This window comes from Dendrobates tinctorius, unplaced genomic scaffold (genome assembly GCF_039654945.1).
Source record: "Dendrobates tinctorius isolate UK_male_01 unplaced genomic scaffold, ASM3965494v1 ptg000161l, whole genome shotgun sequence".
In the NCBI taxonomy this organism is placed as follows: domain Eukaryota; kingdom Metazoa; phylum Chordata; class Amphibia; order Anura; family Dendrobatidae; genus Dendrobates; species Dendrobates tinctorius.
Window position 1 is genome coordinate 1,537,549 of NW_027361828.1, and position 144,179 is coordinate 1,681,727.

At 42.4% G+C, this 144,179-nt stretch overlaps 2 protein-coding genes across 4 annotated transcripts; both read left to right on the forward strand.

Moving 5' to 3' along the window:
* The first annotated feature begins 8,748 nt into the window (after positions 1-8,748).
* IL15 (interleukin 15) lies at positions 8,749-114,052 on the forward strand. Of its 3 annotated transcripts, XM_073549774.1 has the most exons (7): positions 8,755-8,990; positions 60,972-61,114; positions 65,948-66,023; positions 74,636-74,671; positions 81,160-81,204; positions 90,098-90,247; positions 112,603-114,052. In XM_073549774.1, the coding sequence occupies exons 2-7, from the start codon at positions 61,074-61,076 to the stop codon at positions 112,699-112,701; spliced, it is 447 nt and encodes a 148-aa protein (XP_073405875.1). In that variant the 5' UTR covers positions 8,755-8,990; positions 60,972-61,073; the 3' UTR covers positions 112,702-114,052. The 3 variants fall into 3 exon arrangements, with proteins under 3 accessions (XP_073405877.1, XP_073405876.1, XP_073405875.1); XM_073549775.1 differs by lacking the exon at positions 74,636-74,671 and having other exon boundaries at positions 8,753-8,990; XM_073549776.1 differs by lacking the exons at positions 74,636-74,671; positions 81,160-81,204 and having other exon boundaries at positions 8,749-8,990.
* On the forward strand, positions 33,603-36,078 carry LOC141052522 (uncharacterized). Its single transcript, XM_073549773.1, has 2 exons — positions 33,603-33,750; positions 33,840-36,078. The coding sequence occupies exons 1-2, from the start codon at positions 33,608-33,610 to the stop codon at positions 34,381-34,383; spliced, it is 687 nt and encodes a 228-aa protein (XP_073405874.1). The 5' UTR covers positions 33,603-33,607; the 3' UTR covers positions 34,384-36,078.
* Positions 114,053-144,179: the final 30,127 nt, after the last annotated feature.

Genomic DNA, 144,179 nt, shown 5'->3' on the forward strand with positions numbered 1-144,179 from the left:
TGCCATCGAGCCTGTGACATAGCGCTCTGATATTCAGTGCACCTCACACAATCCAAAAGTGTCCAGTGTCCACTAGTGTGTGCAGAAATTCAAAATCTCCCTTATCCTGTAGTCACTTTTTTCACACCTGTGCCATCGAGCCTGTGACATAGCGCTCTGATATTCAGTGGGCCTCACACAATCCATAAGTGTCCAGTGTCCACAAGTGTGTGCAGAAATTCAAAATCTCTGTGATCCTGTAGTCACTTTTTTCACACCTGTGCCATCAAGCCTGTGACATAGCGCTCTGATATTCAGTGGGCCTCATACAATCCAAAAGTGTCCAGTGTCCACTAGTGTGTGCAGAAATTCAAAATCTCCCTTATCCTGTAGTCACTTTTTTCACACCTGTGCCATCGAGCCTGTGACATAGCGCTCTGATATTCAGTGGGCCTCACACAATCCAAAAGTGTCCAGTGTCCACTAGTGTGTGCAGAAATTCAAAATCTCTGTGATCCTGTAGTCACTTTTTTCACACCTGTGCCATCGAGCTTGTGACATAGCGCTCTGATATTCAGTGGGCCTCACACAATCCAAAAGTGTACAGTGTCCACTAGTGTGTGCAGAAATTTAAAATCTCCCTTATCCTGTAGTCACTTTTTTCACACCTGTGCCATCAAGCCTGTGACATAGCGCTCTGATATTCAGTGGGCCTCACACAATCCAAAAGTGTCCAGTGTCCACTAGTGTGTGCAGAAATTCAAAATCTCCCTTATCCTGTAGTCACTTTTTTCACACCTGTGCCATCGAGCCTGTGACATAGCGCTGTGATATTCAGTGGGCCTCACACAATCCATAAGTGTCCAGTGTCCACAAGTGTGTGCAGAAATTCAAAATCTCCCCTGTCCTATAGACACCTTGTACCTTGTTTTACATTACTATATAGTTTGTTGGATTTTGTCTACATTTCTACAAAAAATGAGGAAGGCTGGTGGAAGAGGCCGTGGAATTGGGCGGGGGTTGGCAGCTGGTAATGATGGTGTTGGTGGTGGATCTGATGGTAGTGGCAAGAGCAAAATAGGACCGAATGCAGGAGGTGTTGAGCCTGCGTCATCGTCTGGCTCCATAAGGCTTCAAAGGCTTAGTTTTCTAGGAGTTGGCAAACCGCTTTTAAAGCCAGAGCATCAGGAAAAAGTTTTGTCTTACATTGCTGACTCAGCCTCCAGCTCTATCGCCTCCTCTTCTGAAGTTGTAAAAAGTAAAAGCACTGAGTCGTCATTGGAGGCTCATGTTCATGAACCACACCTTTCCTTGTGTCCTTCACCCCAACCAAGATTGAAGGATGACGCAGGCCATACTACTGATTACTCCATGGAGCTGTTTTCACATACCATGCCTGGATTATCAAGTGAAATGGTGAATTACCCAGGCCAAGATGAATCTGACATGGAGTGCACTGATGCACAGCCGCTGATAGATGATTCTGCTGGTACATTCACTCAGAGCACTACATTGTCCTCGCAGTGTACAGAGCCAGATTCTGACCCTGATGAGACTCAGGTGCCCCTTCCCGCACACTATACCACCATACACGGTGACACAGAGGAAGGTGCACATGACATTGAAGAGGAGGTGATGGATGACCCAGTTGTTGACCCAGATTGGCATCCATTGGGGGAAGAGGGTGCTGCTTCCAATAGCTCAGATGAGGAGCATCCACAGCAGACATCGACATCGCAACAGCTGTTATCTGGCAGGCCCGGAGCACTCCAAAGACAGGTTCCAAAAATCAAAAGAGTTGCTGGACAGCTTGTCCAGAGGGTCAAAAGATCACAGCGTGCTAGGCCGCAAAATGTCTGCCAAAGTAGGAAGAGTGCAGTGTGGCACTTTTTTGAACAAAATCCTCATGATCAGGCCAAGGTTATCTGTAAGAAGTGCGCAAAGACCTTTAGCCGAGGGAAAAATCTGAAAAATTTGAATACCAGTTGCATGCTTAGACATTTAACCACCATGCACTTGCAAGCGTGGACACAACACCAAACCTCAAGTGCCACATGTGCAACTGATCACAAAGAAGGTAGTCAGTAACGCTACATTGTTTCCCCCACTGTAAGCCCACCGGTTAGCACAGCAGCAAATGTTGAGGTGTGGTTGCAAGGCCACAGCAGTCAGGGAATCCCACTGTTATATCAACGAAATACTGAATCTAGGCCATCAGAAAGAACACCAACTCCATCACCATCATCAACCCTCTCTCAGTCCACCCTGTCCACCGCTACTTCCACCATGTGCAGCTCTCAAGTCCAGCTCACCCTCCCAGACACTATGAGTAGGTCACGAAAGTGCTCAGTCTCTCATCCGCGTACACTGGGTTTGAACGCCCACATTGCCAAACTAATCTCGTTAGAGATGATGCCCTATCGGTTGGTGGAAAGCGCAGCTTTCCGCGAACTCATGGCCTATGCAGTACCACGCTATGACCTACCCAGTCGCCACTTCTTCTCTCGCAAAGCCATCCCAGCCCTCCACCATCATGTAAAAGACCGCATTGTCAATGCACTCAAGCAGTCAGTGAGTGGAAAGGTGCACCTCACAACTGATGCATGGTCCAGTCGGCATGGCCAGGGCCGTTACGTGTCCATCACTGCGCACTGGGTTAATGTGGTGGATGCAGGGTTCACAGGGGACAGCGGTGGTGGGACAGTGCTGCCTAGCCCACGGTATAGGAAACAGTTGGCTGTAGGCGTTCGACCCTCCTCCTCCTCCTCCTCCAGAAGCGAAAGCTCGTCCACAGAGCGCAGTCGTACGAGCACTCCATCTGCAGCTGCCACTGTTGCACACGAGGTGTCCCCCTATCGAGCAGCTAGTGGAAAGCGTCAGCAGGCTGTGTTGCAGATGATGTGTTTGGGCGACAGACACACCGCCGAGGTGCTGGCCGAGTACTTGAAGCGACAAACTGAGTCATGGCTGGGCAGTGTACATCTTGAGGCAGGCAAGGTAGTTAGTGATAACGGCCGTAATTTTGTGGCAGCCATAGCCCTTTCAAAACTCAGCCACATACCTTGCTTGGCTCACACCTTGAACCTGGTGGTGCAGTGCTTCCTCAAAAATTATCCGGAGTTAACAGCCCTGCTCCAGAAGGTGCGAAGACTGTGCGCGCACATCCGCCGGTCGCCTGTACACTCCGTTCGTATGCAGAAGCTGCAGCGATTGCTCCACCTTCCCAACCACCGCCTCATTATCGACATTGCAACAAGGTGGAACTCCACCCGGCACATGGTGGAGCGGCTGTGCGAGCAGAGGCAGGCCATAATGCATTTGTGGGAGGATACACGGCCAGGCACTTTGAGAGCAGACATGGAGTTGACAGGTGTGCAGTGGTCGAAGCTGAAAGACCTCTGTAAAGTCCTTCAGTGTTTTGAGGAATGCACACGGCTGGTAAGCGCAGAAGACGCCATCCTAAGCATGAGCATCCCACTTATGCGTCTGCTCATGCAAACTTTGACGCACCTTAAGGAGCAGGCGTCTGCAGCCAATGTTGATGAGGAGGAAGAGGTGGAGGGAATCCATGATGACATTCAGCCATTGTCTGCTCAGGGACCTCTCCTGGACGAGGTGGAGGAAGAAGAGGAGGAGGAGGATGATGATGGGGATGATTACTTAGGGGAGGAGGATGCATCTCGTGGGGCAAGTGAAAATGTTGGCGTGGCAAGGTCTGGTACAGGGTTTGTGCATGACTGGAGGGATGTGGATTTGCCAGAAAGTGCTCCTCCAACCAGCACTCGCAGTGCATCATTGACACCGGGAACATTGGCCCACATGTCAGATTATGCCTTGCAGATCCTAAAAAGGGACCCCCGCATTGCCAAAATGATGAACGATGACGACTACTGGTTGGCCAGCATCCTGGATCCACGCTATAAAGGCAAATTACAAAACATCATGCCACAGGAGAACCTTGACCTAATATTGGCTAATAAACAAGCAACTCTGGTAAATCGGTTGCTTGAGGCATTCCCAGCACACAGCAGCGGTGATGGTTCTCACACGAGCCGTACGGGCCGGGGGCAGCTTGGCAGAGGTGTTCATGGTGCACACAGCAGAAGTGGCGTTGGAGACAGGGGTTTCATGACAATGTTGTGGACTGATTTTTCAAGTACCGCTCACACAACTGGTAATACTGCATCGATGGAAAGTGACAGGAGACAGCAGTTGTCAACTATGGTTACAAACTACTTTTCCTCCCATATCGATGTTCTCCCACACAGGTCATTCCCCTTTGACTATTGGGCCGCTAAACTGGACACCTGGCCTGAATTGGCACAATATGCCTTACAGGAGCTCGCTTGCCCAGCTGCAAGTGTGCTATCGGAAAGAGTCTTCAGTGCAGCTGGATCAATCCTGACAGAAAAAAGGACCCGTCTGTCAACCCAAAATGTGGATGATCTAACCTTCATTAAAATGAACCATGCATGGGTTTCCAAGGATTTTGTCCCACCTTCCCCTGATGACACATAGGGTGACAGAAAAATGGCTTGCTTTGGTCCACCTCTTCCTGGGACTTGACCTATTTCGCCTTTTGCATCAGCTGAATGTCCAACATCAACATATGCCACTTTCTAAAACTCCCTAACTGTGCTGCCTCCCCCCCATGGCCGGGGTCACCACCTAGCGCACGACACCGTGCGAGTGCCGTTGCCCTGGACAGGTGGGTAGGCTGACTCTTGGGCGCGGGCACTGGCACAGGGTCCCTCATAGTGCAATCAAGTGTCTCTGACGGTGGTGGTGCACACCCGCCGTCAGACACACCGCCGTACTATGAGGGCCCAGTGCCAGTACCGACGCCCACGAGTGGGCCCCCCTTGCTTGGGCAGGGCCCCAGCATTTGCAATCTTTACCTCTCCCTGCTCCTCCGCTGTGTAGTCTGGGCCGTCAAATCCATACTGTGCCTGACACCGTCTGAGCCTGCCTCCTGATGTATAGACATATCTTTTGAATGTGTACGCTATCCATACATGTTATCCGGGGATACGGTACCCTTTCTCACCTTTGTGCAATCACGTGCAATCCATACTGGGCCTAACACCGTCTGAGCCTGCCTCTTGATGTATAGACATATATTTTGAATGTGTACGCTATCCATACATGTTATCCGGGGATACGGTACCCTTTCTCACCTTTGTGCAATCACGTGCAATCCATACTGGGCCTAACACCGTCTGAGCCTGCCTCCTGATGTATAGACATATATTTTGAATGTGTACGCTATCCATACATGTTATCCGGGGATACGGTACCCTTTCTCACCTTTGTGCAATCACGTGCAAGCCATACTGGGCCTAACACCGTCTGAGCCTGCCTCCTGATGTATAGACATATATTTTGAATGTGTACACTATCCATACATGTTATCCGGGGATACGGTACCCTTTCTCACCTTTGTGCAATCACGTGCAAGCCATACTGGGCCTAACACCGTCTGAGCCTGCCTCCTGATGTATAGACATATATTTTGAATGTGTACGCTATCCATACATGTTATCCTGGGATACGGTACCCTTTCTTACCTTTGTGCAATCACGTGCAAGCCATACTGGGCCGAACACCATCTGAGCCTGCCTCCTGATGTATTGACATATATTTTGAATGTGTACGCTATCCATACATGTTATTCGGGGATACGGTACCCTTTCTCACCTTTGTGCAATCACGTGTAATCCATACTGGGCGTGAGAACGGCTGGCGAGCTGTTAAGCAAGCTACAGCACCTGTGGTTTGCACACGTAAGTTTTTCATTTTTTCAGGAATGACGGTTAGGCCTAATTCCGGAACTGCGGTTGACCTGCACTTACTGGGAAATCATTAAACAGCACCATTATCTTAGCCAAAGACCTAACAAAAGCATTAGTGGAAACGCGATCATTTACTGGACTGTGGCCGAATTTTGCCACCTTTGAGGAAAATGCTCAGGAATCCGAACACGAATCTAAATGTGCTATGTTTGTGTTGAATGAAAGATTCACTCATCTCTAGTGCGTACAGAGCGAACCTGTGCCCTGTTGTGCTTCATTTTCTGTCATGTATGCCTACTGGATGTAGACACTCAGACATAGAAACTCGCGCATCAATACCCAGCACTGCCGCTGGGACTCGGGACTGGAGTGTGCGACTGCATAGAAATACATGCAGCCGAACACTCCGGTCCGAGTGCCGGGTATTGATGCGAGTTTCTCGCATTGCAAGTGTGACCCCGGCCATAGTAGCATACTCGGTATCACTATTTACCTGCAGATTAATCCTATAACTCCAGGTAAATAGCATTCTACAAGATATAAGGTTTCTGTTAACTCTCATTTGCTTTTTCTGATCTCCTCTTAAGTAATTCATGACCAAAGACCACATTAAAGTTGAATCTGGTGGCATACAATACGACTATAAAAGGCAAATGGTGCAACCTTTGTAATGTAAAAAAATCTTTAGCCCCCAAACCAAAGTTACTTTTGGGGGTGGGGCTGGTCTCTGCTCGCTCATTATCTCCTTACTGACAGTGCTTTCTGTTGCTGGTTTGCTGCTGTTAACTAGAGTTGGCGCGTGAGCGCATTCACTGTGCATTGAGAGGAATATTGCATAGTAAGACGGGTGCTTGTACTGAGTATATGTTGCAATTGACAACTAACGCATGCTTTGTACAGCAGGGACTAGACCAGACCCTGAAAGGGACGTCATTGATGATGCTTCGTTTCAAGAAGGGGAGAGAGGCTGCAGCAGTGACCATAGCCTTTGCCCCCTGATGGCGCTTTGAGTATCCCAGCATGCCCTTGGGGCTCTCAAAAGAAGCGTCATCAAAACAGAAATACTGTATATACTCGAGTATAAGCCGAGATTTTCAGCCCATTTTTTATGGCTGAAAGTCCCCCTCTCGACTTATACTTGAGTCATATACCAGGGGGTTGGCGGGAAGGGGGAGTGTGTGTGTCAGATCATACTCACCCCCTCCTGGCACGGTCTCTGCAGCCCCTGCTTCTCTCATGGACTCCGGTGCCTATGTTCAGCGGTCACATGGTACCACTCATTAAAGTCATGAATATGTGCATATTCATGACTTTAATGAGAGGTACCACGTGACCGCTGAACACTGGAAGAGCTGCAGCGCTGGAGACCATGGGAGAAGCAGGGGCTGCAGACATGCGCCAGGAGGGGGTGAGTGTGACAGGGAGGACGGGGGGAGCCATGCTATATTCACCTATTCCCTTTCCACCACCGCACGCTGCTCTGTCCTCTGCATCCTCTGACTGTCACATTCATGTCAGAGGGCGCTATGACTTGGTTAGTGTCACTGACAGAGGACCTGGAAGACAGAGCGGCGTGCAGCGGTGGATCGGGGACAGGGGAATGTTGCAGGTGCTGGGGCCCTGAGCCAGCGGTGACACCGGAACCTGGCCCTCATAGCACACCGGTGTCCCCGCCTGCTCAGGACACCGGCACCTGGTCTCCAGTGACGAGAGGTGAGTATGTAATTATTTTTTTATTTGCAACAGTACCAGCATATGGAGCCTATTCTATGGAGGATCTTATGGGGCCATAACCTTTATGGAGCAGCATATGGGGCATATTCTATGGAGCATCTCATGGAGCCATAACCTTTATGGAGCAGCATATGGGGCATATTATTCTATGGAGCATCTAACGGGGCCATTATTAACCTTTGTGCAGCATTATATGGGGTGTATTTTGTATGGAGCATCTTATGGGGCCATCATGAACTGTATAGAGCATTATGTGGGGCTCCTGATTCAATATGGATATTCAAAAACATTTAACCTACTGATGTCTCAATTAATTTTACTTTTATTGGTATCTATTTTTATTTTTTAAATTTTGAAAAGCTGCTGCATTTCCCACCGTAGGCTTATACTCGAGTCAATAAGTTTTCCCAGTTTTTTGTGTCAAAATTAGGGGCCTCGGCTTATACTCGGGTCGGCTTATACTTGAGAATATACGGTAGGTTAAAACCAAAAAATGTTAGTAAAGAGCGGGAAGGGTAGGGACTATTTAATTAAACCGTATTAGAAATACAATTATGTTATTAAAATAGACATTTGGGATAAAAAGCAATATTTGTTTCTGACCACCCAGTAAAGAAAAAAAAATGTCATCAAACGAGGACAACCGTTTTAATCTATTTGAATGGCACCCTAGACCGTGGTTATCTTCTGCAGGGCTATAATGGGGGCTCGTTTTCACATTTTTCCCAATTTTGACGTGAAAAGAAAAACAGCATGTTCTTGTGCAATTTTTCCTGGCATTTTTTTTTCTTTTCTCCAGAAACACTGTTAGCTGATGTCACCTAGAATTTACAGTGACATGATCAGTGCATTCCCACACATCGGTTTCTGCTCTCTTCAGGCAATATTTGTGTTACTTGTGTCTTTCTCCGCACACAACACGCTCCGGGTATGACGTTATTTATGGAGCTTTTCCTCAGAGGCTTGACATGTCAAGAACAGACCAAAAAAAACCAAAAAACAACAACAAAATGTTAACTTTTTCCAAGTGCCAAAAATGGTGGTCTGAGGTAAAACAGAACATTCTAGAAACTTTAATGAACATTTTTTTCAGCAAAAAATAAATTTGCTTAATGAAAAACATCATATGTGCAAGCTGAGCCTAAAGAGAGGTGCATGTAAGAAAACGTGACAGAAACGCAGGAGGGCAGAGCACGGCACACTGGTGCTAGACCGCAGCATGCACCCACAGAAACTGACAGGCTGGAATTGGCCGACTGCCTCTGGGCACGGCACAGACTTGTGTGTGGAGGGGGCGGGAAGTCTCCGCAGACGCTTCATGCTGCTTCTCACAAGCAGGACGCTGAGGAGGACGGCGCTACCTGCTGACCATGAAGTAGGAAACTGACAGCTGGGATCCCACTGCCGCTGCAGACCCTCAGCTCCATGCTGTTTGCAGTCCTTGACAGAAGTTCCCTGAGCTTTCGGCGCCGGAGCAATGTAGCAGTAAGTTACTGTGCAGACTGTGCTGCTCCTTACTGACTGAGTGGTGCACAGTGTGAGCGACATTTGTAGCCTGTGTGAGGAGAGTCGGTGACTGCTGCAGGTCTGTGGTCGTGTAGTCCCCAGTATTTTGCCCTTCCTGACTCCAGTGAGGGTAGCAGTCCTCTGCTTCCCTGTGTATCTGTAGTGTTGTAGTAACAGGGACAAACACTTCATTGTTCTTTAACCATGGCCGGGCCACATTCCCCATTCATGACCAGGCACACTCTATATTATTTTTTTTTATATCATTTTTGCCTTTTCCCCCCTTGATATGTAAGGGCCTAATGTTTGTGACGTTATTAGATTCTGATCTTTTGCTGACTTGGTGGAAAGGTATAAAGGAAAGAAAGGAGGAACTACGTGCCTGTTTTTCACATATTAGTTTACAATCAAAAGGCCATTGAGTTGCAATTCACATTGATTTCCCCATCTCAATTATTTGTCGGACATCAGGTTTTTTTGAGAGCGGAGTAAGGCGAAGTGCACACCAGCCGATAATCTCTCAGCCAAGAGAATCTGGCCGTTTCTGAGTATGAGCACAGCGTGATCACATTCTCTCGGATGGGGAAAAAATGTCTCCATCTTCTCCATTCTGTCAGTCTGTGGAAATCGGACTGCATTCAAATGTCATCCGGGTGCAGTCCGTTGCTTTCCTCGTTGACTTGCGTGGTCAAGTGCCATCAGAATATCGGATTCAACTCTGGCATGTTGAAGTTATTATCCCTGGACCGGTGTGATCCGTTGAAAAAATGTGCACGGACCTAAAGCATAGCATTGGTCGGCGTGCAATCCAATATTTTATTGGATCACCCTCAGACTGAAAATACAGCAATATGAACGAGCCTTTAGAAACTGTTATTTTTCATTTGTTTCACACATTGTGACCCCCCCCCCCATAAAGTTAAAAGACATTTAAATAACCATTTCTCATTATTGCTGATTTCCCCTGTAACCTGTTCTAGCATAGTAGCCCCAGTAATAGGGAAGCCTGCCTGCCTGCGCTGAGAGATGATCTGGGTCTGCTAAGAGTCAGCAGCTGCGGCTCTCCCGGTATGTGGCGACTATATACACAGCGTGTTCAGTACTGTGTATACAGCAATCAGGAAGGCAGAGATGAGAATAATTAATGTCTGCCTTCTCTATAGCTGCCACCCCCTTCTTGTTCTAAAACGTCACAGTTATATGTGGACCAGCCTGATGTTTTCATTTGCTAGGAGGTCTGCCAGTAGTTAACCAGACTGTATATGATGATTAATTCCCAAATTATTAGTGATTTTCTCCCCGCACCCATTTGTTTTTTATTTTAGGCTAAAGCTACATTGTGACTTTGGCCGTAACACAAGTAACACTGGCAAAGTTTGCTAGGTCTCGCTGTGACATCGCAGAGCAATACAAGACAATGGGCAGTGGCAGGTGGGGAGTTTGACTGGGGCTGTACACCTGTCAAACCGTAACGCAGGTGTCCTAAGGCGAGCTCAGGGTGACCAGAAACCTCCCGTGGAGCAGAAGGGCTGATTTAACCCCTTCATCCCCAAGGGTGGTTTGCACGTTCATGACCGGGCCAATTTTTATAATTCTGACCACTGTACCTTTATGAGGTCATAACTCTGGAACGCTTCCATGGATCCAGGTGATTCTGACATTGTTTTCTTGTGACATATTGTACTTCATGTTAGTGGTAAAATTTGATTCAAATAACTTGCGTTTATTTGTGAGAAAAACGGAAATTTGGCGAAAATTTCGCAATTTTCCAACTTTGAATTTTTATGCCCTTAAATCACAGAGATACGGCACACAAAAAACTTGATAACTAACATTTCCCACATGTTTACTTTACATCAGCACAATTTTGGAACCAAAATTTTTTTTTGTTAGGTTAAAAGTTGACCAGTGATTTCCCATTTTTACAACACCATTTTATTTTTAGGACCACATCACATTTGAAGCCACTTTGAGGGGTCTATATGATAGAAAATGCCCAAAAGTGACACCATTCTAAAAACTGCACCCCTTAAGGTGCTCAAAACCACATTCAAGAAGTTTATTAACCCTTTAGGTGCGTCACAGGAATTTTTTTGAATATTTAAAAAAACATGAACATCTAACTTTTTTTCACAAAAAAAATACTTCAGGTTCAATTTTTTTTATTTTACCAAGGGTAACAGGAGAAATTGGACTGCAAAAGTTATTGTGCAATTTGTCCTGAGTACGCTGATACCTTATATGTGGGGGGGAACGACTGTTTCGGAGCATGGCAGAGCTCAGAATGGAAGGAGCGCCGTTTGACTTTTTCAATGCAAAATTGGCTGGAATTCAGATCGGACGCCATGTCACGTTTGGAGAGTCCCTGATGTACCTAAACAGTGGAAACCCCCTACAAGTGACCCCATTTTAGAAACTAGACCCCCCCCCAAGGAACTTATCTAGATATGTGGTGAGAACTTTGAACCTACAAGGGCTTCACAGAAGTTTATAACATACAGCCGTACAATTAAAAAATCATATTTTTTCCACAAAAATGATCTTTTCACCCCAATTTTTATTTTCCCAAGGGTAACAGGACCCTAAAAATTATTGTGCAATTTGTCCTGAGTACGCTGATACCCCACATGTGGGGGTAAACCACTATTTGGGCGCATGGCAGAGCTCGGAAGGGAAGCAGCACCATTTGACGTTTTTGGCTGGAATTGAGATCGGACATCATGTCGCGATTGGAAAACCCCTGATGTACCAAAACAGTGGAAACCCCCCACAAATGACACCATTTTGGAAACTAGACCCCCTAAGGAACTTATCTAGATGTGTGGTGAGAACTTTGAACCCCCCAGTGCTTCACAGAAGTTTATAACGCCCGGGCGTGAAAATAAAAAATTTGTATTTTTTCCACAAACATGATCAATTAGTCCCCAATTTTTTTATTTTCCCAAGGATAACAGGAGAAATTGAACCCCAAAAGTTGTCTAATTTGTCCTGAGTACGCTGACGCCCCATATGTGGGAGAAAACTACTGTATGGACACACGTCGGGGCTCGGAAGGGAAGTAGTGACGTTTTGGAATGCAGACTTTGAGGGAATGTTCTGCGGGTGTCATGTTGCCTTTGGAGAGCCCCTAATGTACCTAAACAGTGGAAACCCCCCACAAATGACCCCATTTTGGAAACGAGACCCCCTAAGGAACTTATCTAGATTTGTGGTGAGCACTTTGAACCCCCAAGGGCTTCACAGAAGTTTATAATGCCCGGGCATGAAAATAAAAAAATCGTATTTTTTCCACAAACATAATCAATTAGTCCCCAATTTTTTCATTTTCCCAAGGGTAACAAAAGAAATTGGACCCCAAAAGTTGTTGACCAATTTGTCCTGAGTACGCTGACACCCCATATGTGGGAGAAAACTACTGTATGGACACACGTCGGGCTCGGAAGGGAAGCAGTGACGTTTTGGAATGCAGACTTTGATGGAATGGTCTGCGGGTGTCATGTGCGTTTGGAGAGCCCCTGATGTACCTAAACTATTGAAACTCCCCACAAGTGACCCCATTTCGGACACTAGACCCCCCACGGAACTTATCTAGATGTGTGGTGAGCACTTTGAACCCCCAAGTGCTTCACAGAAGTTTATAACGCTCGGACGTGAAAATAAAAAAATCATTTTTTTCCACAAAAATGATATTTTTGCCCCCAATTTTTTATTTTCCTAAGGGTAACAGGAGAAATTGAACCCCAAAAATTGTTTTGCAATTTGACCTGAGTAGGCTGATACCCTACATGTGGGGGTAAAACACTGTTTAGGCGCATGGCAGAGCTTGGAAGGGAAGGAGCACCATTTGTCTTTTTCAACTCAGAATTGGCTGGAATTTAGATCAGACGCCATGTTGCATTTGGAGAGCCCCTGATGTGCCCAAACAGTGGAAACCCCCAATTCTAACTCCAACCCGAACCCCAACACACCCCTAGCCCTAACCCTAATGGAAAAATGGAAATAAATACATTATTTTTCCCTAACTAAGGGGGTGATAATGGGGGATTTGATTTACTATTTATGGCGGTTTTTATATTTGGCAGCTGTCGCACGCTAAAAGACGCTTTTTATTGTAAAAATAGTTTTTGCATCACCACATATTGAGAGCTATAATTTTTCCGTATTTTGACCAACCGAGTCATGTGAGGTCTTATTTTTTGCGGGACGAGTTGACGTTTTTATTGGTACCATTTTCGGGCACGTGACATTTTTTGATCGCTTTTTATTCCGATTTTTGGGACGCAGAATGAACAAAAACTAGCGTTTCATGAATTTCTTTTGGGGGGGTGCGTTTACACCGTTCCGCATGCGATAAAATTGATAAAGCGGTTTTATTCTTCTGGTCAGTACGGTTACAGCGATACCTCATTTAGGTCGTTTTTTTATGTTTTGTCGGTTTTATGCAATGAAAACTATTTTATATAAAAAATAATTATTTTTGCATTGCTTTATTCTGCGAGCTATAACTTTTTTATTTTTTCGCTAATGATGCTGTGTGGTGGCTCGTTTTTTGCGGGACAAGATGACGTTTTCAGTGGTACCATGGATATTTATATGCGTCTTTTTGATCACGCGTTATTACACTTTTTGTTTGGCGGTATGATAATAAATCATTATTTTTTGCTTCGTTTTTTATTTTTATTTTTTAAGGGGTTCGCTAAAGAGGTTAACTAATGGGACAGTTTTATAGGGCGGGTCGTTACGGACGCGGCGATACCTAATATGTGTACTTTTATTGTTTTTTTTTTTATTTCCAAAAAGTGGATTTATTTGGGGGAATATTTTTTTTTTTTCTAATTTATTTGGCGATTTTTTTAAAATTTTTTTTTTTTTTTTTTTTTTTAACTTTATTAAATAGTCCCAGGTGGGACATCACTGTCCTGTGACAGATCGCTGATCTGTCACATCACAGATCACTGTGACAGATCAGCAGTCACAGGCAGTGCAGAAGGCTTCCGCATGCCTGCGCTTTGCAGGCACTGAGGAAGCCAGCTTCCTGCAGGCCCCCGAAGGCCCCGTCGCCATCTTGGATTCGGGAAAGGAGCCCCCCGCAGCAGCGCTGCAGATTGCGCTGCCGTGGGGGGCTCAGGGAAGCACGGAGGGAGCCCCCTCCCTGCCGATGCTTCCCTTTAACCCCCGGTACACCACGATCATGTTTGATCGCGGTGTGCAAGGGGTTAACGTGTTGGGGGCGGTCCGTGACCGCCCCTGACACGTACTGCCTGGTGTCAGCTGTGATAATCAGCTGACACCCGGCCGCGATCAGCGGCGCTCACCACGTGGGCGCCGCTGATCGCGGTAGACGTACTATCCCGTCCATCGGCATAGGGGCCCGGGTCCCATGGACGGGATAGTACGTCTGATGTCAGGAAGGGGTTAATGAACCATTTGTAGTTTCACTGTACTGTCCGTGTGTCCTTACACGTGCATGGCTTAATCTTTGAGACAAGCATATCCTCCTGACAGGATCAACCAGGTTACTGCGGCAAGCAATTTGCAAAAAGTCCAACTGCACTGGATTTTTTAAAAGTTTGCTTGGCACGGTTTCAGGACCCCTGCTTGTATTGTGCTACAATGTAGCGACACCTAACAGACTTCGGAAACCTGATTTGTTTTGCGGCTAAGGTCGCTGTGTTGACCTAACCTTAGGCTGGAGTCACTCTAGCGATTTTGAATAGGGTCCGATTTTGATGCAGGAGAGTCGGACAAGTGTAATGCAAGTGTCACATGAGTATCATTTGTTTTTTTGCAAGTAAAATCTGATTTTTCACACCTAGCATCTGTGATTGCTATCCGGCTGCAATGCGATTTTAACAAAGTTTTTACATAGAGAAATTAAGTCATTTACACATCATTTTCAAAGGAAATATTCTTCAAAACGCATGCACGCAAACACCCCCCCCCCGGCAAAAATTAAGGGTGTGTGCACGCTGCGGATTCTGCTGCGGATCTGCAGCGGTTTTGGTCCTGTGCACAGTATTATGGTACTGTGTACAGTACCATAATATCCTATGGAAATCAAAAACCGCAGTGCAGACTGTGCAGATTTTTCTGTGCGGATTTGCTGCGGTTTCTAAACCGCAGAAAGAATTGACATGTCAATTCTTTCTGCGGATTCCACAGCGGTTTACCATCTCCATTGTAGAGATGATAAACCGCAGGCTAATCCGCAGATAAACCGCAGGTCTTTTGACCTGCAGACTTTACAAAATCCGCGCAGCCAAATCCGCAGAGCATTCCGCAGCGTGTGCACGTACCCTTAGAAACCACTGCAAAAATTTTCAGTTTGGCTGGTTTCACACCAGCGTTTTTAGCGCTGCGCTTTGTGGGTGTCCATGCGCATGCGTCCTGCGCCCCTATCTTTAACATGGGGGCGCATGGTCTAGCGTATGCACGCGTTTGTATGCGTTTTCGTGCACATACTTTTTTTTGTAGTGTGCGCCTAGGCGCGCCAGACGCAACCTGTTGCATTTTTGGTCCGTCCTACCTGTCTCAAAAAAACGCTTGCGCACGGAATGCGCAAAAAGAAAAATCACATTACAGTCTATGGGAACGCGCACACCTGCGCTTAAAATCGCATTCGTTTTAAGAGTTAACATGGCTAGAAACTGGTTAAAACGCATGCGCCTAAAAAAGCAAACGCATACAAAACGCATGATGCGTTTTTTGCATGCGAATCTATTACGCACGAAGCGCTAAAAAACGCTAATGTGAAACTAGCCTAAGTCTGATTTTTCTCTTTACAGGTATATTTTTGAGTAAATGTAAATTGCTATGTTATTATATAAACTACTGACATGTCTTCGAATTTCCTAGCACTAAATTTTGTATTTTCAGAAAATGAGAAATGGTCCAAAGACCAAAAAAAATGCAGTGCTTGTAGAACTCAAATAATACGAAAACAAGTTCATAATCATTTAGAAACAACAATACTAATGTTTTAACGCAGGAAGAGTTCAGAAATCAATATTTTGTGGAATAACCATGATTTTTAATCACAGCTTTCATGCGTCTTGGCATGCTTTGCACCAGTGTTTCACACTGCTTTTGGATGACCTTATGCCACTCCTGGTACAAAAATGTAAGCAGTTCTTTTTTGTTTGATGGCTAGTGACTATCCATCTTCCTCTTGATTATATTCCAGAGGTTTTCAATTAGGTTCAGGTATGGAGATTGGGTTGGCCATGACCGGGATTTGATTTGGTAGTTCTTCATCCACACATTGATCGACCTAGCTGTGTGGCGTGGCGCATTGTCCTGCTGGAAAAACCAGTCCTCAGAGTTGGGGAACATTGTCTGAGCAGAAGCAATCATCTGTTTTTTTACAGGATAACTTGTATGCGGCTTGATTCATACGTCCTTTGCAAAGGTTAACCTGCCCAATTCCAGCCTTGCTGAAGCATCCCCAGATCATCACCGATCCTCCACCAAATTTCACAGTGGGTTCAAGACACTGTGCCTAATATGCCTCTCCAGGTCTCTGTCTAACCATTAGAAGACCAGGTGGGCAAAGCTAAAAACTCCAGTCCTCTATGGTTCAATCCTTATGGTCTTTGGCAAACTTCAGCCTGGCTCTCCTTTGCTTCTCATTGATGAAAGGCTTTTTTCTAGCTTTACATGACTTGAGCCTTGCCTCTAGGAGCCTGTTACGAACTGTTCTTGCCATGCACTTGACCCTAGGTGCCCTTTGCCATTCCTTTTATAGGTCACTTGATGTCATCCTGCGGTGGCTGAGTGACTTTCGAATAAAATGATGGTCATCTCGGTCAGTGGAAAAGCATTTTCGCCCTCTGCCGGTCTGTAGCTTTGTTGTCCCCAATGTCTGCTGCTTGAACTTGATGTAATGGAAATGCCATCTTAAAAATTTTAAGGATGGAGGCAACATGACGCTCACTGTATCCCTCTGCTAGTAAAGCCAGAATTGAGCCTTTCCTTTCCTCACTCAAGACTTTTCTTTTGAACTCCTTTGGCATGGTTAAAAGTTTTTTTCTCATTCCAACTACTGTTTGGGATATTACTAGCATTTGTTTTGCCATCCAGCTTGTCCTATTGCAAGAGGATTGTGAACACCACAGCAGGGTTTTTTATACTTTCCTTCTTTAAATAAGATTTGGTTCAGGTGATCACCTAATCAGAAGCACATTAAGTAGAATGAGGTGTACTATGGTTGGAATTCAACTGACACTGGAATGGAATGGCTGTCAGACATGTAGAGAAGCTGATTTTTATAAAACTGTGCAGTGGTCTCTTAATTTTTTCCAGAGCTGTATATATATATATATATATGTGTATACCATATTTTGTAGATTATAAGATGCACCTGTCTTCATAGCCTTTGCTGATTATTAATTATAGGGGGTCCCAACGTCATTCTTTACTTGGGGTCCCCCATTTTAATAGCCAGTAAAGGCTAATTATACAGCTGTGAGCTGGTATTAATAGCCTAGTTATTACCCCCTTCCCAGGCTATAAACATCGACCCCCCCAGCCATCGGCTTTCCCTCTGCTGGTTACGAAATTTGCATAGGAGCAGCACCATTTTTTTCCAAAAAGTAATCTTTAAGCAATTAAATACAAGTACAGTAAGCTGCACACACAGTGCACTTATTGTATTTGTCACAGACATCTGTATATCTACCTATTCCATTTGTATTTACTGTATGTAATCCATCTATTCTATGCTGTCAGCTGCAGTGATTTTACAGTACACGTCTGCTGAATTGCTGGCTTTTCTTCTATCTATGTAATATACAATGGGAGAAATAAGTATTTGATCCCTTGCTGATTTTGTAAGTTTGCCCACTGACAAAGACATGAGCAGTCTATAATTTTAAGCGTAGGTTAATTTTAACATTGAGAGAATATCAAAAATAAAATCCAGAAAAATCACATTGTATAAATGTTATTTGAATTTTGCAGTGATAAATAAGTATTTGATCCCCTACCAACCATTAACAGTTTTGGCTCCTACAGACCAGTTAGACGCTCCTAATCAACTCGTTGCCTGCATTAAAGACAGCTGTCTTACATAGTCACCTTTATGAAAGACTCCTGTCCCCAGACTCAGTCAGACTCTCACCTCTACAACATGGGCAAGACCAAAGAGCTTTATAAGGATGTCAGAGACAAGATCATAGACCTGCACAAAGCTGGAATGTGCTACAAAACCATAAGTAAGATGCTGGGTGAGAAGGAGACAACTGTTGGTGCAATAGTAAGAAAATGGAAGAAATACAAAATGAATGTCAATCAACATCGTTCTGGGGCACCATGCAAAATCTCACCTCGTGGGGTATCCTTGATCATGTGGAAGGTGAGAGATCAGCCTAAAACTACACGGTGGGAACTTGTTAATGATCTCAAGGCAGCTGAAACCACAGTCACCAAGAAAACCATTGCTAACACATTACGCTGTACAGGTTTAAAATCCTGCAGTGACTACAAGGTCCCCCTGCTCAAGAAGGCACATGTGCAGGCCTGTCTGAAGTTTGCCACTGAAGACCTGGATGATTCTGTGAGTGATTGGGAGAAGGTGCTGTGGTCAGATGAGACAAAAATTGAGCTCTTTGGCATTAACTCAACTTGCCTTGTTTGGAGGAAGGGGAATGCTGCCTATGACCCAAAGAACACCGTCCCCACTGTCAAGCATGGAGGTGGAAACATGTGTTGAGGATGTTTCTCTGCTAAGGGCACAGGACTACTTCACTGGATCAATGGGAGAATGAAGCCATGTACCATAAAATCTTGAGTGACTACCTCCTTCCCTCCGCCAGGACATTGAGAATGGGTCATGGCTGGGTCTTCTAGCAAGACAATGACCCAAAACATACAGCCAAGGCAACAAAGGAGTGGCTCAAAAAGAAGCATATTAAGGTCAAGAAGTGGCCTAGCCAATCTCCAGACCTTAATCCCATAGAAAACTTATGGAGGGAGTTGAAGCCCCGAGTTGCCAAGTGACAGCCTCAAAATCATAATGATTTAGAGATGATCTGTAAAGAGGAGTGGACCAACATTCCTCCTGACGTGCGCAAACCTCATCATTAAATACAAAAACCGTCTGACTGCTGTGCTTGCCAACAAGGGTTTTGCTACCAAGTATTAAGCCTTGTCTGCCAGAAGGATGAAAAACTTATTTCTCACTGCAAAATGCAAATAAATGTATATATTTTATACAATGTAATTTTCTGGATTTTATTTTTGATATTTTATCTCTCAATGTTAAAATTATCCTACCGTTAAAATTATAAACTGTTCATGTCTTTGTCTGTGGGCAAACTTGTAAAATCAGCAAGGGATCAAATACTTATTTTTCGGACTGTAAGACGCACATTTTTCCTCTATAATTTATGGGGAAAATAGGGGTGCGTCTTATGGTCGCAATATGCTTACAAAAGCAATGGCGGCGGGGCTCTGTGGTGTGGTGGTGACGGACTGTTATCCGGTGCAAAGGCAGGGGCTCTCTGTGCTCTGTGGGGGATTCCGCCGGCATTTCGTCAAAGCCCAGAGGCCCCCACACATCCGTTGCTGCCGTGTTGCGGTGGTCTCCGGGAACATGGCCACCGGGTTGGGGCGGCGCATGCTCAGATTCAGATCTCATCCTGTGATTTGTATCTGAGCATGCGCCGCCCCCAGCGGCCATGTTCCCGGAGGCCACCGCAATATGGCAGCAACGGATGTGCGGGGGCCTCCGGGCTTTGACAAAATGCCTGCGGAGCCCCCTACAGAGCATAGAGAGCCACTGCACCGGAGCATAGCCGCTGCCCCAGCACACTCCCCCACGGAGCACAGAGAGCCGGCTCCCACTGCATCGGGGCACAGCCCCTGCCCCAGTACAGCCCCCCACGTAGTACAGAGAGCCCCTGCCCCGGACTACAGCCCCTGCCCCATCACAGCACTCCTGCCCCAGCACAGCCCCCATGGAGCACACAGAGCACCACCACCGCACCAGCTTGGGATGGGATTTCCCGGAGGCCACCACACCAGCCTGGACCGCCGAACGACCCCTGTGACCACTCCTGCACCTGTACCGATCCCTTCCCTGGTAAGCTGTTTTCGGACTTTAAGACAGACCCCCATTTGACACACTTTTTTTCCACCATATTTTCCTTCTGAAAATTTGTGGTGCATCTTATAGTCCGAAAAATACGGTATTTCCCTCACTGTGTATGTGTGTGTATATATATATATATATATATATAAGTGTGTGTTACTGACATCTTATAATACTTATGTATGGTATAAGGACTTCAATGGCGTAGGGCAATGACGGCAGAGACACGCTTAGTGAAGCAAGTGATTTATATATAATTGTGCACAATAAACGTGGAAATACGTAACGGGTTCAGAGCACAGACATACAGCAGCACATAGCAAAAGGTTCAGCAAGGATGGTAAGTTATTAAGAGTCACGGAGTACGGAATATAACTGGGTATTGCAGGCAAAGTCCAGAGTATAACAAATGTCCAGCAGGATAGTGTTCAGCGGGCACCGGGTAACAGCTACTAACCAGTATAGCAAACAGAAGTCCAGTTGTAGCGAGCCTCTGGTATGATGAGTCCGGTGGAGATCCAGTAAGGGGACCTTCAGTGGGCACAAACACTAACCGGGTACGGTAGCCAGAAGTCCAGCGGTATCCAGAGGTCCAGAGAGGTGAAGTTTCAAGCAGGAAGCAGGGTTGTTCCAGAGTCACAAGATCTGGGAGAGTGGCAGGGCAGGAGCACACCAGGAATCAATATACTCAAGCGATTTGCTTGTGCTTAGGGGCGGGTTTTTATGCAGCTGGGGAGGAAGTGATGTAAACGAAAACTCCATCTTAACTAAGGGCAGCTAAGAGGAAGTGATGCGACAGGACCGAAAACTCCATCTTAACCAAGGGCAAAAGTGCATTCAAAACAGACCGGAAAGTCCTAGGATCCTGACAGTACATCCCTCCCAAAAAAACGGCCTCAGGACGGAACAGGACCGGGCTTGTCCGGGTACCTCCGATGGAACTGAGCAATCTTCCTAGATGCGTTGATGTTGTCAACGGGTTCCCAGGAGTCGTCCTCGGGTGAATAGCCTTGCCAGCGAACCAGGTATTGCAGCCGTCGCCGATGGAGACGGGAGTCGAGAATGGCCTCAACGACAAATTCTTCTTGGCCATCTACCATCACCGGGGGAGGAGGTGGTACAACACGTCCCTGAAAGGTATTAGGAGTTACCGGTTTGAGCAGAGAAACATGAAAGACCGGGTGTACCTTCATAGTCCGTGGTAACTTCAGCCGACAGGCCACGGAGTTCACAATCCCGGAGATCCTGAATGGGCCGATGTATTTTTGCCCCAGCTTCTGTGAAGGGACACCAAGCTTCAGGTTTTTGGTGGACAACCAAACAGAGTCCCCTACCTGGTACGAGGGTGCCGGTCGCCTATGAGCGTCTGCCAAGTCCTTGTAACGTCGCTGAGCAGTTGTCAAGGTGTCTTTCAGGACCTCCTGAACTCGTTGCAACTCCGTCACCCTGTCTCCTACCGCGGGTACAGGGACTGCGACCGGTGACCTAGGCAGAATACTTGGATGGTAACCCAGGTTTGCAAAAAAGGGTGTTACCTTCGTGGAACTACTCTGGGTGTTGTTGTAGGAGAATTCTGCCAGAGGAAGGAGCTTCACCCAGTCGTGCTGTAGATGGCTCACGTAACATCTCAGGTATTGTTCCAGGGTCTGGTTGGTCCGTTCCGTCTGTCCATTCGTCTGAGGATGGTAGGCAGAAGATAGACACACATTAATTTGGAGTGCAGAACAAAACCCCTTCCAGAACATAGAGGTGAATTGAACACCTCGGTCAGAGATGATCTGATCCGGGACCCCGTGTAAACGAAATAAGTTCCGTACTACCAGGTCAACAGTCTCTGCGGCCGAGGGGAGGCCAGTACAGGGGATGAAATGGGCGGCTTTGGTCAACCGGTCTACCACTACAAGGATAGTAGTGCTGCCACTTGATGGAGGCAGATCCACAATAAAATCCATGGAGATAGACCCCCAGGGGTGAGACGGCACGGGTAAAGGCTGGAGGAGGCCTGTAGGAGCCATACGAGGGACCTTGCACCGGGCACAGATCACACATGATGTGACGTAGTCTTTCACGTCTTTCATACAGGTAGGCCACCAGAAGAACCGGGTCAAGAACTCCTGAGTTTTTTGTACCCCCCTATGTCCTGCCACCATGGAGTCATGAACCAATTTAAGGACTCGAAGTCTTACAGCCTCCGGGACATACAGGCGATGTTCTCGTAACCACACACCATTCCGAAGAACAAGTGCCACGTCGCTCGGGGGGGCAGCAAGGAATACATCACCATCATAGGCCTGCTTGATGTCCTTCCATAAGTCCTGGTCCTGGATCACTCCGATGAAGTTGGAATCAGACAACACGGTTTGAGATGATGATGAAGGCACAGGGTCCGAGGTGTGGAGACGGGATAAGGCATCAGCCTTTCCGTTACGGGAACCTGGTCGATATGTGACTAAGAAAAAGGCTCCACCTGGCTTGCCGTGGGGACAGACATCTGGCAGATTTCAGAAATTCCAGGTTGCGGTGATCTGTGAGTACCACCACTTGTTGTGCCACTCCCTGTAAGTGGTGCCGCCATTCTTTGAAAGCAGACACGATCGCCAGCAACTCCTTGTCTGCAACATCATAATTTCTCTCCGCTGGGGACAACCGTCGAGAAAAGAAAGCACATGGGTGCAGTAAAGCTTTGTCCCCAGTTCTCTGGGACAGAACTGCTCCCAGAGCATAATCAGAGGCATCGACTTCTACAAGGAACGGAAGTGAGGGGTCTGGGTGAATCAGAATTGGTGCTGATGTAAAACAAACCTTGAGATGGTCAAAAGCCTCCTGAGCCTGGACGGACCACACAAACCTCTGACCCTTCTTGGTTAATGCGGTAATAGGGCGGACAATTTCTGAGAAATTACGGATGAAACGCCTGTAGAAGTTGGCAAATCCGACGAATCGTTGCACCTCTTTGATGGTACCCGGTACCGGCCATTCCAGTATTGCTTTTATCTTGCTGGTTTCCATATTTAGACCCTGTGGAGAAATGACATACCCTAGAAATTGAATATTAGTACAATGAAATTCACATTTCTCAAGCTTGATGTACAGGCGGTTATCACGTAGGCGAGCAAGGACCGTTTTGACATGCTCTTGATGATCCTGTAAAGAATTAGAATAAATCAAAATATCGTCCAGATAGATGACCATGAACTGGTCCATAATGTCCCTGAATATATCGTTCACCAAGTGTTGGAATGTTGCGGGGGCGTTGCAAAGGCCGAAGGGCATGACTAAATACTCAAAATGTCCGTATCTACACCTGAATGCTGTCTTCCATTCGTCCCCTGGACGGATACGGAGCAGGTTATACGCCCCTCGGAGATCTAACTTGGTGAAAATTGTAGCCTGTTGGACCCTTTCTAATAATTCGGGGATCAGGGGCAATGGGTACCGGTTCCGGATGGTGATCTTGTTGAGCTCCCGGTAATCTATGCAAGGGCGCAGAGTTCCTTCCTTCTTCTTTACAAAGAAGATGGGTGCCCCTGCGGGTGAGGTAGAGCGACGAATGAAACCCTTGGCAAGATTCTCATCAATATATTCTTTTAGGGCGTGTAGTTCAGGGGCCGCCAACGGGTAAACATGTCCAAACGGTATCTCCGCTCCGGGTAATAAGTCTATAGGACAATCGTAAGGTCTATGTGGGGGGAGCTGATCAGCATTCTGTTTATTGCAGATGTCAAGAAAGTCATGATAGACCGGGGGCAGAACGGGTACCTGTACATTGTCCTCCATAGCATGCGTTGTTGGAGCCGGTTCAGTTGGTTTTACGGCAGGAGCAGTCTGGGAAGGGAAGGAAATCTCTTTTGTCTCCCAGTTGATTACTGGATTGGTAGCCCGAAGCCAGGGGATTCCTAAAATGACTGGAAAATGTGGAGATGAAATTAACATAAAGACAAGGGTCTGCTGCTGATCTGGTTTGATTATACATTCGAGGGGTACAGTCTCTTTATCCACGGGTCCGGAAGTCAATGGGGACCCGTCCACGGTTTCCATGGTAACTGGTGATGCTCTCTGTTGAGACGGGATACCGTGTTTCCTAGCAAAAGAGAGATCCATGAAATTCCCCCCAGCCCCAGAGTCAATCATTGCAGCCGTAGGAATTAGCTGTTTCTTCCATTTTATTTGTATAGGGAGTGAGCAGTGGGTGGATCTCCCTTCAGAGTCCTTAGCTGCAGTGGATAGTACTGTGGAGGGAAATACCGCATCCAGGTGGGAACTAGCTTCGGATTCTATGTCGGTATTATCATATTCGGCTACAGCCGCCAAGATCTTATTGGAATGATTAGGACGCCTTGGACAGTCAATAAGGAAATGGTCTGATTTGCCGCAATAAAAACATAGCCGTTCACGGAGCTGATGTTCGCGGCGTTCCTGGTTCTCTCGGTTTTGTACAGAGTCCACTTGCATGGGAACCTCCGCAGGCTCTCGTGGTGTCTTAGGAACAGGTTCCCTGGTAGGTGACGGAAAGTCAGGTACCCGGTTAAGTGCTGCCCATCTTTCCTGTCTGCGCTCTGTTAAACGGGTATCAATGCGCACACAGTGTTGAAGGAACAGGTCAAGATCATCGGGTGATTCGGCACGGGCTAACTCGTCCTTGATGGCACCGGACAGTCCCTTTTTAAATACCGACAACAACGCATTGTTACCCCAGTCAGTGTCCACCACCAGTCTTTTGAAGTCGGTGACATATTCAATCACAGGCCGCTTGCCTTGCCGTAAAGAAAGGAGAGCCGTTTCAGCAGTATTACGGCGGTTCGGATCGTTGAACATCAGTGCCATAGCTGTTAGAAAATCCTCTAAGCAGTTCAACCGCACGTCCCTAGTCTCAATCATCGGGTTATCCCAGGCCAGGGCACGTGAAGTCAGCATCATGATTATGCATAATTCTTTAGATCGATCCGATCGGTAATAGTCAGTATTCACATCAAAGAATAGCATGCACTGATTAATGAAGCCACGGAACTGACTGCGCTCACCATTAAAGCGGAAGGGAGGTAATTTAGGCATACTGGGAGCAAATCCGGGCGAGGTACGGTCGGCCACCTGAGCCTCCACCTTGCCTTGTAGCTCCTGCATAGCTGTACCCAGGAACTGGTGGTTATGATTCAGCCGTCCCTCGATATCTCCAAGCCTGGCGTGCACAGCATCCATGTCCTGCTGTAAGGAGTGGATCATGGAGTATAGCTGATCTAATCGTGCCTCTGACATTGCCCCAGCAAAGTCCTCTAAAAAGGGCTTGAGTATAATATAATACTTATGTATGGTATAAGGACTTCAATGGCGTAGGGCAATGACGGCAGAGACACGCTTAGTGAAGCAAGTGATTTATATATAATTGTGCACAATAAACGTGGAAATACGTAACGGGTTCAGAGCACAGACTTACAGCAGCACATAGCAAAAGGTTCAGCAAGGATGGTAAGTTATTAAGAGTCACTGAGTACGGAATATAACTGGGTATTGCAGGCAAAGTCCAGAGTATAACAAATGTCCAGCAGGATAATGTTCAGCGGGCACCGGGTAACAGCTACTAACCAGTATAGCAAACAGAAGTCCAGTTGTAGCGAGCCTCTGGTATGATGAGTCCGGTGGAGATCCAGTACGGGGACCTTCAGTGGGCACAAACAATAACCGGGTACGGTAGCCAGAAGTCCAGCGGTATCCAGAGGTCCAGAGAGGTGAAGTTTCAAGCAGGAAGCAGGGTTGTTCCAGAGTCACAAGATCTGGGAGAGTGGCAGGGCAGGAGCACACCAGGAATCAATATACTCAAACGATTTGCTTGTGCTTAGGGGCGGGTTTTTATGCAGCTGGAGAGGAAGTGATATAAACGAAAACTCCATCTTAACTAAGGGCAGCTAAGAGGAAGTGATGCGACAGGACCGAAAACTCCATCTTAACCAAGGGCAAAAGTTCATTCAAAACAGACCGGAAAGTCGTAGGATCCTGACACATCTATATATCTATCTATTCTATATTTATTTACTGTATGTAATCCATCTATTTTATTCTGTCGACTCCTACTGTGATTTTACAGTACACGGTAAATGAATTGCCGGCTTTTCTTGTATCTATTTATCTGTGTAATATAAATACATACAGTCATATGTAAAAGTTTGGGCACCCCTATTAATGTTAACCTTTTTTCTTTATAACAATTTTGGTTTTTCAACAGCTATTTCAGTTTCATATATCTAATAACTGATGGACTCAGTTATATTTCTGGATTCAAATGAGGTTTATTGTACTAACAGAAAATGTGCAATCTGCATTTAAACAAAATTTGACCGGTGCAAAAGTATGGGCACCCTTATCATTTTCTTGATTTGAACACTCCTAACTACTTTTTACTGACTTCCTGGAGCACTAAATTGGTTTTGTAACCTCATTGAGCTTTGAACTTCATAGCCAGGTGTATCAAATCATGAGAAAAGGTATTTAAGGTGGCCACTTGTAAGTAGTTCTCCTATTTGATTCTCCTATGAAGAGTGGCATCATGGGCTCCTCAAAACAACTCTCAAATGATCTGAAAACAAAGATTATTCAACATAGCTTTTCAGGGGAAGGATACAAAAAGTTGTCTCAGAGATTTAACCTGTCAGTTTCCACTGTGAGGAACATAGTAAGGAAATTGAAGAACACAGGTACAGTTCTTGTTAAGCCCAGAAGTGGCAGGCCAAGAAAAATATCCGAAAGGCACAGAAGAACAATGGTGAGAACAGTCAAGCACAATCCGCAGAAAACCTCCAAAGACCTGCAGCATCATCTTGCTGCAGATGGTGTCACTGTGCATCGGTCAACAATACAGCGCACTTTGCACAAGGAGAAGCTGTATGGGAGAGTGATGCGAAAGAAGCCGTTTCTGCAAGCACGCCACAATCAGAGTCGCCTGAGGTATGCAAAAGCACATTTGGACAAGCCAGTTACATTTTGGAAGTAGGTCCTGTGGACTGATGAAACAAAGATTGAGTTGTTTGGTCATACAAAAAGGCGTTATGTATGGAGGCTAAAAAACACAGCATTCCAAGAAAAACACTTGCTACCCACAGTAAAATTTGGTGGAGGTTCCATCATGCTTTGGGGCTGTGTGGCCAATGCCGGCACCGGGAATCTTGTTAAAGTTGAGGGTCGCATGGATTCAACTCAGCATCAGCAGATTCTTGACAATAATGTGCAAGAATCAGTGACAAAGTTGAAGTTACGCAGGGGATGGATATTTCAGCAAGGCAATGATCCAAAACACTGCTACAAATCTATTCAGGCATTCATGCAGAGGAACAATTACAATGTTCTGGAATGGCCATCCCAGTCCCCAGACCTGAATATGCTGTCCATGCTCGGCGACCATCAAACTTAACTGAACTGGATTTGTTTTGTAAACAGGAATGGTCACAAATACCTTCATCCAGGAACTCATTAATAGCTACAGGAAGCGACTAGAGGCTGTTATTTTTGCAAAAGGAGGATCTACGAAATATTAATGTCACTTTTATGTTGAGGTATCCATACTTTTGCACCAGTCAAATTTTGTTTAAATGCAGATTGCACATTTTCTGTTAGTACAATAAACCTCATTTGAATCCAGAAATATAACTGAGGCCATCAGTTATTAGATATATGAAACTGAAATAGCTGTTGCAAAAAACAAAATTGTTATAAAGAAAAAAGGTTAACATTAATAGGGGTGCCCAAACTTTAACATATGACTGTAATATGTGTGTGTCACTGACATCTATATACAGTGCCTTGCAAAAGTATTCGGCCACCTGGAACTTTTCAACTTTTTCCCACATTTCATGCTTCAAACATAAAGATAACAAATGTAAATTTTTGGTGAAAACAAGTGGACCACAATTGTGAAGTTGAACGAAATTTATTGGTTATTTTAAATTTTTGTGGAAATTCAAAAACTGAAAAGTGGGGCGTGCAATATTACTCGGCCCCTTTAACTTATTACTTTGTTGCGCCACCTTTTGCTGTGATTACAGCTGCAAGTCGCTTGGGGAATGTCTCTCAGTTTTGTACATCGAGAGACTGAAATTCTTGCCCATTCTTCCTTGGCAAACAGCTCAAGCTCAGTGAGGTTGGATGGAGATCGCTTGTGAACAGCAGTTTTCAGCTCTTTAAACAGATTCTCGATTGGATTCAGGTCTGGACTTTGACTTGACCATTCTAACATCTGGATATGTTTGTGAACCATTCCATTGTAGATTTTGCTTTATATTTGGGATCTTGTTGGAAGACAAATCTCCGTCCCAGTCTCAGGTCTTTTGCAGACTCCAACATGTTTTCTTCAAGAATGGTCCTATGTTTGGCTCCATTCATATTCCCATCAATTTTAGCCATCTTCCCTCTCCCTCTGAAGAAAAGCAGGCCCAAACCATTATGCTGCCACCACCATGTTTGACAGTGGGGATGGTGTGTTCAGGGTGATGAGCTGTGTTGTCTTTACGCCAAACATATCGTTTGGCATTGTTGCCAAAAAGTTCGATTTTGGTTTCATCTGACCAGAGCAGTTTGGTGTGTCTCCCAGGTGGCTTGTTGCAAACTTTAAACAACACTTTTTATGGATATCTTTGAGAAATGGCTTTCTTCTTGCCACTCTTCCATAAAGGCCAGAATTGTGCAGTGTATGACTGATTGTTGTCCTATGGACAGACTCAGCTGTAGATCTCTGCAGTTCATCCAGAGTGATCACGGGCCTCTTGGCTGCATCTCTGATCAGCCTTCTCCTTGTTTGAGATGAAAGTCTAGCAGGACGGCCGGGTCTTGGTAGGTTTGCAGGGGTATGATGCTCCTCCCATTTCAATATGATCGCTTGCACAGTGCTGCTTGGGATGTTTTAAAGTTTTAGAAATCATTTTGCATCCAAATCTGGCTTTATTCTTCTCCACAACATTATTACGGACCTGCCTGTTGTGTTCCTTGGTCTTAATGATGCTCTCTGTGCTTCAAACAGAATCCTGAGACTCTTACAGAGCAGGTGCATTTATACAGAGACTTAATTACACACAGGTGGATATTTATCATCATTAGTTATTTAGGACAACATTGGATCATTCAGAGATCCACAATGAACTTCTGGAGAGAGTTTGCTGCACTGAAAGTAAAGGGGCCGAATAATATTGCACGCCCCACTTTTCAGTTTTTGAATTTCCACAAAAATTTAAAATAAGCAATAAATTTCGTTCAACTTCACAATTGTGTCCCACTTGTTGTTGATTCTTCACCAAAAATTTACATTTGGTATCTTTATGTTTGAAGCCTGATATGTGGGAAAAGGTTGAAAAGTTCCAGGGGGCCGAATAGCTTCGCAAAGCACTATATCTATGCATTCTATGTGTATATATCTATTCTGTCTATTCTATTGTAACCTGTCAGTGTGATTTTACTGTACGCGGCACATGAATTGCCAGCTTTTCAAATGCGGTTAGTGTATAAAAATCTGAATGTGTTAGGTTTTTTTTTCCTCACACCCATTGACTTCTATTGAGGGGATGCAATCTGATTTCCGATTACAATCTCAGCATGCTGCGACTTTTTTCCAATTCGATCGTGATCTGATCAGAGTTGGGGAAAAAAAAACGCAGATGAACACACAATGATAGAATAACATTGGTCTGAATTCAATCCAATTTATTTATTTGATTGCATTTGTCCGATTTTAGTGCAAGCGGGAATGAGTCCTCAGAGCAGCAGCAAAACTAATGACAACTCCTAATTCTCATCAATACGTCGCAATGCTGTGTGGATGATAAATTGATTTGCGGCTCCCATTTTTTTCAGTCTGCAGTATGTCAGTTTCTGTTGTAGATAAACTGCAGCTATATTGAGGAGCTTCTTTACAGAGTTCAAAGGAGAAGTCAGAATTAGCTGCAAATCATTTTTTTTAATTTAACAGTTAGGCTACATTTCCACGCTGAGCTTTTGATGTTGCAGATTTTCTGCACCTATTAATTAAAATAGGTTACTTGCAATTTTTCAAAAATATGCAGCATAAAAAACTCACCAAAAACTCATTGTGGCAACGTAGCCTTAAGAAAAAAAAGTCCTAAAGCCACACAAACTGCAAAATCTTGATACACCTACTATCCTTTTGTGATGTTTTGTATGGATTTGCAAATTTCCCTGCCGATACTTGTGAATATGCTATGATTGACATATTGGGTCACGGTCATATTTACTTAGACTTCAAAGTCCCGCCCATGTGCCCTGCACTCTTTCTACAATCTGTACCATTTCCTTCTTTCTATGGTCCTTATATTCAGGGTTCTTATGTGCCTGAGCACAAGAACGATGTATACACGGACCGTAGAAAAAAGGAAGAGGTACAGATTGTCGAGTGAGTGCATGATGCATGCGTGGGATTCAGGCACCACAACTGCACGTCACAGGTCAGTGTGACGGGCATGGGAGGGGGTGATAGTATAATGAGAGGAGGCATGGATTTCTCACAGGCATCACAGGCTCCGAAAGCCTGGAAGAAATCATTACCATAAAGAAATAGAAGTCTATTTCTCCACATCTAGACACCAACTATGAGGCATACAGGTAAGACTAGATTAACATTTCTACTACTGTATGCCCATAGTAATAGCTGAAAAGTGTCCCACAGGGTGACAGATTCCCTTTAACACAAACTGTTTCTTTCAGTGTGTCTACTACGGCTTGTGTTTTTGACGCATTTTTGTGTGTTTTCTTGTGTGGACAAAATGCTAAGTTTTAGGCTCTAAATTCCCATGCAGATGTAGTGAGTCTTTTGATTTTTCCGATTTTGTGCATCTAGTAGGTAACTTTTTTACACGTGTTTTTATCTCATTTTTACTTCATTTTTTGGCTCTTTTTGATATATTTTAAATAAACCTGATTTGTTTTGGATACTTTCTGGCATTTGGCTTTGACCACACTTTATTGATAGTGATATGTGGTTTTAGTGCATTTGTGCAGCAGAAACTTGACATACCCGCAAGACAAAGGGACATCACAGGTCAATTTACTCAGCATAAAAAGCACACTGGGCATCAGATTTCTATACATCCCATCCATTTTGCTAGAACTGTAAGATGCTACATTTTTTGCTGAATGAGAAAACACCGCTTCCAAAACTCACCAAAAACTCATTGTGGGAACTCAACCTTAAAGGGGTAAGATCCTATCACAATATATCATAGTATTCCCAATTGCTTGGATGATAAGTACCAATACAAGTCTATGGGTTTATGAAAATCACGGATAGCACAGGAGTCATCAGTCCATAAATTGTTGTCCATGATTAAAATTATGATGTATAGGATAAGCTTTGTAGTTTATCCATTACTGACCAAACACTGATGACATACGGATCCAAAACGCAGATGGCACCCATACCATTTTTTGGTTACGTGAAAAACACTGAAGACTGAAACAAACACTCATGTCTGAATGAGGCCTGAATGAATGTTTGTGTTATAGTAAACAAATATACCGCCGGTACAGTCTGTAACAGTGTTGCGGGTTCATGCTGTCAGATGTCAGAGTGATCCCCGATGCCCTCATCTCCTAGAGATAATGTAAAATAATAAACCAACATATATTCACATGTCCGCAGTAGTCCACAAAATCCCGACTGTACTATGGCGATCTCACGTATAGAACAGTCACATCGGGAGATGTGACTGCTTTACCCGGCCGCTGGCGATACGCTCCTGTCAGTGTATCACTGAGCTGCTGTGAGAGTTCACCAGAGTTCATCAGCTATGGTGCTCTCACGGCACCGCTGCATGAAAACTTTCTCACGCAGCAGTAGTGTCGTAAGGAAGATCACCTGAGCTGATCAGCTGATGAACATCATTGAACTTTCTCACTGCAGCTCAGTGATACACTGCGGGAGTGATTTTCTCCTCTCAGTGTATCGCAGCCTGTCTTTGAGCGCAGCCGCATCAATGACTGCTTTCAAAGTCATGAGGATCATCGTGAGACATTATGGATTACCTTCTCTGCGGACAGTTGAGGAATATTGTGGTTTATTTTTGTTGCAGGAGACGTTGGCTTCGGTGGATTAAGCTTTTCCGTGAGTATGGTTTCATTAAGATTCATTAAAAGAGTCTGTCATTATTTCAAATAAAGAACTTTACTCTGGGTGTCAGTGTTTTTATACAATATCACTAGTGGGTTACTAATGGAGAGGTGTCTTAACCCCTTAACGACCAAGCCGTTTTGTAGGGTAAAGACCAGGTGTTAATTTTGAAATCGGACCACTGTCACTTTATGTGGTTATAACTCTGGAACGCTTCAACGTATCCCACTGATTCTGAGAATGTTTTTTCGTGACATATTGTACTTCATGTTAGTGGTAAAATGTCTTCGACATGACTTGCGTTTATTAATGAAAAAAATGGAAATATGGCAAAACTTTTTAAAATTTTGCAATTTTCAAACTTAATTTTTATGCCCTTAAATCAGAGAGATATGTGACAAAAAATAGTTAATAAATAACATTTTCCACATGTCTACTTTACATCAGCACAATTTTGGAACCAAAATTTTTTTTTCTTAGGAAGTTATAAGTGTTAGGCCGGAGTCACACTGGCGAGGAATACGGCCGAGTGAGAGGCGCTAAAAGCATGCATTAGACACGGACAAATGATTCTCTATGGGGTCACTCGCACCAGGCGTATATTTCTCATCCGTATCCTACGCTCCGTGCCAATCGCAGCATGCTGCGATTGTCAGGGTACTACGCCCATAGTACGCCAATGCAAGTCTATGGGTGCGCAAAAAATAAGGATTTCACGCGGACCACACGTGTGACCTGCGAGCAATACGCAGGTCTTTTGGCTGGTGACAGGAAATGGGCCAATCCATCATCAGAAAGCCTAGACATGCAAATGAGCTCAAAAAGCGCTCCAGACATCCAGGAAGTACGCCTCCACGGAGTACAGCAGCAGCATGGCGTCCACGTACATATATGTGGAGATGCTCATTGTCCTGGTGCAGGAGCGTCCCGAAATATGGGACCCACGCGATGCAAATTATGCTAACCGGACAAGAAAGGAGGCGTCATGGAGGCGCATCTGTCGCCAGATGTACCATGACTTTGGTGACCGACCACGTGATGAGCAGCATAAAATTCGTAAGTGCAACGCAAAACATCATTAACCTTAGCGCGCAAGAAAAAAGGAATCTAGAATCAGCACCCCCCTTCCTGTGCATGTACTTTTAGCCTCATGAGGCCTTTACATTTGGATGTGACACGTGGCTTCACACAGCCATAATTTGAGGTTAGGCCACAAGCTCCTCATCCTCCTAGCCAAAAAAATTATTAAGTGTAGCTAATGAGACCCTGTGTATCTGCCCAACTACATATGCCACCATGGGTAGAAAGCACACCCCAGAAGGCCCCATGCCTAGACTACTGGTAGAAGATGTGACCTCTCAAATATGTGAATTTGACAATATTTCCTGTCACATTGCAGTGGAAGATGTGATGAAACGCTGGCGAAGCATCTGGGATCAGTTCCGCCGGGAACGCCAGCAGCGGTCCAGGAGTGGGGATGCTGGATATGTAAAAAGGAAGTACATATACAATGACCGGCTGTCCTTCCTCACCCCAATTCTGGATCTGAGACCGTAAGTAGATACCTCACACCACATTACACAAATACTTTACAGGGACAAAAATATTGATGTATTTTTGCCTCTGTTCTATTTCATAACAGAACTCAATCCAACCTTACGGATCGAGGAACGGCCTCAGAGGCAGAGCCCATTATAGATCCTGTAGGGGATGAGGTGGCTGGCCCATCTTCTCCCCCTACAAGAAGGATGGCTGAAGATGAGGCATCACAGGACAACACAATGGCTGGCCAACACACAACACCACCAGGACGGTCTGCTGCTGCCCCATCACCCATCCTGGAAGAGCCAGGCAACTTGAGCAGCAGTCCAACTGCCCAGATCAGGGCCTCCCCACAGGCTGCTCTTACATCACGGCGAACAAGAAGAAGGCGCCAGGTCACTATTCAAGAGAGCAGGACCAATGTGGACACAGGGGTGCTCAATTATTTATCTAGAGTAACTACAGATTATGGGGAGGAGGCCTATGCACGTAGCCTCACCCTTTATCTCCGTGCCCTTACCCGTGAGGTCAGGCTCCGTATTAGGGGATGTATTCAGATCCTGCTTGATGCAAGCACCCCCCCAATACCCCATATGAGGTTTTTGAATTTCTGGAGAGGTGGCAGCTCTCACCACGAAATCTAATGCGCATGAGACCATCTACACAGATGCTTGCTCAAGCAGGGTCCAAACAGCCCCTAATACGTGGGCCAACACCTCAACCCCTTCCTCCCCATACCCAACCTTCTATTCCGCAGCCCCAAATGTCAGCCTCAAGCCAACCCCACCAATATGGCCACTTGTACACACCCAGTGTTGGAGGCTGGTCCCAACCTGGTTGGGGACGATCTGGCTATCTTGGTGGGTATGAGCCACGTGCCTACCACAGCCAACAAGAAGCCCCTCACCATCATCATTACTCTGGCCAGTATCCCCAACAGTCCCAGGAGGCAGGACAATTCCAGCATCATGGGCAACAGTATGGCCCCACACAGGGCGATGTTGGCCACAGTGTCCAGCAGCACACACAGGTTGTTCTTCCACGTTCCCCTTCCCCAACCTATGAGGATTTATGATTCTGATGGCGGGAGATGTCCAGTGCGTTTTAACTGGTGCTCCAAATAGAAAGGAAAAAACAGGTGTTCTCCATCACCAACATTTTGTACATAATTTAACATTCTAATTTTTAAACAATGTTTGCCAAACATATGAAACAATCCATCATGACAGGCAAGGCTACCTCACGCCTTTCAGACAGATATTACTTGTGTGTACAAAAGAGAATATTTCAACGCCCTATACTGTAAAATGAAAGGATGAAAAGACACTATTCACTTGCTAATGCCTAGGAAAGGCGTGCTGGCCTTAGTGAAGTAGTCACCTTTTTTGCTAGCAATCTCTAGTAAAACAATTCAAGGCGACCAGCATTCAGAATATCACGCTCTCTCTATGTCTTAACAAGTGAGTTTTGTTTTTTCATCCTTTCAAGTATAGCATGGTTAAATATTCTCTGTTCTACAGACAGGTAATATCTGTCTGAAAGCCGTGAGGTAGCCTTGCCTGTCATGGTGGAATCTTTCTATGATTGGAAAACATTATGAGGAAATGTGAGTGTTATCTTTTAGCATTTATTTTGGTGATGGAGCTCACCTTTTTTTTGGCAAATCTAGTTTAATCTTGTCATGCAGCAATGTTGTTATTGCCTAATCTTTTTTTGTGTGTTATGTAATTTTACTTTTCAAAAAAGTTAAAGAAGGCACAAAGGGTTATTTTGCCCATTGCCAAAATGTTCTTATGGCAATATTATGTTTGCCTGTAAGCAAACCAAAAAAAAAAAGGCAAAACTAAAAATTTGTCTACTCTAGTTAACGTCTGTGTGATTTTTCACAATCCCTCACAACATACTCACATACACTAACCAATGTAATGAAACACTCATAGAATCATAAGGGGTTGAGTAATATATATTTAGACACAATTAAAGAAACAAATTATAACATAGACACAGCATGCTCTTGCCAAGAAGTTGCCCCCTCAGGTGAGATAAAGTAATTAGTGAAAATATCACGCACTTTTAGGCCAGAGAGCGGTCTACGTTGAGGGTTCATAGGTGGTCTCACCCTGCGCACATTGTCCGGCCTACGCACAACACCATCAGAGGAGGAACAATCATGTATCCTGGTGAAGTTATGCAGAACAACACAGGCTTTCACAACTTCATTCACATTTTGCTCACTCAATTGAATGGCAGACTGGAGTACCCGCCATTTGGCACAAAGAATCCCAAAGGAACACTCCACCAGTCGCCTAGCACGTGATAGAATCATAGAATCATAGAATCATAGAATGGTAGAGTTGGAAGGGACCTCCTGGGCCATCTGGTCCAACTCCCTGCTCAAAGCAGGATTCGCTAAATCATCCCAGTTAGATGTCTGTCCAGCCTCTGTTTGAAGACTTCCGTTGAAGGAGAGCTCACCACTTCTCGTGGCAGCCTGTTCCACTCATTGATCACTCTAACTGTCAAAAAGTTTTTTCTAATATCTAATCTGTGTCTCCTCCCATTCAGCTTCATCCCATTGCTTCTAGTCTTTCCTTGTGCAAATGAGAATAAAGTTGATCCTTCTACAATGTGACAGCCCTTTAGATATTTGTAGACAGCTATTAAGTCTCCTCTCAGTCTTCTCTTTTGCAAACTAAACATTCCCAAATCCTGCAACCTTTCCTCATAAGACAGGGTTTGCAGACCGGTCACCATTCTGGTCGCTCTTTTCTGAACTTGCTCCAGTTTGTTGATGTCTTTTTTAAAATGTGGTGCCCAAAATTGGACACAATATTCCATATTGTGATAGGCGCAAGTTAAAAATTCTGCGCCTGTGGTCAAGGTTGCGCCGGGGATATGGCCTCATGACATTGCGCGATAACTGAAAGGCCTCATCTGCCACAAGGACATAAGGGACTGATTCTTCAGGGGAGCCTGGTAGCTGGCGTGGTGGTGGTAGATCCAACTGGTTGGTGCGTAGCCGCCGAGCCATTATGGAAGTATTGAAGACTCTAGAGTCTCCCGTCCTTCCATAGGCCCCAATGTCAACAATTATAAACTTGTATTGAGGGTCTACCAGAGCCAACAATACAACAGAAAAGTATTGTTTATAATTGAAGAATTGGGAGCCAGAGTTTGGCGGCTTACGCACCCGGATATGTTTACCATCCAGGGCCCCAATACAATTTGGAAACTGGCAGTCCTCCTCAAAGTCCCTTGATATCCTCAACCAGTCTTCCACCCTGGGCTCGGGCATGACCACTTGATGGAGTCTTGTCCAGATTTCTGTACATGTAGACCTCACTATGCCTGAAATGGTTGATCTTCCAATGTGAAACTCATGGTGGAGGGCGGCATAAGACAGCCCAGTGGACAGGAAGCTGTAGAACAACAGAAATTGTTAAGTTTAGAATGCATAAAGTCCAAAAAAATCAGTTACATGCCGACCAAACTTGGTAGGAATTGAGATAGAATAACACACACATATTTGGTGGCACAATGAGTAAGTGATATGCAGGACATATTAGATCTAACATTCTGGTGTGTAAGTTGAAACATATTTGGAGTAAGATGAGGGCATTAAACTTTGTCCAAGAAGGCCAAAAAACATAATTTAGCACACACATAATTTAGCAAAACATAATTTAGCACACACATTATGAACATAGAGAATGTGGTTGTGTAGTACATACCGTATTGTGAGTAGAAGTCGCTCCTCTGCAGATATTGCTTTGCGCATCCTTGTGTCCTGAAAGGTTATCCCAGGGCGCACTGTCTCCAAGAGTCGATCAAATGTGGAAATGCTCATGCGACAGTACTGGTAAAATTTCTCCGGATGCTCCTGCAGAGAAGAATAGAGGCGGTGAAAATGACCTCTTGTGAGTCGTTGCCTCAAAAGTGGATGTACCCACATGCGTCTCCACCTCCGCGGATCCACTATCACTGGGTATGGTTGCTCAAAGCGCCGTGACAAAAGCCAGGTAAAGGTTGTATTGAATCTCAGACCCTCTGCCATGTTGCACAAAGAACACCAACACACCTCGTGAAAGCAAGGTCACATATGGACAGAATGGAGGCAGCCACCTGTTTCTAAGTGTATAAATAGGGTGCAGGCTAATGATTTAAATTGTTTGCAGGCCTCAAAACCGTTAAATGTCCATTTTGCAAGGCTGCGAGAAAATCTCGCCATACGGATTGCATACGGATGCCACACGGATTACATACGGATGCAGACATGCGCAAAATACGCGACCTCACCTGGCTTACGGATGACCTACGGAGCACTATTTAGGGGTCATTCATCCGTATTACGCATGTAAACTACGGACCGTATTTTGCGCAGGTTAGTGTGACTCCGGCCTTAGAAGTTGACCAGCGATTTCTCATCTTTCCAACAAAATTTACAAAACCATTTTTTTTAGGGACCACCTCGCATTTGAAGTGAGTTTTGGGGGTCAATATTACAGAAAATACCCAAAAGTGACACCATTCTAAAAACTGCACCCCTCAAGGTGTTCAAAACCACATTCAAGAAGTTTATTAATCATTTAGGTACTTCAAAAGAATTGAAGCAATGTGGAAGGAAAAAATGAACATTTAACTTTTTTTCCCCCAAATTTTTATTTGGACACAATTTTTTTTTATTTTGTCAAGGGTATCAGGAGAAAATGAACCACAATATTTGTTGTGCAATTTCTCCTGAGTACACCGATACCCCATGTGTGGAGGAAGACCAATCTTTAGGCTCACGGCAGTGCTCAGAAGGGAAGGAGCATCATTTTGAGATTTTGAATGTCAAGTTGGCTGGAATCGAGAGCGGACGTCATGTCGCGTTTGGAGAGCCCCTGATGTACCTAAACAGTGGAAACCCCCCACAAGTGACCCCATTTTGGAAACTAGACCCCCCCCAAGGAACTTATCTAAATGTGTGTTGAGCACTTTGAACCCCCAAGGGCTTCACAGAAGGTTATAACGTAGAGCCGTAAAATTAAAAAATCATATTTTCCAAAAAAAAGGGTCTTCAATGAGCTATAATTTTTCCATATTTCGGCCGACAGAGTCATGTGCAGACTTCATTTTTGCGGGAAGAGCTGACATTTTTATTGGTACCATTTTCGGGCACATAACATTTTTTGGTCGCTTTCTATTCTGATTTTTCTGTTCATTTTTTGAATGAACAAAAACCAGCAATTTAGGAATGCTTTTTTCCCCCCCCCCCTCCGTTCCGCATGTGGTAAAATTAGTATGGCAGCTTTATTCTTCGGGTCTCTACGATCACAGAGATACCACATTTATATCGCTTTTTTATGTTTTGGTGTTTTTTACACAATAAAAATTTTTCTAGAAAAAATATTTTTGCATCACTTTATCCTGCGAGCTATAACTTTTTAATTTTTTTGCTGCTGATGCTGTATGACAGCTCGTTTTTTGCGGGACAAGATGACGTTTTCAGCGATACCATGTTTATATATGTCTTTTTGGTCGCGTGTTATTGCACTTTTTCCAAGCGGTATGATGATACTGCTTGGAAAAAGTATAATTTGCTACTTTTTTGTGGTTTTTTTTACGGCGTTCACTGAACGGGTTAACTAGGGTGACACTTTTATAGATGGGATTTTTACGGACATGGCGATACCAAACGTGTATTTTCTTGTTTATTTTATTTTTTTACATAAAAATGCGTAATTTTAGGGAATTTTTTATATTTTTTAATAATTTTTTTTACAGATTTTTTTTTTTTAAATGTTTTTTTTTTTACCTTGTCCCTTAATGGACTTTCACTTTCGGTATAATACATTACAATGCTCCAGCATTGTAATGCATTATACCAATGCTGAGAGCTGCTGACACCATGCTGTGAGCATGATCTCCCCAGCTCTCCGTAGGTAAATGACCCGGAGGTTGTCATGACACCTCCGGGTCATCATGGCACAGGTCGGGCCCCACGATTACATCGCAGGGACGTCGACCTGAGGCAAAGGGAGCCCCCTACCCTCTGCCTCCCCCTCTGAATGCTGTGGTCACGCTCGATCGCAGAAGTGAGGGGGTTAACAGCCAGGGGCGGTGGGGGCTCCGCTCCTAGCTGTCAGTGCAGGACTCTCAGCCACTGCAGCGCTGGGCTCCACTGATTGGGCAAGGAGAAGCTCAAATTTCAGCTTCTCCTGCTGATCACTGCTGTGTTTGGTTTGTCAGATTGACCGACCAATCACAGCGCTGTGGGTGCAGGGATGGAGTGCAAGGGTCCCTGCCCCCCTTCCTGTGCCTCTCAGCTGTCATAGACAGCTGTCGGCACTGATCTGAAGCTGCATGTTTACACGCAGTGACAGTTCAAATGCAGGACGTGCAGAGTCCGTCATGGTGCTGAAAGTTACCTCCTGCCATGACGGACTGTGCACGTCCATAGACATTAAGGGGTTAAAGATGCCTCTCCATTACTAACCTGTTGGCTTGATGTCACCCGACAATACAAAGGTGACATCAACCCCACAAATATGAACCCCACTTGTCACCGCTACAGGGCAAGTGGTAAGAGCGAGGCCAAGCGCCAGATTTGTGCATCTTATAGATGCACCTTTTCTGGGGTGACAGAGCTGATGTTTTTAGTCTGTGAGGGGCCAATATCCATGGCCCTTTCCTAGGCTATTGATATTAGTCCGCAGCTCACTGCCTAGCCTTTGCTGGTGAAATTTTATCGGGGGACCCTATGTCATTTTTTTTCTGGGTTCCCCCTGTAAACTAGCCAGTAAAGACTAAGCAAACAATTGTGAGTTGATATTATAATAGCCTGGAAATCTTTATGGCTATTGGCTCTTTCCCAGAATATTAACATCAGCCCTCAGCCGTCGGCTTTCCTTATGCTGGTTGTTAAAATTACGCGGGAGCCCAAACAATTTTATTTTCATTTTTTTTCTTTAACCCCTTTACCCCAAATGGTGGTTTGCATGTTAATGACTGGGCCCATTTTTACAATTCTGACCACTGTTCCTTTAAGAGATAATAACTCTAGAACGCTTCCATGGATCCCGGTGATTCTGACATTGTTTTCTTGTGACGTATTGTACTTCATGATAGTGGTAAAATTTGTTTGATATGACGCGTTTATTTGTGGAAAAAAACAGAAATTTGGCAAAATTTAGAAATTTTCGCAATTTTACAAATTTGAATTTTCATGCCCTTAAATCACAGAGATGTCACATAAAACACTTAAGTAACATTTCCCACATATCTACTTTACATAAGCAAAATTTTAGAACCAAAATTTTTTTTTGTTAGGAAGTTATAAGGGTTAAAAGTTGACCAGCGATTTCTCATTTTTTCAACACCAATTTTGTTAGGGACCACATCACATTTGAAGTCACTTTGAGGATAGAAAATACCCAAAAGTGACACCATTCTAAAAACTGCACCCCTCAAGGTGCTCAAAACCACATTTAAGAAGTTTATTAACCCTTCAGGTGCTTCACAGGAATTTTTGGAATGTTTTAAAAAATGAACATTTAACTGTTTTTCACTAAAAAATTATTCAGATCCAATTTGTTTTATTGGAGAAATTGGACCCCAAAAGTTGTTGGGCAATTTGTCCTGAGTACGCTGATAGCCCATATGTGGGGGAAACCACTGTTTGAGTGCATGGCAGAGCTCGGAAGGGAAGGAGCACCGTTTGACTTTTTCAGCGCAGAGTTGGCTGGAATTGAGATCAGACGTCACGTCGCGTTTGGAGAGCCCCTGATGTGCCTAAACAGTGGAAACCCCCCAATTCTAAACACACCCCTAACCCTAATCCCAAACCTAATCCCAAACCTAACCTTAACTTTAGCCCTAACCTTAACCCTAACCCTAATGAGAAAATGGAAATAAATACATTTTTAAAATTTTATTATTTTTCCCTAACTAAGGGGGGTTTGATTTACTATTTATAACAGGTTTTCATGTTTGGCAGCTGTCACACACTAAGGCTAGTTTCACATTTGTGCTTTATAGCGCAGCGACGGCCTGCGCACGGCCGCCGCTAAACCCGCCCCCTGCCGGCTCCCTGCCCGCCCCATCCGGTCATCGCCTCCTACTAGCGCACCTGTCTTTAGCATAGGGTGAGCAGATCGTGCGCTGGCCGTGCGCTAGCAGGATTTTGGTGTGCGCTGCGCACTTTTGAAGGTGTGCCCGTGTGCGCCGAACGCAGCATGTGAAACTAGCCTAAAAGACGCTTTTTATTGCAAAAAAAAAATTTTTTGCATCTCCATATTTTGGCCCACAGAGTCATGTGAGGACTTTTTTTTGCGGGACCAGTTGACTTTTTTTTGTGGTAAAATTGATAAAGCAGTTTTATTCTTCGGGTCAGTACGATGACAGAGATACCTCATTTATATCTTTTTTTTTTTAATGTTTTGGCGCTTTTGTACAATGAAAACTATTTTATATGAAAAAATAATTATTTTTGCATTGCTTTATTCTGAGAGATAAAACTTTTTATTTTTCTGGTGATGGAGCTACAAGGCAACTTGTTTTTTTGCGGGACAAGATGATGTTTTCAGCGGTACCATGTTTATATACGTCATCGCGTGTTATTCCACTTTTTGTTTGGCGGTATGATGATAAAGCATTGTTTTTTTGCCTTGTTCTTTTTTTTTTAATGGTGTTCACTAAAGGGGTTAACTAGTGGGACAGTTTTATAGGTTGGGTCGTTACGGATGCAGTGATACCAAATATGTGTACTTGTTCAAATTTTTTTTAATTCAAATGTTTATTTGATGGAATAAATATTGATTTTTATTATTTATTTTTTTAAATATTTTTACAATTGTTAAATTTTTTATTATTTTATTTAATTCTTACTTTTACACTTTGTCCCACTATGGGACACTCATTTTGTTCAGGCTAATCTCTTCTATAGCATGCAGATCTAAACCTGCGTAGCATCCAGATGTTACAGCATAGTAGATGGGATTTCAAGAAATTCCATGTCCACTATGCGTCCAGAGACGCCTGTGAATCACCCTTGGAGACGGACATGCGGCGCATCTTTCCATACCTCAGCATATCTATATGTTGCAGAGACGCGAGCCTCTGGAAGATAAATTTCACCTGTATGTGGTGAATCCGCACGGTTTAATGAACACGTGGATTCACCTGTGTTCAATAGCTGGCAGCGTTTTGTACACAGCGGACATTTGCTGCTGCCAATTACTGAAGCCTGCACATACCGTAAGCTTTTCATGACTGTGTTTTGGGCCTTGATGATAGCAGCAAAATTGTACAGATTGAAATCATGCATTAGAAAGGAGATTTTTATTTTTGCTTTCTAGTCTGCCAACATTTTTGGCATATGACTTGTTTTTTTTTTCTAAATTGGAATGGATTGTATATTTTTATTTTGTCAGTTCTTTATATTAATCAATGGGTAGAAAAAGTTCTTTTTCTTATTAATTTAACCCCTTCCTTACATTGGACGTTCTATTCCATCCATGTGACCTGAGACTTAAGTCCCATGGACTTAAGTGCAAATTGTACAATACATCCAGAACAGTTTCACTTCGAAGAAATTGTGGCTCACATCAATGCATAACATGATAATAATAATCTTTATACAGTTGTGGCCAAAAGTATTGACACCCCTGCAATTACTCAGTTTCTTCCTGAAAATGATTGCAAACACAAATTCTTTGGTATTATTATCTTCATTTAATTTGTCTTAAATGAAAAAAACACAAGAGAATGACGCAAAAAGCAAAACATTGATCTGAAATGACAAAACTCCACACAAAACTCCAAAAATGGGCCAGACAAAAGTATTGGCACCCTCAGCCTAATACTTGGTTGCACAACCTTTAGCCAAAATAACTGCGACCAACCGCTTCCGGTAACCATCAATGAGTTTCTTACAATGCTCTGCTGGAATTTTAGACCATTCTTCTTTGGCAAACTGCTCCAGGTCCCTGATATTTGAAGGGTGCCTTCTCCAAACTGCCATTTTTAGATCTCTCCACAGGTGTTCTATGGGATTCAGGTCTGGACTCATTGCTGGCCACCTTAGAAGTCTCCAGTGCTTTCTCTCAAACCATTTTCTAGTGCTTTTTGAAGTGTGTTTTGGGTCATTGTCCTGCTGGAAGACCCATGACCTCTGGGGGAGACCCAGCTTTCTCACACTGGGCCCTACATTATGCTGCAAAATTTGTTGGTAGTTTTCAGACTTCATAATGCCATGCACACGGTCAAGAAGTCCAGTGCCAGAGGCAGCAAAGCAACCCCAAAACATCAGGGAACCGCCGCCATATTTGACTGTAGGGACCGTGCTCTTTTCTTTGAATGCCTCTTTTTTTCTCCTGTAAACTCTGTTGATGCCTTTGCCCAAAAAGCCCTACTTTTGTCTCATCTGACCAGAGAACATTCTTCCAAAATGTTTTAGGCTTTTTCAGGTAAGTTTTGGCAAACTCCAGCCTGGCTTTTTAATGTCTCGGGGTAAGAAGTGGGGTCTTCCTGGGTCTCCTACCATACAGTCCCTTTTCATTCAGATGCCGACGGATAGTATGGGTTGACACTATTGTACCCTTGGACTGCAGGGCAGCTTGAACTTGTTTGGATGTTAGTTGAGGTTCTTTATCCAACATCCGCACAATCTTGCGTTGAAATCTCTTGTCAATTTTTCTTTTCCGTCCACATCTATGGAATTTAGCCACAGTGCCATGGGCTTTAAACTTCTTGATGACACTGCGCACGGTAGACACAGGAACATTCATGTCTTTGGAGATGGACTTGTAGCCTTGAGATTGCTCATGCTTCCTCACAATTTTGTTTCTCAACTCCTCAGACAGTTCTTTGGTCTTCTTTCTTTTCTCCATGCTCAATGTACACACACGGACACAGGACAGAGGTTGAGTCAACTTTAATCTATGTCAACTGGCTGCAAGTGTGATTTAGTTATTGCCAACACCTGTTAGGTGCCACAGGTAAGTTACAGGTGCTGTTAATTACACAAATTAGAGAAGCATCACATGATTTTTTGAACAGTGCCAATACTTTTGTCCACCCTCTTTTTTATGTTTGGTGTGGAATTATATCCAATTTGGCTTTAGAACAATTTTTTGTGTTTTTTAATTTAAGACAAATTAAATGAAGATAATAATACCAAAGAATTTGTGTTTGCAATCATTTTCAGGAAGAAACTGAGTATTATCTGACAGAATTGCAGGGGTGTCAATACTTTTGGCCACAACTGTATAGCGCAAACACCCTACTCATGAGAGCTTGCAATCTACAATGAGGTGGGGGAGATACAAAGTACAGATGTGTATTTACAATGATGGTCCAGCCATCTTGACGGAGTGGGGGATAGAGATAGTGAATGGGCTACACACACATAAAATGACTTTGATTATGGAACGTCAAGAGGAAGGCTGCTCTGAACAAATGTGTTTTGAGGAAGCGCCTAAAACTGCAAGTTGTGGCTGGTCCTAATTTCTTTGGGTAGAGCATTCCCGAGGATTGGCGCAACGCGTGAGACGTCTCGGAGTGGGAGGTATCGATTAGTGCAGTGGTTAGTTGAAAGTTGTTTGCATAGCGCAGCGATTGGGTAGGCCGATAGACAGAAATGAGGGAGGAGATGTAAGGGGGCGCTGCACTGTGGAGAGCTTTGTGGCTGAGAACAAGTACTGTGAATTGGATCCTATAATGAATGGGCAGCCAGTGTAATGACTGGCGAAGAGCGGACGCGTCCGAATTTTGATTAGCCAGATGGACGACCCTGCCTGCTGCATTAAGGATGAACTGGAGAGAGGAAAGTAGAGTGAGGGGGAAACCAATTAATAGAGCATTACAGTAGTCCAGGCGGGAGTGGAACAGGGCGACAATGAGGGTTTTTGTTTTCTCCTTGGTGAAAAAAGGGCAGATTCTAGAGATGTTCTTTAGGTGTAAGTGGCAAGAGTGGGCAAGAGATTGTTTATGGGAGTTGAAGGAGAGATTGGTGTCAAACATAACACCCAGACAGCGCACCTGCTGCCGGGGTGTAATTAAGGTGCCACCCACAGAGAGGGAAATGTCAGATTTAGGGAGGTTAGTAGACGGCGGGAGCAGAAGTTCAATTTTGGAAAGGTTGAGATTCAGATAGAGAGTGGACATGATGTTGGAGACTGCGGACAGACAGTCACTGGCATTCTGTAGTACAGCGAGGGTAAGGTCAGGGGATGACGTGTATAGTTGTGTCATCAGCATAAAGATGGTACTGAAACCCAAATCTGCTGATGGTCTGTCCAGTTCGGGCTGTGTAGAGAGAGTAGAGAAGGGGGCCAAGGACTGAGCCCTGAGGTACCCCAAGAGTGATAGGAAGAGGAGATGAAGTGGAGCCAGAGAACAAAACACTGAAGGAGTGGTCAGAAAGATAGGAAGAGCACCAGGAGAGCAGTGTCCTTAGTGCCTAGTGACTGGAGCCTAGAAAGTAGAAGATGGTGGTCAATAGTGTCAAAAGCTGCAGAAAGGTCGAGAAGAATGAGCAGAGAGTGGTCACCATTACATTTTGCTGTCAGAAGGTCATTGATCACTTTGATGAGTGCAGTTTGTGTCAAATGTAGGCGGCGGAAGCCAGACTGTGAAGGGTCTAGGAGGGAGTGAGTGGAGAATTAATGGGTAAGGCGGGAGTAGACCAGGCGCTCTAAGAGTTTAGAGATGAAGGGGAGTTTGGAGACTGGTCTGTAGTTTGTGCAGGATGGGTCAAGAGTGGGTTTCTTTAATAGTGGCGCAATGATAGTGTTTGAAGGAGGAAGGGAAAATGCCCTAGGAGAGGGAGAGATTAAAGATTGTAGTTAGGTGAGTTGTGACGACTGTAGAGCGAGACTGGAGGAGACGTGAGGGAATGGGGTCAGTAGTGAATGTAGTAGGACGAGAAGAAGAGAGGAGCCTGGAGACTTCTGTGATGGGATCAAATGTGAAGAGTGAGCCAAGGGAAATGTAGCGAGGGATGGGAGCCACGGCACCTGGTGGCTGGGAACAGATTTCCTGACGGATATTTTCTATTTTCTCTATAAAGTTGGAGGCAAGGTCATCAGCACAAATGTCTGTGATAGGGGCTTGTGATTTTGGCCTGAGGAGGGAGTGAAAGGTGTCAAAAAGTTTCTTGGGGTTGTTGGATAGTGAAGAGATCAGAGTGGTGAAGTAGGTCTGTTATAGGTTCTTAACACAAATTTGAAGGGGATGAAGTCTTCTGGTGTGTGAGTTTTCCTCCAAAAGCATTCAGCACTCCTAGAGCATCGCTGGAGAAATCGAGTTTGCAATCTGAACCAGGGCTGTTTTACTCTGTGCTTGGAGGTTCTGAGGGTGAGGGGAGCTACTTGAGCAAGGGTGCTTCTGAGAGTGTCATTGTAGTGGTGTACAGCCAGATCAGGACAGGAAAAAGAGGAGATCGGGGACAGTGATGAGTGTAGGGAGTCTGAAAGTGTATAAGGGTTAATGGATTGTAGATTTCTGAATGTACTGATCTTGTTGCATATGCGCCAAAGGAGCCGATATCATTGGCTGGTACACATCATGTGGCCGGCCATTCCACTGATCACCAATGACGTAAAAAGGTCTTTGCCGGCTGTTTATAACATCCCCTTGATAAAGCAATGAAATAATGAGTGAAACACACGTTAGGGTTCTTCAGGATCCAGCCCGGTGCCACCCACCCCCTGTATCTACTGTACCTGTAAGTGTTGTTCACAGTAAAAAGAATCTCTTGAAACTATTATGTCATATGTACCTCTATTACCTACCTCATTGAACAAACGCCTTCTGCTTATTTTCGGCAGGTGTCTGGCATCGGTGGTCCCATAGTATCATCCTTGTGCACTTTATTTTCCTTTTCTTTGTGTATATTTTTGTATTCATGTTCTATTATGTATATTTAATATTAATAAAAATCTCTTTTTAAACCGGAACATTCCTTTTTCTCCTTATTCTGGTGTTGTAGGTAGTAGTGTGCTGGGGTGGGCGAGGATTTGTGAGCATGAAGTAGAGAATATTGTGGTCAGAGAGGGGAAGCGGTGAGTTATCAAGGTAGGAGATTGAACAGAGCCGGAAAAGATCAGGTCAAGGGTGTTACCGTCTTTGTGTGTTTGAGAGGTTGACAGCTGTGAGAGGCCGAGAGAAGTGGTTAGTAATAGAAGCTGAGATGCAGATGTGGAAGTGAGGCTGTTAATGATGTTGACGTCTCCCAGGATAAGGATTGGTAGTTCTGAGGACATGAAGTGCCAGGCATGCTAGTCTCATACTGCAAAATTGAGGTGGTAAATCCTTGTCACACAGGTTGTGTGTTCTGACATCTGTAGCATCATTTGGATGATAATAATTCAGACCTATTTGCTTCATATTCGTCATCTTCAGAAGCCTTTGGAATATAATGTAACAGGGACAGCAGGTTGGTGAAGTTGGTGGTAACTCAATTATCAAAGTAATTGTAATCTTTACTATTTCTCCATTGCGTGTGCGGCTAACCACCTCACTGATCTTATTTAGTATCTTTGGCAAGAAAAGAACAGCTCCATCAAAACCATGTGCTTTTCCTATTAATTCATCATGCTACTAAAGTAGAGCTGACCTCAGGGATCTAGATTCCATCTGTGGACTGTAGTCAACATGGTACTGTTAAAGTACTGGTAAAAGATCTACTGGGGTCTAGCAATCAATTTGACATAGTTTTTGCACAGCTGAATAGAGTTGCCAGAAAAAAAACAGATTTTGATTCTATGACACGTTGGATGAAATGTCTAGTGGAAACACCCATATCATGGATGTCACGTCTACGACCACCACGCTTTCCAATTAACACATTTTGAATTCCAGCCAAAATGTCAAACTCTCTAGCTTCTGGTCTAGCAACTGCAGGGGCTCCTTTTTGACTGCCTTGTTTAACAAGTTCAGTATTAGTAAGTGATGGCTTGTCAGAATCCGTCCCAGGAACACCAGGCTTGGGTGGTTGCGAGTCCTGGCCACGTGCTCTTCCATGTGCTCTTACTCTGGCTCTTTCAGTCATGATTTAATCTAGAAGCTTTCGCCTTCGCTCTCCGCTGACCAAGTACAACACCACCCAAGCGTTCACCCTCTGCTCCTCAGACTTTCTATCTGTGCAGTAACTGCCTCTAGGCAGAAGATGATGATGGTGGTAGTAGTTGGTGCATTTGAACCCCAGTCATGAAGCGGCCTTAAGAATTTGAAACTGAAGTCTTTTTACTGAAGGTAATGGGGCAAATTATTTCGAAACAGCAGTAAACTGAGGTACAGGATTACACTCATGATTGATGATTGCTGTGTACCTGCAGATAGGCAGATGTTGTGAGTTCATTTTCCCCTTCACCATTGATGTCTGATGAACTCCCTCTTCTGGTGAGGGAAGGTAGTGAGGCTGATTACAAAGCACCTGAGCAGAATGATGATGACTGGGTGACTGGGATTGCTGACTGGGTGTAAATTTCCTAAGGGTCGGCTCTTCAATTTATCTGTACCCGATCACGAGGCTATGCGATCCTATATTAAGGAGGTGTTGGAGAAGGGTCATATTAGACCATCCTCTTCACCCTTAGGTGCCGTTTTTTTTTTCGTGGCCAAAAAGGATGGTTCATTAAGGCCTTGTATTGATTATCATGCCCTCAACAAAATTACTATTAAATATCAGTATCCGTTACCCCTGATTTCGGATCTATTCTCCAGAGTTAAAGGTGCTTGCTGGTTTACCAAGCTTGACCTCGGGGGCGTATAATCTTATCCGCATTAAGCATGGGGATGAATGGAAGACGGCGTTTAATACTCCGGAGGGACATTTTGAGTACCTGGTGATGCCTTTTGGGCTCACTAATGCCCCTTCTGTCTTCCAGTGCTTCATGAACGACATTTTCCAAGACTTTGGATAAATTTTTGATTATCTATCTGGATGATATTTTGATCTTCTCCAAGGATTGGGATTCTCATGTGGAACATGTTCGGACTGTGTTCCGGATCTTGAGGGAGAACTCCCTGTATGTCAAAGGATCGAAATGCCTTTTTGGAGTACAGAGGATTTCATTTTTGGGATTTATTTTGTCTCCATCAGCTATTGAAATGGACCCGGCCAAGGTACAGGCCATTTATGATTGGGTTCAGCCCTCTTCTTTGAAGGCCCTCCAGAAGTTTTTGGGTTTTGCTAATTTTTATCGGAAATTTATAGCAAAATTTTCTAGTATTGCCAAGCCAATGACTGATCTGACTATAAAGGGTGCTGATGTGTTGAATTGGTCTCCGGAGGCTGTTTCTTCCTTTCAGGAGCTGAAGCGAAGATTCACTTCTGCCCCGATTTTGCGGCAACCTGATGTCTCACTCCCGTTCCAGGTAGAGGTTAACGCTTCTGAGATTGGTGCAGGAGCTGTTTTGTCCCAAAAGGATCCTGTAACATCTAAAATGAATCCCTGTGCATTCTTTTCCCGAAAGTTCTCTCCATCTGAATGTAACTATGATGTGGGGAATCGGGAACTGTTAGCCATGAAATGGGCATTTGAGGAGTGGAGACATTGGTTGGAGGGAGCTAAACACCAAGTCGTGGTCCTCACTGACCACAAGAATTTGATTTACCTGGAGTCGGCCAAACGCTTGAACCCTGGACAGGCTAGGTGGGCCTTGTTTTTTACACGTTTTGATTTTGTGGTCTCTTTTCTTCCTGGCACTAAGAATGTCAAGGCAGACGCCCTCTCTAGGAACTTCTTTGCTGATTCTCCTGTGGTGACCAAGCCTGCTACCATCTTAGGGGAAAGGGTAGTTCTTTCTGCCATCTCGCCCGATTTGAGACATGCTCTGGAAGAGTTCCAGGAGGACAAACCTGAGTGTTGTCCCAGTGGAAAGTTGTATGTTCCTGACCAGTGGAAGAAGAGAGTGATGTCTAAAGTTCATTGCTCTGCATTAGCTGGTCATCCAGGTATTTTTGGTACTAGAGATCTGGCGAGTCGGTCTTTTTGGTGGCCCGCCTTGTCTCGTGATGTCAGGAATTTTGTGCAGTCCTGTGGGACTTGCTCCCGGTCTAAACCTTGTTCTCGCTCTAGTGGGTTGTTGATGCCTTTGCCAGTCCCCAGGAGGCCATGGACCCATATTTCAATGGATTTCATCTCTGATATGCCTGTCTCTCAGAGAATGACTGTTATTTGGGTGATTTGTGATAGGTTCTCTAAGATGGTTCATCTTGTACCACTCCCTAAGTTGCCATCTTCCTCTGAGTTGGTGCCCCTGTTTTTGCAACAGGTGGTTCGCTTGCATGGGATTCCAGAGAACATTGTATCTGACAGAGGAGTTCAATTTGTGTCTAGATTTTGGAGGACTTTCTGTTCCAAGCTGGGAATTCAGTTGTCTTTCTCCTCTGCTTTTCACCCTCAGACCAATGGGCAGACAGAGAGAACAAACCAGACCTTGGTGTCGTATTTGAGATGTTTTATTTCCGCCGATCAGGATGATTGGGTTTGATTTTTGCCCTTGGCAGAATTTGCTTTAAATAATAGAGCTAGTTCTGCCACTTTGATGTCTCCTTTTTTTGTAACTTTGGGTTTCATCCTCGATTTTCTTCAGGGCAGGTGGAGCCTTCTGCCTGCCCAGGTGTTGACACTGTGGTGGAGAGAATGCACCAGATCTGGGACCAAGTGGTGGATAAGTTATCTCTCTCCCAGGATAAGGCCCAGCGGTTTTCCAACCGACATAGGGCCATTGGTCCCCAGTTTAAGGTGAGTGATATGGTTTGGTTGTCATCAAAAAATATCGCTATGAAGGTGGCTTCTAAGTTTAAGCCTAGATTTATTGGACCTTACAAGATTTTGGAGATTATTAATCCGGTCTCTTTTCGTTTGGCTCTTCCTGTCACATTTAAAATTCATAATGTGTTTCATAAGTCCTTGTTGAAGAGGTTTGTTGAACAAGTTGTTCCTGGGGTGGCACCTCCGGACCCTGTATTAGTTGAAGGTAACATGGAATATGAGGTAGAGAAGATACTGGATTCCCGTCTGGCTGGACGGAGACTCCAGTATTTGGTTAAGTGGAAGGGTTATGGTCAGGAGGATAATTCCTGGGTCTCTGCCTCTGATATTCATGCCAAAAGAATGGTGCGTGCCTTTCATCGGGCTCACCCTGATCGCCCTGGTGGCGTGGATGAGGGTTCGGTGACCCCTCCTCAAGAGGGAGGTACTGTTGTGAGTTCATTTTCCCCTTCACCATTGAGGTCTGATGAACTCCCTCTTCTGGTGAAGGAAGGTAGGGAGGCTGATTACAAAGCACCTGAGCAGAATGATGATGACTGGGTGACTGGGATTGCTGACTGGATATAAGGCAGCCGACGCCCTTCTGCCTTGCGGGTGATTACTCTGAGGGATTCTTGGAGACCAGTCTGATTCCTGCTCCTCAAAAAGCTAAGTTTTCTGCTCTACTTTTTGCATTTGTGTTTTGGTTTTGTTTTGCCTTGTTTTTCTGGATTTCTGCCTTTCCCTGCTGGGTGAGCTGAATTCCTTTTTGCTCTGTCTTCAGATAATACCTGAGTACTGATATAGTCTTTTTTGATAAAGCATCTTCAGGGCTTTTTTCCCTATCAGTCTGTTGGCTCTTGTTTTTGAGAGAGTTTTGGCGGATTGCAGACAGCAGCTTTTCTATTCTGTCCTATTTAGTTAGCTTGGGCCCCATAATTTGCTCAGCCTATCTTTCTATCTGTGTGAGTGTTTTTTCATCTTGCTTCACCGTCATTGCTCTACTCTGGGGCAGTTTAGATTTCCCTTTGTCTTTAGGCTATGTCGTTCTCCGGCTGTGATCGAGGGGTCTAGGGCACCGTAGGAACCCCCCCCGGCTACTGCTAGTTGTTGTTGTTAGGTTCAGGGGTCTGCAATCCGATAGCTGCCAACTTCTCTGGTTTTCTGGACTTAGTTAGTATTTCTGTTTTTGCCTCCTACGGTGACTCATTCATAAACAGGCAGATCTTAGTAACCTCTGGTTCTATTAAGTCTGATTATCTTTTCAGCACTGTGCTCTGTTTCTGCCCTGAGGTAATTCTTCCTCCTAGAGGTACGATGGTAGGCTTTCTCATATGAAGACTATTAACTCCCCTTTTCGTGCCAGTCCCCTCTTTAAACAAAGCCGGCAGGGAGAAAGTAGGTAATTCCTTCACCTACAAAATGTCTTCCTCTTCTCAAGATGTCTGACCACCAACTGCTACTTCAAGTTTAAAACTCCCCACCAGGACCTGGCTCCTCCCCTTCTATGTGACTCTAGAGCTGCAGTCACTGGCTGACTGCACTGAGGCATTTTTCCAGAACCTTCTGCATATGAAAACAGAGCTGTGTCACCTGATCAAGCCGGGGAGGAGAAGATTAACCCTTTTTGTGCTGCCTGTCAGCAGGTCTCACAATGTATTTAAAATGCACAGTCCACATAGAAATTGACAGCATTTATATGAAAACAGTATATACTGTATATGGTATCCCATAGAAATCACAATAAAGAAAAGAGCAAGCTCACCGACTTCTAGAAGGCGCACGGAACCCCATCCTGATATGGCTTGATCAACGTAGAAAAAAGGTGCAAGTTCCAGCTCTTCACAATAAAATCTTGAATTTTCATTCCATCATTGGTTTAAAACAAAATATACTGTACAGCTCCTTGGACTACATCAGCTCATACAGCGGGGACATGAGCGACGCATTTTGATCGGTGGCGCAATCTTTATCAAAGCTTTGATGAAGATCGCGCAAGTGATCGAAACGCGTCGCTCATGTCCCCGCTGTATGAGCAGATGTAGTCCAAGGAGCTGTATATATTGTTTTAAAGCAATGATGGAATAAAAATTCAAGATTTTATTGTGAGGAGCTGGAACTTTCACCTTTTTTCTATCCCATAGAAATGGCCACTTTGTGGGATACCACAGTAGCAGACAGCAAAAACAGTTCAATGTAGGCCTGAAATGACGTGAGGCGTGTGATGGATATACCACACTGTAAAATACGTGGCCTGTATTTTTATTTTTTTTACAGCAAAATAGTGTCAAGAACTAGGGTAACACACAACAAAAACAGTTGAATGGAGGCCTCAAATGCCACAATTTTTAGCCCACAGATAGAAGAGGCGTGTGACGGAGATACCACACTTTCAAATATCTGGCCTGTATTTTTTTTTTTTTGGCTAGTAAAATTCTGTCAATACGTAGGCTAAGACTCAACAAAACAATTCTGTGGAGGCCTGAAATGGCACAATTTTGACCGCAATGATATGCGATCCGTGTGGTGGACACAACCCTGTGGAAAATATCTGCCCTGCAGCTAAATATTTTTTTGGCAGCAAGTGATGACAAAAAATTGTATAAGACTCTTCAAAATTTTTTTACAGTACCACAAAAAATGGCAGAATTTTCTGCGCACTCAGATTTGATCGCTGGGACAGGAAAACCCGTTTAAATTAGCTGGATTTTCACGCTGTACTATGAAAAGGATCTGGCTGTATTCTGGAATGTAATGGACCCTCTTGATGTATGCAATGATGTATGCCACATACAATGCCTGCCTGACTAGCAGTGATATCTATATACCCACATACAGTGCCTGCATGCCTTGCACTGATATGTATATACCCACATACACTCCCTACCTAGCACTGCAATCTATCTACCCCGTAATTAGTCCTTAGAAGGAAAGTTGATTTAGCTGGATTTGTGTATTCAATTATAGTATACCCACAGTAACTGATACCCCACCTATTCTGGCCCTATTGCTGCAGCAACAGCTCCTCTAGAGCTGACTGGGACGAGCAGGGCAGTGCCAGGTCTGATATCGACCTGATGACGCTTTGCGGCCAACCAATCACTGTAATGCCACAACCAACATGGCTGCGGCAGTGCGTGACAATATCTGCCTTTTGATTGGCGCTCTAAAGAGCACCAAACATGCAGGGCGGGGACCCGAACTCCTGCTGAACAATCCCGGAAATGCTCGCCGAGTACAGCGATGCTCGGGCGAGTACCATGCATTACCGAGTATGGTCGCTCATAACTAGCTAGGAGCAAAGTCTCATACAGCCAAGTGAAACAAAAAGTTAAGTCTGCCATACATAAAAGAGACAAAATAATAATAAATATCCATGTCCTCAAGTCAAAATTTGCGTGGTCCTTGTTTAACATGCTGAGTAAATGGGTGTTATGCAAAACATTTACACATGTGTTTTTACTAAAAGTGAAAATCTAAAACTTGACTCATTTCTTATACTGAGCTATTAGCAGTAAACTGTTCTTGTTTTCATGTAGGATTATGTAGGTCTGCATTACTGATTAACAGAAGGGTACCAATAATTTTGTCCATGTGTGTAAATCCAAGAATCCTAAAGTAAGAAAACCCCACAATGGTCACTGAAATAGCTTGAAACTGACAAAAATAATTACAATTTTACATTTACTGAATATTATCCAATGAATCAAAATGCAAAAGCAATGTCTGATTTTCAATAATAAAAAAACAATTTAAAAAACAAACTAAAGAAAATGGCCTGGACAAAATGATGGCACCCTTAACATTGTATTTTGCTGCACAAACTTTTTTTTAGGCAATCACTGTAAACAAGCAAGTTCTGTAATGGTATGTTTCCTTGGGCTGGATTACATCCGGATTAGCTGCAGATTGAATGCTGCATAAAGCCGCAGCGTTCAATCCGCAGCGTCCAGTTGTTAGAGCATAGTGGAGGGGATTTTATGAAATTATCCGGCGGACGTGCGTGCGGCACGTCTTTTTAGACTGCAGTATGTCTGTTTACCTTGCGGCGATGCTCCGTGTCCGCAAGGTAAATAACACAGTCCTATGTATAGGGTGCGGCGATTCCGGATGTGTCTTCGTCCAAAGCGTCGACAATACGGCCCGTGGAGACGTACCCTAAGGGCTCATGCAGACCTCTTTATTTTGGTCTGAGTGCAATCTGACAAAACATTTGATTGCACTAGGACCAATGTTGTTCTATGGGGCTGTGGACATGACCATTTTTTCTATGGACCGAGTTTGTCTAAAGAAAAACCTTAACATGCACTGTTTGCCTCCGATATCAGAATCACACTCTGCCATTCAAATCAATGAGTCTGTCTAAAAAATCGCAACGTTCTTTGATGATGATTTTCTTGGACTAACGGAGAATGATTAGGACATTTTTTTTCCATCTTCTCTACAGATTACACCACACTCATAGTGTAATTAGTATAATCGGACCAATTTTCTTGGGTGGGAGATAATACGGTCATGTGACCCTAGTTTAACTCTCATACTTCTGAACCTGTACACAGTTATTTTGGCCCTCTCCTCATTTGAGCAAACTGCCTGCAGTTTTCAAGCTTTAATTTTTATACTTGCAGACAAATAGTAATACTGCACAAAATAGATAATAAATAACTTTTCCCACATGTCTATATTACATCAGCAACAGTTCTGAAACATTTTTTTGATAGGAAGTTAGAAGGGTTCAAAAGTATAGGAGTAATCTTTCATTTTTTTGTGTGAGAGATTGCAGTCAGAGTAAGCATACTCCCCACCTTTAACAGATAAGAAAGCGGGACAAATCATGAGACACTCGTAGCCCTCGCTTCACCCATTTACCCTTTCTACCCTGGCAGGAAAAGATGTCAGAGGGGGGTGGTGGTAGTGAGGGACATCCATCAGATGCCTGGGATAGCGTGCATACAGTGAATATGTGATATTTCAGTTTTTCTTTTTTAATAAATTTGCAAAAATGTCTACATTTCTGTTTTTTTTCAGTCAAGATGGGGTGCAGAGTGTATGAGAAAAATTAATTAATGAGAAAAAATTGAACATTTTTGAATGTACCAAATGGCTGCAATGTAACAAAGAGTGAAAAATTTAAAGGGGTCTGAATACTTTCCGTACCCACTGTAGACCCAATTCTGGCAATGTCCCACTGTATCTTTGATGATTAAGACTATAGATGAGCGGATTGATAAAAATACTGCTGTCAATCTCTGACAGCGGCATTTAAATTGCGCTTATAGGAAGCGCGTTACTTGCTCCGCCCATCAGTGACCCTGTTACATGATTGCGGGTCACCGATGGGTTAGCATGACAACTAAAGGTCTGCAACAGACCTCTGTGGTTGTCATTGCCAGATTGCAATTGTGGTTGTCATTGCCCCGTAGTCGGCACTTATAGCAATTGAGCATTTCTACTACACAGGCGATCCGATCATCACCTGTGTGTAGCAGAGGCGATCAAAGTCCTACAGCTTCTAGTCTCCAATGGAGACTATTGAAGTTTGGAAAAAAATTTTTTTTAAATAAAAATAAGTTCAAATCAACCTCCTTTTTCCCCATTCAAAATAAGCAATAAAAAACATTCAAATATACACATATTTGGTATCACCGCCTTCAGAATCGCCCAATGTATCAATATATAGAAAGAATTAACCTAATCGCTAAACAGCATAACAGGAAAAAATTCAAAACTCCAGCATTACGTTTTTCTTTTGTCACCGCTACATTGCAGTAAATTGCAATGACTGGCGATCAAAACTTTGTATCTACACCAAAATTGTATCCGCTCCATGCGCAAAAAATAATCCCTCACCCAACCCCAGATCATGAAAAATGGAGATGCTACAGGTCTCAGAAAATGGCGGCTATTTTTTTTTTTAACAAACTTTGGATTTATTTTCACCACTTAAATAAAAAAGAACCTTGACATGTTTGGTGGTTATGAACTCGTAATGACCTGGAGAATCATAATGGCAGGTCAGTTTTAGCATTTAGCAAACATAGTTTGGAATAGCCCTAATTTTTTATTACAATATCACAACATATGGGAATTTTAACCCATTTTCTAGTACATGATATGTTAAACCAATGGTGACGTTCAAAAGTACAACTTGTCCCACAAAAAACAAGCCCTCACATGGCCACATTGACTGAAAAATAAAAAACTTATGGCTCTGGGAAGAAGGGGAGCAAAAAACGAAAACAGAAAAACAGATAATGACATGGGGGTTAAGGGGTTAAACTGCGAATGCAATAAATTTGTGCCTTACTTTATTTACTGCTGGTGCTATGGCATTAATAATTGCATCATAAATGTTTAAACCTCTGCTTACCTAGTGAACACACGACTCGCCATACAATGGCAAAACCTGAGTCATCACTCAAAGATTTTATTACTATGATGACCTTACACCACCTCAGTCTCTTCACATTGTGTCTTTAAGCACAAGAACTATTTATTACAGGCATTCAATAGCCATAGACAAGCCTATGTTGCTTTCAGAGGCAGTTAGCATTTAATCTAAGGATAGCAATTTTTACTCGTTTGGCAGATGTGTTTGTAACCTTGTGTGGCCTTTGGTTGTTGGTGAACTGTGATTCTCAAGTTTCTTCACTAATTGACATAGACACAGTAATATTTGAGGAAAGTCTGTTGGGGAAGAAATTGAATAGACCTGATAGAAGGGCTTCCTATGACCTTGCTATTTTGCTTATTTAGTTGTAAGCTTGGTTTTATGAACCTTTTGTTCCAATTATTGCGCTTTTCTGGACAGAGAGCTCAGATTTTGCTCCTGGGATCTGTTGTAGCCATTCTTCCAACTTAGGGGTTACTGCTCCTATCACCACTGGAATCACTGTTGCCTTCACCTTCCACATCTTCTCCAGTTCCTCTTTGAGGCCCTGGTATTCCTCCAGCTTCCTGATGTTGCTGTCACTTGGCACTGCCACATCTATTATCATTGCTGTCTTCTGATCCTTGTCTACTGTGACAGTGTCTGGTTGGTTAGCCAACACCTGCTTATCCGTCCGGATCTTAAAGTCACACAGGATTTTAGCTCTTTCATTTTCCACCACTTTTTGTGGGGTCTCCCCCACAAAAAATGAATATGTGTGTGTGTGTGTGTGTGTGTGTGTGTATGTTTATGTGTGTGTATGTATGTATATATATTTTTTTTTTTTTTACTTCAATAATCTCCCTGTGAGACTAGAAGCTACAATCATAATATGATTGCTTGTGCTACACATAGCAACGTTGATCTGTGAAAATGAAAAAAATATATATTTTTCACCAAAAATGATTTTTTTTAGCCCCAAATTTTTTTCTTTTGTACAAGGCTTGCAGGAGAAAATGGACCCCAAAATTTGTTGTGATTATGCCGATACCCCATATGTGATAGTAAACTACTTTTAGGCACAGTACAAAGCTCAGAAGGGAAGAAGCCTCCTAGAGTGCAGTTTTTCCTAGAATAGTTTGCGGACTACATATACACAGTCCCTAAGTGCTAGAAGACCAGAATCCCCCCCCCCCCAAGCAACCCTGTTTTCAAAATTATATGCATTTGGGAATTTATCTACAGGTGTAGCGACTATTTTGACTCCACAGGTGTTTTCCAGAAACAAGCAGCAGTGGATGTTTCTGTGTGAAAATTGCAAACTGCCATTGTGGTGCCCAGTATGTGGTAGTGCCCAGCCAGTGCTTCTGGAGACAATGCACCTGTAAATTAGGCAGGCTCTCATCGCTACAGAAATACCAAATATGTGGATGCTAAATCCGGTTTAGGTACACTGTGTGGCTCAGAAGCGAGGGTGCATTTGGATGCGCAGAAATTGCTGAATTTCTTTTGGGTTTCAAGAGCCATTTTGTTTTTCCAGAGTCTTTGTACTACAAGTCATATGGAAGCCTCCTGTATTACTGTTAACAGATGAAGATCCTAGGGGGACTTTTTTTTGTAGATTGAGTTGAAGCTTTTATTGGGAACATTTTACATAACATTTTGGATCACATTTATCCTGCACTCTACGCTGAGCACTTACATCGGGGTTTCCATTTAAATCTCTGAGTGACATGATTCAGATGAAACCTCCAGGGGATAAATTCACTATAATGAGGCAGCAGAGTTACACTTGACTTTGGCCTCTGTTCAGTGGCGTAATTCTTTTCAGAAGTGCACAAAACTGTGGCCAACAGTACTTTTATGCGCGCCTAAAAAAGATGGACGTCAGAGATCAGACAAAGTCCACAGTGCCTCCATCTGCCTCATTATAGGGAATATTCCATGGGGGTTCCATCTGAATCATGTATTTCATAGATTTACATGGAAACCTCAGGGCAAGTGCTTAGTGCAGAGCGCAGGATAAATGTGAGCTGAGCCTTACTGCGATCTTTGGGAGGCAGAATGAAAAGCTGAACAGCAGGTGAAGAATTTATTATATTTTTTACGTCATTCCTTGTGCGGTATAAGTGATTAGATGACTTTATTCTTTTGCTCGGTGCGATTACAGTGATGCCAGCTTTATATTGGGTTTTTATATTTGGCTGTTAGACACTAAAAACTGTTTTTTTTTATATAAATCTAGTTTTTGCCATATTTTGAGAGCTATAATTTTTCCAACAGAGTCATGTTGGACGAGTTGACGTTTTTAGCAGTACCATTTTCGAGCACAGAATAGTTTTTGATTGCTTTCTATTCTGATTTTTGGGAGGCAGAATGAACAAAAAACAGCAATTCAGGAATTGTTTTTGTATTTTTTTATGACTTCCGCGTGTGGCAAAACTGATAAGGCTGCTTTATTCTACAGCTCAGTACGATTACAGCGATCCCACATTTATATTTTTTTATGTTTTGGCGCCTTTACACAATAAAAACTTTTTTATAGAAAAAATTATTATTTTTCCATTGTTTTATTTTGAGAGCTATAACTTTTTTTTTTCCGTTGATGGAGCTGTATGGTGGCTTGTTTTTTGCGAGACAAGACAACGTCTTCAGCAATACAATTTTTATTTACATTCATCTTTTTTATGGCGTTTTATTCCACTCTCTGTTTGGTTCTATGATGAAAAAGCATTAACGCTGAAAGAAGTGGCAGGCTACAGTTTTTTAAAAAGTAGCAGTTTTCCGAATCAGTCAGCCGATGTGCCTGCATAAACATTTTTGAAATCTCATTTGCTTTGCTGGTACTGTAAAACGCAGCTTAAAATTTGAATAAGAAACACAAAAAAAACGAATTGTGTGAACCATAGCCTAACATTCTCCTAAAGCAAGCTTCTAGAATCACAGTTACTCAAAGTGAAATATGGGTTCTTTTATTTTCCCTATGTTGTCGACATTTCATATTTTTACCTCTTGGTTTTTACAATGAAAGTTTAAGCTTGCAGTGATTCTAATCAGGAATGTCTGACTGTGCATATAACTTATGTATTAACAGAAAATGTTTTCTTTTTTCTAACAGCCTTTTGGTAAGAATGTTTCGGAGGCATTCCAACAGTGTAAATTACTCCATGATGACCTTCATAGATCGTAACCGACTTTTTTCCTGGATTCTCATCGATAAATGAATTCTCGAATTGTGTTAATATTTAACATCACCTTAAGGTAATGGTGAGTAATGGTGTTTTTATATGTCATGAAATTTGATCCATATCTGTCCAGATCCCGCTTAATTGTTGTATGTAAATTGCGAAATGAAGGGCTAAAAATATACCTCATCTTCCAGAAAACTCATCTGACATGTAGCAATTTTTCTGCTCATTACAATGATTACAGCATGTAAACAGCATCTGGAAAATGTGAAAGACAACTCTCAATGTTTTGAATAAAAAAAATGCCTCTCTTATTTTGGTAACAGCCTCGGCCTTTTGCTATTGGTCTTTCTGGTATTTTCTCATTTTTCACCTTACCTATGATCAGCTTGATTTATTTATTTGCTATTAATAGACCTTTATTACAGCTGGGTTTGCTTTTTGCACACTCACTATACCTCCATATGGTGCATCTTTATTGTCTCATGTATTGCTGTATACTGCCATTTTTTTATATCTTATCGCACTCCAAAATGTCTTATTGACGTTCGGGTCTGGGACCTCATCGTCATATCTTTTTAATTGTTTTTATATTCACATGTTTTCTGTGTCAGTATTAATAAAGTTGATTTGTATATTTTTATATTGGAGTGTGCACTTTTCATTAGGTAGTCCTTTGTCTCCTCTTGGTTCCATAATTTGAAATAACTAGAATTGACTAGTAGGAAAAGGTTAGTCTGAGCAAGGAAACATCAGCTCCAATCTTAGCTTAGATGACCCCGTATGCATGATTATGTTTTTGGTTCCCCTCATCAACCAGGTAAAAAACGTGTTATGAAGTTTTCCCGTAATCAGTGACCTTATAAATTGTGTTATAGAGAATTCACATATGTTGGTGCTTTAAGGATATAGATCATGGGTGGGGAACCTTTTTCCTGCCATCTGCCATTTGGATATCCTATACCATCACTCGGGGGGCGTAGAAAATTATTGACTTGAAATTTATCCTCCTATATTTGGTTATACATTTATTTATCTTTTCCCTAATGTGACGGCTTGATTTGATGGCTTAATTAATTATTTTGCTACTTGCAGCGACTCTTCCAGATTTGCGTCGGTCTGGAGTGCAGTCAACTCTTTAAGATGAATTTTGAAAAGAATTTTGCAGCAGTAAGTTCTGAACACAGGTGTATTTTACACTGCTGGTCTCCTCACAGTGGGAAATTCATCACTGCTCATTTATGGAACTCAAGCGGGGGGAGGAGGAGTATGCAGTATATACATCATGTAGGAGACTTAGACCGCTGTATACACATCATTTAGTAGACACTGGGGCTGTGGCATGTGGATCCCAGGAGATGCCGGGGGGGCGTCTAGTTCATGGGAGATGCCATGAACTAAAGTATTGGGCTTTGAAATTTAACATGTCAGATTTTTTTCCTCCTTGGTACCATCTATCGGGGAAGTGTTGCACTCTTTTTAACTTTATTTTGACAGAATTCTAAGGATGTAACTATGAGTTATGTACCAGCAGTTAAGAAATTAAGCTTTAAAAAAGTATGATTTGTCGCAATGACAACACATTGTCCTCGATTCAAGACCGGCGTTATGTGCGCCGGTCTTGAAGAGAGGGCATGCTGGAGTTAGACACTCCTGATTTATTAAGAGGCATAAGCCACTTAGTCAAAGCTGGGTGAACATGGAGCAAGAATGTCAAAAGCCGTAAAATTTTAGCGCAGCCTGGTGTTGAGCCAAAATTTTATGACTTTTCAAAAGTTTCTGATAAAATTCTGGGCATAATGTCAATTGATGAATCTGGCACCTAATTTATGCTGCCCATAGCGCAAAATAGGGTCTTACCCGATAGTAATTACTAAAAATGGTATCAATAATATATGCTGACCTGATCCCAGGTTGTATGGCTGCTGCAGTTTCTACCAGGTGATGAAGAAACATCAAAAGCTGGAGATAATGTAAAAAAATTTTTTTTTTTACAAATTTTACACGCATTTCAAAGTGTAGCCCACTTATTCTTCAGGAAACAAAAACCATGTCGCATGGTGGTGCTACCTATTATGTCTTTTTTGCTTTATTACTAAAGTTGCATTATTAGTGGGAAAGTGGGATTTCGGAATTTTTGTGCTTTTTTTTTTTTTTTACACATATATTTTACTTTCTTCACTTTACTTTTTCACTAAGCCCACTGTGGGACTTGCATATTTTTCACTTTGATCTCTGGGCTCATATACTGCAGTACTTGTGTACCCCAATCCATGAGACTTGTCAGTGAGTCACTACCTATGCCTGTAAGACCCAGCTTATAGCTGGATCTCACACGCCATCGTACCTTGAACCCATCAGATGATCTCAAGGTACCATGGTAACAATCAGCAATTACGATCCTGTTTTTTAACCCCATTTTAACCACTTAGATACCGCTGTCGTGATTTACAGCTGTATTTAAGGAGTTAATCGACCCCGATCGGCTCTAAAACCAACTGGGACCGATACCACAGGGTGTTACCTGTCACATACATCTGTCAACCGCAGGAATTTCGGCTGGAGGAATTTCGGAATAAGGTCCCTTAACAGTCACCGTTATGTGTATCGATGGTCATTAAGGGGTTAAAAGTAAAATACAATAATTACATTTCATTGATAAAATATCTAACAAATTAACGACTTGCAAGAAAAAAAATATTTAAATGAATTCAATTCAAGCAAATGTTTTTATATTCAGTAACTGACATAGCGCAAAAATGCAACATATCATGAATTAAATAAAAAAAGATGCCAAATTTAAAACGTTGTGGCTGATGGAATGCAAAGATGCAAAAAACTCACTGTGAGTTGCTATAAAAGCCGTGCGCCTGTTCATGTAAACATTACCGCAGTGGTCTGTGTACATGTCGGCCTCGGCCCCCTTCTCAGCCTCCGGAAATCTGTGCATGGCTTTCCATGCCCTGTCTGTCTTTGTTCTTTACTTCAGCATACATAAGACTGTGACACTTCTAGGGAGAGGCTTTTCTTTGTTTTGGATCAGTGTCCTGATCATTACACAGGCTGATGGGGTCAGTGGGGTGACCATACATACTGTATACTGAGCACTCCTTCACCTTATACATTCATTATCGTTCAATTCTGTGGGAAAATCCCATGTTTAATAACAGTAAGGATTGATTTGCTTTTCCAGAAGCAAAGTAGTGTGCTTTTTAGGGCATGAGAAAAAATATTCTTATTTTAAAAGTATTCTGTATCTATTTCCACATTAATACATCTTCTAACAAGCCAAAGGGCTTCATTTGTTCATAACATTGTATGAAATGTATTTTTAAGGTCGCTAAAAATAAGTAAATGCTATCCACCTTATTGTTTCTCGGTCATGTACGGTATGTACTTTGTCGATATAATATCTTTTTATGGACAAAGCCATCTCGGGGGCCCTTTACATTTCTAATACTGCCTTTTGTTTAAAATTACTCCAAATACGGTAAAAAGAGTATAAAAGGTATAAAACTATCATGAATATTCCATCATATATTTTTTTTTCAAATGTCCTATGAATTTTATGAATAAAAATTTAGAATCAAAACCAAAATTTGCAAGAGGGGTTATTTGCACATTTCATTCTAAGGGCAAAGACGTTTACCAATCATAACCTCTGGCATGTCTCTAAAATGTATCATCATTTTGCTGAAGTTCTTGGTATTGCACATTGTATGTATTTTACAAAGGTGGACTCTAGTATATTATAGGTATTTACTCAGAAGAGAAGAACATCTTCCAAAAAGACACTGGTCATTTATGTTTACAGAATGGTCCACTCATTACTTAAAGGGAACCTGTCACCCTGATTTCCCTGTATAAATTACCGTATATTCACCACCTTCCAGTCGTTTTTTGCAGCATTCTCATAATCTCTTCATAAGAGCCCAGCTTTGGTGCATACCTGAGAAAACAGCATTGTTAATTGTACAGCGTCATATGCTAGTTGGCACCTGACAGTCCAATGGGTGTATCCGGCCAGTGTTGAGTGCCTCTACCCCCACAAACACAGTCCTCCTGACTTGATTGACATTGCTGATGTGATTCCTACAGCCCATTATGCAGGTCTTGTTACCTACTTGCAGGCATGAGAGTTGAACAGCCTTTGTGAATGGTATTGGAGGCGGCAGTCTTATTAATCAAAGCAAGGAGGATGGCAAATGCAGGGACATTGGAGCTACCGAGCATGGTCTAGAAACACCCATCAGACCACACCGTGCCGATTCGTATAAGTAGCAGAATAATTTTAAAAGATATTTTCTTAGGTATTGGGTTACAGAAGTTGTATCAAAGGGACCTGTCACCTATTTCATGCTGCTCAAACCACAGGCAGCATGAATCAAATCCTTGTTATATGATTGCAGCCTGGTATATTTTTCTCTTAAACGCTGTGGCATTTCAGAGAGGTTGTTTAAAGATGCGGCTCTTCTCGGCACCACCCGGGTAATTGACATGTCTCTCCCTCGTATGTACATGTGCAGACATATCAATCACCTGCAGCAGCACTGGGAAACCAGACTAGTTCCGCTACACCACTAGCCAACTTTGCTGTGATTGACCTGTCTTTCCCCATGTTCTCCCAAGGGAGGGAACTGGTCTCTGACTTTGGACTATGGTCTCCCGTCATATCTTCACACTATATTTTCTTTAAAATCCCACAGCGTTTCTCAGATAAAACCTGAATGCAATTTGATTCATGCTAAAAAAGATGGTGGATATAATTTATAAAGGGAAAGTGTATTGCCAGATTCACTTTAAAAATATCTTTAATAATTAAAATTTAAAAGTAGATTATAGAAATGTAGCACGAGAGCATTTAAAAAAGTTAACATTTATATTTTCTCTTTGTTTCCACTTTCAGCTTTGCAAGTAATTATGATCTTACTGAAATTCAATCTGGGAAACTTATATTAAAGGAACTGAAAGCCCTTAAAGAAGCAAGTATCATTTAGTTACATTCACTTCAACATTGTTTTTATTTACTTAGATTTATGTGTTTGTTGCTAATGCTGCACAGATTGCTGATAATATCCTTTCTTTAGATGTCAGATGTCAGCATGGCACTGTATAACTGAAAATGATATAATTGAGAAACAAATATTGGATAACCCTCCACCATACCCACTGAGTACTCAGGCAATCTGACACATGTGCAAAAGAAAGAAAGGAAACATGCACAAATACAGGGATGACCATAAATTAGTAATGCTTTATTAATATACAATAAACCAGAAACATGAACATTAAAAATACCAACAACTTGATTGCCCGTAATGGGGCTAAGTCTTGATGCTCCCCCTCTACCTAAATAAACAAGCCAAATAAATATACCGATAGAGTAAACAATTCAGCACCAAATATGGGGATACATACCAAAAATTCAGCCTGCTAAAGTGCAACCATATAGTAAGTAGCAACCCAACAATAAATGGAAGAACCTCTAATACTCTCACCCACAAGAAATACAATCAATATATGTATAATATAGCCCAGCAAAGAGAAAAGATAACCAAAATGGTATCAAACAAGGTTAGCTCACATGAGAGCGCCTTCTAGTCTCTTGGGAACTCAAGTGATGTAATTGTATTACCTCAGTGGAACAGGCTTAAAGGGGTTGTCCGGGCTTTTCACATAATCTCAGTACATATCTGTGCTGCAGAATTATGACAATTAGCAGTTTACTTTCTGTCACTAGTTTGCACGGTTTTCTAGATATTCTGAACAGAACGTCCAAGGGGGGGGGGTGTTATGGCATTGAAATGAGGACTAGTCGTAACCTCCTACTCTACTCCAAACATGCCCTCTATAGCAACAACCCCACCCTCCATAGCTACAGGCCCTCCCCGTCCACATGAAGCAGCCCACATCACACAGTAACAAATTCTTCCCCTCCAGCAGCCTCACTGCAGAGAGCTGCTCCTCACCCAGACACACACTGAACAGTGATCTATGGAAAGTGAAATTAGTGATGAGGAGGGAAAATCGTCCTGTGTTCTGGGCCACTCCATGATTACAATACATAACTCATTATCAGTGATTCCTTCCCTCACTGTCCCTGGCCCAGGCTGCTTGCAGCAGTGAGAACAGATTGTGTGATGGCCAGTGATGGGGGTCTGCAGCTTCTAATCTGCACAGGGGATGGCAGTCACTGATGTAATCTGTTGTGTGACAAAGCCTCTGCTGTGTGAATGAGACAGCTCTGTGTCACTGATGTCTTCACACAGCAGCAGATTTGGTGCAGTCTATGTGTCTCTAATGACACAAATACTGATGGGAGCAGCCTGTCCCAGAATAAAGGACGATTCTTCATGTGGACGGGGAGGGCCTGTAGCTATGGAGGGTGGGGTTGTTGCTATAGAGGGCATGTTTGGAGTAGAGTAGGAGGTTACGACTAGTTCTCATTTCAATGCCATAACAACCCCCCCCCCCAGATATGTACTGAGATTATGTGAAAAGCCCGGACAACCCCTTTAATGCCATGGAAGAGGCGTAGAATAAAAAATGGGAGGCACAGTGCCCTCCTTTATTGTTTGTGGAGAAGTCTAATACATGACCACAAATTGACCAGGGAAGATAAGGATTGATTCTGACTGAGGGGCATGTACGTAGGAATAAGATAATTATTAAGAGTTGCACGTCACTTAATGAATTCCCCACGTTTTATCAGTAGTGTGCACCTTACCAGAAATGTTACTCCAGTTAAGGCTTGGAGTAAGATTTCTGGCATAAGAGAAGCTGCTACTTTACATGAATATGAGGGGCAGATGTAGAAACACCCTGACTCGCTCCTGGTTCCTCTCCTTTTGGTAGTTCTACTTGAAACTGGCATGAAAATCCCAAAAGTTGCAACTTTTGTACATAACTCCGCATTGCACAAAAATTTTCAACAGGTCACAGTATTTTCTGGCATAAACACTTTGATGTATTCGCCCTTATGTTTTACTACTTTTGCACAGTTAAACTTCTGCTTTGAAAAAAGAAAATTAAATTTGTTTTTGTGTCACCACACTCTGAGTGCCATAGCCACAGCAACCACTCCATGCCATTGATCACTGTTTCGGTGAAGCTTGTGTGCATAATCCTAGATTATCACATTTTAATTGTCACAGAGGTTTTCTATTTAGAGGTGGAAATGTTTGCTAACAATGAAGATTTTATTACTTGGACATTATCCTTGCTATGACTAGCGGGCACGCACTTGCTGGTTCGACTCTGCCCCATCTTGTGAAAAGTAGCTCACTGTCAGTAGATAATGTAAGTATAGAGCCTGATGTGAACAGGGCCAGCTTTCTCCGCTGTGCTGCATGCTAAATCTAAAGATTCCTATTGTGTCAGAACGGCTGCCGATAGTAAACTAAGTGATACATTGTTGGATTCAGGATCTCAGTGACTGATTCCCTTTAGAAAGCATGTTCTTGCTCATCCAACACAAGGTGAAACTGTTTTTGGTGGACATACAGTACAGACCAAAAGTTTGGACACACCTTCTCATTCAGAGTTTTCTTTATTTTCATGACTATGAAAATTGTAGATTCACTCTGAAGGCATCAAAACTATGAATTAACACATGTGGAATTATATAATTAACAAAAAAGTTTGAAACAACTGAAAATATGTCTTATATTCTAGGTTCTTCATAGTAGCCACCTTTTGCTTTGATTACTGCTTTGCACACTCTTGGCATTCTCTTGATGAGCTTCAAGAGGTAGTCACCGGAAATGGTCTTCCAACAGTCTTGAAGGAGTTCCCAGAGATGCTTAGCACTTGTTGGCCCTTTTGCCTTCACTCTGCGGTCCAGCTCAACCAAAACCATCTCAATTGGGTTCAGGTCTGGTGACTGTGGAGGCCAGGTCATCTGGCGTAGCACCACATCACTCTCCTTCTTGGTCAAATAGCTCTTACACAGCCTGGAGGTGTGTTTGGGGTCATTGTCCTCTTGAAAAATAAATGATGGTCCAACTAAACGCAAACCGGATGGAATATCATGCCACTGCAAGATGCTGTGGTAGCCATGCTGGTTCAGTATGCCTTCAATTTTGAATAAATCCCCAACAGTGTCACCAGCAAAGCACCCCCACACCATCACACCGCCTCCTCCATGCTTCACGGTGGGAAGCAGGCATGTAGAGTCCATCCATTCACCTTTTCTGCGTTGCACAAAGACACGGTGGTTGGAACCAAATTTGGACTCATCAGACCAAACCACAGATTTCCACTGATCTAATGTCCATTCCTTGTGTTCTTTAGCCCAAACAAGTCTCTTCTGCTTGTTGCCTGTCCTTAGCAATGGTTTTCTAGCAGCTATTTTACCATGAAGGCCTGCTGCACAAAGTCTCCTCTTAACAGTTGTTGTAGAAATGTGTCTGCTGCTTGTGGTATTGACTGGTGACTCGGATGAACTTATCCTCCGCAGCAGAGGTAACTCTTGGTCTTCCTTTCCTGGGGCGGTCCTCATGTGAGCCAGTTTCTTTGTAGCGCTTGATGGTTTTTGCCACTGCACTTGGGGACACTTTAAAGTTTTCCCAATTTTTCGGACTGACTGACCTTCATTTCTTAAAGTACTGATGGCCACTCGTTTTTCTTTACTTAGCTGCTTTTTTCTTGCCATAATACAAATTCTAACAGTCTATTCAGTAGGACTATCAGCTGTGTATCCACCAGACTTCTGCACAACACAACTGATGGTCCCAACCCCATTTATAAGGCAAGAAATCCCACTTATTAAACCTGACAGGGCACACCTGTGAAGTGAAAACCTTTTCCGGTGACTACCTCTTGAAGCTCATCAAGAGAATGCCAAGAGTGTGCAAAGCAGTAATCAAAGCAAAAGGTGGCTACAATGAAGAACCTAGAATATAAGACATATTTTCAGTTGTTTCACACTTTTTTGTTAATTATATAATTCCACATGTGTTAATTCATAGTTTTGATGCCTTCAGAGTGAATCTACAATTTTCATAGTCATGAAAATAAAGAAAACTCTTTGAATGAGAAGGTGTGTCCAAACTTTTGGTCTGTACTGTACGTGCAGTGGTCATGCGAACACCTTGGAGGAGGACACAGGCATAGTTTTATTTTCAGATCTACATGTACCTTTGTACAATCTTTTACCATATAGTACTCGCTACTCCAGTTCGCTGCAGCAGTATATACTCTCACATCTTTGTGCAGAGTGTAGTGGTAAAATCCAATTATCAGGAAAGTGAGTATTTTGACAATATCATCATTTTTATGCATATTTCCCAACTCCAAGCTGTTGCAGCAATGCCATATAGGCTGGGGTTAAATACTAGCTCTGCAGGCTTTGATTAGATGCTGCTGGCTAGCCCTGCATATAAACAGGCTAGGTGTTTATCTAAGGAATTTTAGGAGCTGGAATCTCTTTTCTTTTTGTTCGGTTGTATACGTGTTTTCAAACAGTTTTCCTTTCTCCTGCACGCATAGAACCGCACTCACATGACCTGGTTTCAGTTTTTTCACGTACTTCGTTTGATACAGAACCATCAAAAAATTTGTTACATATAATCAAATGGGCCGCTAAAAAATGTGCTGAGAAAAAATATCCTCATTGACTGCCAAAGATTTAAGAAGAATCAAATGTGAAGTGACCAGGAAGCCATTACCCTCCAGTGCTGTCATATTCCAGAACTGCAGCAGCCTCCCTGGAGGCCCAGAAGCACAAAGTGTTCAGTGCTCAGAGACATGGCCAAGACAAGGGAGGCTGAAGCCAGAGCACCACTGGACAAGATACAAAAGTTGAAGGGTCAAGACTGAGGACTGGAAAATTATGATTTTTATGCTCAATCGCATGCAAAAAAGTATTATGCTGGCTGCCAGTAAAGGCCTTAAGGATCAAAGAGTAATGACATGGCCTCTTGACCTCACCTGCTCTAAACCCTATTGAGAACTTGTGGACCCTTCTTAAATTGAAAATTTACGGTGAAGGAAAGCACGACACCAGTCTGAACTTTGTCATGGAGGCTGTGGTGGGTGCTACCCAAAAAGTTGATCGTCAACAGATTAAGAAACTGACATGCTCCAGGGAAGAAAGGCTTTGACTGTTATTGAAAAGAAGACTGATTATATTGGTACCACACTGATATTTGTTTTTAGTTGTTTAGTTATTCTCACTTTAACAGATGAAAATAATTGAGTTGAAAAATTTACATTTTTCATATAGTTGCAGTAATTTCCCAATAGTTATGCATACATACATTAGGGAAAAAATGTATTTAGTCAGCCACCAATTGTGCAAGTTCTCCCACTTAAAAAGATGAGTGAGGCCTGTAATTGACATCATAGGTAGACCACAACTATGAGAGTCAAAATGAGAAAATAAATCCAGAAAATCACCTTGTCTGATTTGGCAAGATTTATTTTTCAAATTATGGTGGAAAATAAGTATTTGGTCACGTAAAACATGCATTATTTCTCACTCTCACAGACCTGTAACTTCTTCTTTAAGAGGCTCCTCTGTCCTCCACTCATTACCCATAGTAATGGACCTGTTTAAACTTGTTATCAGTATAAAAGACACCTGTTCACAACCTCAAACAGACACACTTCAAACTCCACTATGGTGAAGATCAAAGAGGTGTCAAAGGACATCAGAAACAAAATTATAGCCCTACACCAGGCTGGGAAGACTGAATCTGCAATAGGCAAGCAGCTTGGTGTGATGAAATCAACTGTGGAAGCAATAATAAAAAAATGAAAGACATATAAGACCACTGATAATCTCCCTCGATCTTGGGCTCCACGCAAGATGTCACCCCGTGGGGTCAAAATGATCACAAGAATGGTGAGCAAAAATCCCAGAACCACACGGGGGTAGAATCATAGAATCATAGAATCGTAGAGTTGGAAGGGACCTCCTGGGCCATCTGGTCCAACCCCCTGCTCAAAGCAGGATTCGCTAAATCATCCCAGTTAGATGTCTGTCCAGCCTCTGTTTGAAGACTTCCATTGAAGGAGAACTCACCACTTCTCGTGGCAGCCTGTTCCACTCATTGATCACTCTAACTGTCAAAAAGTTTTTTCTAATATCTAATCTGTGTCTCCTCCCATTCAGCTTCATCCCATTGCTTCTAGTCTTTCCTTGTGCAAATGAGAATAAAGTTGATCCTTCTACAATGTGACAGCCCTTTAGATATTTGTAGACAGCTATTAAGTCTCCTCTCAGTCTTCTCTTTTGCAAACTAAACATTCCCAAATCCTGCAACCTTTCCTCATAAGACAGGGTTTGCAGACCGGTCACCATTCTGGTCGCTCTTTTCTGAACTTGCTCCAGTTTGTTGATGTCTTTTTTAAAATGTGGTGCCCAAAATTGGACACAATATTCTAGATGAGGTCTGACCAAAGAGGAGTAGAGGGAAATTATTACTTCACGTGATCTAGACTGTATGCTTCTGTTAATACATCCTAGAATTGCATTTGCCTTTTTTGCTGCTGCATCACACTGTTGACTCATATTCAGTCTGTGATCTATTAGTATACCCAAGTCTTTTTCACATGTGCTGTCACTTAGCCCTATTCCTCCCATTCTATATATGCTTTTTTCATTTTTATTGCCCAGATGTAGTACTTTGCATTTCTCCCTGTTAAAAACCATTCTGTTAGTTGCTGCCCACTTCTCCAGTTTATTTAAATCTTTTTGAATCCTCTCTCTCTCTTCTCTAGTATTAGCTATCCCTCCTAGCTTTGTGTCATCAGCAAATTTAATCAGTTTACCCTCAATTCCTTCATCTAAATCGTTGATAAAGATGTTGAACAATACAGGGCCCAGGACAGAGCCCTGTGGTACCCCACTTGAGACATTCTTCCAACTGGATGTGCAGCCATTTACGACCACTCTTTGGGTCCGATCACTAAGCCAGTTATGAATCCACCTAACAGTTGCCTTGTCCATTCCATACTTAGTCATTTTTTCAATAAGGATTGTATGAGAGACTTTGTCAAATGACAAAGGGTACCTAGTGAATGACATGCATAGAGCTGGGACAACCATAACAAAGGCTACCATCAGTAAGGCCTGTTTCACACTTCCGTTTTTTCAAATCCGTCAAAATCCGTTGGTTTCCGTAAAAAAACGGATCCGCCATTTTTTTGCAGGATCCGTTTTTTTTGTCCCATAGACTTCCATTAGTGGTTACCGCGGATCCGTCAAAAAAACCGATCCGTTTGCATCAGTTTCCGTCAAAAAAACGGAAACGGATCCGTTTGGCGGACACAAAAACGGAAGTGTGAAACAGGCCTAAGCCGCCATGGACTCAACTCCTGCAGTGCCAGACGTGTTCCCCTGCTTAAGGCAGTACATGCCCGGGCCTGTCTGAAGTTTGCTAAAGAGCATTTGGATTATCCAGAAGAGTATTGGGAGAATGTCATATGGTCTGTGGTCTGATGAAACCAAAGTAGAGCTGTTTGGTAGAAACAAAACTCGTCGTGTTTGGAGGAGACAGAATGCTGAGTTGCATCCAAAGAACACCATACCTACTATGAAGCACAGGGGTGGCAACATCATGCTTTGGGGCTGTTTCTCTGCAAAGGGACCATGACGACTGATTCGTGTACATGAAAGATGAATGGGGCCATGTATCGTGACATTTTGAGTGCAAACCTCCTTCCATCTGCAAGGGCATTGAAGATGAAATGTGGATGGGTCTTTCAGCATGATAATGATCCAAAGTACACCAACCAGGGCAACGTAGGAGTGCCTTCGTAATAAGCATATGAAGGTCCTGGAGTGGCATAGCCAGTCTCCAGATCTCAACTCCATAGAAAACCTTTGGAGGGATTTGAAAGTCTGTGTTGCCCAGTGACAGGCCCAAACATCACTGCTCTAGAGGAGATATGCATTGAGGAATGGGCCAACATACCACCAACAGTGTGTGCCAACCTTGTGAAGACTTACAGAAAACGTTTGACCTCTGTCATTGCCAACAAAGGATACATAACAAAATATTGAGATGAACGTTTGTTAATGACCAAATACTTATTTTCCACCATAATTTAAAAAGTAAATCTTGCCAAATCAGACAAGGAGATTTTCTGGATTTGTTTTCTCATTTTGACTCTCATTGTTGTGGTCTACCTATGATGTCAATGAAAGGCCTCTCTCATCTTTTTAAGTGGGAGAATTTGCACAATTGGTGGCTGACTAAATACTTTTTCCACCCACTGTATATATTCCAAGAAGGACAAATCCTCACTTTTACTTTCTTAAATAATCAGGTTTTAGGTTTATTAACCTTTTTGATTGATGAAATTATTCATCAAAAATACAAGTTGCCAAATGATTGTACACACATTGTAAAAACAAAAGCTCTTACTGCCTACAACATTTACTGTATGCATGTAGGACAGGAATATTAGAGCAATTTTTACCTATATTTCTGTTGTCAAGTTATATCAGAAGTTATTGATCACACAAACAGTATTTAACCTGATTTGCGCATCACATCAGCATATTTTGTATACTGTATATGTTACATAAAACATGTCTAAAACTACTAAACTTACATATATTTCCTTTTTTGATTTTTTTTTTTAGATTTTTAAAAGCAGTAAGTATTGGAAAGATAACTATGTGAGTAAATCTGTTTCAGACTACTTATACAATTTTATAAAATCATAAAAGTATAGGACACAGACCCTGTTTGAAATAGTAATCCACCTTTAAGTTTGCACTTGGGAAACCTGTGAAAGCCAGAGCTTTCTTTAAAGGGGTTGTCCACTACTAGGACAAGCCCTTCTCACTTCCCATGCCAGCGCCCAATCAGCGCTGACGTCACTGTTACCGAATTGGCATGAGAAAATAATCGCAGATCTGCACTGCCACATAGTATAACATTTGGCCAAGTGCTATAAAATAAAAAAACAACTCGGCCGTGTTATATGTCAGTGTGAGTGAACACTAAGTTTTATACTCCACAAATCTGGTCTTTGTGGAAGAGTGGTAGGATGAAAGGCTGAAATTAAGCCCTAAGAAATCACGTTTGCTGTTTACAGAAAGCCCATGTAAGGGGTGCATCTAGCATGTGGAAAAGGGTTCTCTGGTCAGATGAGACTAACATGGAACTTTTTGGGCCAAAACGCAATTTGTGAAGGAAAATTAACATTGCGTATCACCCTGAAAACACTATCTTTACAATCAAACATGTTGGTGACAGCCAGGGCTGTGGAGTTGGTAAGCCAAACCTGCGACTCTGACTCCTCAATTTCCCTTACACCGACTCCGACTCCCACATATATTGCTTATATTTAAGTGAAAAATTTATTGTAGTACAATGTGAACATCAGACATTTAATCATTTTTATGATACAATAATCAAGATATTTAGATAGAACCTAATATATATTTATTGGAATACAACTTTAGAACACAAACTGTAATAAATTGTAAATATGTAATACAATATATAACACTATGTAATAAACTATGTAAGTGGCAAGAAACAGTTTTCAACAAAAACATACTAAATAACATTTGTGCAGTCTATGAATTTGTTCTAAGAAATAGAATTGCCTCCATCAGATCCTCCTTCATAGATGACCTCAAATCTGACCTAATAATTTTAAGGCTAGAGAACAACTTCTCTACACTAACTTGGGTTGGAGGCAAAGCCGTAACCACATGGGCAACATCTCTAACAATTTCCGGGTATAAATTAATTGCCTCATGCACAGTCAGTTTTGATGATCGGTTGAATTTTTCTATTTCTTTGAGAGCAAGTGAAACATTTTGCTGAAATGTGGTCAATCTGCTTGCTATAGGAGACAGAGTGAAATCTTTTTCCTTGCGACAACGCTTTGCCTGCTCCATGTCATCCAAATACTTGTCAAAGTCAAACAACTCATCTGATGAGGATAAAGATATGGCAGCAGTAGCACTGTCAGGACCCAAGTTCTCTTGCCGATGGCAGTTCTCCTGTAAGCCACTCATCCTAACTGCTACCTCAGTCAGAGCTTCTTTTCCTTTAGTAAGCTGTTGATCATCAAGCAGTATACGATGACTTTGGTCCACATAAACAGCTGCCAGAAAATTTTTATTTTCCAATAGCTGTGTCTCTCTGTTTCATTGAAGCAGATATGCCATCTGCGATTAAACCTCCTCTTTGGGACAGGCAAAATAGCAAGTTCTTCCACTCCCTTATGAAAATGCCAGGAGTAAAATCCTCAGCTTGTAATTTTTTAGTCACGGTAAATGGGTGATTAAGCAATTCCTTCAATTCAGCCACCTGTGTCCATTGACCTTCATTTAGGGTTACCTGATGGTTCACCATATCTATAAGAAACGATTTTAGTTCAAGCAATCGCTCAATCATTAAATGGGTGCTGCCCCACCGAGTGGCTTGATGGACAATTGCCCCTTTCCCAGCACGTCTCTTCAAGATGGAATCAATTTTAGGGGTTCTGGTGGCAATAACCAATTTCCTGACTTTTCCAATCAGATTTCCAGCAGGTCCCTCTTGCAAACTATCTCTTATTGCCAGCTGCAGCGTGTGTACAACACAGCGCATGTGATGAATATGAAAGTGTTTTGAAGCACCTTCAACAAGATCATCTATTTCTAAAGTATAATTTTGCTGTTCTTCTGTTGTAATATCTGGTTGTTCCTCAGTTACATGAATAGCACTGTGGCCTTCCATCTCAAACATACTGAATCCTAAATTTTCTTCTAGCTGTTCTTCATTACTCTCATTCATCAGTTTTATTGTACTTATCATGTTTGAAGCATTGTCCTTTACAATAGCAAAAACCTGTTCTTGTGTGAATGTAGCCTTAGATCAAGAATAGAACAGTCATTTATAGGACATTTCATAACTTTCCCAAATTCCTATGAAAAAATATTCAGCACATTCTGCATTGAACTACTGTACCCAATTTATTATATATTTTAGGAGTTGGAGTCGGTCCATTTTATACCGACTCCGACTCCACCAAAATGAGCACCGACTCCGACTCCACAGCCCTGGTGACAGCATCATGCTGTGGGGATGCTTTTCTGCAGCACGGACAGGGAAGCTGGTCAGATTTTATGGGAAGATGTATGGAGCTAATTACTGGCCAAAATATTGGAAGAAAATCTGTTAGAGGCTGCAACAGACTTGAGAATGGAGCGTAGGTTCACCTTCCAGCAGGACAATGACTCTAAACATACTGCCAGGGATACAATAGATTGTTTAGAACAGTGGTTCCCATACTCCAGTCCTCGCGGACCCCAACAGGTCATGTTTTCAGGACTTCCTTAGTATTTCACAGGTGATGGAAGTATCATCAAGGCATCAGGAATTCTCTTACATGTGTAACACTATGGAAATCCTGAAAACATGACCTGTTGGGGTCCGCGAGGACTTGAGTTTGGGAACCACTGGTTTAGATAAAAGCATAGTCATGTGTTTTGAATTCCCCAATCAAAGGTCAGACCTAAATCTCATTGAGAATCTGTGGCAAGAATTGAAAATTGCCTTTCACAGACACTCTATATGCAATCTCACTGAGCTAGAGCTAGTTTGCAAAGAAGAATGGGCAAAAATTTCAGTCTCTAGATGTGCAAAGCTGGTCGATACTCCAAAAGTCGTGCAGCAATGAATGGTGGTCCTACAAAATATTGTCTTGGGGGGGGTTGAATACAAATGCATGTCACAAATTTCAGATTTATATTTTTAAAATACATAGAAAACCATGTATCATTTCCTTTACATTGCACACATACTTGTTATGTTGTGCTGTTATTTCACATAAAATACTAATAAAATTCATTTAAGTTTGTAGGTGTAACTTGACAAAATGTGGAAAAGTTGACGGGGTATGAATACTTTTCAAGGCACTGTACATTGCAAAGATTATGAGATCGGGGGCATTTGTTAACTTGAACAAGTTGTCCACAACTTGGACAACCCCTTCTCATACCCCACACTTGACCTCAATAAAATAAAAAAACATACTCTCCTCCCATGCCAGGGCAGCCATTCCAATGGAGTCGGCACCTATGTTCCAAGGGCTCTCGTGTGGTTAGTTATGACGTGAGCCCGGCGCCCAGTCAGCGCTGGCAACACTGTCTTCGCCTTTGGACAAATCAAACATCAAGAGGATGTCAGTGCTGCAGCAGCTCTCTTACTTCCTCTTGATGTTCGATTTGTCCAAAGGCGAAGACAGTGACGCAAGTGCTAATTGGGCTCCTGGCTCACGTGTCATAACCACACGAGAGCCCTTGGAACATGAATGCTGACACTACTGAGTCAGTGCCAAACATTTAGAGCAAGAAGGGGTTGTCCTAGTAGTGGACAACCCCTTTAAGCACAGCTACCATTCAAAAGTGTTGTTATTTGGGCATCACAAAAATAAATTCCCTCTTTTTTATGAAGATCTTATTGCCCTCATATTCTTCAAAAATAAAATGACTAAATAAAAATTTAATCTTGGACAACACTTTTGTAAAAGGGGTTTCTCACCCAAGACTTTAATAATGTGTTGGTAGGATATGTCATCAATGTCTGTATTATAGGTAAGACTGTTGAGATGGTAAGCCAAGGTTCAGACTCCGAATTCTACTATTTTTCTACATTCTGACTCCAACTTGGACTGCTCCATATATAGGGAATAATTCATCATAACAAATTTAATTTAGTAAAATAGTAACATCTTTGAATAAATAGGGACCTTATATTAATATATCTATACTTGTTTAAATTACTATAAAAAATTAGAAAAATATTCATAATTGAGAGTCCTCAATGGTTGATACCTTTTAATGGCTAACGGAAAAGATGGTAACACATTGCAAGCTTTCGAGACAACTCAGGTCTCTTCATCAGGCATTGACTAGTACAACATCTGAAGAATCACATATATATGCGCAACACAGCACAGAAAAAATGCAATAGATAAGACAAGTGATGTGAAGCAGAATTATCATTATCGGATAGGGGGAAACATAAATATTGGACCACTTCATAGATAAGGAGTCTGGATGTTTTATTGTCCTCTGATTGGGGTCTCCTAATGTGTTGTGATGCCCCCACAAGGTCTTAGGAGCAAATTCCTTAATTGATGTAAAAAGACATAAATCCATGCGACACATTCATTCGAGCACTGAGTGTCAAAGGTCGTCATAAATTTATACTCCCAGACCCTCCTGTCTCTCTGAGATGTGAAGTTACTTTTCAATACCAGAAAAGATGTATATCTTTGTCCCGTGTTAGCCAGTAGATAGAAAAATATTCAGAATTGAGAGTCCTCAGTGGTTGATACCTTTAAATGGCTAACTGAAAAGATGGTAACACATTGCAAGCTTTCAAGACTACTCAGGTCTCTTCATCAGGCATTGACTAATACAACATCTGAAGAATCACATATACGGTATATGCACAAGACAGCACAGAAAAAATGCAATAGATAAGACAAGTGACGTGAAGCAGAATTATCATTATGGGATAGGGAGAAACATATAAATATTGGACTAGTTCATAGATAAGGAGTCTGGATGTTTTATTGTCCTCTGATTGGGGTCTCCTAATGTGTTGTGATGCCCCCACAAGGTCTTTGGAGCAAATTCCTTAATTGATGTAAAAAGACATAAATCCATTCGACACATTCATTCCAGCACTGAGAGTGTCAAAGGTCATCATAAATTTATACTCCCAGACCTCCTGTCTCTCTGAGATGTGAAGTTACTTTTCAATACCAGTAATTTCATATCCATGGTGGTGTTGTGATCAGGCATGCAAAAATGTTTTGTCACATGTAGATCCATTCTTTTTTCTCTTATTGTGTGACGATGAGCATTCATCCTTGTTCTAAGCTTTTGCCCTGTCTCCCCCACATACAGACCCCCAGTTGGACATTTAGTACAAATAATTAAGTACACAACATTAGATGTAATGCATCTGAAAGTGTCTGGGATCTTGTAGTCCTGATGTGAGTTGGGGATCTTTATCTTGTCCGTGGTCATTATAAATGGACAGGTTTTACATTTTTTCTGGTTGCAAGGAAAGGTTCCTGCAGCTGTTGGAGAGGACAGGGAGCTTGTGACAATGATGCTTCTTAGATTTGGGGGCTGCCTAAAGCACAGTAGTGGGGGGTCTGGAAGGAACAGCTGCAGGAATCTTTCCTTGCAACCAGAAAAAATGTAAAACCTGTCCATTTATAATGACCACGGACACGATAAAGATCCCCAATTCACATCAGGACTACAAGATCCCAGATACTTTCAGCTGCATTACATCTAATGTGGTGTACTTAATTATTTGTACTAAATGTCCAATATGTCCTAAATGTCCAAATGTCCTATATTGAATATAGAATATTGAACTGGTCCAATATTTATGTTTCTCCCTATCCCATAATGATAATTCTGCTTCACGTCACTTGTCTTATCTATTGCATTTTTTCTGTGCTGTGTTGTGCATATATATGTGATTCTTCAGATGTTGTACTAGTCAATGCCTGATGAAGAGACCTGAGTAGTCTCGAAAGCTTGCAATGTGTTACCATCTTTTCAGTTAGCCATTAAAAGGTATCAACCACTGAGGACTCACAATTATGAATATTTTTCTATCTACTGGCTAACACGGTACAAAGATATACATCTTTCCTGTATAAAAAATTATGAATATAAATAAACCAATATTAACTAGAAATATTATGTTTAAAGTCAGTCAGCACATTTTTACTGTCTCTGACTCCATGTCTCCCAACTCAATTGCCTTTTTGTAGGAGACTGATCACCGGAAACCCATAAAGCACCTACCTTAAAAAGATGGTGGTTTTGTCTTTTCTCTTGACACATAGTTATTTCTGATCAGGTGATATGCATCACCTTGAGCCAAGATGAGTAGGACTGTGTTTTTACACAGTGTGGACTAAGGAGGGTATCTGATTTAGTATTGAAGAGGATCACTGCCCTTTACCAAGTGACGCAGCCTCTTTTTTTCTAAGCATTTGGAGGGCGTTTGATCAGCTAGGCTTGTTACAATCTTCTAATGATATGCCATTAGTGTATTTTGTCGGTAATACCCTTTTGCTTATATTTTATAGTATTCTAATTGCTCTCATGTTGTATTTTTACTGCAGCAAATGGATTTAAAGCTGTATACTGCAAAAGTTGACGATTATACTGTAAGTATGTAAATCTCATGACTCACTCTCAGTACTTATAATGGTGCTTTGTCTAGTAGAACCTCGCATGCACTGTTTGGCTAGAGTTACTTGCGTAGTTAACGAAGCTTCTCTTTCTAGAACAATTATGGAAAATGGTAACTCGCACAGCAGAACTCCGCAATCAGAATGCACTTGCACTTAGATTTAAGCTCCACTATGGCTTTTTGCATACAGATTGTTTAAAAATCAGCAACAAGCACAGCAAGATTAATTAGATAGTCTCACACTCTCTAAAATTCTCTTGTTTGAAGACGGGGAGGGAATCCCCGAAACGTAGCACAGGTGTGTGAATGTTTTGTTCCTCCCTGCAATGTGTCATCGTTTAGGAGTTTCTCCTGTGGATCTACAGCAGGGGTGCACAACATTTTTTTGGTCAAAGGGCTGCATTGCCATACTAAACCAATCCCTAGTCCAGCAACGAATTTAAGGGAGTACGTATATGACTACATTACCAGAACCATCAGTACATTAATGCATCACCAGAATCAAGTTTTAAGTATTTGAGGAGCATTTGGAGAGTTTTTGCTCAGTTTCTGCTCCAAAAAATAAGTGTAAATATACACTAACTTACACTGAGTTTTTGATGCAGAAACTCGTCAAATCCTCATAAAAGTCTTCAAAAATTAGGATTTTAAATTAAGTTTTAACATAGCCATGAAGTATGTTTTGGTTTGTTACATGTGTATAAAATCAGAGACACTGTCAGCACTGGAGTTTAGCGTCATAATCACCATCAGTAAATGAATGCAGTGCTAGAACCTCAGTCAGTACATAAATAAATCACCACCCTTAGTAAATCGATCAATTGCAATCTCAAGTCAGCCTCATATACAATTGCTAGGAGTTGTTGTTACCAGCCATCATTCGACTGTGGACCATACAGGAACCACAGCACTGAATCACTGATAATATACTGTACATTTACACGTAAGTGCTTCATAGGTGACATCTTCTCTGATTGAATCGTTGTCAACTTTTGTCGTCGCATAGTACAGAGACTATGATGAGATTTCACGCCCAGAGCTCATCTCTCTAGACTTCCATCTACTCAGTCTTCAGCAGCTCTCCCCACACGGTGCCCTTAAATATTAAAGTATCATTATAAGGTCCCATATATAAAAATATAAATCTCCCAGGCTATGTGTCTGAATAAGTACCGGTAATTGTTCTGCTTCCTGCACAAAGTATCTCCCTTACACTGCTCCTTTGCAAAATATCTCCGCACACATCCTCTCAGCAAAATATCCACCTCATACTGGCCCTCTGCAAAATATCACCCTATGTTGGTTCTCTGCAAAATATCCCCCCATATTGGTCATCTGCAAAATATCCCCCAACACTGGTCCTTTGTAAATTTTCCCCCCACACTGGTTCTCTGCAAAATTTCCCCCCACACTATCCCTCTCCATAATATCCCCCCTGCCATATACATAGCTCCTCTTCAAAACATCCCCCACATTACCTTTCTGCTTAAAGTACTCCCCACTGTCTCTTGTTATACTGTGCCCCTTTCACAATAACCACCCTATTATGTTCCCTCACAGTAACATAAACCACCTCTGCTCTACAATGATAGCACATTAATCTTCTGCACCTCTATAGAGCGCTTACCAGTGCCTGCCTTGACTTCTGCCTCTGCGGCGCCAGTGCCAGCAGCAGTGTAATGAGGTCAGAAGGGTGCGGACCTCATCATGACTCTGCACGTCGAGCCGGGGTGCTCTTGATGGGCGCTCTTCTGCCTCAGTCCCGGTGCTCAGTTGTTCAAATGTGTCCATGTCTGAAAGACCCAAATTCATTTGAATATAGGAAAAAGGAAACCAGCATCTCCCGGACAGCTCTGCGGGCCGCAACAAATCCTTTCGTGTGCCGTATGTTGTGCAGGCCTGCTCTACAGCAGTGTCCTTTTAAAATAGCAGTATGCACCGTAAGTGGATTACTTTTTTTCTTTAATAACTTTGCTTTTATGTATTTTTTCATTTTATTATAAAAATATTTCTCTTTGAAGAATTCAATTGTTTTGTGTTTCAGTTTATACTCGCATGCAGAGCCATAATTTGTCTATGTGTGAGCCCTTATAGATTGTGGCTGCTTTTTGGCAACAGGTCCAGGACAGATCAGTATAAAAAATCCACTCTGAATTCTTCATTGTATCAGAGGGTACGGTGAGACCATATCTCAGAAAGCTACAGATTTAATAAATTATTGCAACATCAGTGTGTTTTTGCTAATTTATTGAATTTAATTGTCATTACGTTTACCTCCATATGCTATTTGAGTAATATATCCAAATCTGTTAAAGAAGAAAAAAAAAAAGAAAATCCTTGACATGACTATAGACACCTAGGAGGTCTGCTCTTCGATGGAAACTGAAGGGACAGTAGTGAAGTTTTCTCTAAACAACGTAGACACAGCAATAAATGTATATTATATGGAGGTAGGGATCCTCAATCACCATGTGACTAATCTACCATATTTTTCAGACTATAAGATGCATCAGATCTTAAGACGCACCTAGGTTTTAGAGGAGAAAATTAGGAAAAAAAATGGAAGCAAAAATGTGGTCAATTCTGTACTTAATATCCCCTGTCCTGATATATATGGTCCCCTCATCCCCATCCTGATACACAAGGCCCCCTCATCCCTACCCTGCATGGCCCTCTCATCCCTATCTTGGTATGCATGGATCCCTATCCAGGTATGCATGGCCCCCTCATCCCTATCCTGGCAGAAATGATTGTCCTCATCCCTATACTAGTATGCATGGCGCCATCCCTATCCTGGTATGAAGGGCCCCCATCTCATCCTAGTATGCATGACCCCATCCCTATCCTGGTATGCAGGGCCTCCATCTCATCCTAGTATGCATGACCCCATCCCTATCCTGTTATGCAGGGTCCCCATCCTTATCCTGGTATGCAGGGCCCCTATCTTGTCCTAGTATGCATGGCACCCATCCTTATCCTGGTATGTAGGGCCCCCATCTCATTCTAGTATGCATGGCCCCATCCTTATTCTGGTAAGATTGGCCCCCATCCCGGTCCTGGTATGCATGGCCCCATTCTTATAATTGGCCCCCACTCCCATCCTGAAATGCATGGCCCCATTAAAAAACATTAAAAAAAAAGAATTACACTTACCTTCCCGGCGCTCCCTACCATCATCTTGTTCTGATGCCAGCAGCCTCTTTATGCTTGTAAGCAGCGCATGGCAGGGATGTCATGTGCTGCTCACATGTAGAGCACAGCTGCCGGAATGCTCACTGCTCTGTTCGCCGGGACTATGTGCGCAGAGAGCAGTGAGTATTCATTGCTCTTCAGTAGCGTGCACAGTGTCAGACGGAGCCTTCCTGCAGCTGCCCAGTGGTCACGTTTGTCACTACTTAACAGTAATGAATATTCACCTCTCTGGGTGTGGAGTGAGGTGAATATTCATCTCTCTTAAGTAGCGGCACTCGTGACCGCCCTGTAGCAGCAGCTGACACTGCCCGCTACTGAAGAGTATTCTGGCATCTGCCCTTTGGCTTGCAAGCAGCGCATGATGTCCCTGTCATGTGCTGCTTACAAGCATAAAGCAGGTGCTGGCGTCTGATCAAAATGCTGCGAGGGAGCGCCGGGAAGGTAAGTGTAATTGGTTTTTTTAATGTTTTTTAATGGTGCCATGCATTTCAGGATGGGGGTGGGGGCCAATTATAAGAAGGGAAGGTAAGTGTAATGTTTTTGTGTTTTTTGTTTTCTCATGGGGCCATGCATACCAGGATGGGGGTGGGTGTGTGGACGAGGGCCAGTCGTAAGGATGGGGCCATGCATACCAGGACCGGGGTTGGGGGCCAATCATACCAAGACGCTATTAAAGAAATTAATATTCATTTCCCTCCACGCCCATAAGCATGGAATGCAGTGAATATTCATTTCTCTTTAGCAGCAAGCACAGGAGTCAGCTGCAGATGCCGGCTCCAGCCTCCTGTGACCTGCTGTTCTGCCAATGCCACTCCGCCGCCAGAGCCGATATATCCGGACTATAAGACACAACCCCCATTTTTGGAGGAAAAAAGTGTGTCCTATAGTTTGAAAAATACAGTAAGTAGACAATACTGTCTTTTCCTCATGGGTCAATAAGAGAAGGCAGTATGCAGATTACTGAATCAATGGGACTTGACAATTTTTTTTTATTTTTTTTCATCAATCCAGGAGCCGTTTTATTTTTATATTTAGCCAATATAGGTGTATGGAGGCTTTTTTATATTTTTTACTAGCATTTTGGAGCTGTAGTTTTTGCTGTTTCCACTTTAGGGAACATAAGATCGATTTTTTATTCCATTTGAAGTATGTATGATGAACTAAATGATAACTTTGGCATTCATTTTTTTACTGTATTCACCTTGCAGGATAAATTATATAGTTTTATAGCAGTGGTCAATACAGTTGTTGCAATACCAAAACTGGGACTTTTTTTTTACACAAAACATTTAAAACCATTTATTTTACAGACAAGGAATCTTAAATTATATAGGATATTGCATTAAATCATTCTGCCAGCTATACTGACACCATACTATCAGATTCCTGCCTCAGATGACTGGGAGCCCAAGAATCACTCACTATTTGCTCAAACCGAGTTGCTGAAGTGTTACATCTCATATCAGCTTTGACTCCTGATGGCATTTTTTGTCATTACTTGGAAGAAGTGAAATCAGCCCATAGACTTGCACCCTAGTCTATGACCACCTCACCAGCTCTGCCTAGTAAAGTCAGAGAAAGCCGATAGGAGCTGAGGCTACTAAAATAACAATAAGGATACATCAACACAGGAGATATCCATTGTAGAGAATCTGCAGCCGATAGAGTGCACATATACCATAGAATTCACCCTTTCCATTGCATGGGCTTTGCACCAAGGGCCCCATACCGTGTATCTAATACAGTTGTGGCCAAACGTTTTGAGAGTGACACAATTTGTTTTTAACAAAATTTGCTGCTTCCCTGTTTTTAGATCTTTTAGTCATTGGTTTCAATGGATACTGAAGTAAAATTCAGTGGAAATTTTTTCTTCATGATTATGTTAAAGGGAATCTGTCACCCATATTTAGTGATATCATGTAAAGATATCACTAAATTGTGCGTCCCATAAGGATTCTATGAGGGCCTTTGACTCCCCCTGACCCCGCACCTTTGAGGCATAAATACCTTTTTTAGCTTGGTGGGGATGCATGCAAATTGCCGCGGTCCGGTCCGATGGGCGTGGTTTACTAGTCTTCCCCCCCCCCCCACCTCCTCGGCTTACTTCACGTAATCTTCGTCTGTGAATACCACAGACGCTGTTGGTTTCCGCGCTTGCGCAATGTACAGGCCCACGGCGCCTGCGCAGTATGCTTTGCCCAACTGTGGGCGAAGCATATAATCGCTACTGCGCAAGCGCCGGTATTTTCCAGCGCGGTCCATGCCCCGGAAGTCTTCACATGCAGGACACACTTCCGGGGCATAGACCATGCTGGAAAATACCGGCGCTTGCACAGTAGCGATTATATGCTTCGCCCACAGTTGGGCAAAGCATACTGCGCAGGCGCCCAGGGCCTTTACATTGCGATAATCGCGGAAACCAACGGTGTCTGTGGTATTCACAGACGAAGATTACGTGAAGCAAGCCGAGGAGGTGGAGGGAGACGACACCGAAGCCACACCCATCGGACCGGACCGCGACGATTTGCATGCATCCACAACAAGCTAAAAAAGGTATTTATGCCTCAAAAGTGCGGGGTCGGGGGGAGTCAAAAGCCCTACTAGAATCCTTATGGGACGCACAATTTAGTGATATCTTTACATGACATCACTAAATATAGGTGACAGATTCCCTTTAAAGAGAATTACACACCGCAAATAAAACAGCTCCTGGCCAATGTCCAAACTCATCTCCTACACTGTCGCTGTCTCAGAAATGAACTGGGCACACCACTGGGCTTTCCAGTGTACAGCTGTTGGGGGAGTAAGGTGCCATTTTGTTGTAGTGCAGAGCTGTGCACTGAGCTACAATTTCCTCCTGTTACCGCTCACAGTGCTCTGCTGTGAGCAGTGCCCGGAGGTGCCAGTCAGCGACGATGTGCGCATGTAGGCAGCCTGACATTGTGCTACTAATATGAGTTGACCAACTGCTTTTAGCAGTTACACCAACTCTGTGGAGGTGACTTGATCCAGCGGTGAGAACAGGTCGGTTGACTGGAAATAGTAATAAAATACCAGGCTGCCCAACCTGCGCATATCGTTGCTGTTAACTCAGCAGTGTAATCATCACTCTGCTCCGTGCTGAACACTGAGTGAGCTCTGCTATGATATCGTAAAGACTCATTCAGATGTCTGTAATGCAGGCTTTGCGATGACATAGCAGAACCATATATGTAATATCATCATGTGTCATCCAGTCTGCTAAGCCCTGGATCTAATCGCATCATGTCATATAGTGCGCTGAGCCTTGTACCTAATCCCATCATTTGTCATACAGTCTTCTGAGCCCTGTAGCTAATCCCAATATTTGTGATTCAGTTCACTCAGCCTTGTATCTAATCCCATCATGTGTGATACTGTCTGCTGAGTCCTTTATCAAATCCCTTTCTGTGGGATACAGTGTCCTGAGTCCCGTAACTAATCCCATCCTGTGTGATACAGCCCTCTGAGCCATGCATCTGACATCCTTTTGTGATACCCTCCATATACAGTCATGGCCGAAAATGTTGGCATCCTTGAAATTGTTCCAGAAAATGAAGTATTTCTTCCAGAAAATTATAGCAGTTACACAGGTTTTGTACACATTTATTTCCTTTTTGTGTATTTGAGCAACACAAAAACTCATGACCTAAGACACAAAACCAGCTTTTTGACACTGGACACCACATTGTGACCCAAAAGCCATTAGTAATCTTCAAATTTCATGATGCCTTGCACAGAGTCAATGCAGCCAGTGCCAAAGTCAGCAGAACAACCCCAAAACATCTTTGAACCTCCTCCATATTTTATTATAGGTAGGTATTGTGTTCTTTTCTTTGTAGGCCTCATTCCATTTTTGATACACAGTAGAATGTGCTTTACCAAAAAGCTCTATTTTGGTCTCATATGTCCACAAGACACTTTCCTAGAAGGATTTTGGCTTACTCATGTTCATTTTGGCAAACTGCATTCTAGCTTTTTTATGTCTCTGTCAGCAGTCAGGGACCTTCTGGGGTTCCTGCCATAGCAATTCAGCTTGAATTTTTTTGGAACTTTATTGAGGCTGCTTATCCACCATCCAGACTGTTCTGCCTTGCATCCTTTCATCAATGCACAAAGGAACATCAAGATCTCTGGAGATGGACTTGTAACCATGAGATTGTTATTTCTCAACAATTTTGGTTGTCAAGTCCTCAGAAAGATCTCGTTTCCTCTTTCTGTTCTCCATGCATTGTGAGACACACACAGACACACAATTCAAAGATCGAGTCAACTTCTTCCTTTTTTTTTAATCTGGTTTCAGGTGTTATTTTAATATTGCGCACACCCATTACTTGCCAGAGGTGAGTTTGATCCAGCATCACATGGTTGAAACAGTTATTTACCCAGATTTTTTGAAAGCTTTCAACAATTTTTTTCTGGCTCATTTTTATGGTTTTATGTGAAATTATGTCCAATTTTCCTTTTTTTTCACTGCTATTTTGTGTTGTTCCAATACACACAAAGGAAATAAATGTGTATAACATAACGTGTAATTTCAATAATTTTCTGGGAGAAATACCTAATTTTCTGGAACAATTTCAAGGGTGCCAACACTTTTGGTCATGACTGTATCTAATCTCCTTCTGTGATGTACTCAGTTTATGTAAACCTATTCTGTGTTTTACACTGTGTATCTACTTGCATCCTGATACTTTGCTGAGCCCTGTATCTAATTACATTCTGTGTGATGCATTCCGCTGAGCTCTGTATCTAAGCCCTTTGCGTGTATAACCCCAGCGCGTGATACACTTCACATATCTAATTTCCAGCGTGCAATAAATATCGCATAGCTAATTCCAGCAAGCCAACCACCTAGTGTAGCTAATCCTAGCATGTGACATGGTGTGCGCATCTAACCCCAGCCCATGATACTCCTAGGAACACCAACCAACATGATCGGCGCTGCCAGTTGTCCTAGGTGACACTGTCCACATCTCGGTATCACTTTGCAGTCACCAAAAAAATGCTTCTGCACTGTGGTCCTAAACATCATCCTTCCTTATCCTTTTGCAAACACCTAGAAGAGTAGAAGAGGAAGAGGGACATGACACACATTTGATCATTTGCTAACAGAGGCAGCAACCTGTCTGTTGTACCTGGCGCCCGTCATTGACTACTCCTGCCAGAGATTCAGCTACTCCCTGTCAGCAGAGCAGCAGTTGACCGGGGGGAACTACTGGCGTCATGTTGATTGACAGCCGCCTCCCCTCAATTAGGCAGCTATCAATCAGCATGACACCAGTAGTCCCTCTTTGTCAACAGGAAGAGAAACTGCTTCTTTGGAGAGGTAAGCCTATTAGTGTGGGTTCACATTTAAAAATGTAGCCTTGTCGATGGCAGATGAGGCTACTCAATTTGATCAAAATGTGTGCAAACCACCTCAAATTTATTTGTAGTCTATTTAGCAGTAATGTAGTTCAAAATTCATATATTCATTGTTCACATATATTAGTGGGTTTTATTTTTATACTACTGTCAACAGCTTTCACTACTTTTATACTAGTATTAAAGAAAGTCAATGTTAACAGTGTAATGATTTCAGTGCACATTTTATTGTTTCTAATGTTGATGTAAGCATTATTGAACAGGTTATTTTTTTTCTATCCTCTTTCCAGGGAACATGTACCAAATCAATTTTTGAATGCTTTTATAAAGAATTTGAAGTATTATTGGAAGAGATCAGTTTGTTAGAGAAAAAGGTAGCCAAGAACTTTAGCAATATACTTCAACATATGCGGAGCTATTATCAATCTGAGAGTAATATGGTAAGTATCAAGAACATGTTTTACTTAATTTTAATTAGTAGATATGTGAGTATTGCATGAGTATTCAAAAGTTTAGAGATGGTCACATTAAGTTCACCTAAAGGTTAGAGTGCATTTTAGGATCATCCTGAAATGTCACCCAAAAGCCAAATATCCCTAACTTTTTGTGAGTAGCATATGTCAAGATGGGCCCAGAATGGGGAACATTTATAACAGAGTGGGGCCCAGACTGGGGAACATATTTACCAGGATGAGTAACATATACAGTGACATGTAAAAGTTTGGGCACCTTTGTTCAAAATTACTGTTATTGTTACAGTTAAGCAAGTTGAAGATGAAATGATCTCTAAAAGGCCTAACGTTAAAGATGACACATTTGTATATTAGGCAAAAAAATTTTTTCTTCATTTACATTTTAATAATTACTAAAAAGAAAATGGGCCAATGTAAAAGTTTGGGCACCCTGCATGGTTGGTACCTAGTAACAACCCCTTTTGAATGTATCACAGCTTGTAAATGCTTTTTGTAGACAGCCAAGTGTCTTTCAATTTTTGTTTGAGGGATTTTCATCCATTCTTCCTTGTAAAATTCTTCCAGTTCCGTGAGATTCCTGGGTCGTCTTGCATGCACTGCTATTTTGAGGTTTAGCCACAGATTTTCAATGATGTTCAGATCAGGGGACTGTGAACGCAATTGTACAACTTTCAGCTTGCGCCTTTTGAAGGTAGTCTTTTGTGGATTTTGTCGTGTGTTAAGGATCATTATTCATTTGTAGAAGCCATCCTCTTTTCATCATCAGCATTTTTACAGATAGTGTTATGTTTGCATCAAGAATTTGTTGAAATTTCATTGAATCCATTCATCGCTCTACCCATGAAATGTTCCCCATGCCATCGGCTGCTACACAACCCCAAAGCATGATTAATGTAACCACCCCCATGCTTAATGGTTGGTGAAATGTTCTTTTCCTGAAATTCTGTGCCATTTTCTCTTGATTATTGTGGCTAACTTCTATTTTAACCTCATTGAGCCACACGACATGTTTCCAAAATGCATCAGGCTTGTTTAGATGTTCTTTTGCATTGTTCTGACTCTGGCTGCTGCTTAGAAGAAACCATGGCTGCTGTTTTTTTCGCACAAGGTCAGAGGAGGCCAAGTTTTTATAAAGCTGGAAAATTTGCATCACCTGGCCTTTCCTAACAATGATGGTGAACGAGCCATAACCCTAACAGGCTAATTAATGTCTGAAACCTGGGTCAAAGTTATCTGAGGGCACAAATCTCCAAAGCTGACCCACCTTTTTTTTTTAAACCCCTTTCTGACATTGGATGTACTATCCTGTCCATGTGCCCATGGACTTAGTGCCCATGGACTGGATAGTATGTCATAGCGATCAGCGGTGCCCTCGGGGGGGGGGGGGGGGGGGGGCGCCGCTGATCGCGGCCGGGTGTCAGCTGATTATCACAGCTGACACCCGGCACTATGTGTCAGGGGCGGTCACGTACCGCCCCCGGCACGTTAACCCCTGGCACACTGCGATCAAACATGATCGCAGTGTACCGGGGTTTAGAGAAGCATCGGCAGGGAGGGGGCTCCCTCTGTGCTTCCCTGCGACCCCCAGTGCATCACAATGTGCTGCGCTGCTTTGGGGGCCTCCTTCCCTGCAGGTCCCCCGGATCCAATATGGCCACGGGGGCCTTCGGAGGCCTGCAGGGAGGCGGATTCCTCAGTGCCAGCAGAGTGCAGGCATGAGGAAGCCTTATGCAGCCCCTGTCAGATCGCTGATCTGTAACAGCGCTGTGTGACGTGTCAGATCAGCGATCTGACACATGACAGTGATGTCCCCCCCCCGTGACAATGTAATAAAGTAAAAAAAAAAAAAAAAAAAAAGTGTAAAAATAATTTATAAAAAAACCGCTAAATAAAAAAAAAAAATATTCCCTAATTCATTTTTTGGAAATAAAAAAAAACGAAATAATAAAAGTACACATATTTAGTATCGCCACGTTGTTACGACCCACCCTATAAAACTGTCCTATTAGTTAGCCCCTTTAGCGAACCCCTTAAAAAACAAAGCAAAAAACAACGCTTTATTATCATGCTGCTGAAAAAAAAGTGTAGTAATGCGCGATCAAAAAGACGGATATAAATAACCATGGTACCGCTGAAAACGTCATCTTGTCCTGCAAAAAACGAGCCACCATACAGCGTTCTCAGTGAAAAAATAAAAAAGTTATAGCTCGCAGAATAAAGAGATGCAAAAATAATTATTTTTTATATAAAATTGTTTTCATTGCATAAAAGTGCCAAAACTTAAAAAAATGACATAAATGAGGTATCGCTGTAACCGTACTGACCCGAAGAATAAAACTGCTTTATCAATTTTACCACACGCAGAATGGGGTAAGCCACCCCCCAAAAGAAATTCATGAAAGGCTGGTTTTTATTCATTCTGTGTCCCAAAAATCGGAATAAAAAGCGATAAAAAAAATTCACGTGCCCGAAAATGGTACCAATAAAACGTCAGTTCGTTCCGCAAAAAATAAGACCTCACATGGCTCGGTGGGTCAAAATATGGAAAAATTATAGCTCTCAAAATGTGGTGATGTAAAAAATATTTTTACAATAAAAAGCGTCTTTTAGCGTCTGACAGCTGATAATAAAAAAACCCACTATAAATAGTAAATCAAACCCCCCCTTTATCACCCCCTTAGTTGGGGAAAAATAATAATTAAGTATTTATTTCCATTTTCTCATTAGGGCTAGGGTTAGGGGTGTGTTGGGGTTAGGGTTGGAGTAAGAATTGGGGGGTTTCCACTGTTTAGGCACATAAGGTGCTCTCCAAACGCAACATGGCATCTGATCTCAATTGCAGCCAATTCTGGGTTGAAAAAGTCAAACGGTGCTTCTTCCCTTCCAAGCTCTGCCATGCGCCCAAACAGTGTTTTACCCCCACATATGGTGTATCAGCGTACTCAAGACAAATTGGACAACAACTTTTGGGGCCCAATTTCTCCTGTTACCCTTGGTAAAATAAAAAAATTGGGGACTAAAAGATCATGTTTGTGTAAAAAAAAAAAAAAAGATTTTTTTATTTTCACGCCCGGGCGTTATAAACTTCTGTGAAGCACTGGGGGGTTCAAAGTGCTCACCACACATCTAGATAAGTTCCTTGGGGGGTCTAGTTTCCAGAATGGGGTCACTTGTCGGGGGTTTCCACAGTTTAGGTACATCAGGGACTCTCCAAAGGCAACATGACACCCGCGGACCATTCCATCAAAGTCTGCATTCCAAAACCTCACTACTTCCCTTCTGAGCCCCGACGTGTGCCCATACAGTAGTTTTCTCCCACATATGGGGTATCGGCGTACTCAGGACAAATTGGACAACAACTTTTTGGGTCCAATTTCTCCTGTTACCCTTGGCAAAATAAAAAAAATTGGGGACTAAAAGATCATGTTTGTGGAATTTTCACGCCCAGGCGTTATAAACTTCTGTGAAGCCCTTGGAGGTTCAAAGTGCTCACCACATTTCTAGATAAGTTCTTTGGGGGCTCTAGTTTCCAAAATGGGGTCACTTGTGGGGGGTTTCCACAGTTTAGGCCATCAGGGGCTTTCCAAACGCGGCATGGCGTCCGATCCCAATTCCAGCCAAAAAAGTCAAATGGCGCTGCTTCCCTTCCGAGCTCTACCTTGTGCCCAAGTAGTGGTTTACCCCCACATGTGGGGTATCAGCGTACTCAGGACAAATTGCACAATAACTTTTGGGGTCCTGTTGCCCTTGGAAAAATAAAAATTGGGGTGAAATGATCATTTTTGTGGAAAAAAAGATTTTTTAATTTTATGGCTGTACGTTATAAACTTCTGTGAAGCCCTGGGAGGTTCAAAGTTCTCACCACACATCTAGATAAGTTCCCTGGGGGGTCTATTTCCAAAATGGTGTCATTTGTGGGGGGTTTCCACTGTTTTGGCACATCAGGGGCTTTCTAAACGCGACATGGCGTCCGATCTCAGTTCCAGCCATAAAAGTCAAATGGCGCTGCTCTGCCATTCGCCCAAATAGTGGTTTACCCCCACATATGGGGTATCAGCGTACTCAGGACAAATTGCACAATAACTTTTGGGGTCATGTTACCCTTGGAAAAATAAAAATTGAGGGTGAAAAGATCATTTTTGTGAAGCCCTTGGGGGTTAAAAGTTCTCACCACATATCTAGATAAGTCCCTGGGGGGTCTAGTTTCCAAAATGGGGTGACTTGTAGGGGGTTTCCACTGTTTAGGCACATCAGGGGCTCTCCAATCATGACATGGCGTCAGATCTCCATTCCAGCCAATTTTTTCATTGAAAAAGTCAAACGGCGCTCCTTCCCTTCTGAGCTCTGCCATGCGCCGAAACAGTGGTTCCCCCCCATATATCAGGTATCATCATATTCAGGACAAATTGCACAATAACTTTTGCAGTCCAATTTCTCCTGTTACCCTTGGTAAAATAAAAAAATTGGACCTGAAGTAATTGTTTTGTGAAAAAAAGTTAAATGTTCATTTTTTTTTTTAAACATTCAAAAAATTCCTGTGAAGTACCTGAAGGGTTAATAAACTTCTTGCATGTGGTTTTGAGCACCTTGAGGGGTGTAGTTTTTAGAATGGTATCACTTTTGGGTATTTTCTATCATATAGACCCCTCAAAGTGACTTCAGATGTGATGTGATCCTAAAAATAAAATGGTGTTGCAAAAATGAGAAATCGCTGGTCAAATTTTAACCCTTATAACTTCCTAACAAAAAAAATATTGGTTCCAAAATTGTGCTGATGTAAAGTAAACATGTGGGAAATGTTATTTATTAAGTTTTTTGTGTGCCATATCTCTGTGATTTAAGGGTATAAAAATTCAAAGTTGGAAAATTGCAAAATTTTCAAAAGTTTCGCCAAATTTACATTTTTTTCTAAATAAACGCAAGTTATATCAATGAAATTCTACCACTAACATGAAGTACAATATGTCACGAGAAAACAGTGTCAGAATCACCGGGATCCATGGAAGCGTTCCAGAGTTATTACCTCATAAAGGGACAGTGGTCAGAATTGTAAAAATTGGCCTGGTCATGAACATGCAAACCACCCTTGGGGGTAAAGGGGTTAATTGAAAAAATAATTTTGCCTAAAATACACAGGAATTGTCATCTTTAACTTTAGCCTTTTAGACATCATTTCATCTTCAACTTGCTTAACTGTTCACTATAACAGTAATTTTGACCAGGAGTGCGCAAACTTTTACATGCCACTGTACACTGGAATCAATGGCGCTATATAAATAAATATTAATAATAATAATAGTATACTAGGATGGGCACAAGAAGGGGGACATAAATACCAGGAAGGAGCCCAGGATGAGGAACATTACTAACCAATGAGGGAGTGCAACTCGTATGTCAGATTTAGAACACTTCAAGGGCCCATACATCTGACCAACAAGTGTGGGCGGATAGTGCCGGGGGGTGTATGAGTGTGCGTGCGTTGGTGGAGGCGGTTCCAGGTGCAAATTTTACACCTGAAAGTTAAAGGAGGAATGTAAATAGATATGAAGCAAGCTCCTCTTATTGGCATCTGCCAGCAATCTTTGTGGTTCAGTTGCCTGCTCTTCCTGTTTCAGGAGACACCTTAATTATGCAGTAGAATACACAAGTGTAGTTTAGAATGGTGTCTGATTTATAGATACAGTGGCTACTGCTACAATTGGATGAGTAGTACAATAACAGGCAGCCTGTGATATTACCCAATAAATCTAATCGGCAAGCATATTTTAGACCTCTTAACCACTTCATGACCGGAGGTATTTTTGGTTATGCGTTTTCATTTTTTCTTGCCTCCTTCCCAGACTAATAACTTTTTTATTTTCCATCAGTATGGCCATGTGAGGGCTTTTTTTGCGGGGCAAGTTGTACTTTTGAACGACACCATTGATTTTAGCATATGATCTACTGGAAAATGGGGACAAAATTGCAAGTGCAGTGAAATTGCAAATAAAAGTGCAATGCCACAGTGATTTTTTTGTTTTGCTTTTTTACTAGGTTCACTAAATGCAAAAACTGACCTGCCATTATGATTCTCCAGGTGATTACGAGTTCACAGACACCAAACATGTCTAAATCCTTTTCTTTTTTTTTTTAAACCTCTTTTTATTGAATTTTTAATGCATACAAGAAGAAAAATAACTGCAAAATGCAAGTAGTCTAGGTTCTTTTCTATTCTATTTAAGTGGTGAAAAAAATTCCACACTTTGTTAAAAAAAAAAATGGCGCCCTTTTTTGTTACCCGTAGCATTGCTATTTTTCGTGATCTTCGGTTGGGTGAGGGCTTATTTTTTGCGTGCCAGGCTGACGTTTTTAATGATGCTATTTTGGTGCAGATCCAGTCTTTTGATTGCCCGTTATTGCATTTTAATGCAATGTCGCAGCGACTAAAAAAATTTAATTCTGGCGTTTTATCTTTTTTTCACGCTACGCTGTTTAGCGATCAGGTTAATCCTTTTTTTTATTGATCGGGCAATTCTGAACGCAGCAATACCAAATAAGTGTATGTTTTAGATTTTATTTTGAATGGGGCAGAAGAGGGGTGATTTGAACTTTTATATATTTTTTATATATATTTTTAACATTTTTTTTAACTTTTGGCATGCTTCAATAGTCTCCATGGAAGACTAGAACCTGCCATAACCCGATCGGCTCTGCTATATACAGGCGATGATCAGATCACCTGTATGTAGCAGAGTACATCACTTGCTATAGCAATCCGACAGTGACAACTATAGAGGTTTCCAGGAGACTTTTGGTTGTCTTGCCAACCCATTGATGACACGCGATCACTTGACGGGGGTCACCGATGGGTGGATTTCCGGAGCGATTGCCGGAATTGCATGTTAAATGCCGCTGTCAGAGTTTGACAGCAGCTTTTAAAGGGTTAATAGCCGCGGGTGGATCACGATTCCACCCGCGACTGTTTCGGGCTCATAGCAGCTGTTCAAAATAGCTGACGTGCCGGGAAAGCTGTGGGCTCACCGCCGGAGCCCACATCAAAGTAAGGGTGTCGACATCGGCGTAAATTTAAGCCCAGTGTCAGAAAGGGGTTAAAGGGAATCTGTCACTAGAATCCTCCCTCTTTAGGCATCTATATGGGTATGCAGATCATAGAAAGTTAAAGGGGTTTTCCCATAAACAAAAGTGCACTTTAATCAATAGATTTTTTTTATGAATAATTTCCACAATTGAATGTGTTTAAATAAATTGTTCCTGTGCTGAGACAATCGTATAAATGTGCCCATGGTGTGTACTGTGTAATGGCTGTGTCTGACCGTGCAGGGACATGGTCTGATCGTAAGACATCTCCATGCCGGGGGAAAGCAAGAGAGACTATATAAACATTACAGCACGTGATCACAGCTGATACTTTTTGTGACGTAAAACATTTCCCTGCCTGTTTTAAACAAAGTTTTACTTCAAAGAATCATTTGTGATCCCGTGCTGTAATGTCTGTTCACTTTTATTTTCTCCTCCCCTGCTCAGGAGCTCTGGTATGTTCTGATATGTTCAACCCATGTCCCTGCATGATAATGTGAAAAATGAGGATGAATGAACTCATGGAGATCAACATCCAACACTGCGGAGACACCATCACATGTTTTTCAACGCAGTGATTCTAGAGCAATGCCCCCATCCCTTATGGGAAATATGTAAAAACATGCAAAACACAAGCCGCAGAGACACCATCACACGTTTCTCAACGCAAGCAATGACTAGCCAGGTCTTTCCCCGGGAGGGAACAACCACGGGAAGGGCAGTCTCCAGTGAAGGAAACCACCTATGCCAAAACATGGTATCCATCCACAGACAGCTGTTTTGGGGTATTGCCCCTCATCAGCGTGGAGTAGGAAACTGACCAGTAGGAGCAATGCCTAGTAGAAGTCTGTGAAAAATGAGGATGAATGAACTCATGGAGATCAACATCCAACACTGCGGAGACACATCACATGTTTCTCAACGCAGTGATTCTAGAGCAATGCCCCCATCCCTTATGGGAACAGATAGCTGTTTCGGGGGATGGGTGCATTGCTCTAGAATCACTGCGTTGAGAAACATGTGATGGTGTCTCCGCAGTGTTGGATGTTGATCTCCATGAGTTCATTCATCCTCATTTTTCACAGTCTTCTACTGGCCAGTTTCCTACTCCACACGGATGAGGGGCAATACCCCGAAACAGCTGTCTGTGGATGGATACCATGTTTTGGCATAGGTGTTTTCCTTCATTGGAGACTGCCCTCTCCGTGGTTGTTCCCTCCCGGGGAAAGACCTGGCTAGTCATTGCTTGCATTGAGAAACATGTGATGGTGTCTCCGCGGCTTGTGTTTTGCATGTTTTTACATATTTCCCATAAGGGATGGCGGCATTGCTCTAGAATCACTGCGTTGAGAAACATGTGATGGTCTCTCCGCAGTGTTGGATGTTGATCTCCATGAGAAATATTCAGGATTGAGAGTCCTCAGTAGTTGATACCTTTTAATGGCTAACTGAAAAGATGGTAACACATTGCAAGCTTTCGAGACTACTCAGGTCTCTTCATCAGGCTAGACTAATACAAAATCTGAAGTCACATATTTATGTCTAGCCTGATGAAGAGACCTGAGTAGTCTCGAAAGCTTGCAATGTGTTACCATCTTTTCAGTTAGCCATTAAAAGGTATCAACTACTGAGGACTCTCAATCCTGAATATTTTTCTATCTACTGGCTAACACGGTACAAAGATATACATCTTTCCTGATCTCCATGAGTTCATTCATCCTCATTTTTCATAGTCTTCTACTAGGCATTGCTCCTACTGGCCAGTTTCCTACTCCACACTGATGAGGGGCAATACCCCGAAACAGCTGTCTGTGGATGGATACCATGTTTTGGCATAGGTGGTTTCCTTCATTGGATACAAGCGGTGGATACCGCGTTTTGATCTACACACCCCAAACCGACCTTCACAAGCTACAGTCCTGGATGGACCTATGGTTCAAGAGCACTTAGTTTTCCATATTAAATGCCTTTTTTTTATGGCCAAGCATCTCACAATGTGCATCATCCTAATTTGAATCCAAGGAGTTAGATACCGCAACAAAATCAATATATATTGAGTCTGGCTAGTTTACCAGCCCATACGCAAACAGTATCAAGTGAGTGAACAGTGCCCACCTGCACCAACCTTGATAGCAGGAATCAATATATACGAAATTTTGGACCTGCATTTAGTCACCATACTGTGACATCAGTCGGCAGACCGACGAAGGCCTGTTGTGGGCCGAAACGTTTCTGAGACTGCACATAATAAAATTTTCTTTCAAAAAGGATCATTCAAGTTGAGTGCCAAGTTACTATTTGCTGTTTCCTTCATTGGAGACTGCCCTTCCCGTGGTTGTTCCCTCCCGGGGAAAGACCTGGCTAGTCATTGCTTGCATTGAGAAACATGTGATGGTGTCTCCGCGGCTTGTGTTTTGCATGTCCTGCATGATAAGACACAGCCATTACACAGTACACAGCAGGGGCACATTTATAAGATTATCTCAGCGCAGGAACATTTTACTTAAACACATCCAATTGTGGAAATTATTATTATTCCAAGATATATAAACAATTGAAAAAGTATAGGTCATTTAGGGGATCACCCGACACAAGATTTGGCAAAAACATTTAAATCTTTATTTGGACACAGACAACAAACAAAGTTTAAAAACATTAAAAATCGTCACTCATGTGACATCCACAAACAAGGCTCGTAATAGAGCCACACCTCCCTGGCTATGCACTCCTAATAGACCATAATATGTTGTCTATATTGATGTAGTATATAAATAGCACACCACACGCGATCACAATATAAATATATAGAGGACAGTGCACTCCAACTGGGTAATATATCTATAGAACAATTGTATAAATACACAGGCATAAGAACAACACCCTGGAACTTGAAATAAATGCAGTTGTAGCATGTGTGGAAAAAAACATATGGTAATGCAAAGGATATCCAATGTTGTGAATATCAGATAAAGCGACAAAAGGTGTCCCATAAACCGTGACCGCAATAATGCTCCTGTAGCCGCTTCAACTACAACATGCTAGGCATGCATAATGCCGTACATGGGAATTAATGACCCTCTGTACAGAACCAAATTACAGCCCCCAATAAACCTGTATAGTAAACGAGGCCATACAATACAATTGATCCACTATGTCTCCAATTGGAATAACACAGACACAAGATGTAATGAATACCTAAGTCATCCATAAATAAAACTCATGACCGCACGGGCGTCATCCATAACAAGAGTGCACCCAAGGAGGGCTAAGACCCGACGCGTTGCGCCACACTCGGTGGCTTCGTCAGGGGTACTGCAAGCCCATCACCTGTGTCCTTAAATACATTTAAGTAATTGTTGATAAAACACAGCTGAATATAAGCTTACCAAGGAAGCGGCGGTGGACAGACACCATGTGTGTTCAATTGCGGCACAGGCGGCTCGGAATGTAAAGATGACATCATCTAATGCGCCGGCGTGAGCATCGGAATACAGAGACAGAATCCTCTAGTACGCCGGCGCCAATGTCCGCAACCCGGAAGTATTGTATGTGCACAATGGAACAGGTCACAATGATACAGCGGTGCTGCGCCTGCGTGAGGCTGTAATAGAATCGGCAGGACGCAGCAATCATTATACCACTCAGAGCCATGTTATGGTTGCATTTGACTACTAGATAAAACTTAAAACAATAATAATAACACCATATTTTAAGATAACGCTTATAAATAAAGGCTATATACATTTTAGTATGTTAATTGCTGGAAATTATGTCACACTGAGGGCCAGAATATATAACCCCTAAGTACTGTGAACAGCACAAAGATTCAATTATAAGATATTGTAAAGATATGAATATGAGGCATAAACAAGACGGGATATATAAATTCCCATCTATGAGGCAGCCCTCATCCATTTAGGACTCTAGATATATACAGAGCCATCTGGAATTAGTCTGGACGGTAGCAGCCCACTACATATATATGTAGAAATGCTAATTCCACAAATAAAGGTAGCACACATGCGCACATCAGAAAACAATATATTGAATTTGCATAATCCACTAAACTCAAGAGTAAATGATTAATCATAAAGATGACCCTAGTACGGAAGCATATCATGTGCTGATTTGACAAGCGACTCGATAGGTCACTGTTCGAACAGTCATAGATGGGAATTTATATATCCCGTCTTGTTTATGCCTCATATTCATATCTTTACAATATCTTATAATTGAATCTTTGTGCTGTTCACAGTACTTAGGGGTTATATATTCTGGCCCTCAGTGTGACATAATTTCCAGCAATTAACATACTAAAATGTATATAGCCTTTATTTATAAGCGTTATCTTAAAATATGGTGTTATTATTATTGTTTTAAGTTTTATCTAGTAGTCAAATGCAACCATAACATGGCTCTGAGTGGTATAATGATTGCTGCGTCCTGCCGATTCTATTACAGCATCGCGCAGGCGCAGCACCGCTGTATCATTGTGATCTGTTCCATTGTGCACATACAATACTTCCGGGTTGCGGACATTGGCGCCGGCGTACTAGAGGATTCTGTCTCTGTATTCCGTCGCTCACGCCGGCGCATTAGATGATGTCATCTTTACATTCCGAGCCGCCTGTGCCGCAATTGAACACACATGGTGTCTGTCCACCGCCGCTTCCTTGGTAAGCTTATATTCAGCTGTGTTTTATCAACAATTACTTAAATGTATTTAAGGACACAGGTGATGGGCTTGCAGTACCCCTGACGAAGCCACCGAGTGTGGCGCAACGCGTCGGGTCTTAGCCCTCCTTGGGTGCACTCTTGTTATGGATGACGCCCGTGCGGTCATGAGTTTTATTTATGGATGACTTAGGTATTCATTACATCTTGTGTCTGTGTTATTCCAATTGGAGACATAGTGGATCAATTGTATTGTATGGCCTCGTTTACTATACAGGTTTATTGGGGGCTGTAATTTGGTTCTGTACAGAGGGTCATTAATTCCCATGTACGGCATTATGCATGCCTAGCATGTTGTAGTTGAAGCGGCTACAGGAGCATTATTGCGGTCACGGTTTATGGGACACCTTTTGTCGCTTTATCTGATATTCACAACATTGGATATCCTTTGCATTACCATATGTTTTTTTCCACACATGCTACAACTGCATTTATTTCAAGTTCCAGGGTGTTGTTCTTATGCCTGTGTATTTATACAATTGTTCTATAGATACAGTGGGGCAAAAAAGTATTTAGTCAGTCAGCAATAGTGCAAGTTCCACCACTTAAAAAGATGAGAGGCGTCTGTAATTTACATCATAGGTAGACCTCAACTATGGGAGACAAACTGAGAAAAAAAAATCCAGAAAATCACATTGTCTGTTTTTTTTTCATTTTATTTCCATATTATGGTGGAAAATAAGTATTTGGTCAGAAACAAAATTTCATCTCAATACTTTGTGATATATCCTTTGTTGGCAATGACAGAGGTCAAACGTTTTCTGTAAGTCTTCACAAGGTTGCCACACACTGTTGTTGGTATGTTGGCCCATTCCTCCATGCAGATCTCCTCTAGAGCAGTGATGTTTTTGGCTTTTCACTTGGCAACACAGACTTTCAACTCCCTCCAAAGGTTTTCTATAGGGTTGAGATCTGGAGACTGGCTAGGCCACTCCAGGACCTTGTAATGCTTCTTACGAAGCCACTCCTTCGTTGCCCTGGCGCTGTGCTTTGGATCATTGTCATGTTGAAAGACCCAGCCACGTTTCATATTCAATGCCCTTGCTGATGGAAGGAGGTTTGCACTCAAAATCTCACGATACATGGCCCCATTCATTCTTTCATGTACCCGGATCAGTCGTCCTGGCCCCTTTGCAGAGAAACAGCCCCAAAGCATGATGTTTCCATCACCATGCTTTACAGTAGGTATGGTGTTTGATGGATGCAACTCAGTATTCTTTTTCCTCCAAACATGACAAGTTGTGTTTCTACCAAACAGTTCCAGTTTGGTTTCATCAGACCATAGGACATTCTCCCAAAACTCCTCTGGATCATCCAAATGCTCTCTAGCAAACTTCAGACGGGCCCGGACATGTACAGGCTTAAGCAGTGGGACACGTCTGGCACTGCAGGATCTGAGTCCATGGTGGCGTAGTGTGTTACTTATGGTAGGCCTTGTTACATTGGTCCCAGCTCTCTGCAGTCCATTCACTAGGTCCCCCGCATGGTTCTGGGATTTTTGCTCACCGTTCTTGTGATCATTCTGACCCCACGGGGTGGGATTTTGCGTGGAGCACCAGATCGAGGGAGATTATAAGTGGTCTTGTATGTCTTCCATTTTCTAATTATTGCTCCCACAGTTGATTTCTTCACTCCAAGCTGGTTGGCTATTGCAGATTCAGTCTTCCCAGCCTGGTGCAGGGCTACAATTTTGTTTCTGGTGTCCTTTGACAGCTCTTTGGTCTTCACCATAGTGGAGTTTGGAGTCAGACTGTTTGAGGGTGTGCACAGGTGTCTTTTTATACTGATAACAAGTTTAAACAGGTGCCATTACTACAGGTAATAAGTGGAGGAAAGAGGAGACTCTTAAAGAAGAAGTTACAGGTCTGTGAGAGCCAGAAATCTTGATTGCTTGTTTCTGACCAAATACCGTATTTTTCGCTTTATAAGACGCACTTTTGTTCCCCCAAATTTTGGGGGAAAGTAGGGGGTGCGTCTTATAATCCGAATATACGGGGGAGGGGGTGTATATATATATATGTACTGCAGGGTCCAGGGGAGGTGGGGGCAGCTTTGGAGCGGTGCTGTGAGCTGGTAAAAGCTGCCGAAGGGAGCCTTTGATCTCCTGATCCCGCTCATATAATATGCACTGCCGCTGTCCATCACCATGGTGCTGAAACCGCACCACGGTGACTGGCTGGGGGAGCGGTGCATATTATAGCTGCCTGCGCCCTCCTTTGATCGCACATGATCCCCTGTGTTAGATATCGCCCCCATGCTGCTGCCCATAGTAAAATAAAAAACTCTTTCCTTACCTCCTCCAGCGCTGATCTCCCGGTGTCTCTGCTGCTGCTGTCATCAGCACTCTGCTGTGCTGATCACATGACCGGCTCTGAGAACCAGGAAGTGGAGGAGGAGCTCAACCACACTGAGGGAGACACGAGGAGGGACAGCGCTGAGAAGGTAAGGAAAGAGTTTATTTTACTAAAAGCAGCAGCATGGAGGCGATATCTAACACAGGGTGATGTGTGCCAGCCACAGGGGGGCCAGTGTGCCAGCCACAGGGGGGCCAGTGTGCCAGCCACAGGGGGGCCAGTGTGCCAGCCACAGGGGGGCCAGTGTGCCAGCCACAGGGTGATGTGTGCCAGCCACAGGGTGATGTGTGCCAGCCACAGGGGCCAGTGTGCCAGCCACAGGGTGATGTGTGCCAGCCACAGGGGGGCCAGTGTGCCAGCCACAGGGTGATGTGTGCCAGCCACAGGGGGGCCAGTGTGCCAGCCACAGGGGGGCCAGTGTGCCAGCCACAGGGTGATGTGTGCCAGCCACAGGGGCCAGTGTGCCAGCCACAGGGTGATGTGTGCCAGCCACAGGGGGCCCGTGTGCCAGCACAAGGGGGCTATATTCAATATAAGGTGGCCATATCCAGATTAAGGGGGCTAATTTTAGGGTGGGGGGGCTATGAGGGACATATACCCTATATGAATTGTTAGACGGACACTGGCATTATAAGACGGACCCCATTTATTAAAAAATTCTCTATTCCTTCACCACATTTGGGGGTGCGTCTTATAATCAGGTGCGTCTTATAAAGCGAAAAATACGGTACTTATTTTCCACCATAATATGCAAATAAAATGAAAAAAAAACAGACAATGTGATTTTCTGGATTTTTTTTTCTCAGTTTGTCTCCCATAGTTGAGGTCTACCTATGATGTAAATTACAGACGCCTCTCATCTTTTTAAGTGGTGGAACTTGCACTATTGCTGACTGACTAAATACTTTTTTGCCCCACTGTATATTACCCAGTTGGAGTGCACTGTCCTCTATATATTTATATTGTGATCGCGTGTGGTGTGCTATTTATATACTACATCAATATAGACAACATATTATGGTCTATTAGGAGTGCATAGCCAGGGAGGTGTGGCTCTATTACGAGCCTTGTTTGTGGATGTCACATGAGTGACGATTTTTAATGTTTTTAAACTTTGTTTGTTGTCTGTGTCCAAATAAAGATTTATATGTTTTTGCCAAATCTTGTGTCGGGTGATCCCCTAAATGACCTATACTTTTTCAATTGTTTACATGTCCTGTTTATAGGTCAGGTTGGATCCCCGTTTATATCATTGGTGCCCCCTCGATCTTTTCTTATTCCAAGATATAGTGAATAAAATGAACTTTTGTTCATGTGGAAAACTTTAACCCCTTTCTGACATTGGACGTAATATTCCGTCCATGTGACCTGGGCCAATTTGACCGTGGACGGAATATTACGTTTGAGCGATCACATGCGCTCATGGTCAGGTCAGTCACAGAACTCTGCCAGGACTTTAACCCCCGAAATTCTGCGATCTAACACAATCTCAGAATTCTGGGAGCAGGCAGAGGGCTTTGGATCGGAGACCCGGCGCCGTGCAGCGGGGTCCCGATCGTTGCCATGGTGGCCCGATGTCATGACTACATTCCGGGTCACCACAGCTAGGAAACTTGCTGGTCATGTGCAGTGCATGATCTTAAGTCTCTGTCAGTGAGGAGCTGACAGCTTCTGCAGAATGGGAAGGTTGCTTCACCTCCATTCTGCAGAGGCGATCATCCTGCAAAAAATGATTGTCTTATATTGGGACAAGGTAAAAAAGTTAAAAAAAAAAAAAAAAATTGTTTTAAATAGTAAAAATATTTTTAAAAAATCACAAATAATAAAAAACTCAAAAGATATTGTATTTCAAATCTAATGAAAGAAAAGTACACATTTGGTATCACCACGTCCGCAGCAACCCGATCTATAAAGCTGGCCCACTAGATAACCCATTTAGTGAACACCATAAAAAAGTAAAGAAAACAATTCTTTATCATCATTCCACCAAACAAAAAGTGGGATAACATGCAATCAAAAAGTTGGATATAAATAAATATGGTACCACTGAAAAACATCATTTTGTCCCACAAAAAAACAAGCCGCCATAAAGCTCCATCAGTGGAAAAATAAAAAAGTTATAGCTCTCAGAATAAAGCGATGCAAAAGTAATTATTTTTTTCTATAAAATAGTTTATAAAAGCGCCAAAACATAAAAAACTGATATGAGGTATCGCTGTAATCGTACTGACCCGAAGAGTAAAACTGCCTTATCAATTTTACCACACACGGAATGACATAACACCCCCCCAAAAGAAATTCCTGAATTGCTGGTTTTTGTTTGTTCTGCCTCACAAAAATCAGAGTAGAAAGCGATCAAAAAATGTCATGTGCCCGAAAATGGTACCAATAAAAATGTCAACTTTTCCCACAAAAGACAAGACCTCACATGACTGTTTTCAAAATGTGGTGGTTGAAAAAAACTATTTTTTGCAATAAAATGCATCTTTTAGTGTGTGACAGCAGTCAAACATGAAAACCCAATATTAATCTGGTATCGCTGTAATCGCACCGACCTGAAGAATAAAGTTGCCTAATCACTTATACCGCACGGGGAACGGCGTAAATAAATAATAAAAAACAATTCTTCACATGCTGTTGATTTTTTCATTCTGTCACCCAAAGATTACAGTAAGGCTCGCCGCACATTTATCCTGCGCTGAGCGCTTGCATCGGGGTTTCCGTTTAAATCTCTGAGATACGTGATTCAGACGGAACCTCTGGCTGAAGATTTCCTATAATGAGGTAGATGGAGGCACTGTGGATGCTGTGTGACCTGTGATCCAGTGGTGTCCGTCTTTTTTTCCAACGTTATGTAAAATGTTCCCAATCAAAGCTTCAACTCTGTCCACAAAAAAGCAAGCCCTGGCTCAGGTCCGTCATATGTTAATGGAAATATAAGGGGCTTCCACATTATTGGTAGTACAAAGGCTCTGGAAAAGCGAAATGGCTCCTCACCCACCAAAATAAATTCAGCAAATTCTCCACTCCCAAATCCAAATGTCCCCCCTCCTTTCTGAGCCCCACAGTGTACCTAAACCACATATTGTGTCCACGTTTGGCATTTCTGAAGCAATGAGAGCCCGCCTAACTTACGGTTGCATGCCTCCATAACCACTAGCTTGGCATAACATACTGGTAACTGCAACGTACTGGTCACTACAGCGTACTGGTCACTACAACAGCAGTTTGCAAATTTCACTCGGCAACATTCATTGCTTCTTGTTTCTGGAAAATATCCATGTAGTCAAAATCGTCACTATATTTGTAGATAAATTCCCCAAGGGGTATAGTTTCCCAAATGGGGTTTCTTTAGGGGGGATTCTGCTCTTCTAGCAATTAGTGGCTCTGTATATGGAGTCCGCAAACTGTTCTAGGAAAATCTGCGCTCCAGGAGGCAAATAGCGCTCCATCCCTCTCGAGTCTCTCCCTATGGCTAAGTAGTACTGTACAGCCACATACGGGTTATTGCCACGTTCAGTAAAAATTGTGGAACAAATTTTGGTGCTATTTTTACCCACTTCTTGTGTGAAAATGTGAATCTGGGTCTAAAACTAAATTTTGGTGGTAAAAATATAGTTATTTTTTCTTCACTGCCCAATGGTGTAAGATTCTGTGGCACACCCATAGTGTCAATATGATCAATGCACCCCTAAATTCATTGAGAGTTGTAGTTTGTAAAATGGGGTCACTTACGGGGAGCTCTGCTGTTTTGGCAACTCATGGGCTCTCCCAGTGGCTCATGGCACCTGCAAACCATAACTTGGGGATTTTCACTGTTTAGGCATATCAGAGGCTCTCCAAACATGCCATTGCATCCGCCAATTGTTCCAGCAAATTTTGCATTCAAAAAATCATATGGCGCTCCTTCCCTTCCGAGGTCTGCCGTGTGCCCAAACAATGGTTTTCTCCCTCATATGGGGTGTTGTCATGCTCAGGAGAAATTACACAACAAATTTTGGGGTCCATTTTTTCCTGTTACCCTTGTAAAAATAATAAAAGGATCTGAAGTAATTTTTTTGTGAAAAAGTTAAATGTTAATTCCTGTGAAGCAACTGAAGGGTTAATAAACTTCTTGAAAGTGGTTTTGAGCACATTGAGGGGTGCAGTTTTTTGAAAGGTGTCACTTTTGGGTATTTTCTTTCATATAGGCCCCTCAAAGTGACGTCAAATATGATGTGGTCCCTAAGAAAAAAAAGGTTTTGTAAATTTTGTTGGAAAAATAAAAAAATCGCTGGTCAAATTTTAACCCTTATAACTTCCTAACAAAAAAAAAAAATCCAAAATTGGGCTGATGTAAAGTAGACATGTGGGAAATGTTATTTGTAAACTATATTTTGTGACAAATCTCTTTGATTTAAGGGCTTGAAAATTCAAAGTTTGAATATTGTGACATTTTCCAAATTTTCGCCAAATTTCCATTTTTTTCACAAATAAACGCAAGTCATAACAAATTTTTTTTACCACTATCATGAAGTACAATATGTCAAGAAAAAACAGTCACCGAATGACTGAGATCCATTGAAGCGTTTCATAGTTATAACCTCATAAATGGACAGTGGTCAGAATTGCAAAAATTGGCCCAGTCATTAACGTGCAAACCACCCTTGGGGGTAAAGGGGTTAAATAGAATGATACCTTGTTCAGCCATGATTTATTCCTGTGAAATTCACATGTAAATGAACGGTTAAATTCTATGTGCTGGACAGAGATCTCCTTGAGAATCTGCCTATAGAGCTTATTTTAAAGGAAAGAGGGAATTACATGTAATAAATGACAGTCTGCTCTCCTGATTTACATATCTCACACTCACAAGAGAGTTGATACTACTGACAGATACAACAATTTGATTATAATTTACTTAATGGGGAAGTGTGACAAACTGGGAAATCATAGTAGGCTATACACTGTAATAAACTGCAAAATGATGTATACAAAGCAGTGAAACTCACACCCGTGTGCCTTACGCTATTAAGTTCCCTGGGTTTGCTCAACAACAAACCCTATAGGGAGAAATTGCCGAACATTACGTAGACTGGATGTAATCATAGCCAAGTCTCGTCAGCTGTAGACAAGACTAGGTGAGTACTAGTGTGCAGCCTCTGAATATAAATGGTAGTATTCCCTATTACTCATACTATACAAGCATCTTGAAAATGGAGTTTTATTTACGTAAAACCAAAAATTTAAATATTCAAAGAGGTTGTCAACTTTCAAAAACAATGTTTAAAGGGATTTTGCATGGAATAAAAATGATCACATATAAAATAAATACTTGTACCAATGCCCTTTGATGCTTACTGGTCTGTGCTTCCTGGTCCCATCTTTAACACATAGTAAATGGCTAGAAATGCCCACAGTGTCAATCTTTGATTGAGACTTGTTACTACTGCTGCCAGTGATTGGCTCATTTCAATTGCTAAGCTAGTCTCTTTTTCTGTCTGTGCATTGGCCATGACAAAGTAGGGGGCTCGCTTTAGCTATTGAAAATAGTAGTCAGCCAGTCCCCTACACACAGCATTGATGACGGGCTGAAACAGGGAGCACTCTCTTGTGTCAAGCACATGGCTCAGAATGAAGCTGCTTGGACTCAAAACTGACTGTAACACAACAACTGAGTTTTGCTGCAGCTATATTAGTAAGTTACAGTGGGTGAAATAAGTATTGAACACATCACCATTTTTTTTTTTAAAGTAAATTTATTTCTTAAGATGCTATTGACATAAAATTCTCTCCAGATGTCAGTAACAACCCATCCAATCCACACATGCAAAGAAATCGAACCAAAGATGTCCATAAATTAAGTTACATCTAATAATGAGAAATGACACGGAAACCGTTTTGAACACATTAAGAAAGCGAAGCTAAAAGCCATGTAAAGTCCTGACACCAGCTGAAATCAATCGGTAATTAAAAATCAAAACTGCCGCTTAAAAAAAAATATCAGCTGGTTCAACCGATTGCCTATAAAACGGTGTCTCAATACCAAGGTGCCACACAAGAAACATCTCATGATGGGTAAAACCAGTGAGCTGTTTCAGGTCCTTCACAACCTTATTGTGAAAAATACTGATGGCATTGGTTACAGAAGAATTTCTAAACTATTGAAGGTTCCATTGAGCACTGTTGGACCATAATCCAGAGGGGGAAAGAACATAATTTCACCATAAACCGGTCAAGACCAGATGCTCCCCACAATATTTTAGACAGAGGAGTGAAAAGTATTACCAGAAGTCTTGTCCAGGAGCCAAGGGCCACCTGTGGAGAGCTACAGAAAGTAATGGAATCAGCAGGTCCAATTGTTTCAAAGAAAACTATAAGTAATGCACTTAGCCTCCATGGCCTGTATGCACTCACCATGCAAGACTTCATTGCTGAGCAAAAAGTATGTTAAAGCGTGTTTAAAGTTTTTCAACAACATTTAGACAAGCCTGTGAAATACTGGGAGAATATAGTCTGGTCAGATAAGACCTAAATTGAACTCTTTGGATTCCATAATACACACTGTGTTTGGAAGCCAAAAAACACTGCATATCACCTCAAAAACACCATACAAACAATTAAATTTGGAGGTGGGAACATCATGGTATGGGGCAGTTTTTAGGCATACGGCACTGGCCAACTTAATATGATTGAAGGAAGAGTGAATGGACTAATGTACTAAAGATTCATGATAAAAATCTGCTGCAAACTACCAGGATGATGTAGATGAAACGAGGATGGACATTTCAGCAAGACAATGATCCCAAACACTTAGCCAAGGAAACTCACAATTGCTTTCAGAGAAAGAAAATAAGGCTGCTAGAATGGCGCAGACAATCACTTGACCTGAATACAATAGAAAATTTATGGAAGGAACTAAAGCTCAGAGTTCATAGAAGGGGCCCACGAAACCTTGAAGACTTGACTAGTGATTATGTGTAAGAAATAGGGCAAAATCACACCTGAACAATACATAAGACTAGTTTATCTATATAGGAGGCGTTTGAAGCTGCCATCACTAGCAAAGGCTTTTGTACAAAATGTTAAATACATTTCAGTAAGCATGTTCCATACTTTTTCCCGGTGTCATTCATCATGATTACACATAGCTTAATTTATGGACAGCTATGGTTTGATTTGTGCCTGTGTGGATTGGATGGGTTGTTACCGACATCAGGTGAGAATTTCATATCAATGGTACCTTTAGAAATGTATTTACTTAGAAAATTGTTGATGTGTTAAAAACTTATTTTACACGCTGTATATAGAATTACAACAGGAAACCTTTTCAATTATTTTATATTTTAAAGTGAACAATCCATTTAATTTACCGTATTTTGCGGATTGTAAGATGCAAGACGCACCCCAAATTTTGGGGATGAAGATAATGATTTTTTTTTAAAATAAGATGCTGGTGTTTCTTATAGTCCGCTTTTACAGTAGCTTATATGGGTGGGGTGACTGTAGAAGAGGGGGACCTAGGAGGGAGTGTCGCTGCTGCAGGAATCTGGCAGCGGCAGGAGTGGGGCGATGCTGCTTGGAAGGAGAGGGTGTTCAGTGGTGCAAGTCTGCAGTGGGCTCTGGGCTTTCAGAGAATGTCGGGAGTCCCCTCACTTCCAACTCTTTTCACTGCGGTGGAATTTGGGAAAATGGTTGCCAAAGCCGGAGCATGCGCAGGTTGAGATATCTGGAGACGAGATCTCAGGAGTCAAGATCTCGGTATGTGCGTGCGCTGCCTCCGGTGACCATTTTCCCGAAGTCCGCCTCAGTGCAAAGAATGGGGAGTGAGGGAACGCCCAAAATTTTCTGGAAGCCTGGAGCCCACTGCAGCCTCGCACCATCAAACACCCCCTCCTTCCAACCCGGAGCCCATAGCATCGCCCCACTCCTGCTTGCCACCGCCAGCTTCCTGCAGCGACCTTGTCTCCTGGGACCCTGCTCCACCACAGCCACCCACTCCCAGTAAGCTATATTTGGATTTTAAGACGCAATCCAAAAAATGCGGTATGTTATTAATAAGGAGAAACTACATATTACATACCTTATATAAATCTTTATATGTCCATAAGTGACTATTATAACTTTTTTTAATTGCAGGAAACAATATTAAATTGCTCTTTACTTTTCTTTTTGTAGCCTAATACCTGTAAAAAATGTGAAGAATATGAGGAGAAATCTATTGAGGAATTTATAAAAAGCTTTGAATCAATAGCTCAAAAAATGAATGCTAAGTAATGAACAGCGTGTTTTCTCAGCAGCTGCTGCATCGGAAATGACTGTGGACATGTCAGATTATTTATATAAAGACTGTTTATAGTGCTGTTTTCTCACTGTTTTACTTTTTTACATTGTTAACGAAAACGCTACAGAAATGTTTCAATAGCAGTAATATGAAAATATTAGCATAGATGTGAGCCTAGCCCTTGTTGGATACGATTAAACTCCGTTCCATCAAGTTTCTGTTGTATTTGACATACTTAGTTCGCTCTACTCTTCTCCCTAAAATAAGAAAACATAAACCTGAGATATAATGTAAAGGGTTTTATAATCCTTAAAAAAAAAAAAATAAAAAAAAAAAAAAAATGGTTCCTTAAGGATTACATACTAATAAAACAACAAGCTCAGATAGCAATTACTCTTTCCCTGTCCAGCACTAAAGCCCCTTTCTCACATAGCGAGATCGCTGAAGTGTCACCAATTTTGTGACGCAACAGCGATCTGCGATCTCGCTTTGTGTGACACGAAGCGACGACTGGCCTTCCCGCTGGATATTGCTGATCGTGCGCGAAAGGACTGGGCCATTTTTTCATCATCTGCGTCCCGCTGGCCAGCGCGCATCGCTTTGTTTGATGCCGACAAGTGATCTCTTCAGCGACGCAGAACTCAGGACGCAGGCTGGAATCATTTAGAAACGCTGCTGTGTGACAAGGTACCAACGACCTCTGAGGATCGCTGGATGGTTGCTGCGTCGCTGAAGAGGTCTGCCTGTTTGGCAGCTCACTAGCGATCATTTAGCGACCCACCAGCGATCCTTACAGGTCATATCGTTGTCGGGATCCCTGGTGCGTCGCTAAGTGTAATGGGACCCTAACTCTCCACTGCTCCGGTGTCTTTATTTTGGCTGCAGTGATGACATCACATTGAAAGCTCACATCACCACTGCAGCTAATCACTGATCATGGTGGCTTTGCTGATGTAGATGGCATGAGCCACCTAACTTAGTGGTTGGCTGAAGTGTTGTTGTGCCCTCCTAATGTGGATGCATCACTGCAGCGACAAAACCAAGATTAAATCCACAGTGGAGAGCCATCGTTGGATTGGGGGAGGATGAGTACTTTGTAAGTTGTTGTTTTACAAGTAGGCAATCCTTTGGGGACCACTTGTCTTTTAATCTAATTCTCCATCTTGGACCATTATTAATGGATTCATCAGACCAAGCCTTTATGCCAGTGTGAACAGAGCCTGAGATGTAAAATTTGATCATTGCTATATTAATGAACACTCCTGTTATACAGAACTCCTCTTATACATAACTCCTTATATCTTTGTATTTTTATACTGATTATAATAAATTATGTTTATTAACTATAGGCTTAATGAATTGGTTTTCTAAACAATGACAAATCATGGTAAAATCTCATTTTGAATATTAAAAGGATTATAAACTGTTTCTTCTGCATTGGGGTCTCAGAGGCATTGTTAAATGAATGTATCATCAGAAAATTACCTATTGTTTATATCAGATTTGTGTGTTACTTGTTTTTTTTTTTAATTTTGGCATTGATTTTTATTTTCACAATATAATCTTTATTTAAAAAAATGGCAATCTTGCAGTTTTCACCCTTGCCGCTGGAGCTTTTTTAAACTCGTATTTACTGCCCTTTTAGAAAGAGTTTACCGCAGACTCCATATGATCAGAGGCAGGATTACTATCACCTCTATACATAGATGATAGCAGACAATAGCACACAGTCACAGCACAGTCATTCTTGTACAAAAAGAGGACTCCTATGCAAAAAGTATAATTGTGCCACAAAAATAGCATAGTTCAGCATGCAGGATAAGTTCATAACTGCTACATCTGTATCCTGCACTTTTCCTACTAATTACAGTGGGGAAAAAAAGTATTTAGTGCGTCAGCAATAGTGCAAGTTCCACCACTTAAAAAGATGAGAGGCGTCTGTAATTTACATCATAGGTAGACCTCAACTATGGGAGACAAACTGAGAAAAAAAAATCCAGAAAATTACATTGTCTGTTTTTTTTTCATTTTATTTGCATATTATGGTGGAAAATAAGTATTTGGTCAGAAACAAAATTTCATCTCAATACTTTGTGATATATCCTTTGTTGGCAATGACAGAGGTCAAACGTTTTCTGTAAGTCTTCACAAGGTTGCCACACACTGTTGTTGGTATGTTGGCCCATTCCTCCATGCAGATCTCCTCTAGAGCAGTGATGTTTTTGGCTTTTCGCTTGGCAACACGGACTTTCAACTCCCTCCAAAGGTTTTCTATAGGGTTGAGATCTGGAGACTGGCTAGGCCACTCCAGGACCTTGAAATGCTTCTTACGAAGCCACTCCTTCGTTGCCCTGGCGGTGTGCTTTGGATCATTGTCATGTTGAAAGACCCAGCCACGTTTCATCTTCAATGCCCTTGCTGATGGAAGGAGGTTTGCACTCAAAATCTCACGATACATGGCCCCATTCATTCTTTCATGTACCCGGATCAGTCGTCCTGGCCCCTTTGCAGAGAAACAGCCCCAAAGCATGATGTTTCCACCACCATGCTTTACAGTAGGTATGGTGTTTGATGGATGCAACTCAGTATTCTTTTTCCTCCAAACACGACAAGTTGTGTTTCTACCAAACAGTTCCAGTTTGGTTTCATCAGACCATAGGACATTCTCCCAAAACTCCTCTGGATCATCCAAATGCTCTCTAGCAAACTTCAGACGGGCCCGGACATGTACAGGCTTAAGCAGTGGGACACGTCTGGCACTGCAGGATCTGAGTCCATGGTGGCGTAGTGTGTTACTTATGGTAGGCCTTGTTACATTGGTCCCAGCTCTCTGCAGTTCATTCACTAGGTCCCCCCGCGTGGTTCTGGGATTTTTGCTCACCGTTCTTGTGATCATTCTGACCCCACGGGGTGGGATTTTGCGTGGAGCACCAGATCGAGGGAGATTATCAGTGGTCTTGTATGTCTTCCATTTTCTAATTATTGCTCCCACAGTTGATTTCTTCACTCCGAGCTGGTTGGCTATTGCAGATTCAGTCTTCCCAGCCTGGTGCAGGGCTACAATTTTGTTTCTGGTGTCCTTTGACAGCTCTTTGGTCTTTACCATAGTGGAGTTTGGAGTCAGACTGTTTGAGGGTGTGCACAGGTGTCTTTTTATACTGATAACAAGTTTAAACAGGTGCCATTACTACAGGTAATGAGTGGAGGAAAGAGGAGACTCTTAAAGAAGAAGTTACAGGTCTGTGAGAGCCAGAAATCTTGATTGCTTGTTTCTGACCAAATACTTATTTTCCACCATAATATGCAAATAAAATGAAAAAAAACAGACAATGTGATTTTCTGGATTTTTTTTTCTCAGTTTGTCTCCCATAGTTGAGGTCTACCTATGATGTAAATTACAGACGCCTCTCATCTTTTTAAGTGGTGGAACTTGCACTATTGCTGACTGACTAAATACTTTTTTTCCCCACTGTATATTGTTACAAGAGTATTTGCACACAATGACAGTACAGGCTAATATAATGGTACTCATACAAGGTTAATAAACACATAAAACCAAGGATTAGGCAACCTGTGAAAGCAAGTAAGTGTACAAAAGTACTGTAGTTGGTGATGGTATCCAAAGTGTGTAATCTGCCATATAAGTCCACTGAATGTATGAGGATGGTGGCCCACTGGTAGCTCTTTCCAAAGATATCATCCTTTCAAAAATGGAGCTGTAGGTTCCTGTATGACATCACAACAACTATGGTATGTTGCTTGCACAAAATAATCCATGTTCAGGGATAGCACATGTAATATTCACCTACTACATTTATAGACACAGCAGCATATATAGCAAAAAATGATTAAAAAAGAAATGAAAATAAGTGTCAACAACAAATAAGGGAATTTAATGGTCAAAATAATAGAAATAAAGATAACCATTATAATAATAGGAATCCTGCTTCACTGTCCTTTTTATAGTTAAGATGAAGAAATAGGGATGTAAGGGGGGAAAGTTATGCAAAATAAAATGGTTTTGGGGAGGGTCAAAAGATTGTCAATATTAGTAAACATATTAACAAAAGATGAAGAGTCACGATTACAAAAGGGATTAAAATTTGCTGCAACATCTAAATTCAACCATTTTCAGGCTTTCATTTGTGTCAAGCAAATTATGCTTGACCCTTAAAAAGTATTATATGAAAAGACCAGAGAAAGATACTAGTAAGAAGGAAAGTTCGGTTAGCACATGTTTATATACAGATTTAAAATGCAAGTCCAAATTTAACCCCCTCCAGGAATGTCCTGAATTGTTTGAGTTTTCAGAGCCTAGTAATTACATATGTAATGTAGACACTAGAATTAGAACAAAATGGAATTGTAAACTTTCAGCAGAGACAAGGAGGGCTGTAATTAATTTTCAATTCTCTGGTGGAATGAGAATACTATTCAGCTGCAGGTGATTCAGTTAGCCCTGTGCACACGGTGCGGATCTGCAGTGGATTTGCCTCTGCGGATCTGCAGCAGAACTGCAGGTGATGTACAGTACCATTAAAGCCTATGTCAAAAAAAAACAAAAAAAAACCCTGTGCACATGCTGCGGTTTTTGTGCGGAAAAAAAAAAAAAGCAGCATGTGACTTCTTTTGTGCGGTTTTGCTGCTGTTTTCCACCTGCTCCATTCTACAAATCTGCAGGTGGAAAACCGCACAAAAACCGCTGTAAAACCGCAAAAAAAGGAAGAAATCCGCCGGAAAAATGCAGGTCATTTGACCTGCGGATTTAGTAAAATCCGTGGGAGGATCCGCACTGTGTGCACATAGCCTTAGGTGTATATTATTAGGCGCGCCAGTTGACGAAGTATATATACAGTTGTGCTCAAAAGTTTACATACCCTGGCAGAATTTTTGCTTTCTTGGCCTTTTTTCAGAGAGTATGAATAATACAAGAGCTTTTTGTCCACTCATTGTTAGTGGTTTGGTGAAGCCATTTATTGTCAAACTACTGTGTTTTCTCTTTTTAAATCATTGAGACAACCCAAAACATCCAAATGACCCTGATCAAAAGTTCACATGCCCCATTTCTTAATACCATGTATTGCTCTCTCTAACATTAATGACGGCTTGAAGTCATTTGTGGTAGTTGTGGATGAGGTCCTTTATTTTCTCAGATGGTAAAGCTGCCCACTCTTCTTGGCAAAAGCCTCCAGTTCCTGTAAATTCCTGGGCTGTCTAGCATGAGCTGCATGCTTGAGATCTCCACAGAGTGGCTCAATGATAGAGGTCAGGAGACTGAGATTAGCTACTCCAGAACTTTCACTCTGTTCTGCTGTAGCAAATGACAGGTCGACTTGGCCTTGTGTTTTGGATCGTTACCATGTTGGAACAGCCAAGTACATCCCAAGGGCAGCTTCCAGGATGATGATTGCAAATTTGCCTCCAGTATTTGCTGATAATGTGCTGCATTCATCTTCCCTTCAACTTTGACCAAGTTTCTTGTGCATTTGTAGCTCACACATACCCAAAATATCAGCGATTCACCTCCGTGCTTTACAGTAGGAATGGTGTTCCTTTCATCATAGGTCTTGTTAACCTCTCTCCATATGTAACATTTATGGTTGTAGCCAAAAAGTTCAATTTTTGTCTCATCACTCCAAATTACCTTGCTCCAAAAGTTTTGAGGCTTGTCTCTGTGCTGTTTTGCATATTGTAGGTGAGATACTTTGTGGCATTTGCGCAGTAATGGCTTTCTTCTGGCGACTCGACCGTACAGCTCATTTTTCTTCAAGTGCCTCCTTATTGTGCATTTTTAAACAGTTACACTGCTAATTTTCTAAGAGTCCAGTATTTCAGCTGATGTCATTTGTGGGTTTTTCTTTGCATCCCGAATAATTTTCCTGGCAGTTGTGGATGAAATGTTTGTTGATCTACCTGACCGTGGTTTTGTTTTTACAGAGTCCCTGATTTTCCATTTGTTAATAACAGTTTGAACGCTGCTGACTGGCATTATGAATTCCTTGGATATCTTTTTGTATCTCTTTCCTGTTTTATACAGTTCAACTACCTTTTCCTGTAGATCCGTTGACAATTCTTTTGATTTCCCCATGACTCACAATCCAGAAACGTCAGTGGCTGGATGAAAGTTGCAAGAGTGTCTGGATCCGAGAAACTCACTCAGCTTTTATGCACACACACTGATTACAAGCAAACAGGTCACATGTGAGTATGTTACCTTTAGTAGCCATTCAAACCCATTTGTGTCAACTTCTATGCATGTTATCAGGCCAAAATCAACAGGGTATGTGAACTTTTGATCAGGGCCATTTGGATGTTTTGGGTTGCTATTACGATATAAAAAGAGAAAACACAGTAGTTTGACAATAAATGGCTTCACCCAACCACTAACTATGAGCGGAGAAAAAGGTTTGGTGTTATCATTCATATTCTCTGAAAAAAAGGCCAAGAAAGCAAAAATTCTGCCGTGGTATGTAAACTTTTGAGCACAACTGTATATGTCCTATTATCATGAGTGTGAGAAACACTTGTTAAAATGCACAGAATAATATCCCAGCATCTGGTCATCAGCGTCACTTATTAACCCACACAGCTATTAAAAGGCTATTCATGGCGGTTACTTTATGCAGTGGGTGCAGGTGTATGGAGTGAGCTAATAAGCTGCCATACACGAGGCCTGTGCCACCTGTGTAATATAGTCAGAAATTGCCTCTAACTCTGCTGCTGTTTAACCACTGTTTAATATTGCTCGTAATACTTGACAGCGGCATTTAAGTGGTGCAGTACACTTCCATTTCTCCATCCCATCATGACATAATCACGAGGTACTCTTTGGCCTCTCGACGGCACCTGTCACCACAATCTTGATATTCCTGTGAAGCCCAGGAGACTTTCATTTCCACTATATACTGCAATACTGAAGAAAAAGAAAGGTTTAAAAAACAAATTCCCTTTTTCTGTTTAGAAATTAAGAAATAAAAAAAACCTTAACATACATTAATTGCTTCATTTGTACACGTGTAATCTATCAGAATATGAAATCTTTCGAGCCATAAAGTAAAAATTGTTAAAAATAAATCAAAATGCCAAAAGTTCACCCATCTCAACCCAAAAAAGTCATACAAAATGACCAAAACCTCATGTGTATCTCAAAAAATTAATGATTTTAATTTTATAAATCAATGATATGCATGAAAACAAAACATTTTGTAACATATCTTATAAGATAAATCTGCTTTCTGTCATGATCCAGGCTGGATCTGACAAGGTAAATGGAAAAGTGAACTTTTTTTCCTTTGGTTAGGTGCCAAAGTGGGGTTGATTGCCCCCGGTGGCCATTAGAATTATTACACGTGGTGTTTCATTCTAAGTTGCCCGGTGGTGGTGAGTGGTATCGCACCTTAGTTTTAGGTTTAATGTGCACTCAATTACAAATCAGGTGTTAGGCTCTATAAAAGGGAGCCAGGTGGGTTCAATCACTATTGGTGATATTGATTGTGTGTTAGTCATTCACAAGGAAGCCTGGGTGAATGAAGGAGATGAACACGAGTCCTGCGCAGCCCAGACAGAGGGGACGAGTGGCAGCTAGGTGGTCTGCAAGAAGGGCTGGCATGGCGTGGTGGAGTCACAGTTTATGGTGTCGGCAGGAGATGTTTGCATGGCCTGGTGGAGTGGCGACGATGGTGAGAGTTGCACTCACCATGCTGGACCTGGTTGCTGAGAGCTGGACTCGAGCATTCTTGACTTTTTGGGCAGAAGCTGAACTGATCATTGGGACTCTGTTACTGGACTGCTGCAATTGGTGGTGGACTCTGCTCCAAGGCTGCACTATGGTGATGGATCCGACTATGGTGATGGATCCGGGTGGAGGAGAAGATGCACACAGGTGGTGGGCTCTGTTGCTAGGAGCGTACGCAACAGAGCAAAGCTAAGTGGTGTTTCCCCTGTTTTGTCATCTTTCCTCATGTGTGTTTTAGTGCAGTGGTGGGATTAGTTTCCACACCGACCAATTCCCTAGTGAGGGTTTAGTGTTATGAATGAGTCACCGGAGGAGGAAAAAACAAAAATACAAGCTAAGTCCAGAAAACCGGAGAGGTTGGTAGCTAGCGGATTGCAGACCCCTGATCCTATTCACAACAGCTAACAGTAGCCGTGGGGTGTTCCTACGGTGGTCCTAGACACCTCGTTCACAGCCGGAGAACTAAATAAACCTAAAGAAAGGGGAAATCTAAACTGCCCCAGAGCAGACCCCAAAGCAATAGACAGCCACCAACATGTATTGTCGGTGAAAACAGATGAAAACACAAATACAGACAGAAAGACAGGCTGAGCAAATGATGGGGCCCTCACAAACTAGATAGGACAGGAAAGAAAAGCAACTGTCTGCAATCACGCAAAAACCCTGCCAAAAATAATGTCCAACACGTCTGATAGAAAAGGCCCTGAAGTCACAAGACTTCAAAATCACTATATCAGCACTCAGGTATATTCTGAAAACAGAGCAAAGAGATAAACTGATCAGAGACAAAAATGGAGTTCAGCCAGTCCCAACAATGGCTGGCTGAACACAAACACTAAGTAAACCAGACAAAATCTCATGGAAGAATAGCAGAGCAAAAACTTAGCTTTAGTAGACAAGACTAAACTGGAGGCCAGAGCTCAGAGCAGAGAGGATCACAAGCAACCCAGCAGGGTGTCAGCGGCCTTATATCCACTCAGAGATTCCGGATGTCCAATCACACTCCACCTGTTCAGATGACAGGTTTTTCCCATCCAAATCAATTTCACTACCTCCTTTCACCAGCAGAGGGAGTTCATCGGACATCAAAGGTGAAGGAGAAAATGAGCTCATTACAATTTAGGTCAGGATGAGCTAGGGTTTTTAGGTTCCTGTTGCGCGCCCGGTGCGGAACCGGCATAGGGAACGTTAGAAGTGCAGGGACACTGGCTCAGGGGAGCTCAGGAGGTCTCCACTTCCCTATTCCCTATCGCAGGGCCCACCATTGTTAATGTTTCCCAGGTTTCCCTTATTGTTTAAATTCACCTTACTGGAGGTGGGGTTTCCAGATTTACGTGTAATACCTAAATTCGCCTGTTGGAGGCGGCGCATCCAGCTGCACGTTTTATTATTTAAATTCGCCCCACTGGAGGCGGTGTATCCAGGGTCACGTGTGTCATGGGTTCGCCTTGCGGTACTCGCTGCGTCCAGACACGCGTGACCATGACACTTTCTCCCTCTGGACTGATCTTTCACTCTCAAAATTCTCACTTCACAGGTAAAATCTCTAATAATCGAAAACGGGCTTCCCAAGGGTGGGTGGGTTACTGAGGGAAGGAGCGGTTTTGTTTCTGCTGAGCTCCTGAACAGCCTTCAAAAAAAGTAACATCAATGTGCAGAAGATTCACAGAATTATGGCAGACCAAAAATGATGACCTTACTGTTCCCCCTACCTCAGTTCCCCCAACAAAGATTGGTGACCACATCACAGCATGATTCTCCAACTGTAATCCCCACACAGCCCTCCATACAGTATAAAGGGCACATAAAGTCCTCCATAAAGTACAATTTCTCCCCATAGCTTTCCATAAAGTATAATGGCTCCATATAGTGCTCCATAAAGTGTAATGGCCCCCACATAGTCCTGCATAAAGTGTAATGGACCCCACATAGTGCTCCATGCAGTATAATGGCCCCACACTATGATCCATAATATGAATTGGCCCCATACAGTTCTCCATACTGTATAATGGCCCAACACAATGCTCCATACAGCATAATGGCCTCACATAATGCTCTATACTGTATAATGGCCCCAAATGATGCTCCATACTGTATAATGGCCCCACAGTGTTTCATACTGTATACATTGTGCTCTATACAGTATAAAGGCCTCACATAAAAAAATAAATGCTGTATATACTCTTGTATAAGCCGACCCAAGTATAAGCTGAGGCACCTAATTTTGCCACGAAAAATTGGGAAAACTTATTGACTCGAGTATAAGCTGTGTATGCATTGTCCTCTAATAACTCTTCTGGTACGCATGGTTCCTCATCCCCATTGTCTGCATGGCTCCTTATCCCCATCCTTGTCTGCATGGCTCCTCATCCCTATCATTGTATGAATGGCTCCTTATCCCTATCCTTGTATGCATGGCTCCTTATCTCCATCTTTGTATGCATGACTCCTTAGCCCCATCCTTGAATGCATGGCTCATTATACCCATCCTTGTATGCATATCTCCTTATCCCCATCCTTGTGTGCATTGCTCCTTATCCCCATCCTTGTATGCATGGCTCTTCAGCCCTGTCCTTGTATGAATGGCTCCTTATCCCTATCCTTGTATGCATGGCTCCTCATCCCTATCCTTGTATGAATGGCTCCTTATCCCTATCCTTGTATGCATGGCTCCTTATCTCCATCTTTGTATGCATGACTCCTTAGCCCTATCCTTGAATGCATGGCTCATTATACCCATCCTTGTATGCATATCTCCTTATCCCCATCCTTGTGTGCATTGCTCCTTATCCCCATCCTTGTCTGCATGGCTCCTCATCCCTATCCTTGTATGAATGGCTCCTTATCCCTATCCTTGTATGCATGGCTCCTTATCTCCATCTTTGTATGCATGACTCCTTAGCCCCATCCTTGAATGCATGGCTCATTATACCCATCCTTGTATGCATATCTCCTTATCCCCATCCTTGTGTGTATTGCTCCTTATCCCCATCCTTGTATGCATGGCTCTTCAGCCCTGTCCTTGCATGCATGGTTCCTTATCCCTTTCATTGTATGTATGGCCCACATGAGAAAAGCATAAAAAATCTTACTTACCTTCCTGTGCACACTTGCAGCATCTGCAGCTGAGCGATCACTTGCCCTCTCATCAAGATAATGAATATTCACCTCTCTCCACACGTATGGGAGTTGAGAGAGGTGAATATTCATTACCTTAATGAGTGGGCACTCATTAAGGTAAGCCCAGCGACTGCTGCTTACACTGCACGCTATAAGAGAAATGAATATTCACTGCCAAAAAAGTGCTGAAAAATTTGAATTATACATGAGTATATACAATACTCACATCTGCCCGTTCCAATGGTGATCTGGTCTCTTCATATACACTCACTGGCCACTTTATTAGGTACACCATGCTAGTAAGGGGTTGGACCCCCTTTTGCCTTCAGAACTGCCTCAATTCTTCGTGGCAGAGATTCAACAAGGTGCTGGAAGCATTCCTCAGAGATTTTGGACCATATTGACATGATGGCATCACACAGTTGGCGCAGATTTGTCGGCTGCACATCCCTGATGCGAATCTCCCGTTCCACCACATCCCAAAGATGCGCTATTGGATTGAGATCTGGTGACTGAGGAGGCCATTTGAGTACAGTAAACTCATTGTCATGTTCAAGAAACCAATCTGAGATGATTCGAGCTTTATGACATGGCGCATTATCCTGCTGAAAGTAGCCATCAGATGTTGGGTACATTGTGGTCATAAAGGGATGGACATGGTCAGCAACAATACTCAGGTAGGCTGTGGCGTTGCAACGATGCTCAATTGGTACCAAGGGGCCCAAAGAGTGCCCAGAAAAAATTCCCCACACCATGACACCACCACCACCAGCCTGAACCGTTGATACAAGGCAGGATGGATCCATGCTTTCATGTTGTTTACGCCAAATTCTGACCCTACCATCCGAATGTCGCAGCAGAAATCGAGACTCATCAGACCAGGCAACGTTTTTCCAATCTTCTACTGTCCAATTTCGATGAGCTTGTGCAAATTGTAGCCTCAGTTTCCTGTTCTTAGCTGAGAGGAGTGGTACCCAGTGTGGTCTTCTGCTGCTGTAGCCCATCTGCCTCAAAGTTCGACGCACTGTGCGTTCAGAGATGCTCTTCTGCCTACCTTGGTTGTAACGGGTGGCAATTTGAGTCACTGTTGCCTTTCTATCAGCTCGAACCAGTCTGCCCATTCTCCTCTGACCTCTGGCATCAACATGGCATTTCCAGCCACAGAACTGCCGCTCACTGGATTTTTTTTCTTTTTCGGACCATTCTCTGTAAACCCTAGAGATGGTTGTGCGTGAAAATCCCAGTAGATCAGCAGTTTCTGAAATACTCAGACCAGCCCTTCTGGCACCAACAATCATGCCACGTTCAAAGGCACTCAAATCACCTTTCTTCCCCATACTGATGCTCGGTTTGAACTGCAGGAGATTGTCTTGACCATGTCTACATGCCTAAATGCACTGAGTTGCCGCCATGTGATTGGCTGATTAGAAATTAAGTCTTAACACACAGTTGGACAGGTGTACCTAATAAAGTGGCCAGTGAGTGTATATCACAATCCTACCTGTGGGCACTAGCGCCGCCACTCTCCTCAGTCCACGCAGACCGATGGGAGGATACTTGCCTACTCTGGCATGCGTGCCATAGGTTCACCACCACTCGCCTATTGGATAGCAATGCTTCATTACATCTCTCCCGATATTCCAAGACACGTTTTAGTCACCTTCTACACCTTTCGATTAAGAAATAACCTATTAGCATTAATGAGGAAATAAAAAAAACAGAGTCCTTTATGATTTTATCTATATTTTTAAGATCTATCAAGAACCACTCTATAAGCCAGGAAATAACAAACTACAAAACAAATACTTGTGTGTCCAGTCTATTTCTTAAGTTGAGGTCATGAACACTGACCTTAACTTAGGCAAGAGAAGCCTGCAGTTCTTTTGGATGTTGTGGGGTCTTTTGTGACCTCTTGGATTTGTTGTGGTTGCGCTCTTGGGTTAATTTTGAGCGGCCGGACACTCCTAGGAAGATTCCCCACTGTTCCATGGTTTTGTTATTTGTGGATAATGGCTCTCACTGTGGTTCGCTGGAGTCCTAAAGCTTTGGAAATGGCCTTTTCCAGAGTTATAGACCTCAATTTTTTGGTTAATCATCTGTTCTAGAATTTCTTTGGATTGCGGTATGATGTCTAGCTTTAGAGGAGCTTTTGGTCTTTGTCAGGCAGGCCTGGGTGTGGCTAGGGAATTTCATAAATCACAATTAATTTGTGCGCTAGGGGGGCAATCACTTTTTACACAGTCATCTTTGTCTAATATTTCAATTTGTTTGGTGATCTGAAATATTTAAGTGTGACAAACATGCAAAAGAATAGGAAATCAGGAAGGGGGGGAAACACTTTTTCACATAACTGTACCTTCCATCCAGGACCTTACTTCCTGCTTTTCTACAGTATAATACTATCAACTAAGTACCCCATGTTATTTACATGTACTATTACTATTTACTTACTGAAGGGTATTTGCTAATTTTTGTTTTTATCCTAGGTTATTTCAGATTTCCTTTAATAGTAGAAATATCCCTATTTTAATCATAGAATCATAGAATCGAAGAGTTGGAAGGGACCTCCTGGGCCATCTGGTCCAACCCCCTGCTCAAAGCAGGATTCGCTAAATCATCCCAGTCAGATGTCTGTCCAGCCTCTGTTTGAAGACTTCCATTGAAGGAGAACTCACCACTTCTCGTGGCAGCCTGTTCCACTCATTGATCACTCTAACTGTCAAAAAGTTTTTTCTAATATCTAATCTGTGTCTCCTCCCATTCAGTTTCATCCCATTGCTTCTAGTCTTTCCTTGTGCAAATGAGAATAAAGTTGATCCTTCTACAATGTGACAGCCCTTGAGATATTTGTAGACAGCTATTAAGTCTCCTCTCAGTCTTCTCTTTTGCAAACTAAACATTCCCAAATCCTGCAACCTTTCCTCATAAGACAGGGTTTGCAGATCGGTCACCATTCTGGTCGCTCTTTTCTGAACTTGCTCCAGTTTGTTGATGTTTTTTTTAAAATGTGGTGCCCAAAACTGGGCACAATATTCCAGGTGAGGTCTGACCAAAGAGGAGTAGAGGGAAATAATGACTTCACGTGATCTAGACTGTATGCTTCTGTTAATACATCCTAGAATTGCATTTGCCTTTTTTGCTGCTACATCACACTGTTGACTCATATTCAGTCTGTGATCTATTAGTATACCCAAGTCTTTTTCACATGTGCTGTCACTTAGCCCTATTCCTCCCATTCTATATATGCTTTTTTCATTTTTATTGCCCAGATGTAGTACTTTGCATTTCTCCCTGTTAAAAACCATTCTGTTAGTTGCTGCCCACTTCTCCAGTTTATTTAAATCTTTTTGAATCCTCTCTCTCTCTTCTCTAGTATTAGCTATCCCTCCTAGCTTTGTGTCATCAGCAAATTTAATCAGTTTACCCTCAATTCCTTCATCTAAATCGTTGATAAAGATGTTGAACAATACAGGGCCCAGGACAGAGCCCTGTGGTACCCCACTTGTGACATTCTTCCAACTGGATGTGCAGCCATTTACGACCACTCTTTGAGTCCGATCACTAAGCCAGTTATGAATCCACCTAACAGATGCCTTGTCCATTCCATACTTAGTCATTTTTTCAATAAGGATTGTATGAGATACTTTGTCAAATGCTTTGCTGAAGTCAAGATATACTATATCTACAGCATTTCCTTGATCCACCCAATCAGTGATACTGTCATAGAAGGAAATTAAGTTAGTCTGACATGACTTATTAGTTACAAACCCATGCTGACTCTGTTTAATCACTTCATTCTTATCCAGGTACTGACATACATGTTGTTTAATAATTTGTTCAAAGATCTTTCCTGGTATAGAAGTCAGACTCACCGGCCTATAGTTGCCTGGGTCCACCTTCTTCCCCTTTTTGAAGATAGGAACAACATTTGCTCTTCTCCAGTATTCTGGCACTTCTCCTGTTCTCCAAGAATTTTCAAAGATTATGGAGAGGGGTTCAAAAATTTCTTCTGCTATCTCCTTCAGTACTCTGGGGTGTAATTCATCTGGACCTGGAGACTTGAATTCATTTAGGTTAGCTAAGTGTTTCCTCACTATCTTTCTGTTTATAGATATCCTGGATTCTTCTATTCCCTTAATAGGACAGTGAAGAACAGTTGATGTTACATTTCCTTTCTGAGAGAAAACAGATGCAAAATAGGAATTTAAAAGTTCAGCCTTCTCAACATCCTGTCTTACCATTTCATCATTTTCATCCTGTAAAAATCCTATAGCATCTTTGACTTTTCTTTTACTTTTGACATATCCCCAAAATCCTTTATGATTGCTTTTGACATCTCTTGCAAGCCTCAATTCATTTTCAGCTTTAGATAATCTGATTTGTGCCCTGCAGGTTCTGCAGACAGCATTATATTCTTCTTTAGATATGCCTCCCTCTTTCCATTTTATAAACATTTCTTTCTTCCTTTTTAGCATGTGCTTAAGTTCTGTGTTCATCCATCCTGGTTTCCTTAAATGCTTCCTATTCTTCCCTCTTTTCGGAATTGTTAACAACTGTGCTTTGAGAATTTCATTTTTCAAAATTTCCCATCCTTCCTTGACATTTTTGTCTTTAAGGATATCCAGCCATTGGATCCCTCCAATTCTCTTTCTGAATCCCTTAAAATCTGCCTTTCTGAAATCTAACCTTGACGTCTGAGTCTTCACAGGTCTTCCTCCTCTAGTTATCCAAAATTCTAAAATAGCATGGTCGCTACCTCCTAGGGTCCCAGCCACTTTTACCTCCTCAACCATTTCCTCCCTGTTTATAAGGATTAGATCCAAGGTAGCAGTTCCCCTTGTTTTCTCCCTTACCTTTTGGAAGATAAAGTTGTCAGCAAGAGAGGATAAGAATTTCCTTGACCTGTTTGTTTTGCCTGAGAGAGATTCCCAACAAATGTCTGGATAGTTGAAATCTCCCATGACAACTATGTCATATTTTTTGGAGAACTTGGCCATTTGATGCATAAAGAGTTCATCCATATCTTCAGCTTGCACAGGCGGCCTGTAGAAAATGCCTACAATGGTGTCCTTTCCATTGTTCTGTCCTTGTATTCTTACCCAAACAGTTTCCACAGAACTCCCAGTCTCTGAAGCTTCAATCTCTGTGCAGATATACGCGTTTCTAACATACAATGCGACACCCCCTCCTCGTTTATCAAGTCTGTTTCTTGCAAATAAGTTGTATCCTTCTAGTCTTGTATTCCAATCATGTGTAGCATCCCACCAAGTTTCAGTGATTCCAATGACATCATATTTCTTTTCCTGTGTTAGTAGTTCCAATTCTCCTTGTTTGTTGCCCATGCTTTGTGCATTAGTATAGAAACATTTTAGTTTGTGATTGGTTTCTCTTTCTCCAATATTTTTATTAATTAGATTCTTTCGTCTTTGTTCTTCCTTTCCACTTCTAACAGCAGAGTTCTCAATAGCATTTGTCAGGTGTATGGCTTTTTCTGGTCTTTTGCTTCCCTTCCCATGTTGTTCTAGTTTAAAGCTCTCCTTACAAGTGTAGCAAGGCGACTTCCAAATACATGGTTTCCAGTCTTCGTAAGGTGCACCCCATCTCTAGCAAGTAGTCCATCGTATAAGTAGTTCACTCCGTGATCCAGAAATCCAAATCATTGCTGACGGCACCATCGACGTAGCCAGTTGTTCACCTGCAGAATCTTATTCCACCTCCTTGTTCCATGGCCATCCACTGGGAGGATGGAAGAGAAGACCACCTGCGCTCCCAGTTCTTTCACTTTCTTGCCTAAGTCTTCAAAGTCTCTGCAGATGGTTTCCAGGTCATTTCTTGCGCTGTCATTTGTCCCCACATGTAGTAGCAGGAATGGGTAGTCATCTGTAGGTCTGAAGAGTCCTGATATCCTGTCAGACACATCTTTAATTTTTGCACCTGGAAGACAGCACATTTCTCTTGAAGTTATATCTGGTCTGCAGATAGCGGCCTCTGTTCCTCTCAACAGGGAATCCCCCATGACCACCACTCTCCGTTTCTTCTTCACAACATTTTTCTTTCTCCATCCAGGAGGACTCTGAAGGCGTACAAGGTTGCTGTTTGTTGGCAAAGTCTTATCCTGATGTATTTCTTCATCGTTTTCCTGCGTGAGAGCCTGGTACTGGTTTCTGAGCAGTATGGGTGCTGACTGCCTCCTGATCCTCCTGCTTCTCTGGGTCACATGTCTCCATTCCTCTGTTTCTTCAGGTGCACTTCGAATTTCTTCTCTTTCTGTAACATGAAGAGATAATTCTGCTCTGTCCAAGAACTCTTCACCTTCCTTAATGATCTTCAACGTAGCTAACCTCTCTTCGAGATTTTGCAACTTTTCCTCCAACAGGGACACAAGCTTGCATTTGTGGCATGTGAAGTTTGGCTTTTCCACTGGTAAATTTGTGAACATGTAGCAAGAAATACATAACAAAATAGTCCAAAACTAATAGCCACCTCAATTCAGCATATTATATCTCAATTTCTGCCACAAATTTGTGCAGACATAACAAGGGCAAATAGGCAAAAAATAGATGAATCAATAAAACCAATAATTTATTAATAAATTTCATAAAATTATTTTTTACAAGGAAATTTCTAAGAAAAAGGGAGTACAAATGTAATGATAGATGCTCACAGAATTAAGCTTTATGCAACATAATCACAGAATGTTTTTTTCCTTTTCTTTTTTAAATTTTTTTACATACAAATTATCTCCAAATAGTGTTTATTTCTTAAGCATAAATTCATAAGCTATATTTATATAAACTTCTGTCTAAATATTTTTAGGGAAAGGCCCAATAGTTCTAAAAGCAGAAGAAACACATCTTTGATTAAATAGTGTGAAATACACACTGCTGAAGGTAAATAACAATTGGGTTTAACTCCCTATACTCTGTGTATACCATGATAATCAAAGACAAGGCTAACTAATCCTTAATGGAGTAATCACAATGCATAAATGCTCAGATAGTAGCGACTTTTGTTCTCAATGTTTCTCTGATTAATTACAAATACTTATAAACAAAAATGCATAAGTTTACTTGATTGTATAAATGTGTATCTAATTGTTGTAACAAAGGAACAACCTAACTGTGTGTGTGGCAAAGAAAATTTCTCCTTAATGTGAATATATCCAATGCCTAGTGCAGAGAACTACAGGTTAATCATATGTCCTGCTTAATATGCCAACTATACTGATTCAATTTGAAATAAGCTATTCCTGCATGATGTAACAATGCAATCCTGTTTGCAATTATACAACAACTTACATGTATAAAACTTCTGCGGCTCTCTCATACACGTGTCTGGTTACCCCGACAGCGCCGTTTCGCCATACTGGCTTCCTCAATAGGGGGCGTATATGTGTACTGAACACATGTCCATCTATAAATAGCACTAGCTGCAGCAACAGCCCATGTCAGTCCACCTGGCTTGTAATTGCGCATGCATAATTACCAAGGACTTACCATATGAAAAAAAGGGGTTTCCTCAGTTACTGCTCATGGGACCCAAGCATGGTTCGCTATAAGTCCCTTCATTGAGCAGACTTGGAAGCCCTGGATCGTCCTGAACTGTGCATGCGCTACCCAGGTGCTGCAACCTAACTATATAGGGCAAGGAAATTTATAAATAAACAAGTGTGGTGCAAAAAAAAAAAATCCCGAATATATGATCTTACAAAAATAATAAAAACAAACAATAATATCAATATAACCATAATAAAAAATATTTATACAGTAACAAACTGATACAATATCACCAATGTTTTAACTAAATAAATACAAAATAAATAATATTCAGTGCAAAAACTATTAACGGTGGAAAAAAAAAAATATATATAATTTTTTTGTATTGCATAAAGTGTATTGCACCTTATCCCTCAATATATCGAACACCATATACACTCACTGGCCACTTTATTAGGTACACCTGTCCAACTGTGTGTTAAGACTTAATTTCTAATCAGCCAATCACATGGCGGCAACTCAGTGCATTTAGGCATGTAGACATGGTCAAGACAATCTCCTGCAGTTCAAACCGAGCATCAGTATGGGGAAGAAAGGTGATTTGAGTGCCTTTGAACGTGGCATGATTGTTGGTGCCAGAAGGGCTGGTCTGAGAATTTCAGAAACTGCTGATCTACTGGGATTTTCACGCACAACCATCTCTAGGGTTTACAGAGAATGGTCCGAAAAAGAAAAAAAATCCAGTGAGCGGCAGTTCTGTGGCCGGAAATGCCATGTTGATGCCAGAGGTCAGAGGAGAATGGGCAGACTGGTTCGAGCTGATAGAAAGGCAACAGTGACTCAAATTGCCACCCGTTACAACCAAGGTAGGCAGAAGAGCATCTCTGAACGCACAGTGCGTCGAACTTTGAGGCAGATGGGCTACAGCAGCAGAAGACCACACTGGGTACCACTCCTCTCAGCTAAGAACAGGAAACTGAGGCTACAATTTGCACAAGCTCATCGAAATTGGACAGTAGAAGATTGGAAAAACGTTGCCTGGTCTGATGAGTCTCGATTTCTGCTGCGACATTCGGATGGTAGGGTCAGAATTTGGCGTAAACAACATGAAAGCATGGATCCATCCTGCCTTGTATCAACGGTTCAGGCTGGTGGTGGTGGTGTCATGGTGTGGGGAATTTTTTCTGGGCACTCTTTGGGCCCCTTGGTACCAATTGAGCATCGTTGCAACGCCACAGCCTACCTGAGTATTGTTGCTGACCATGTCCATCCCTTTATGACCACAATGTACCCAACATCTGATGGCTACTTTCAGCAGGATAATGCGCCATGTCATAAAGCTCGAATCATCTCAGATTGGTTTCTTGAACATGACAATGAGTTTACTGTACTCAAATGGCCTCCTCAGTCACCAGATCTCAATCCAATAGAGCATCTTTGGGATGTGGTGGAACGGGAGATTCGCATCAGGGATGTGCAGCCGACAAATCTGCGCCAACTGTGTGATGCCATCATGTCAATATGGTCCAAAATCTCTGAGGAATGCTTCCAGCACCTTGTTGAATCTCTGCCATGAAGAATTGAGGCAGTTCTGAAGGCAAAAGGGGTCCAACCCCTTACTAGCATGGTGTACCTAATAAAGTGGCCAGTGAGTGTATATTTATATTACAAAAATAATGTGCTATAATAAATTCATAAAGAATTATACACTTACAATTGTGATTATAAAAATCTATTACAAAATTTTTTTTTTTCCCCTTTATGATCATGAAAATTCACTGTAAAATCTTCTTTCTTTTCCACATGATGAAAAACCACTTCACAGGATATATGTAAAGATGTTCCGACACCATCACTTGATAAATTCACATGTACTGTAAACTATTCCTTGCTATATAAATGAACAAAAAGACAAGTGTTAAAAACAAATATAAAAACATATACCAACCAAAAAATAAAATTAAAATTAAAATAGGACCCAAAATTACAAAAACGCATTGAAACCCAGGGTCTCATTAAGTCCCTGTGGTGCTATTGTTCCCAGCAGGTAAATCCACCTACTTTCTTTTTGTGCTAAGATTTTTCCCAAATTACCCCCTCTGCAGCCTAAACTAACCTGATCAATGGCTTGAATCTTCAAACCACTGGGATTACAGTCATGAAACAATTTAAAATGCCTCTGTAATGTTTTCAGGGTACCAACATCTTCAATCTCAGCTGCTTTCTGGATATCTCTAACGTGTTCCCTCGTATGTATTCTCAATTCCCTAGTTGTGAGTCCTACGTAGATTTTATTGCAGGGACACCGTGCATGATAAATCACTCCCCTAGAGGCACACGTAAGTGATTTACGTATATCATATGTTCTTGAATTGTCATGATTATGAAAGATTTTACTTTTAATGTGGTTAGCACAAGCTTTACACGAATTGCAGGGGAAAAAACCATTAAGCTGAGGATTTATCACTAAGGGAGAGCTAGAGTAATGGCTATGTACTAGAAGATCTTTAAGATTTTTAGAACGTCTAGGTACCATCAGAGGGTAATTGGGCAAGATTTTTCTAAGTATTGGGTCAGTTTGCAAAATGCCCCAATGTTTACGCATAATAATGCCTAATTCTGCCCATTGCTTATTATACCCTGTGATGAATCTCACATGATTAGTGTTTTCTGACTTATCAAGCTCCTTTTTATACAGCAACTGCTCTCTAGAGAATTTTTTTGCTTTCTTATATCCTCTCTTTATTTGTCTATTGCTGTATCCCCTATCACTAAACCTCCTTACTAAATCCGACGCCTGTTGCTCATAATCCTCTTCCCTAGTACAGATTCTTTTAACTCTTAAAAATTGCCCTGTAGGAATGCCATTAATTGTCGATCTATGGTGAGAAGAGGTAGCATGCAGCAAACTATTCGTTGCTGTCTTTTTTCTAAACACATTGGTAATTATACTACCATCTAAGAGGGCCTCTATTTTTAAGTCCAGAAACTCAACAGTTCTACCATAATTATAGGTCAATTTAATATTGCAATTATTTTGATTTAACCTTTTCATCAATAATGACAGATTATCCACAGAGTCTTCCCAAATAAATAGGATGTCGTCGATAAATCGACTCCATCCATGTATAGCCTCACATCCCAGAATGCCCTCTTCTTGAAATATTGTTCTTTCCCAGTACCCCATGAATAGATTAGCATAACTGGGGGCACAAGTGGCCCCCATCGCTGTACCCTGTTGCTGCAGAAAAATTTCACCATTGAATGTGAAAACATTATGTTCTAATACAAATTTAAGCAGCAACAGGATCAGCTCATTCAATATTCACGCTTGGGTCCCATGAGCAGTAGCTGAGGAAACCCCTTTTTTTCATATGGTAAGTCCTTGGTAATTATGCATGCGCAATTACAAGCCAGGTGGACTGACATGGGCTGTTGCTGCAGCTAGTCCTATTTATAGATGGACATGTGTTCAGTACACATATACGCCCCCTATTGAGGAAGCCAGTATGACGAAACGGCGCTGTCGGGGTAACCAGACACGTGTGAGAGAGCCGCAGAAGTTTTATACATGTAAGTTGTTGTATAATTGCAAACAGGATTGCATTGTTACATCATGCAGGAATAGCTTATTTCAAATTGAATCAGTATAACTGGCATATTAAGCAGGACACATGATTAACCTGTAGTTCTCTGCACTAGGCATTGGATATATTCACATTAAGGAGAAATTTTCTTTGTCGCACACACAGGTTGTTCCTTTTGTTACAACAATTAGATACATATTTACACAATCAAGTAAGCTTATGCATTTTTGTTTATAAGTATTTGTAATTAATCAGAGAAACATTGAGAACAAAAGTCGCTACTATCTGAGCATTTATGCATTGTGATTACTCCATTAAGGATTAGTTAGCCTTGTCTTTGATTATCATGGTATACACAGAGTATAGGGAGTTAAACCCAATTGTTATTTACCTTCAGCAGTGTGTATTTCACACTATTTAATCAAAGATGTGTTTCTTCTGCTTTTAGAACTATTGGGCCTTTCCCTAAAAATATTTAGACAGAAGTTTATATAAATATAGCTTATGAATTTATGCTTAAGAAATAAACACTATTTGGAGATAATTTGTATGTAAAAAAATTTAAAAAAGAAAAGGAAAAAAACATTCTGTGATTATGTTGCATAAAGCTTAATTCTGTGAGCATCTATCATTACATTTGTACTCCCTTTTTTTAGAAATTTCCTTGTAAAAAAGAATTTTATGAAATTTATTAATGGTTTTATTGATTGGTTTTATTGATTCATCTATTTTTTGCCTATTTGCCTTTGTTATGTCTGCACAAATTTGTGGCAGAAATTGAGATATAATAATGTAGCAAGAAATGCAGCTCACCAAATGGCTCCTGGCCTCTTCCATCTTGAGATTTCTTAAAAACGATGAAAGATGAGCCAAAATTCGCGCGCCTGTCGGCGCGCGGTTTTTCCGATTTCCTCTTTTCAGCTGCAACGGCCAAAACCCAGTGATCGTTGAGCTCGCGGAGACTCTTCACTTATCCCAGAAGGCACTGGGAATATGCAAATGATCTCCTCAAGACTCTTCCCCTGGTTTTCCGATTTCCTCTTTTCAGCTGCAACGGCCAAAACCCAGTGATCGTTGAGCTCGCGGAGACTCTTCACTTATCCCAGAAGGCACTGGGAATATGCAAATGATCTCCTCAAGACTCTTCCCCTGGTTTTCCGATTTCCTCTTTTCAGCTGCAACGGCCAAAACCCAGTGATCGTTGAGCTCGCGGAGACTCTTCACTTATCCCAGAAGGCACTGGGAATATGCAAATGATCTCCTCAAGACTCTTCCCCTGGTTCATTCATTTTTGTTGTATATCAATAATAAAAAAAAACTTTCCCAATGGAATGATATAATTAAAGTGCCTAGTTCTTATGATATCCTTTTATGACAAACTCTAGTTTTACAGCCTTTACAGTGGGTTAAGGTCACAACAGTGATCAAGCTGAAATGGCTGCACATGATTATTATCTTGCACAATGTTACTACTAACCTGAACTTTCAGTTAAGTGGGAGCACTCGACCACCACCTAGACAACTGGATGGTAATGAGACACCGCTGAAAGGTATGTTTAGAATAAACCTATAATGCTGTATATCAAGGGTGGGGAGCCTTTTTTTTCTGCCAAGGGACATTTGGATATTTATACCATCCTTTGGGGGGTTACACAAATCATGCACTAACTTTGCCCACAAAGTACATCCTGATGCTGGCACTGGTATTAGGATGTAATCTTTTATTGCATGCGCCTCAGAGTTCAGCAGTAAACACTGCGTGCGCATACTCACTGAGCAAGAGGAAATAAAAGGGCAGGTGGCTGTCAAAATACAGTTGTTGGCTCAAGCACTGTGGTCCTTGGGAATCTGCCTGGGGACCAAATAAAATGCCATCGAGGGCTGTAAATGGCCATCTGGTCTGTGGTTCTCCACCCCTGCTCTAAATACACAAAGAGGATGGAAATCCATACAGACTACTTTTGGTTTTCCTTGCTCTCAATGTAAATTCCAATGACTGGTCAGATTTACTAAAGGCAATGCAAAAAGAAATTTTACAATGAATAGTAAGTGCAGTAAAGTAATTTTATCTGCTGAATAACATAATTCATCATTTAAAATGCTGATAACAGGATTTTATTTTTAATGTCAATTCTGTCTATGCAATGCATCTTGGTAAGTTTGTGATGTATTTTTTCATACAGGATTAATCTATAACGAGCTCACACAAGTGTAGATTCTTTCATGCTAAATGGATCGATTAGGTTAATGACTAGTGATGGGCGGACCCCTGGATGTTCGAGTTTGTCAGGTTCAACCGTGCATTAAAAAAAAGTTCAGTTTGGGTACCAGAATGATACCCGATCTCTAACCCCAGACCCCATTCAAATGAATGGGGGGCCCGAACATCCAACGTTTCCCATACTATCATCTTTGTGACAGCACGGGAAACACCAGCTCTGATCGGCGGCAAGTTCATTATTGCCGGTCAGAGCGCTGCAGTTCCCACGCTGTCATCTGTGTGAGTTAGTAGCTGTGACCAGCAGTAAAAAGGTTTCCGTCATTCACAGGCAACGGCTGATGAGAGTAATACTCATCATTGTACACCTGGTCTCGCTGATAGCAGCGAGAGTAGGCGTACGATCATGAGTGGTCCCCACCGGCGACTGTTCAATAAATAAAGTAAAACTGACATGGGGTCCCCTCTATTGCTAACCAGTGCAAGTTAAGCTGATACCACAGCCCTCAGCTGTCAGCTTTATCTTGGCTGGTTATAAAAAAATATAGGGGTCCCCATGCCATATTTAATTATTTAAATAAATAAAATACCTCTATATAAAACACCCCCATTACTAATTCCATTGTGAAAATTAGACACACACAGGAAAAAGTCCTTTAATTGAAATAAACACTCATTTTATGACTGGAGTTCATCGGCCTTGAACTTTGCTTATCTTATTGAGGTAACTGGCACTAAAGCTGCATTCTCACACTCAGTTCAGTGTCCCTTCAGCATTTTTTGTGGTCTCCCCTATAATAACCAGTAAAAGCTAAGCAAACAGCTGTGAGCTTTGATTAATAGCATGGGAACCTATATAGCTATTGACCCCTTCCCAGAATAATAACACAAGCTCACAGTTGTCTAGTTTCACTTGGCTGTCTATTATAACTAGGGTGGACCCCACTTTTTTCCCATTTATTTATAACAGTAATAGATGAAAAAAAATGTGGGTTCCCACCTATTTTAAAAACCAGCTAAGGGATAGCAGACAGATGAGGGCTGCAGCCCCCAATTGTCTGCTTTCCCTTGCCTGGTTATCATAAATGGGTCCATCCATATTTCCCTCATTCCTCCCTCATCCATCCCTACCTCCCTCACTCCCTCATCCATTGTCCCTCCCTCATCCATCTAGACAGCCTTTCCTCATCCATCCCTCCCTCCATATCTCCCGACCTCATTCATCCCTCCATTATCCCCTCCATTCCTCCCTCATCCCCCTCCATCCATTCCTCATCCATCTCACTTTTCAAAAATAAAAACAAATGACTTAAAATAAGAGTAAAAAAATAGAACCATGAGGCAGAGGTCCAAGTGGAGGTGGCCAGCACTTTTTTATTGTTTTTTTCTTTAATTTGGGGAAGCATAAAAATGAAACAAATGCAAAATAGAGTGTTAACATGGCTGGTTTTGGCTCGTATAATTGTCTAATCAGCCAAACATGGAGATGTCTTGTGTGATCCAAGCCTGATTCATTTTTATGAACAACAAAATAAAGAACTACTCCATCCTCCATGAGGATGGTCTGAGTGCCTGACTTCCACAGATGGGGGTTGTGCTCACAGCCCAACACCATGCAACCCTCCAAAGAAATGCCACCCCACACCATTACTGACCCACTGCCAAACCGGTCATGCTGAAGGATGTTGCAGGCAGCAGATCACTCTCCACGGAGTCTGCACACTCAGTCATGTCTGTCACATGTGCTCAGTGTGAACCTGCTTTCATCTGTGAAGAGCACAGGGCGCCAGTGGCGAATTTGCCAATCCTGGTGTTTTGTGGCAAATGCCAAGTGTCCTGCACTGTGTTTGTGAGCACAACCTCCATCTGTGGATGTCGGGTCCTCAGACCATCCTCATGGAGTCAGTTTCTAACCATTTGTGCAGACACATACACATTTATGGCCTGCTGGAGGTCATTTTGCAGGGCTCTAGCAGTGCTGCTCCTGCTCCTCCTTGCACAAAGGCTGAGGTAGCGGTCCTGCTGCTGGGTTGTTGCCCTCCTACGGCCCCCTCCACGTCTCCTGGTGTACTGGCCTGTCTCCTGGTAGTGCCTCCAGCTTCTGGACACTACACTGTGAGACACAGCAAACCTTGCCACAGCTCACATTGATGTGCCATCCTGGATGAGCTACACTACCTGAGCCACTTGTGTGGGTTGTAGAGTCCATCTCATGCTACTACGAGTGTGAAAGCGCAACCAACATTCAAAAGTGACCAAAACATCATGGTTTGACAAAGACGGGTCACCGTTGAAACGTTGCCCTCTGAGGATCAGTAAAGTATCCACTTTTTCACATTTCATTTGAGTGCTACCTATTTTTTTTTTCCTTTTGTCATTTTGGCTGTTTGGACACTGCTGAATAGGTTTTGCACCTCCTGTATTATTTTGGTAGTGCTGCCCTTTTTTCTTGATTATTTATATATATATATATATATATATATATATACACATATGTATGTATATATGTGTATATATCTATATGTGTATATAAACAGTGCCTTGTGAAAGTATTCGGCCCATTGGAACTTTTCAACCTTTTCCCACATATCATGCTTCAAACATAAAGATACCAAATGTAAATTTTTTGTGAAGAATCAACAAGTGGGACACAATTGTGAAGTTGAACGAAATTTATTGATTATTTTAAATTTTTGTGGAAATTCAAAAACTGAAAAGTGGAGCGTGCAATATTATTCGGCCCCATTAACTTAATACTTTGTTGCGCGACCTTTTTCTGCGATTACAGCTGCAAGTCGCTTGGGGTATGTCTCTATCAGTTTTGTACTTCGAGAGACTGAAATTCTTGCCCATTCTTCCTTGGCAAACAGCTCGAGCTCAGTGAGGTTTGATGGAGATCGCTTGTGAAGAGCAGTTTTCAGCTCTTTCCGCAGATTCTCAATTGGATTCAGGTCTGGACTATGGGGTTAGGAATGGGGGTGTCTGATTGCTGCCTCTCCATTGCTAACCCATGGGCTTGATGTCAGCAAAAATAAAACAGCTGACATCAACCCCACAACTATTACAAAACCACTTGCCACTGCACCAGGGCAAGTGGAAAAGAAATAGGAACTAGTGAGGTACGGTACTCAACGAGCACCGAGCATTTCCGGGATTATTTGGTGGGAGCTCGGGTCCACGCCCTGCATGTTTGGTGCTCTTTAGAGCACCAATCAACATGCAGAGATTGTCTACCATGCACTGTAATGCCACAGCCATCTTTCTTGTGGTATTACAGTGATTGGCTGGCCGAATAGCGTCATCAGGTCTATATCAGACCTGGCGCCGACTGGCTTGGCGCAGTCACCACCGGAATCAGACAGTGCAGGGAGAGTTGCTGCTGAGATAGGGAGAGATTTGTGCTTGAGAGAGGTTAAAAGGCCCCTCCCACCTCCACCCTCCAGTGTTTTTCCTGTCCCGGCAGGGAAAGGTTGTACGTGAGGTTGCTTTTAGAGTGAAGATAGCCTGTGGACGTTTATGGCTTTCCATTCCCCTGGCAGGCGGTCTGTGGCTGATTCCTCTCTGGGAGAGGTCCCTCAGCCGTCATTCGCTGTACCAGATGGGATTGGGGGTCTCAGCCCTCTCTTACCCCCTGTCAAGTGGACCGTGGCTGACACCTCTTGGAGAAGTTCCTCAGCCAGCCTGCATGATGGGCTCAGGGGGATCGTGCGGCGCGTCCAATCCTTCCCCCTGTCAAGGGGCCCAGGGCTGACACTCCCCAGTGGGGAGTCCCTCTGCCCCAGAGACCAGTCGAGCGGACGTGCTCCTGGGTTGAGCCGCTCCTCCCGGTGGGAGGCTCTCGGCTCGGACGCCGGCCGGCAAAACATTGCTAATTCCGGAAAACATGCGGTGTAGAAGGCCGTCGCGCCTCCGGCAACGTCAGCATATGGTCGGCGTGCGTTCCACGGCAGAACGCGGAAGTGCAGAATGAGACAGGCAACAGTCTAGTTTCTTGGATCTCGTGGGGCACAGAAAAGGAAATCACTGGCAATAATACAACATTCCTGACCGAACACCACTTCCCTCCATGGTAGGCTCGGCATTACCAGCTCCCCCTGTCTTTCTAGCAGGTGTGGAGCCAGCACAGGTGAGTGCACACTGGAATGTTGTGTTCAGGGCCTGGCCTCTGGGTTGATTCTAGCCTCATGCCTTGGTGCCAAAGCTGGGCCTAGAGCCTCGTGCTGAGATATGCTTCACATATAAGCAGCTAGGCCTTGGACTTCTAGGCTATAGTAAGGCCATTTGTCCAAGCTACATCTCATAATGGGACCCCAGTTAGTTGCAGACCAGGTCTGCACAGAGCCTTATGGCTGGACACATGGTATAATGCAGCACATGGTCTCCAGGGAGACTGCTCTCCACCTGAGTCTCATTAATTAGCTCTTTCAGGTGGAGCTGGTCTGACAATTGAGATATACTATTCAGAGCGGAGGTTTATCCGGATCTCTGATTGCTCTCTTGGAGGTAGCTGGGGACCTGGCCTCTTGTTTGGCACCTTCAAGCAGGGACGTAGTCTGGGCATCATATTACATCATAGGGGCATCGTTTTGTCTCTGTGCATTGTATCGCCGCTGAACATCGTATCGCTGATCATCATATTGCCGTGCACGATATATGGCCGCTGTGCACGATATATGGCCACTGTGCACGATATCTGGCCGCTGTGCACGATATCTGGCCGCTGTGCACGATATCTGGCCGCTGTGCACGATATCTGGCCGCTGCGCACGATATATGGCTGCTGCGCACGATATATGGCCGCTGCGCACGATATATGGCCGCTGCGCACGATATATGGCCGCTGCGCACGATATATGGCCGCCTCGCACGATATTTGGCCGCTGCGCACGATATTTGGCCGCTGTGCACGATATATGGCCGCTGCGCGCGATATATGGCGGCTGCGCACGATATATGGCCGCTTCGCACGATATATTGCCGCCGTGCGCCATACTGCCGCTGTGCATCATACGGCCGCTGTGCATCATACTGCATCATTTGGCATCATTGTGCATCATTTGGCATCATTGTGCATCATATGGCATCATTGTGCTTCATATTGCATCATTGTGCTTCATATTGCATCACTGTGCTTCATATTGCATCATTGTGCATCATTGTGCATCATTGTACATCATTGTGCATCATTGTGCATCATTGTGCATCATGTTGCATCATTGTGCATCATATTGCATCATATTGCATCACTGTGCTTCATATTGCATCATTGTGCATCATATTGCATCATTGTGCATCATATTGCATCATTGTGCCTCATATTGCATCATTGTGCCTCATATTGCATCATATCGCATCATTGTACTTCATATCGCATCATTGTGCATCATTGTGCTTCATATTGCATCATTGTGCTTCATATTGCATCATTGTGCTTCATATTGCATCATTGTGCTTCATATTGCATCATTGTGCTTCATATTGCATCACTGTGCATCATTGTGCATCATTGTGCATCATATTGCATCATGTTGCATCATTGTGCATCATATTGCATCATTGTGCATCACTGTGCTTCATATTGCATCACTGTGCTTCATATTGCATCATTGTGCATCATATTGCATCATTGTGCCTCATATTGCATCATTGTGCCTCATATTGCATCATATCGCATCATTGTGCTTCATGCTTCATATTGCATCATTGTGCATCATATTGCATCACTGTGCTTCATATTGCATCATTGTGCATTGTTGTGCATCATTGTGCATCATTGTGCATCATATTGCATCACATTGCATCATTGTGCTTCATATCGCATCATTGTGCTTCATATCGCATCATTGTGCTTCATATCGCATCATTGTGCCTCATATTGCATCATTGTGCCTCATATTGCATCATTGCACTTCATATTGCATCATGGTGCTTCAGGTTGCATCATTGTGCTTCATGGTACCTCTGTGCATCATATGACGTCATAGTACTTTGGTACATCATACGTCATCATATGGCTTCATAGTGCCTTTGTACATCATGTGGCTTCATAGTTCCCTTGTGCATCAGACTGCATCATGCGGCTGCATAGTGCCTCTGTTCACCATGCGGCATCATGGGCCTCTATGCAGCGTATTCCACTATGTGGCTTCATAGTGCCTTTGGGCTGCATCATAGAGCTCTATAGTGTCTGTGCGTCATACTGCATCATAAGCCTTCATAGTGGCTCTATGCATCATATTGCTTCATAGCGCCCCATAGTGTCTTGGCACATCATATTGCGTCATGGCGCTTCTGTACAGCATAAGTCTTCTGTGCATCATATGGTGTCATAAGGCTTTGGTACCCCTGCGCCTCAGGGGGTCATTTATGGGTCCTAATACCTCTGTGCTTCATAGTACCTCGGGTGCTGTGGCTTTGTGCCTCTGGCTTAGACCTTCTGACTTGGGCATTTTTGTGGGCCACACCTTGTATGGTCGGCCTACCACTTCACATTTTGTCTCAGGCCCCAACTCTGGTCTTTGTGGTTCGGGCCCAGACCCAGTTTCTGTTGCTTCATTCTTGGCAACTGGACTTAGCCAGACGAACAGTTATGCTTGAATTGGCCTAGTAACTTAGCATTTCTTCTATTTGGAACAGAACTCTCAAGTGAGTTACTGTCTTGAGAGCTAAAGGCAGGTCCCTCTCATAGTTAGCTTTTAAAGGGAGACATACGTCTCTGGGGTTCATCCTTTAAGTGGACATATTCTGGGTGCAGAAAATCCCATAAGGTGGGAGAAAATAATTCTTCCCGACTCCACATAGAGCAGTCGGACTAGTTTCCTTGATAGACACCCGGTAGACAGATTCGTGTCCCATAAATCCATTGTATTATGTTTACCAGGGGTGGCATCACTACTTTTTGTACCTGGTGGTGATTCAGCAGCTCTGCGTCAGGTGGCAGAGGATCCCATACTCGCTGCTCTTACGGGAGTCAGGGCTCCTAAATTAAAGAAGCTGTATCCATGACTCTTGCAGTCGAGAACCCATAGTCCATCTGCCTCGCAGTAGTCAATCCCCTCTGCGATGGGAGGAAACCTACCTCCCTCTAGTTAGAGTGTGGTTCCTCCCACCATAGCAGTCAGGGGTATAAATATCTCTAAGAAGATTGCCTTTTAGGATATAACATATAAATAAGTTGACACATTTACAGTGTCTGGGCTAATGACTTGTATAGAAGCGCGCACACACACTTACTCTCCTCAGTTCCAAAGTCCAGACTCCCTGTGTCTAACATCAGTAAAACAGGGGTGAGGATCCACACTTCCCTTTCAATGCT

Excerpts from the sequence above, each read along its gene's own strand:
- LOC141052522 (XM_073549773.1), top strand. The coding sequence starts at position 33,608 with ATGAAACGCTGGCGAAGCATCTGGGATCAGTTCCGCCGGGAACGCCAG. Across the intron at positions 33,751-33,839 it reads CCAATTCTGGATCTGAGACC|AACTCAATCCAACCTTACGG; the intron begins GTAAGTAGATAC and ends ATTTCATAACAG.
- IL15 (XM_073549774.1), top strand. The coding sequence starts at position 61,074 with ATGAATTCTCGAATTGTGTTAATATTTAACATCACCTTAAG. Across the intron at positions 74,672-81,159 it reads AGTATTGGAAAGATAACTAT|CAAATGGATTTAAAGCTGTA; the intron begins GTGAGTAAATCT and ends TTTTTACTGCAG. Across the intron at positions 81,205-90,097 it reads CAAAAGTTGACGATTATACT|GGAACATGTACCAAATCAAT; the intron begins GTAAGTATGTAA and ends TCCTCTTTCCAG.